The following is a 144,179-nucleotide window of genomic DNA, read 5'->3' on the forward strand; positions in this document are numbered from 1 at the left end:
GCATAAAAGTCACCCTCATTGATTTTGATCCAAAATTCAAATTGTAACCATGACACTAACAAAAGTCATCTGATGCAAACACAAACTAGATCCCTAGGCTGATTACAATATCTCCAAAAAATAAGTGAGATCCATAAAATTAAAATGTGTGAGATCACAGAGAAGCAATGATTTACTGTGAATCCCTTTCAAGATAAAAATAACCAATTTAGGCACATTAAAAAAAATACAAACATAATTTGACTTCTTATTTACTAAACGAAAGTAGCCCATAAAAATCATGCATATCCAACATATTTTAAACAAAATTATATATAAATAGTCTTCAAAATAGAAGTCCCCTAAAACTTGGGCTATATTTCAGCATGAATATATAACATCTAAACTTAAATATAAGTATCACAATTCAAAAAATATCACATGACCAGCCATATCAAAATTTCCATAAAGATCGACCAAGTTCATTTTAATTCTATTTGTTTAGAAGAATCTAAAAAGTCTTCCAGTTCCATATCAACATTATCAAATGATAAAGATGTGAGGGGAACCATAGAAAACATAGATTCCTGAACATATCTTTCCATAATTGGAAAACCAAAATCAATAGGAAATGGGAGTTGAGTATGTAGCTAGTTGAAAAACTCCTCAAAAATAGGAGGGGAGGAGAAAGAGGGATATTTGGATACAAAAAGATGGCAATGTCTATGGTGCAACTTAAATTCACCTTTACTTGATAAAAATTTATAACACTTCCACTATTTAACATTGGCTATGGGTGCATATAAGTTGCCCCATAGCTACTACCCAAAAATATCTATCCCCACAAAATTGATTGCCAAATGTCATGTGAAGTACCAAATACATATGTATCAAAAAGACTTTAGGAAATACCTAAGTTAAATGAAATGATCTAAAAATAATGAGAAAGATTAAGGAATTTGTTTCATCATTAATTCATAATCCAAGTGAATTTATCAATAAACCAAATTTGTAAAAATTGTGTGAAGGATACATGTAATTGACTATCACTACATAATGGGACATTGAGTATAAATGGGAAAAGATTTCACCTTGTGTATGTAATAGTTCATAATATTTCTACCAAGTTGAAAGGAGCCTAGAATGAATACTAATACTACTTGTGTGCCTAACCACATTAGTTATTGGTCTAGTTCTCTTTAACCACTGGTTGGACAGTAAACTGCATGTGTTTTTGGGGTAAAGTACCACAGTGGTTGCATGTTCTCATGGTATGAAATTAGGGAATATTGAAAGGTTTTCTTTGTTTTTTTAGGTTTCCATCTTGTAGGTTGACACCATACCCCTACTCTTTATAATGGAGTTGGCCAAGAGTCTATAAGACACTTGTTACTAGGTGAAGAATAAAAGGTATCAACATTCAAGAAATGTGACAAAGGCTTGTGTATAAGCTACATGGTGTTTGGAGGGTTGCAGTAATTCAAGAGATGCTAGAGAATCCATTGAAAGAGCTGGGTAGCTGAGATAATGAAGGTTTGAAGTAATTTCATAAAATAGTAATGAAACCATAATTAAGGCTTTGGTTTGAAGGTTCAATCATCTCTACAGTGGCTGGGTGCCCAAAAGCTAGAAGCTTGGACATTCTTGATAAGGTAAATGTGTAGGCAAGTTCATTTGTCCAAGTTATTTGAGGGTTTTGTGAGTTTGTGGGTTGAGAGTGTCTTTAGGCATATTAGCCTAGATTAGGGCCTACAATTTGAATGCCTTAATGAATAGTTGAAAACCTAAGATTTTGAAGTTTAGTAGAGCTTAGTATTGGGTATCTGAATCCTCCTTTTGATTGGTAGTTTTTTTGAAAACAAAAAATTAGGGGCCAAGAAGACCCTACAACTTGGGTTCTAAGATTGCAAATAGTTGGAGAACAACATAAAAAATACATGATGAATGGCACATATATTAAACATACATGACACTATATTGTTATGGATTAGATTGCAAAGATGAAAAATTTCCTCTTTATATATAATTCTTACTACCAAAGTTTCATAATATCATAATGACATCTACAGCTGACAAGAATGATAAGTGGGTTAGTTTTGGAGGCCCTAGTTGATGGAATGGTATGTTCAAATATTCAATGGTTTTAGGATATTGCAAAACTATAATTTACAACATTGAATTTCTTTTTATTTTGATACATGTTCTTGAATTGATTAATCAAATCTTGACACATTAGAGGTTGGGAATGGAAACATGCCTACAAAGGAATATCTACCTCATTATGCACATACCTCCCACAAGTTCAAGCAACATCTTTTGCAATCTTGTTAAACCTTTCTTTGACATGTGCAAGAGATGAGTATTTAGCTCCCGCAGTCATAAGTCCCTAGCCTTCCTGTGAATGAATGATAAATATTGCTTGCCACTATTTCTCAGTTAGTACTAGAAGTTGGGATGCATGAAAATAATGCTTTCCACACACTAGATGCTTAGTGCCAATAGCTCTAATAGTGTGCAGAGATGAAAAGATGAAATAAATAAGAAACAAACAAGCTTTTCAATTTTGTTATTTGAACCCAAGTTGGTCAAAATTTTGACCAAATTGGGAAACCCTAAATTGATCAAAATTTTGGCCAACTCAGGCATAAAACCCCAAAAAAGGTATTGACTAAGTCTCTACCTAAGGTGGTAAAAAATTTAGGTCAAAATTTGACCTATAATGTACTAGTGTCTTTATTCATAAAATAACTGATTACATGAAATGTTTCAAGCTATAAGGTCTTCCCAATTATGACCAATTGCAAAGCAATTGATAGTTCTACAAGATTAGTCAAGATCCAATCCAAAGCCTAATCCCCACTAGTCCAAATCTACACTGTGATAGAAACCTCCAAGGAAATCTTAACTTTTGCTAGCAAGCCCACCAAGCAATCTCCTAGTTTTTCGTGCCACAACTACTAGCCTTCTCAAAATTTTCTCCTACACTTCATCCTCTTCTCCAAGCTAGATGACAATCTGATTCACTCCTCCAAATGAATGAGTAAAGACTCCACAAGACCCCCTACATATACCCAACTAAGCCACAAGTTGGTCTAGCTCATTACAAATTAAATCAAATCCTAACATTTAATACATGTTGAGCCACAAGTTGGTCTTCAATAGGAATTAAATACAAAATGCCTTAAAAGGCTTACAAAAAAAATCAAATACACATAGAAGAGAAAACCAAGATGCAAATAGGTCCAGACAAACTCCCAGATCAATCCACATCATGATCACATGCTACATGTAATAAATGCTTCAACACAATCAAGAAAATCTACAAGAACTCTGGTCGACACCGATAAACTCCTGAGTGTTAGTAAAATCCCAAGCATTTCCAAGAAACCAATATATGTTGAGCAACCAATACATGTTCAAAAACCAATACCTATTGAGCATAAAAAGTGTCAAGCTACAAAATATGTTGAGCTCCAACAATGACGGAGCCCCTCTAGTGATCGAGAACCTCAGTCAAATCTACACCAAATAATGACTGAGCATCCACCTTTCTTCTTTGACTGAGCACTGAGCTTATCCATGAAGCCCATTCAGTCAAGCCTCCAACTAAGAACCACCATAGAGATGACCGAGCACCTCTCACTTTCCATAAAATGCTAGAAACTTTAGGAATGTTAGATGCCCCTATTTAAAATATATATGATAGGATAAGTTACTGAGAGGGGAGGGTGAATCAGTAACCAATAAAACTTAATCTTTATTTACCAATTAATTCTTCATGTAGATTTTGATCTAATTCCATGCATAAGCAACTGAAAGCATTACAACATTTATAACACTTTGACACACAATGTGGTGACCAAGAAACCTTCCAAATAGAAAGTAAAACTAGGATGGGGATGATACCCACAAGCTTTAGTACTGCAGTATGAAGTTGGCCTGCTAAGGCTTAAAATGGTCATTTCTAATGATCTTCCCTATTAGGAGCAACAAGGATTGCTACATCCACCTTGCAAAAGGATTTACAAACATATGATAAAATATGCACTTGGTAAAGAGATTTTCAAAAAATTGTTAAGTCTACCTTGTAGAAGGATTTAACTAATCCACCTATTGGGATGAAATAGTGGTTGATTTTTGACCTACAACTTGGTTTGTTGAATGAGATTCCTTTGAGTGTAATGATCACCTTGCTTTGATAGATAAACCTTTGTTGCTCCTTATACTATTGTAGCCTTTTTACTTCACACATCTACTCTTTAAATTTGCATTATACTTCTTGTCATATTATTTTGGATGTGATAAAATTCATTACATATATACTAGTCCAAATTGTAGTCCAATAAAGTTGGCTACAATACAAGTTTACACAAAATACATAAAGTCGGCCTAGCTATAGGAGCTTGGGTTCTGAAGACTAGCTTGGTGAGGTTCTTGTTGGTGTTTTGAAATTAGCACGGTTTCAAATTACCCCGATGAGAACAAGATACATCTAGGGGAAACTACTTCCCATCTTCAACATACCATTTCAGACACTAGGCCAACTATAGGACTTGAACCTTCTACTTCATGCTCTAGAAAACCTAGGTAGGTGGACCTATAGATTATTTATATGGTACCAGTTGTCAAAAGCATACACTGAATGTAAATAAAGTAGATCAAAACCCTTAATCTTCTAACACTTATGCAGAAATATAAGACATGAAATATCTAGTAACATGACCAAATAAATCGATAAGCTAAGTGAAGGCATCATTTTTAGTTCTTCAACATTAAAGGGAAAGATATTTGATTAATGATGTTGATTTCAACAAAACCCCAAATATGCAGTAGTAAAAAAAAGTTGATTTTATAGCTAATAAGTGCCTTATCTATTGGGCAATTCCACAAATTAAATACATACATCTATGATACCAATGACATATTCCATACATCACAATATTAGATCTGTCCTATCACCTTGTGATTTAGACATCAGTGTTCATAAAGACCTCATTCTCATGAAGTATCCTTCTCAAAAAAATCAACAACCCTGTCAAAAACATCAAGCATTTACTTGGCCCTTTGTTCCAACAATAAAATATATTAGACATATAGCCTTAAGGGGATGCAAATGGGTCTTAGTTCTTTGTCCCTAAACCACATAAGATTGCAGATTAGAGTGATAGGAGACAAGAATCAGAATGAAACTAAAGAGATTCTTGCTCATTTATATTCATTTCTTTGAAACTATACATTCAAATGCATGTAAAACAACTCACAAAACCACTAAATAGATTAGAACTTGCTATATTATTTTTACTACTACTACTCATACAAGAGAAATATATTGAAGAATGTGGTGGAATCACAGTTCTAGATCCAACAATGTGGTTTCATGGACAAAACTAGAACCAACAATGTTGTATCACCCTAAGAATTGCCAACCACTATAATGGATAAGAAAGAGAAAGATATAGAAGAAGAATGGAATCCTAGACTTAATCTGAAGGTGACATGTGTCCACTTGAATCTCCATTCTTTGTAGTTTTAAAATATCTCTCATCTTTCTAACCATGAAATCTGATTTGGTTTTCATCATTGTTTGGTAACAACCCAAAATATCTCTTCCTTAATGATGAAAACCATTCTACTACCAAAATATCTAAAATGCATTATGAAATGTTGATAAAACCTTGATTCATCTGATTTAGATGTGACAAAACTCACCCATAATTGCATGTGTGCTTCCTTTGACATTTACGTGGTTAACCATTTCATTGGAAACCACATCTAAATTGCCTCAATTGAATTAAACTAAAAAATAGGTACCCAAGACAAATCCTTGCATAACTCTAACTAGTGACCTCTTGTGCAAAAACAAACTACAAAAATGGAAAGTTCATTTTCTCTCAATTCTAGCGATATAATACTCCTATATGGGCTTATTAGAAACTCCTAGAATCTTGCTTTGAAAATCAGTCTCCTTCTAGGCTTTGAAACTACATCTTTGCAAATATTTAATAATTTCTAAAGTTTCAACTATAGTTTTAAATCAAATTTATTTAAAACTCAAGATGCACATTCAGAAAGGAGAATATTAAAAAATTATTAATTTTTGAAACTTAATTTTTCCCTCATTTTCTCCATCTAGATCAAACCTGGTTGACTTGCCCTCTGCCACATGTCATCATTAGATTGGCTCATTTTCTTCTTAGTCACCTAACAAATTCTACTTTGGTGTTATGTGGCATTATCTCATTGGTCTCCTATCCCACCATGTCATTGAGCCATGTCTTTGGGCTATGTCACTGCCATGTCATTGTCTACTATGTCTCTATCCTAGTTAGCATTTTTCCATGTCATTGTGACATAGCGACCATGGGACATGTGTAATTTTTTGCTTTGTTAGCACCCAGTCAGCATGCCATGTCTGTCCTATCACCATGCCACCTCAGCTTGCTACATCACCACCACATTAGCTAGTCGCCATGTTGCATGGTTATCTTCCTTGCATCTTTGCTTTAGCGACATAATGACCATCATCTGATCTGTCATGTGACATCATCCTATGCCTCATTGAATTTTGACTCAATCCACCTAGCTGCCATGTATTTCCACTTGTCACTTTGTGATTTTTCATCAGGTTCCATGTCGTCACTAATGTAATTTAAATTTTATATCCTTTCTCCACCAACTGGCTGGGGCCCACATGCTTGAACCCTCATGTCTTAAAAGGGGACACCTATTTAGATATCTTGATATATTACATAGGTGTATTAAAACGCTATAAACCATCCCCAGATGGCAAATGTGGGATTAAATGATTTCGTTCAAGTTCCCACTTTTTTTAGAAAAACCTATGCTTCTCCTCAAACTTTCTCTACCTGGCTACTTCCAAGCCATGGGCTAGAAATCTCTTAGTTCATAGTCTTGTTGTGGCTTTTTGTTCACTGTACTTTATTTCTCCTAGCATTTTCTTTCATCCAAATTGGGGGTTTTGTCTTACAAAGGAACTATTGCAGGTTGAATCAACATCAAATTTTACTTAAGCAGAAATGATTTGGCAATGATATAATGTTGTCAACATTGACTAAAAATGAATAACTGATAATATACATATAAAGATGTTTATCCTCAGCAAGATGAGTGATGCCAATAATCCTCAACTACTAACATTACGTATTGACATAAATTTTTTACTGCGACACATATGGACTCAAGCGGCAATACAACTGCACGTGTTCAAAGAATGCCAATTGCATGCTAGATAAGGAGCCTTCATAGTTTACCTTAGTCCTCATAAAACTATATTTTGTTGAAAATGTGTCACTCCATTTTTTATAACAATTCTCTCTCTAACCCATAGTATTTTCTCTCTCATCTCTTTGACTGTGCCTTAAAATCCTTCAAAGAAGTCAATAACACAAATAATCCATTGAGTTAATTTTATAGGATAGGCTAGGAGGGGGTTGCTCTCTATCGTTGACTATTTATGAAGATATCATTTTCCATAGTGGAGGTGTGGCATCCACAAACATAGAGACATTCACCAGATTTACTCATCTTTGTTTTGTTATTTAGATGCACACCATACAACTTAGGAGTCAATATTCCCCCTTTTAAAAAAGAATTCTTTTGGCGGTCTCAGTAATGGTTGATATTGTGTGCACAAGAAAGTGTCAAGCTATCTCCCATATTGGTAATAGTCCCTCTTTCCATGAATGATGAAGCTTCCTCTGTGTGTGAAGAATCCACCCTTTTACATCAACCACACTTAAAGGATTTGTTAGGAAGAGCCATATTCATTTGGAGATATAATGATGGATAAGAGTTTATTTGATACATGTAGTTAAACAATAAGAAAACTAGGAGGATTGAGTTTTATGTTTCCTATTAAGGTTTTGAACTTTGAAGGAACTTGCCATCTCATCAAGCTTCGCAAAGATATTATTTTATACAATATTGTTGAGAGTAGTTCGGGGCAGATCAAAACAATCCATTTTGTTTGTGATGCTTGTTCATCTAAAAGGCTAATATAATGGTGGAATTCCTAGCCTTTTTCAAGTCATGAAAATAAGAAATTGCCTTATTTATTCCATCTCCTTTATTAAATCATAAGTCAAAACAATATCTGTCCTTGGATACTCAATTCACTACCACTTTTTAAGTTTTCCCTTTTTATAATCTTAAAAAGTTCCCTTGATCAAAACTAATATGCACATTTATTGAAGCATTGTAATGCTTAAAACATTTCAATCTCCTCTTTAAAATATCTTTAATTCCCTCAAGCTCTATCAATCTGATTAAATCAGTCAAGCCCCCAAAGTGGGTCTGGCTAAAAAAAAATTGTTTTCAAACAACTAAGATCTCAAATTGATCTATTGAACACCTAACTCTAATTTAAAACCATTCAAACACTAAACCATCCATTAAAACTCATTTTTAAACTTCTCTTACAAACTATCAATTTTGTGTTAAGAGCTCCATTGTTTGGCTCTACAAATTGATCTAAACAGCTGACCAAGCTTTGAAATCAAACCTACTAATTATTTGTTCTGCATTCTTGTACCCTACCAAATATCATCTCATCACGAATTCTCAATCAAAATAAATTTTCTATCAAAGTTGCCCTCTCAGAACTACCTGCAAGCAAACATGTCAAAAAACAACAAAACACATTCGGATTTGGCTTTGAAAATAGGGCAAACTGATACTTGGGGAAATGAAAATAGGGGAATTATTTCATTGTCATGAGGAGAATATAAATTTTTAATTTGGGCTCATGATGAATAATGGGGTGAATTTGGAAATCAGTCAAAGTGGGCTACTCAAATTTGTAGGATTAGAAGCATTGGCAGAAAAAGTGATTTTCACAAACGGAATGGACTTGAGAAAATGTGCAGATAGATTCATCAAAATATGTAAACTATAACACTTAAAGTATTTTTAGATTAGAACACAAAAGTACAATCCATTTGACCTCACCTATCATGAATTCAAAGATATGACGTCATGAATAGGGGTACCAACCAATCTACACTTTATGGCACCAGTAAAACTTCACAGATTACTTTTGGAATCATGCTTGAAAATTGATCAAATGGATTCGTCATAAGCTCAAAATTGAAACATACCAAGTCTCTAACCTCTAGAATGCAATGAAAAAGTAATTTTCTCTTTTTGGTCAAATGGTTTAGAGTTATAAAAAGTCAAACAAGGCCCCCTAGAATTCTAAACAATTAGCATCAGCATGACAACAATAAATGACCAACTTTGAGGGATTCAAAACCTAGTCACAACATATCAAAATGACTTGAAATCTGAAAAATATGTTCTTTGGTATGCATACTAAAATCTTCCAAAGTGGAGAGTTATGAAATATTATTGGGTGCAAGATATTCAGTTGCAAACACGACCTCCTATCACTATTTGACACTTGGGAAAAAATGCAGATTTGGACATTGCTCAAAATGAAACTTCACTGGATGACTCAAAATGGTAATTTATCTTCATGGGATGAGTGGATATGCTAAATACAAGGTGTTAGAAACATCAAAAACCTTATAGGCCTCAAACGGACAGTTGGGTACACATGCATCAAAAAGTTCTTATAGGGCTTATTTTTAGAATGGTACTCAAAATTAGGGCTTCAATTTTGAGTCCCAATAGTTCTGATACTCAACATTCATTTTCAATGCTTGAAATCATCATGCATTTGATAGATGTATAATCTCGGTTCACACTAACCACTTCCAAGTAGTCTGAACTCGGTCTATACTGGTGACTTAGTGAATACTACAAAACTCAATATATAAACTGAATTACTTGATTCATACTATATAGCTCGGTTAATGCTTTCAAAACAAGCTTGATATAAACTAAATCACTTGGTTAAAACTAACTAGCTTGGTCAACATTGGATTCACATCACTATAACTACAAACTCGGTTTGCACTAAGGAACTTGGTAAACACTAAGAAGCTCAGTTCACACTATTGATCATCATTATGGTAGAAACTACTCAGTGCAAATTGGATATTGTTCCTTGAACTCAGTAGCAACTATAGAACTGAGTAAAGCCTAAAGGTTTGGTTAATACTATTAATTTTACAATAAGATTAGTAGATACTGAATAAGTGTGTGTCACTTATAACAAAACTAAATTCAAAAAGTTCAAAACATTTTCTATTCTTCATGTTCTGTCTTCAACTTAGTAGAGTATTCCGTTTTTGAGATTTTCAAAATTGCTTTTGTAAAAGATGTATCTTTGAATATCTTAGTAAATTTTATTAATTGAAAAGGACTATTCATCAAAAAAAAAAAAATCTATACATGTGTAGAATATGATGTTGCTCCCCCATACATATATATATTCAATATTATTTACATCTTTTCATCTTCTCTCCTTATATATCACATCTCTCTACCCTTTACATATTTTTTTCATGTTATACATTTTCTCAACCTTTTTGTATACTACATCTTATATTTTACTATCTACATTTTCTCCCCCTTTTTGACATGATGCCAAAGGTGTAATCTATATAGTAATACCAAAATGTGAAAAGAAATCAGAATGTACCTTTAGAATCAATACCATTGTCTTATTCCAATTTTCTTGAAATATCTTGCTTGTATGTAATGCAACCTAAACTTCTCCTGATAGTTCAATAATGTGGTTTGCAATAGAGAAATTATTATCATGGACAAGGATTTTAGCATGTGCAATATATTTTTGCAATGCATCCATGTTTGGGAGAATCATGTCTTATATGTCTACCAGTGTAGCTCTTATCATGGCTTCTTATCTTAGTAATTTTTCCTACATATCATTTAAGAATCTGATCTTTGTATAGTGGGCAGAGATATAACTCAGGTCAAGTTGCAACTGATGTGGACTTGCCTTCAAATCTTCATCACTTTTTGAAATTTTATCTTTAATTTCTTTGGTAGAAATGGAAGTATCATAGAGTTTACCAAATAATGAAGTCACATTGTTGTAAGAGGTCTCCAATGAGCCTAGAATAGTAGACAAAGCTACTTGATGAATTGAAATCTTTTGTGTAATTAGCTCCAATACCTTATTCTAAAATTTCTTCTCTACTCTCTACAATAATTTCTCCTATCGATTCAAATCTTCATTGAATTTCTAGACTACCTCTGCTAACTGAGCCAAAATTGGTTGAAAAGTGTCAACCTTTGTGCTGAGTGCCTTTGCTAGAATATTCTTTGCATCTTCAAGCACTAGAAATTCTTTATTCCTTTCTTCTCTAAGCCTCTACTACTTAGATTTCTTCTAAAGAAGTTCTGCAATGATGTGCATTTGATCAGGATTAAGATTGGAGATATCCCAATTCAGGATGACTATCTCTTCATCAAGATCAATTTCTTCTTCCTTATCTTTTCCTTTGCTCAAAATTTTTGTACTCAATTAAGGCTTGGTCTCAACTGTCCATGCACTTTTTAATTGCATACTCAGAATGGAAATAATGATAGAAATAGTAGGATTAGCAAAAAGAGTAGATACTGCACTTATTGAAAAAATACCTTGTATAACCAAAACTAATGGAGGAGGAAATAATGATTTCTTGGTAGATGAAGTGCTTGTCACTTCTGTCAATGAAGTGATCTAAGTTGAATAGGTGAAAAGATTGATTGAGTACTTGTACTTGAAATATTTGACATAATTAATTCTATAGTAGCTTTCACTAAGCTTGATGTTATCAATGCTTTACTTAGAGAATGAGGAAGTGAAGCTATGACTGCTATTACAATTTTCTTTGGGTTGGTCTCCTCAATGTTCTAAAATTTAGGTAGATCTTCCTTGGTAGCTTCCTGTTCATGTTCCTCATCATCTATATTGTCATTATTTGTTTCCTCTTCATCATTATTTCTTTCTTCTTCCTTGTCATCATCATCACCATCATCATCATCATCCTTGTCACTAACATTAACAACAAAATCACTCTTCTTATGAAGATTATAGATGTTTTTCCATGTGTTGGTAGCATTCTTCACTACATGTTCAATGCCATTGATTAATATCAGATAAGTGTTAAAATTCAAGGTAAGTTTCTCTTCATTCTTCTTGATGGACTCATTAACTTCTTTATCACTTGAGCTCAGCATGAGTTACCTCAAGGTCTTCTCATATATGTCTTTAGTAGTTTTATTGGCTTGTTCCCATCTTGGCTTAACTTTCTCTATCAATTCGCTCAGAATGTCTTGAACAAGGTGGTCTTGAGAATATTTCCATTTTCCCATCTTATACATAACCATGTCTTCAATTTGCTTCTGCTCCTCTATAGTTCTTACTTCATACCTTAGTGATTTGAAATTTTCCATACCGGCTCCAATGTCAATTTCCTTCAACTTTTCTTGGAATGAGGGTGGTGGCCTTTTGAAGATTAGATCTCCTCCTTGTGAACACTACAGTAGATGGTTTTGCATGTTTGGTTATAATAACCTTACCTTCCTTCTTTATTGGATCTTCTTCCTCTAACTTCTCTTCATCTTTTGCTTCATCTTCCTCGATCTCATCACCTTTACCTTTAGTCAAAAGAAGAGTGAAGCTAGTTTTCAATTTTGTAATCCTCTTCTTCCCTTTGTTGACAGCCTAAGGGAGTTTTATTTCAAGTTCTATTCTTGCTTTTGCTTCATCATAAGTGCCAAATTATGTAGCTTTTGGGTCATAAGGCTCATTTAATAGTGCTTCAATAATGTCCTTGGTTTCATCAATGTTAAACTCATAACCTAGAGGCTTGACCCATACAAATTCTTGGTCTGACTGCTTGTATGTACACTTTATCACAATCAATAATGAAAAAAATACAATCTTTGTAGTCATCAAAAAGTTTCTTAGGTATCCTGAATCTCTTATTCATCTTGTACTTAAATGGATCAAAGTAGTTATCCACAATACTTGTTGGAATTACATTAGGTTGTTCCAACCACAATTTTCCATTATGCACACAACTGAGGATAAATCTTATACACTTAATTTGAAAGTCTTGTGAGATCTGAGGAATGTTAGTCAAACCCTTTGATTCAAGGTGTTGATGTTTTGGTTTTAATACCCCATTGACACACAATTTTCCCAATGAATCATCCATTTCCAGAGTTTCAATATCTTGAATAGCACATAAAAAATACAAACAAATATCATTAATCAAAACTACACCTTGGATGGAATTTGTGATTGTGCTCTACTTGGATCAAGGGTTTTCATGATAGCCAGACTTAGCTTGAAGTCTAGTGCCTTCCATACATTTTAGATCCTTTCTTTGTTTTATTGCTCGTAGATGCCATCACTCAGCAAGGTTTTTAAAGACACAAAAATATTCAACAATAATTCTCTTAGATCACTTGGATGAACTAAAATAGCTCTGCATGGATAACTCTTGAAAATTTATGATGAAAAATAAATTTGATTTTGCCCTTTTATCAAATTTTACCCTTTGATCACCATAAAAAACCTAATACAATCATTCACTCAAATAATAGATCATCTTCCACTCAACCTATATTGAATGCTCAGTAGGAACATTCATGACTTAGTTTCCAAGCAATAATGAGTTACTCTCAACCTTTCTTGGTAGGGTCTTACAACCCAACCTTGCTTGGTAAGGTCTGCAACTCAACCTTATTCAGTAATGACTGACATCTTCTTGAATGCTCAGTGATATCTTTGCATCCTGAATGTTGATATGGATCTTTCATTCTACTAACTGGAACTGATGTGAGATTTTTTCTTCAAAATCCTAGTTCCAGTTCTCCTTAGGGGAGATCAAGTGGAAATTCTTGAGTCGTCCAATTCTTGAGTGACATGTTTATCATTGCTCTGACTTGGATTCTTAGAAGACTTTGGAATCCATTGCTATCTCATATCCTTTCTAATGTTATAAGCCTTGGCTTTCATTTCATCTTCAATTCTTCTATTATTCATATAGTTCTTGGCAAGATGACCAAGTTATATACAAATAAAACATCTTCCAGTGGTGTCTCTTGTCCTCATGTGATGTTTTACATAATTCATTCCAATGCATCCAAATTCTCCATAGTAATGACATATGCACCAAGTGTTATAGTCCGAATCAAATATAACTTTTACAATATATTCTGCTAGGTTCAATATCTAGTTTTGAATTCTGAGGATTTGTGCCCATGCTTCCTACATTTGTGACATTTTCCTTCAAACTTAGGTTTCTCTTTGCATTCATTAGCTCTATGACCATGTTGATTTTAATTGTAGCATTTTCCATTGAATTTAGCCTTCCCATTGCTCCAACATTTCTTTGATGTATGACCTATCTTACCATAGTGACTACAAGTAGGTCTTTAATTCTTTTGAGCTCCTTGTTTGGATGATTCACCTTCTTCTGTATAGCCAATTCTTTCTTTTCCCTCTTGTCTATTTTGGATTTTCTCATTTTTTTTTATGCATGTCTACTTGAGATTTCATCATCCTCTCATTGGTTTTCCTTTCAATATTTAGATCATTCTACAATCTTTCATTTTCTAATCTTAGATTCATGATTTCTTCATTTGCATTGGTGAGCTAATTAATGAAATCTACCTGCTATAGGGATAGGTGTTGAATTTCATTGTTTTTTCCTCTATCTATTCTTTTATCTTATTTTTCTCCTCCATGACTTCACATAATCTTACTGACTGAATTTCTTGCTCTCTTCTTAGGTTTTTGACTTCTTCTTGAATGATACTACTCTTTTCTAATAGTTCTTTGATTGCCTCATTTGCTTCATTTGAATTGCTTAATGAATGGATGTCTACAATCCATTCTTCAATGTAGGGTTGGTCATTCATTTACACTGCAAGATCTTTTCTTCTTTTCAATGATTGGGAGAGTTGCTCCTTTTCTTTCTTGAGTTGTTCAATAGCCAATTCCAAATCTAGATTTTCATTGTCAATAGCCTCATCAAGTGTGAATACCTCTATAGCCTCTAATCTTTGCTCAAGCTATTAAAATTCTTTCATGAGAACCACAGAGCTCTAATGCCAATTGTTGAAAATATATATGATAGGCTAAGTTACTAAAAGGGAAGGGGTGAACCAAAAACCAATAAAACTTAATCTTTATTTACCAATTAATCCTTCATGGGAATTATGATCTAATTCCATGCATAAGAAACTAAAAGCATTAAAATATTCATAACACTTTGACACACAATATGGTGACTTAGAAACCTTCCAAATAGAAAGTAAAATTGGGCTAAGATGATACCCACAAGCTTTAGTACTATAGTATAAAGTTCACTTGTTAAGGTTTATAATGATCACTTTTGATGAACTTCCCTATTAGGAGCAATAAGGACTACTAGGTCCACCTTGTAAAAGAATTTACAAACACACAATAAATTATGCACTCAATAAAGAGATTTACAAAAAAATTTTAAGTCTATCTTGTAAAAGGATTTAATTGATCCACCTATTAGGATGAAATAGTGGTTGATCTTTGATCTACAACTTGGTTTGCTGAATGAGATTCCTTTGAGTGTAATGATCACTTTGCTGTGATAGATAAATCTTTGCTACTCCTTACACTACTATAGCCTTTTTACTTCACACTTTTTCTCTTTAAATTCACATTATGCTTCTTGTAATATTATTTTGGATGTGATACAATTCATTACATATATACCAATCCAAATTATAATTCAACAAAGTTAGCTAAAATACAATTTTACACAAAATACACAAAGTTGACCCAACTATAGGAACTCGGGTTCTGAAGACTAGCTCAATGAGGTTCTGATACTCGAAATCTACTGTCAATGATCAACATCATTATGCATTTAGTAGATGCAGAAACTCAATCCATACTGACCACTTCCAAGTATTCTAAACTCAGTCTACATTGGTGACTTAATGAATATTGCAAAACTTGACATATAAACTGAATTACTTGATAAGCATTGTACAACTCGATAAGCATTGTACAACTCAGTTTACACTAAGGAACTTAGTAAATGCTAAGAATCTCAGTTTACACTGCTAATGACCTTTACAGTAGAAACTAATTGGTGCAAACTGAATATTGTTCCTTAAAATCGATTGTAACTATAGAACTTAGTAAAGTCTAAAATGCTCGATTAATACTATTAACTATACAATAAGCTCAATAGATACTAGATAAGTGTGCGTCACTAATAAAAAACTTGAATGGAATGTCAATAGCCTCTGCATTAGACTTTGGGGGTACAAAGACAAGTGTGTCCCACACTTTGATGCCCAATAAATAATCCACAACTGTCTTCATCTTCACCAAAGCCTTCCACTCCAATAGGGACAAGAAAAACAACATGCAAATAATCCACATATGCATCATTCTGTCAAACACCAAAATCTCAACCATCCAATCAGCATGCTCACTCCCAAGAATAAACTAAAAATAATGCTTCATCAACAAAATCTCATTCACATTAGCAACTAGTGAACCCACACCAGCAACAAAAAACTCCACATTAGAAATAATATGTAGATCTCCATCAACACATTCCAAACTCTCAACGCCATCCATCTCATTTCTCACAACAAGATGCTTTGTAACACACAACTTACCACCAACAACAATTGAATCATCCATGACCAAGTGCTCTATAATCTCCATGTCAGACTCAACTAACTAATCATGAAAACCAATCTCTATCACAACATCAACACGATTAGGAACATCCTCATCAAAAACCTCTAGCTACTCTACAAGTTTGTATCAAACTCCAAAAACTGATCAACAAAACCAACCTCTTCCACCCAAACCTTTCCATGCCATCTTCTCTCTCAAACAAGTCTCCTAACTAGCCAAAGAAGTCTCTTCTAGATCAGTAGACTCCAACTTTAGAAAGATCTATAGATTTCCCTCCTTATCCTATCCTTAACTCGATCAGCCAAACTAGCTACAAATCGAGTAGACACCTCCTTAGCTCGATCAACCAAACTAGTTTCAAACTGAGTAGGCATCTTAGAAAGCCTCCTCTCCACCACATCATGGAGATTCATAATTATCCTAGGGTCCAATCCTTTCGGAGCCATCTTCCAATATCTTCAAAAACCCTCTACAACAAAACTTTCCCACACACTTTGTGACAAACCTAAATTGTTTGCAAGTCAAATTGCATCCTATCACCTTGCATGGACAATTAGGAATCAAATCACAAGTCTAGGAACATAGATCTTTAATACATACTCTCTATGATCATTCCTCAACAAGATCAATCTTCCATCTTTGCATCCATTGATCCATCTATAAGTTCTCTACAATTGTAAGTTAGAACCATAATTTATCACCTCATAACCAAGAGATCTAGGACTCTAGAAAGAAAAATTCTACCACCATATCAATATCTTCTTAGATCAACTTCTCTTAACCCAAGGTCGTAGTGCAAACTGCCTCAACTTCAGAGATTAGTCTACACACTTAGGAACAACTATTTTTTGATACCACCTAATGTAGTACAAGGAAAGAGAATCCCCAAAGGATATGTCTTAGCCCCCAACAAATAACCAAACAATAGAAATACAATAACAATGTAAGATCTAATACCAAATCACAACTCTTTATTGAAAATATAACTAATTACATGCAATGTGCCATGCTATAAGTATTTCTTAGTTACAGCCAATTACAAAGAAAGTAATAGTTTTGGAAGATCCCTCAAAATCCAATCCAAACCACAATCCCAACTAGTCTAGATCTACACTCTAGTAGAAACCTCCAAGGAAATCTTAACTTTTGCTCGCAAGCCCACCAAGAAATCTCCTAGTTTTCTAAGCCACAACTACTAGCCTTATCAAAATTTTCTCCTACACTTCATCCTCTTCTCTAAGTTGGATTAAAATCTGATTCAATCCTCTAAATGAATGAATAAAGACTCCACAAGTCCCCCTACTTATACCCTATAATGCCCCACCTAGAGATCCTTGTAACAAGGATAAATAAAAGCTAAGATATATATATATATATATATATATATATATATATATATATATATATATATATATATTTTAAACAAGTATGGATGAAGATGAAAATAAACATACAAGGATCACAAAGATCACAATGGAAGACTAAAAAAAATCTAAACACCAACAAATCTCCAAGTGCCACCACTGACCAAAAATGACAAAGCAATAGTAGTCACAAACACATTTGAATCTAAAACATCCCAAATTCAAAAGGTAAAACACTAGGGTTCAAGAAATCTATAAATGGTATCCAAATCACCTCTCAAAGCCTTTTGGTCAAGTCAAATAGTGTCATGTGGTCACCTGAGTAGGTTTTCTCATAGGCCCATGCGATATTTCCATACAACCCATGCGATACTTCACTAGTATTGTACACCATTTCTCTAATGGTCATGCGATACTTTTATGTCTTAGGTGGTAGAGTTTCAAAGGTCATAAAATATAGTTCTAGTACCATACAAAAATTCTCTAGAGGTCATGTAATACTTTTCAGTATCGTACATTATAATTTGTTAAGGCATGCAATACTTTCTAGTATCGTATGATATAATTCCTTTGGGCATGCAATACTTTACAAGTATCACCCAATGCTGAAGCACTATCACCCAAGAATGCAAGAAACATACTAACAACAATTGAAAGGGAAGAATTAGAGCTGGAACCTCTACACCAGGGAGTATTGGATCCACAAATCAAGGCTTGGACACTCAAACCCAAGAGAAGCATGACAGAAACACAATTAACCATCTAAACCATATCAGTAACAAAACATGTTGAAAGCAACATCACAATATACAAAAAAAAAAACTAAACTCTTGTTTGGTTCCTCCCAATAGTGATAGCATCATGAGACCTCAAAGGCCCTAGCCATCCCCCATGTGTAACATCCCAAACTCCCAACTAGATAGTTGAAGTTGTATTATGAGAGTGTTACTACTACAATGTAATAACACCATAAGAAGAAGAAGATCTAACATGTTAACCAATAAAGCAATAGATACTGCAACTAAGTAAATCACATCATCTAACCATATGCTAACATCACAAATAAGGAATGCATCAAATAACTAACATAATCTAAACATGATATCCAAGCATTCCAAGTAAAGCATAAATCACAAGGAAACATACTCTAGACACCCAAAATACTAAGTGAAACATCAACCACGAGTTGGACTGGAATAATAGACCATCTCTATACACTGGTCCCCTATAGTGGTGAAGGTAGTTATGCCTCCCAACCACATGGAACCCATAGGTTCACTTCTCTCATGTTGACAGAGATAATGGTCCAACCATAAACACATGTAAAGAAAATGTCCATGGTTAACACTCACAAAAAATTGTAAACATGACTGAAACAAAAATCATGAGACAATCCAAGTAGATTAGGTCCTAGTCATATACTCTATGGGTCAACTATGTAGGGGCTTGCTAGTGGGTAAGTAGGCTACAATTGAGTAGCCCAAGCTAGTGTTGGCAATACTAACGTGCCTAGGGAGGAAAAAATCTTGTGTCCTCAAACTTAACCCTATGCTCAAATAACATTTTAATAGCTTAAATATATTACCTAGTTAATTTATTTAGCTATCACTTGTTTAAAAATTCTTCACGCCAACCCTCTGGGAAATTTGTCACCAAGGTGTGAGAGAGAAGCCCCCTCCATGCTACCCGACATACCTATGCTTATCACATGATGGGTGCTTGTAGGCATGCATATTCCCAACCTAACCCTAATGAACATAACTCCACAGAAATATAATCAAGATTTTATGTCTTGCAAGTCACCCGATAAATTGACGTGCATGTTCTCATGTGTGGGTGCACCACCATCACAAAGATCATAAAACAAGAGTTGGAGGAGAACACAAGAAGAATAATGCTCTACTAAAAATAAGCTCAGGAGTATGGATGTGACATGCATCCCAATACAACATAAAAGAGCAATAGTGATTAGACTAAAATCCTATAGATAGTCTAAGTCCACGACCAACCACATGCCAAGAGAGCCTAAGAAAATTGGGTAGCACAAAAATCAAGGTGAAAATCTTCCAAAAACCAATGTTGTTAAAAATAAACAAAAATAAACCTCATTTTCCCCAAGGATGAATAAGCCATAAAAATCCAATAAAATTAGGTTTGAACAACATATGCAAAAATGGCCAGCATAATGGTGTAAAACCCCAAACCCTCATCCCTAAAATCAAGAAAACATTCATTCTTGACCAACCGAGTATAACACACAATCATAAATGGAGGGGAACACTAGTTCTCAGCCTCCTAACATATAAGTACCTGAAATAGAAGCAAAAATAGAGATGAAATGTAAAAATGGGAGAGCCTTATGTGATAGCTAAAGCGAAAAATTGAGAATCAAGACAATAAAATAAATAACCCATGGAAGCTGCCGAAAGTCATAATAATTCAAGGTATGCCCAAGATGGATCTAACAAGACCAATCTAATGATGATCTCACTCTCATAGCTCCCACAAATAAAATAAATAGAATCATCCAAAAGAGGAAATGGAAATTTACTCTCAAATTCTATTTTCCAAAAGCGAGAAGTGAGGAATAAAATTCCTCTTTAGATACTTATTCACATTTTGAGTGAATAATGGATTAGGGTAAATAAATAAGTAACCTAGTTAAACCCTATATTGACCCAAATAAAATATAGGCTATTCCAGGTAATTGAAATTCATCTATGGCAAAGCTACCAGGAATTAAATTAAATCAAATAAAGCCCAAAATTCTCGTAAACCAAAATCATAAAATTCCTTAGTAACTTTCATTACAAATGCGAACCTCTAATTGTATAGAAATGCTCATAGGTCTAATCACATAATGAAAATGAGTTTGGATTTAATAAATCATTGGAAGGATTAATTTTTTTTTTAAAAATGATATTTCGACCATACAAGGACAACATTGGCTAAATATGAACAGTTGAATCACTAATTCCATCTACCACTACTAGGGATATAAATCATGCACACTAAAATATAGGATCAAGGGAAATTGCATATAATAACATAGCCAAAGAAATAAATGCATTCAATAACCTAATTTAACCATTTATTTAATTATACTGAAATAATCCATTTATATCACTCACTTTCACATAAAGCATCACAAAGCAAGAATGAAGTAAATAACCATAGCATTAAATCAAATCATAGAACATAATAGTAAGATATGTCAAAATACTGGACAACCATATATCATCTTAAAAAATACTCTCATCTCAAAAAGGCATCATCATGCAGACATGATCAACTAAGAAACATAGTAATCTAACATCTATGATACTAGAAATCAACTTGTCTATCATTTGACCATCAGGTCATCTCATATGTAAAAAATAACATGAGTAACAAGTATCTCTTGGATCAAAATATAAAAGGGTACAATCTACAAACACAAGAGGCACTACATCCCCCCCATTAGGCATAAGCTTACTCTTGGAAGCCTGCAAAAAGATAGGGGTACAAATCTCTCAATCACATAGCATCTTCCCAAGTAGTGAAAGTATCATTACTCGAGTCCCATTGGACCCTTACCCGCTCTATGTCTTCACCTCTAAAAATCAATCTCTGATTCTGAAGGATAAAAGTAGGCTCCAAAGAAAGTTTCCCATCCTCCACTTGTAAAGAATCCCAATCAAGAACATGGGTTACATCAAGAATATACTACCTCAAAATAGAAACATAGAATACATCATAGATGCGTGATAGGCTAGGTGGGAATTCTAGTACATAAGCAACATGACTGATTCTCTTTAGGATCTCAAATGGTCCAACAAAATGTGGCACTAACTTAGAGCCTTTCCCATAATGGATAGGGTTCTTCATTGGACACACTCTCAAAAATACCCTGTCACCAATAGAAAAGTGACGATCTAACCTATGGGCATCTGCATACTACTTCTATCTATCTTGAGTAGTAATCAAATGTTCTCTAATGTAAACAACCTATTTCTCCATATCCCAAAACATCTTTGGACCTAGAAGTACTTGGTCCTTTGAACTATCCCAACTCAAAGGGGTATGACACGGTCTACCATACAAGGCCTAAAGAGGTGATATACCAAGAGAACTATGATACCCACTATTATATGCAAACTCAATAGGGTATAAATAATCCTCCCACTTCACCTATATATCCATCACATACATGCAAAGCATATCTTCCAAAACATATTTTACTCTCTCTACTTGACCATCGATCTTTGGATGATAAGCTGAACTAAAATTGAATTGGGTGCTAAAAGCATGTTGGATAAATGTCCATAGTGCTGAAACAAAGACTAGATCTCTATTTGATATAATCCGATGAGGAATCCCATGCAATCAAAAAATGTCCTCCAAGAATACATGCAATATAGAAGAAGTTGTGTAGGATGTTCTCATGGGTGAAAAATGTGCTACCTTGGACAACTTGTTCACTATCACCATGATACAATCATGCAGTCGTGATGACATAGGAAATCTTGTGATAAAATCAATAGATATGTGTTAGTACCCAAGGTGGTCTCAGTTTTAAAACTTTTAGTTTTAGAGGTTGAACCTCTTTGAACCACTTGGAACTGAAGTTTGAAGTAGTTCAAAGTATTTTGACAGTTCAAAGCAGTTCAATGGTTCAGCTGACTCATCCTGCAGTTTCAATGCAAGCTAAGTTTAGATTCTAGGTTCAAAATGTAGAAGTGTTAATCCAGAAAGGTTCAAAGCTCAGCCTTAGTCAAAGGAATAAAATGCCATCATAATGGATCTTTAGAGTTCTTTTCAGTTGTTTAGAGTTGGTTCAATTTGTTTGAAGTGTCAGATTATAAATGTGGTGGTATTTAATTAAAGAAGAACCATTCATCAAAAAGAAGAGGATCAAAGGAAATTGAGTTTTATTTTAGGATTCAATTCAAATCATGAAGGGTCGATGAATTTTGAGCACCTAATAATAAAAATATAGAGCTCAGGTTAAATTCCTACAAGATCACTCACCTATGGAAGAACATGTTCAATGGGGCACTGTGATTATATCCGAAGTAGTTTGGATATCTTCATGAAGAACTTCATTAAAGGCAGTGGTTCAACATGGAACAAATCGACATTCATTCCTTCCAGCTCAAAAGCTCAATATTGATACCATAAAATCTTTCAAGAATTGTCTATCCTCCGAAAACATATAAGGAGGTCATTCGAGCTCTATATAAGTAGGTCGAGGATGTTGAATCTGAGAAGATGAATTCCAAAGAGATGTCCCTTTGGAAACATTACCTAAACTTCCTCAAGGAGAGGCAATGTGGTTTTGTGAACTCAGAGATCAAAGTGACAAAATTGTGCTATAACAAGTGCAAATATTTCTAAAAACAACTTGACCTCTAAGAAGTCACAAAAACTCTATCTTGATCCAATTACACAGTTTGGTGCATGAAGCACTCAACATGCAGCACTGCTACATATTTCTCATTCAGAAATAAATCATGTTGTTGGAGGATTCAATTGTATTATTGCTATGAATATGAAAGTGGTTTGATCATAGAGGGTTTTTGAGCTTTTGCAGTTGCTATAACTCCACATAATTCAAGGATTGGATCTGATACATGTGTATCCAAAATAAAATGTGATGGTGAAAGATGATGTTTCATGAAATTCACATTTAGCAAGACTGGGGAAGCTCATAAATGACATAGTATCCAATATACATGATGCTTCAGTATTGATAAGATTCACAGCAATAGTGAGCAAAGTATCTACGGGTCTAATCAGGCCAATGGAAACCATGAACCCATGGACTTCGGAGGTGACTGTGAGGAAAAGAAATGATAAATGGCATCGTGTACAAAGATGTAATAACTAGCAAGCACGCTGAGATAATGCAGGTGTCTTGGTGAAACATGAAATTATTGTCATAACCGAAGACATAAGTCATCAGGGGTTTATTGAAATTAACATCTTTCAAATTCAAACTTTCATTATTGTAGACAAGTAAGAGCATGCGAAGGAAAATCATGTGGTTACAATAGTAAGACATTGCCCACGTCATCCTATCATTGGTGGTGATGATTGTCGATAGAAAGAATATGCCCGCAGCCCCTCTCAGCATCACCATTACATTGTAAATATGATCAAAAATGTCTATGTATATGAATTGTCTCTGCCCAAGCCAATCCAAAAGATTGGGAATTTGGCACATATCAAGGGACTAGTAGTCTTGATGAATTACATGCTTTAATGAAGAAAATAGTTATGATTCGAAAGTTGAAAGAAGATGGTCGCAAGTATATTTGAAAAAGTTTAATCAAATGACATTCCTATAAAACATGAGTTTCATGGTATCAAGAAATGATACAAAGAAAGATGTCAATAAAGGCATATGTATCTATAATGTTAGATTGTGGTGACTGATCAGGAAAGTACTTGTATAAAAAGGGCTTAGGGTTGGGTATTTTTTATATATGTGGTGATACGAAATTGGTTCTTGTGGCGGTATTGAGCTATAAGGGATTACAGATTGTAATCAGGTTGTAATCACTGGATTGTAATAAGATCGGATTTGCTGTTTGGTGGACGTAGCCCAGGGATTGGGTGAACCATGTTAAATCTTGGTGCCTTGTGTTCATTTCTGTGTGTTCTATTATTTTTTGTTATTGGTTACATTCGCATGTAGTTTTTTATTTCTGTCTGTGGTTTATCCTAACAAGTGGTATCAGAGCAAGGTTGTCTTTCAATTATCCTCTGCAGGAAAGTCTCACGGTTAAGTGGGAGTCTCACAGTTGAGTGGGAGCAATGGCAGATGAGGGTAAGTTGAGGGTTGACAGGTTTAATGGGCAGAACTTCCAGTTATGGAAGATGCAAATGGAAGACTATTTATATCAAAAAGATTTATGGAAGCTGTTGGAAGGAAAAGCCAAGAATCAGGGAACTATGTCAGAGGCTGAATGGGATCTTTTGGACAGAAAGGCACTCGAAAGCATTCGGTTATGCTTGGCACCATCGGTGGCATTTAATATTACAAAAGCAAAGATGACAGAAGATTTGATGAAAACCCTAGCGACACTGTATTAAAAGCCCTCCGCTTCAAATAAGGTATTTCTCATGAAGCGTTTATTTAATATGAAAATGGAAGAAGGTGGATGTGTTGCAGATCATTTAAATTAGTTTAATACTATTACTAGTCAATTATCTTCTGTAGGTATCAATTTTGATGAAGAAATTAGGGCTCTCTTGATTTTGTGTTCTTTGCCTGAAAGCTGGAATGGCTTGGTAATGGCAGTGAGTAATTCTGTTCCTGGATCTAGTACCCTAAAATATGATGATGTGATCGGTGTTATTTTAAGTGAGGAAACTCATAGAAAATCCTCAGGTGGATCTACATCAGGAAGTGCTTTAAATGCACAAAGCAGGGGCAGAATGACTGAAAGAGGAAGTAACTCTGGAAATCGTGGGAAATTAAGAGGAAAGTCAAAGGGGAGGAGGTTTCAATCAAGAGGACCAAATGATTGCTAGTACTGTGGGAAACTAGGGCACAAAAAGAAAGATTGCTGGACTCGAAAGAAAAATGAAGGAGTTAAATCAGATGGAGACAAAGAGGCAAATGTGGTAAGTAACAAATTCGAAGAGGATGCTTTGCTTCTGTCTTTAGAAAGTGTTGATGATTCATGGGTTTTAGATTCTGGTGCTTCTTTTCATGCTACACCTCATAGAGGTTATTTCATTGATTATGTCCAAGGGGATTTTGGGCTTGTTTATTTGGGGGATAATGAACCCTGTCAAATTGTTGGAAAGGGAAAAATTAAGATTAAGTTGCAGAATGGGAATCATTGGCTACTACATGAGGTAAGACATGTTCCAAAGTTGAGTAGGAATTTAATTTTAGCAGGGCAACTCGGTGATGAGGGTTGTGTAGTTACTTTTAATGATAAAAATTGGAAGGTTTCAAAAGGTTCCCTTGTAGTAGCAAAAGGTGTGAAAGTAGGCACCTTATATCTTTGTACAGGTCATATTGTTCCTTCTACTTTGATTGTTTTAGAGAAAAATGAATATTCAGGAACAATTACTGCAGTTGAGCAGGAAGAACAAACAGCTGCTGTAGATTCTGATAGAGCGTTGTGGCACAATAGACTTGGGCACATGAGTGAGAAAGGTATGAAAGTACTTCATTCAAGGAAAGTTTTACCAGGTCTAAAATGTGTGAATATGGATTTCTGTGAAAGTTGTGTGTATGGAAAACAAAAGAGAGTGAGTTTTGTAAAGACTGGGAAGGAAAACAAAAAGGAGAAATTAGAGCTTGTGCATACAGATGTATGGGGACTGGCTTAGGTATCTTCCCTCGGTGGCTCTCATTATTATGTTACATTTATTGATGATGCAACTAGAAAGTATGGGTTTATTTCCTTAGACAGAAATATGATGTATTTCAAACTTTTAAGAAATAGAAATGCTTGGTTGAAAATGAGACTGGTAAGAAATTAAAATGTCTCAGATCTGATAATGGTGGTGAGTATTGTAGTCATGAATTTGAAGATTATTGCTCCACTAATGGTATTCGTAGACAAAAAACTATTCCAAGGACTCCACAGGAAAATGGAGTGGCTGAATGCATGAACAAGACTATAATGGAGCGTGCAAGGAGCATGAGGTTGCATGCTGGGTTGCCCTTACACATGTGGGCGGAGGCTGTCAATACTGCATTATATTTGATTAATAGAGGACCCTCTACTCCTTTGGGCTGTGGTATTCCAGAGGAAGCATGGACTGGTAAGAAGGTGAGTTATTCTTTTCTCAAGACCTTCGATTGTGAAGCTTTTGCTCATATAGACTCTGAAAATAGAACCAAGCTAGAAGCTAAATCAAAGAAATGTGTCTTTGTTGGATATGGCATTAATGAATTTGGCTATAGGCTTTGGGATTTTGAAAATCATAAAATTATAAGAAGCCGGGATGTCATATTCAATGGAAAAGTGTTGTACAAAGATCTGTTGCAGCAACATGAGAAGAAAGAAGATGATTATTTAGTGTTGGATGATACTCCAAAAGCTGATGTTCTAGCCATTCCTCATGATGTGCAACAACTGCAACAACAAATACCACACACACCAGTGAATGTTAGACGGTCAACAAGGCCAATTAGACCTCCACAAAGGTTTTCTCCCTCTTTGTATTCTATTTTACTTACTGATGCTGGTAAACCTGAAAGTTATGATGAAGCTGTGCAGGTGGATACTAAGATTCAGTGGGAGTCTGCAATGAAAGATGAAATGGACTCTTTGCTGAAAAATAAGACATGGGATTTGTGCAAGTTGCCTGCAGGTAAAAAGGATTTACAGAATAAATGGGTTTACAGGTTGAAAGAAGAGGAAACTAGGTAAGAAAAGATTTAAGGCCAGGTTAGTTGTAAAAGGATTTGCACAGAAAAAGGGAATTGATTTTGATGAGATATTTTCTCCTGTTGTTAAAATGACTTCTATTCGTACTGTTTTAAGTCTTGTGGCTACTGAAGATTTGCATTTAGAGCAGATGGATGTTAAAACAGCCTTTCTTCATGGTGATTTGGATGAAGAAATATATATGGCTTAGCCACAGGGTTTTGAGTTCAAAGGTAAGCAGAACTTAGTGTGCAAATTGAAGAAAAGTTTATATGGCTTGAAGCAAGCACCTCGCCAATGGTATCTGAAATTTGATAGTTTTATGCATGAGCATGGATATAATAGGTGTCATTCAGATTATTGTGTTTATTTTAAGAGGTTGGATGATGATAGCTACATTATTTTATGTTTATATGTTGATGATATGCTTATAGCTGGGTCTAACATGGATCATATTAAGGGGCTGAAATGCCAATTAGCACATGCATTTGCTATGAAGGATTTGGGGGCAGCAAAACAAATCCTTGGTATGAAGATTTGCAGAGATAGGAAGAACAGAACATTGACGCTATCTCAAGCTGATTATGTTGAGAAGGTGTTGCAACGTTTCTCTATGGAGAATGCTAAAGCTGTCAGCACACCTTTACCTGGTCATTTGAAATTGACTAAGGAGATGTGTCCCAAGACATAGGAAGAGGAGGATAAGATGTCCAAGGTACCCTATGCTTCAGCTGTAGGAAGTTTGATGTATGCTATGGTATGCACTAGGCCAGATATTGCACATGCAGTGGGAGTCGTTAGCAGGTATATGAGTCATCCAGGTTTTGAGCATTGGAATGTTGTCAAGTGGATTCTCAGATATTTGAGAGGAACATCCAATAAGTGTTTACACTTTGGGGGCTCTACTACTGATTTATAGGGCTATGTTGACTCAGATTTGCTTGGGGATATTGATACCAGGCGGAGTACTACAGGTTATGTCTTTACTGTTGGTGGGGCAGCCGTGAGCTGGGTTTCTAGGCTACAAAAGATTAATGCTCTCTCCACTACAGTGGCAGAGAATGTTGCTGCTACAGAGGCAGCCAAAGAGATGATATGGCTTCAGTTTTTCTTGGAAGAATTGGGACATCCTTAGAAGGATAATTATTTGTTCACAGATAGTCAAAGTGCCATTCATCTTGCTAAGAATTCAGCTCTGCATTCTAAGACCAAACACATACAGTTGCGGTACCATTTCATTCGGTCAGTTTTGGAGGATGGACAGTTAAAGCTGGAGAAGATACATACCAATGAAAATCCAGTAGATATGTTGACAAAGGTTGTAACAAGGGAGAAGCTAAACTCCTCTTCAGCTTCAGTTGGTCTTTTAGACTAAATGTGAATAAAAGAACAACAGAGTCCAGGGTGGTTTGATCCAGTGGGAGCCCCATGTGGTAGTTGTATTGCTACAGGATTAGTCTCCAAGTGGGAGATTGTTGTTTAGTGTGGAGCCCGATCAGTCCCCAAGTGGGAGATTGTTAGATTGTGGTGACTGATCAGGAAAGTACTGTACCACAAGAAAGAAATATCCAACACACAAGGAATCTCAACAATTCAATATTGATTCAATACTAAATCAATAATGAGTGAATTCAAAGCATAGATCTTTGAACATTCAACCATTTCCTTTCAAAAAGAAGAATATTGTTTAGATATGATAATGGAAAAAACTTAGAAAATTTGCATAATCATAAACTTTCAAATAAAATGGTCACAACAGGATATCCATCAAAAACTAACAACCCTTAGCACTACTGAGTTTCAAACTTAAATAGCAAGCTATATAAGAATCTTTCTGAAAAATTGATTATCAAATAGTTAGAAGTAGTCATGAAAACCAACATCAAATAGGGTACATAGTGTATATGCTACTTTAGTATGTTAGAACACTAAATCAAAACAATCAAAAGCATTTGCATACTAATTTAACATAACTTCATGAGAGACAAAGTGAAGTCCTCAAATGAGAATATGAGCCATGGATAGGCTCTCTCAATGAGGATGATCACTTGATGTAGAGGTGTGTCTAATAGCTAAGATGGCTTGATTATGTATGTATGCTCAAATGCTCAAATGGGCTTCAATGGAGGATTTTTGATAGATTTTGGTGAATGGATTCAATGTAAAAATGGCTTCTCAAAATAGAATTATGGCTTTACTTTCTAGATTGTGTTAAAATGGCTTGGGAGAGGATTCCTTAAATAGGAAAAGGGCTTGAGGGATCAAGGGCTAGGATGCAAGGATGGGAAAAAGCTTATGGAAGGTTTAGATTGAATGAGAGGAGAGCAAATAGATTGTGCTTCCTTACAACCAATCAAGGAGTGACACATGTCACAGGGTCATTGGTTAGAGCAAGAGGGGTTGAGGGGTCAACAAAGGAGGCTCAAAGCTCATAAAGATTCTCATAATGACTTGTAAGAGCAATGAATGGGCTTGTAAGAGTCATTTATGGCTTTTTGGGCTTCATAAAGTTTTATGGTTGGTATATTTGTGAGAGAGTTGAGATATTTGACTTGGGTTGGATTAAGAAAGTCTTAAGCTTGACTTAGGAATGTGCAAATGATTATGGCTTGGTTTAAGCTTGGGTTAAGATTAGATTAGGCTTTTTAGAGATGGGCAAGTGGATGACATTTAATGAAGGTGGGTGAAGGAGGTGATATTTGTTAACTTTGGCTTGGGTTAGCAAGTCTTAACCCATGTTTAGGGAATGTGACAAGGTTAGGAGGGGATTAGGATTAGGATTAAAGATAAGGATTGACATCTTCTAGAAGAGTCTAGGATTTGGATGAGGATGAAGACTTTCTAGAAGAGTCTAGAACTTCTGAGGATGAGGATAAATAAGGTTTTTAGGAAATAAATAAAGTTTTATTTATTTCAAGGGTTTGGGTTGAGGAGATATTTATTAAAATATTTTTAATAAACATGAGGATTAATATTTAATCTTAATTAAATATTTTGAGTTGGGATTAGGGATAGGAAATGATGGGATTAGCCTTTAATTGAAATTAAAGAAGGATTAGAATATTTTGGAAGAGGTTAGTGGTCTTAAGGAAATTGGCCAAGTTTTGGGCAAAAAATAAATAAATTATTTATTTTGGGATTTTTGATCAATTTATTAATTAAATAATTAATAAATAAGGAAATAATGTTTAAATAATATTTAAACATTTTTGGGAGGGATTCCTTAATTAAATATTTTTAATTAAGATAAAGGGATTTAATGGCATAAAAAATTAATTAATTAATAAATGATGATGTCATCAGGGACTTTTTTTAGAAAATAAAAATATTTTATTTTCTAAAGGATTTTTAGGTGTCTACACATAGACCCAAAGTTTAACTTAAAAAAAAAACCATAACTACAAAGTGTTGAAAGTAGTTTAATAAAAAGCATTAAACATCTACTGATTAGTCAAGTGATTTCCTCCTCTTCCTCATCCTCAACATCTTTAGCATCACCTTTCCCACACACCAACTTCCATGTCCTAAACACATTCATGAATTTAGTCATTGCGATTGTGTTTGGATTCTTGATGCTTTGAAGATGGGTTTTCCAAATATCCTTGTCCAGCTTCATTTTGTTCATAGTGTCTAGGTAACTCGGTACTTGCAGTGTGTATGTTCCTGACATCACTTCACTTTTGGCCACTTTGGAGAAGTTGAATGATGTGAGATCAATTTTTTCTTTTATAAACTTCATGCATTCTTCATGTTTTTTGACCATTGTCTCTACACCAAAAACTCCTTCTTTAAGGGTATTAGGCAAAGGCAAATTGATGGACTGGAAGTCTCTACCTACCTGCTCTAGTAATGTCTTGAAATCCCATTCACATGATTAATATTCATGAAATCAAAGAAGTATAATTGGACACCCTCCACGCTATGTTTTGCCTTAGAACCTAAATTAGACCTGCTTATACATGTTGCAATGGGTTCTCCTAGAGGAATTTTTCTGGTCTAAACTCTTCTACTTCCACTAATTGAGACACCATGGCTAATAGTTTTTTGACTCCTATTTTCCAAGTCCTAGATTGAACATAAGATTCATCAAGAGCAATCCGTGCTAAGGAAATAATCTCATGAAAATTCAGCATGAGTTTGGCAACTTGACTCGTTAGTAGGCTAATCCAACTAGATACTACAGACATCATCATTTTTCCTTTTTTCAAATCTTCTAATGGTTGTTGATTTTCAGGGGCATTGGAATTGGAGGTAGTTTGTGACTAATTCCTAGGAACCAAGCTTTGTCATTTCAATGAATTATTGTATTCAACCATTGCATTGTTTTCAGCTTTTAGCCTTTTCTTCTCAATTCTATCTTTCTATGATTATAGCACAGTTTATTTTGTGGACACCTCTACCTAGTGTTCTTTTGTCTCACGGTTCATTACCCCTAAATCTATATGTGTAATTCTAAAATTTCTCAAGTCTAGTTTTCCAGCTCCCTCTTTTTGGTTATAGGTGGCTACCTCGACTATGATCCTCCGAGCTGCACTGTCAAAGGTTATCCTACTTGTGCTTTTGGTTCTTTTGGGTTCGAGAGCCTTATTAGTATATTTACTCACAATATCATCAACAGGGAAAGAAACTGGAACCATAATTCTTTTCCTATTCACCTAGACCACAATCCAATTAGGAGTGATAGCATCCCATTGTGATTTAGTAGCCCTTTCTAGAGTAGTTACAGTTTACATCCTTGGAGGAGATAAACACATGATCATTTGAACTCTCTAGCTATTATCAATGAGCTTTCTACCTTGATCTTTGTCTTGTTCATTGTTAACTTGAATAACCTGGTGAGGGCTTACTGGCATTGACATTTTAGTCTTCTTGTTGGAATGATTTTTTTGCAAAATGGGTGGATTGTGAACCTTTTTCTCAAAAATTCTTGATGATCTTCTACTACCTACAATGGGAGACCAACATTAGAAACATGATTTTTGGTGTAAATAAGTATTTACTATTTACACTTTACTTAAGTTTACTTAGCTCATTGCATTATTTTATTGTTTCTTAGGTGGGACACTTAGGAGTTTCCTAACTCTTATGAGTTGTCATGTTGACAATACTGGAGTAAGAAACTTTAATTAAGCACATGGTGTCTACAACATGATTTTCCATGCTACACCTTTGTAGGCTTATCCTCTCATCATCACACTTACTCCTATGCTTAATTGAGGATAATCCACTTCTTGTGGGCATGTGCTTAGTTGTGAGCCTTATCATATGGCTAACTCCTAGACATTCTAGATGCATCTTAGAGGCATTTATATACAAGAACATCTAGTGTACTTATCATATCAATTGATATCAACACATTAAATTGAATGTCATATCGTTATTCTGATCATACTCTTTTGGTCTACTATTGTGCTTATGCTTGATTTCCTTGATCTTGGGTGATTTTTCTCTAAGGAAAATTCTTACATGGTATCAGAGCTTGGGGACATTCTTTTCACATAACCATTCTAGACCATTCTTGCTTTAGCACCTTGATCCAGATCTAGAAAATCCAAAGATATTGGGAGCATCTAAAGCCAAAGTGAACCTCACCATTGCATCTATAAAATTGATTCAGTGAAAATTGACTATAAATTTGCCTATATTCGGCCATAGTTGAATTTGAGGAAATTTTTTTAGCAAATCAGCACTTGGAGGATCAATTTGCAGAATTGGTATGATCATTTTAGATCTCTAAATTTAAATTTCAAATCTTCATATTTTATCATTTGAATCTCTTCTATTTCTTTTAGATCTTCATTATTTTCTAAAAAAAATTTGACCATCAGGCCAGTAGGAGAGATTTTTTGCAAGCAAATATTGGAGCTTGTTGGTGCTAATCATATATTGGCATCATATTCAGAAGATAAAAAAAACTCCCAAATTGACTTTTGTTTCATCAAAATTGGACATTTGAGGTGAAATCTAGAATCAATTAATTATTAGAGGCACGTCAATGACGATTTAGGAAAAATAATTACAACAGTGATTTTAAAACAACAATTACTCTCATATGGACTCCTTTTTGTGAGCAATTTTTTTGGCTTTGGGGTAAAATTTCATGATCTACACATTGGTCTAGGTGGTTTGAGATCTATGTTCCTTAATTTTTCTGCAAGTCACAAATCTTGATTTTTGCCACTTCAAATGCTTAGTATGGGCTCATCTGGACACATAATCAAGTTCAATTTTTTTGAAAGTGTATAATTTTTTGTCTACTTTCTAGATCTGCAATCAGATTATAGCTTGTGTGGACATAAATACTACTTTTAGAAATAGGCCCTAAATTGGCAAGTGGCTATAAAGTTCCTGAATCATCCATTTGGGGGGGGATTTTCTTTGATTCTTTCTTGCATTTTGGGGGGGTACATTTATTGATCTCATGGAGTCTTGTCACATATGTCAACCTGGTATAAGATCGAAGTTGATACTGAGGAACTATCAGAAATGGAGTGCTTTAATCATTGATCATCATAGTAGAGAACATCTCGAATTTTTTCCTTATCTATCTTTGAAGATAGTGCTACCTAGTCCTACTTCATTCGAACATCTTCATCTTTTCCTTCACTTTATGTATAGTAGTATGACTAAGTAATCTTTTGCTCCTCTTCTTATGGCAAGTTTTCCTAATGATGTTGTGATGGCTCTTTGGGAAGCATATGGATATCCTCAAGTCTCTCCATTTCAAGATGGCATTCTCTCTTTAAAGTAGGTTTTAGAGGCATCATTGATCATTGGGATTCTTTCTACACATAAGGGAAGCATCTCGTATGTACTTATGATATTGTTTCTTCCAAAGGGGAGGAACATTATTTAGCAGTCCTAGATTAGTTTCTGCATTGGAGTAGCAATGATTGATCAACAATCTACTTTAGGGGAGGGAGACTACCTTGTCTCTCTTCTTCTTCTCTTTTATGGGGGGGATGTTTTCCTCTTATGGGGTTTTTTTCCTTCTACTTCTCTTTTGTATATACTTGATGTATGTCATAATGGGGGGATCTAGATTACTCCATCCATCCATGCATATTATTTTTTTCATCTTTCTTTTAGGGGTAGGGTTTTTCCCATGAGGTTTTCCCTCTTTCTCCACTTTATGAGAGATTGCATTGCATTATGTACATGGGTACCTAACATGGCCTAGTAGTTGGGACCCATTATGCATTTCATCCTAACTTTCATAAGCTTAAGTGCATTCCCTTAAGTTGCACTTAAGCAGGGGTGGTTGTGTAAATAAGTATTTACTATTTACACTTTACTTAAGCTTACTTAGGTCAATGAATTATTTTAATATTTCTTAGGTGAGACACTTAGGATTTTGTGTACTCTTATAAGTTGTCATGTCGACAACATTGGAGTAAGAAACTTTAATTAAGCACATGGTGTCTACAACATAATTTATTTTACTACACCTTTGTAGGCTTATCCTCCTATCATCACAATTAATCCTATGCTTAATGGAGGATAATCCACTTCTAGTGGACATGTGCTTAGTTGTGAGCCTTATCATATCGCCAACTCCTAGACATAGAGGCCTTTATATACTGACACCTCTAGTGTACTTATCATATCAATTCATATCACACATTGAATTGAATATCATATCATTGTTCTAATCATACTCTTTTGGTCTACTATTGTGCTTTTGCTTGAGTTCTTTGATCTTGGGTGATTTTTCCCTAAGGAAAATTCTTACAAGGATCAACCTTGACATTAGCATGTGTGCCCTTTTTCAATTTCAACCAAGACTTCTTCTTTCTAATTAATTTTGTTGGTTTTTCAAGAATGCTATCTTCCTCTTTAGAATCCTAATCTATAACAAGGTTTATAGGTTTAATTTCTTGGGAAGTTGGAATGTCGGTCCCCTCCTCTTCTATGTTTGTAATATCTATGTAATACCCCAAAATTGGCTCATTGCCATGATACCAATTCTGGTCTATCTTGATAATTGCTAAAGTCCTATTTCATTAGGAAAATTCTTGTCCTAGTATTGGCTACTTGACTTAATTGTCAAATGTAGAAAACCCTAATCTGCATTCATCATATTTCCTATTTAATTCCTATAGTACTCACTCATATTAGCCACGTTACACCTATTTGATTTAAATTTAATTTAATCTAAAGTATTCATACTTTATTAAATTAAATTATCTCCTAAGGCTATGTACTAAGCGATTAAAGTTGTTTAATTTAATAAATATGCCTATTTTTAATTAATTGAATGTGATTATTTAATTAAATAGAAAAGGTATTTATGAGGTCATATCTCATTTTATTAAATTAAATAATATCTACAAAATCTCCTCTTTAGTTCGAAAAGGGAAACTCTTTAGTTAACAAAAATTAGAAAAGTAATGAAATCCATTAATTCCTTATCTCACTCATGGAAAGCTTAGTTAACTCCCCTTTCTTAAGGAAGTTTCCATTCTAACTGAATCTCCTCTTCATCTCAACCGTTCATCTGAATTGATCTTGACCATTGATCAATTCCAAGAATTCTATTTAAGAGGCTCATAATTCCTCATTATAGAGGCTGAATCAAATTGTTACTGCATTATAAACTCATCTAGCTTATTATATTCACATATTCTCATTCCTAGATTAATGACATTTAGAGTTAAAATGCATACATTTAATCTAGTTTGTTTTATAAGTTCTTAGATTAATTGCATAACACATTTAGACTAAATTGTACACTCCTATAGAATTAGTTACATTCTTAAATCCTTCATTCTTAGAGGGTCTGGTTGCTTACACCTCAAATCTGAGGATATCTAATAAGCGAAATCCCTTTAGATAGAAGGCAACAGGTCATCTTGTTGGATTTGTTTCAAGTGAACAATCTCATGTTCATCTCGGGATGAATTTGCATATAAAGACCATGTTGAAGTGTGTGTGTTAAACATAGGCCACATATTCACGCATACATTTTTGGCGCCCACCATGGGGTCGAGAAAATCAATTTCTCTGGCCTCTGCATTTTTTTAATGATATTTTAGCTCTTTGTTCCTCAAATTTTTGTGCGAGATGATCCATCTTTGCGCAAGGACTTAGGTTCTCGTTTGAAGATTCTTCCCTTTTCATGCGAGAAAGTGCCCCATTGCATGAGTCTTTCCATGGCATGCTATTTCTTCGCGTGAGTAGGAAAAGAATTTTATGCGGTTCTATGGGAGATCATGTGTGAGATCTTGAAACAACAGGTTTAATTTCTATACTTTTAATAGGCTATTTATCTCATTTCATTAACGTGTTTTTTCTCGAAATCTATGTCGCTCTGTTTCTCTAATTTTCTGCAGCTTAGCTATTGTCTACATGATGATTTGTCAAAGATTCCTTATACAACCCACTCAAACATGGACTAACTATTTTCTTGCAGGATGATTGCCAAAGATACATTTGATGAAGGCCACTTTTAAAACCCACAAAATAATGTGTCTTATTTATTGGTTTTGAAACATAGATTAATTAGGGGCTTGTGAACTTCCTAGGGTGAAAGAAAGAAGAATAGGGGATTATGCTCTTCACCATTTGGAGGTCATGACCAAGGGTGAATTAGAAACCTAGACACTTCTAAAAGATGACATTTCGAAGAAGGAAAGCAGCTTAGTGGTTCTCTAATATGGGTCCTTTACTATGAAGAGATGATGGTTTCTTTTCAGGGAATCAAAATCTTGAGAAAGGACAAGTCTAGATTGATTAAGCTAAGTTGGTAAATTAACTTGTTTTGCGTGTTTGGGCAAGAAATTATTGTAGACGAGTATTCTCTTTCCCCTTGGGGGAAATCAAAAACTTTGACCCTTGTGATCAAAACACCAGTCTGAGTCAATACTTTAGAGGGTCTAACAGAGTGATCCAACCTCTGAGAATGACCCAAGTGAGCACACTCCTTTTGCTGAAGATTCCAACTCACTATAATCAAGATGCTTTATAGAGAAAAAGACTCCAAAGTCGGCTTAATTTCTTTCCCTTGATTCTTGATATCGCATATCAAGGGGAAGCTCTATCTGTGCACTGGTCAGCACTGGCCCTTGGCTTGCTAAGCAAGTAGTGTGCACTTTCAGATGTTGGTGTGGGCTATTGGTCTCAACTTTGCTTGTGGATCCACTAGGAATTAATAGAAATGAAAGCCAAGTAAAAACCTTTAGTTAAAAGCCACCTGGTTCACCTTCGAAAGGAGGCATAATCTTTATACAAGGAGGGGGAAGAAGCTATCATATAGAACTCACCATAGGCATGCTACTAGATGTTTAAAGGTGGTATACACACTCATCCCTTGCCACAAGGGCACTTGTTCAACGTATACTATTGAGTCCTTTGAATATACCAAAAACACAGGCACTTTCTAGGGGGTGACATGGCCATGTGAGGTACACGCATGCACATAAGATGTGGGACAAAAGTTTTTCCTTCTCTACCATTTTCTATTTCTAGGGATAAAGCATGCTTATTATCAAGTCTTCAACATGTCCAAACTTTGTCAAACAAACTAAGAGTCAAGACTCCCTTGTCCTTCTAAGTTGTTTTGCCCTCAATTGGATTATATTCAACTACTGCTTGTTTCCCACTATGTAATGCCCCGCCCGGAGATCCTTGGAAACAAGGATTCAAATCAAGCCAAGATTTTTGTTTTTTTTACAAGTATGAATGCACATGACAACATCATACAGGGATCACAACGATTGCAACGAAAGACTGCAACACAATCCCGACAACCAACGAATCTCCAAACGCCACTACCAAACTGACACACACAAACAAAGCCAACAATGACAACAACAAGATGAGGGCATAAGAAATGACCACTCATCAACAAAACACCAAGCTGGGGTAAAATGCAGAATCCTGAAATTTGGCTAAGCCTGAAATCCTGAAGCCCTGAAAATTGGCTAAGTCTGGATTTCTGAAGCCCTGAAATTTCCTAGAATCCATAACTTATCTCTGAGAGGTTTGAAACCTATCTCAAACGATTTGTCGCATATATTAAAATATTTTAAACCCCAAGAGACTAAAACAGAAACACGAAAACTCAATTTCAAGAGAAACCGACAGAATTCAAAATGCAACAACATAGGCTCGAAGAATGCCCAAAAGGGTATCCAAAACCACTCTCAAAAAGATTAGATCACTAAGAAAAGTGCCCGCTGATGGCACGCGCAGGTTTTTCACAAAAACCGTGCGACACTTTTTACTAAGGGAGGGCGACACTTCTCCCTTACTGCGTGTGACACTTCTCAAGAAGGTGTGCGATACTGGAAAGTATCGCGCGACATTTCTCATAAAGCCGTGCGACACTCTTCCAGTGTCGTATGATACTTCTCCAGTAATGCGTGCGACACTTTACAGTCTTGTGCGACATTCTTTCTATGGGCGTGCAATACTTTATCAGTATCGCACAATGCTAAACAAATGTTGCCCATAGAAACTAAAAACACTTCCAGAACTCAAAAACAGAAAAAAATTGACAAAAGAACCTCCACACCAGGGAGTACCAGATCCACAAAGGCACGAAGAATGAACACTCGAGCACAAGAACAACACAGAAAGGAGAACATCTATCCATCTAAACCATATAAGCAAAGCACATACTGAAATAAACATCGCAAAGAACAAAAGCAACATCGCAATGTACATAAATACATCTCAAGAACAAAAAAACCAAACTAAGTACGCGGTTCCTCCCAACCGTCAATAGCATCATAAGACCATCGTGGGTCCTAGCCATCCCCCGCGCATAACATCCCAAGCCACCGACCAAATCGTCAGTACTATCATAATAGCGACGTCACTACTAAAACATGCATAACAACAGCATAAGAAAATCTAACATGCTAGTGATAACACATAAGATAATCCTATAGTAGATAACATCACCTATCACATGCTAAATAGCAGTAAGCAACAGATATACTACTAAAGCAAATCACATCATCTAATCATATGCTAAACATCATAATAAGGGAATGTGCCAAATAAAATAACATCATCTAAACATGATATTCAAGCATCCCAATGAAAGCATAAATCACAAGAAAGCATACTCCGAAACCCAAAGTACCAAGTGAAGACATCTAGCAATGGTCGCACTAGGACAAAAGACCGTCTTTGTACACCGATCCCTAGCAGTGGTGAAGGTAGCTACACCTCCCAACCACGTGGCACCCGTAGGTCCACACCCGCCATGCTGATGGAGATAATGATCTAACCACAAACACACAAAAATCACAACATCCATGGCTAACACTCACGCCAGACAGTATGATGGCTGAACCAAGAACCTAAGATAATGCAAGGAGTACAGGTCCTGGTCAGACACTCAATAGGCTACTATGTAGGGGCTAACATCCTAGAGAGTCGCTTGGCATCAAAAAGCCCAAGCTCGGATCATGTGTCCTCAAACTTAAACGGGTGCTCACACATTGTGTCCTCGAACTTAATCGGGTGCTCACACATTTTACTTATCTTAAGTTTTATTAACAATCACACATTTTATTTAGTTATCACTTATTTAAAGCTTTCACTGCCAACCCATGATGCCATGATCGTTGGGCTGCAAGATAGAAGCCCCCTCCAGATGCTACCCTACCCTACCCATGCTCATCCTACAACATGTGCCCGTGGGCATGCATACTCCCATCCCAACCCCAATGATCATAACTTCTGGCAAATCCACGGAAGATATTGCCTTGCAAGTCACCCAACAAATGTATGCACACGTACTCATGTGTGATGCACCACCATCACAAAGATCATAACACAAGGACAGGAATGAGAACACAATGCAAAGAAAACACCCAACTGAAAGCAACACGGGAAGGACAGATTCTACATGAATCCCAAAGCCAATAAAATCATACATCATGAAATCACTCAATCGGCCTCAATCCGAGAGCATGGATTCTACACAAATCCCAATGATGTAACAAGACCAAACATCATGAACTCACTCAACCAGCCTCAATCCGAGAGTATGGATTCTACACGAATCCTAGCGTTCACGAACAAAAGCAAAGGTCTAAACGAAACCATAACAGGAAACAAATCACTCAACCGAACACAACTTTGGGAGTACAGATGCAACACGCATCCCAATGCAACATAAAAGTGCAATAGTGGTCTGACTGATATCCAAACAGATCATCTAGGTCCATGACCCACATTGTGCCAAGAAAACTCAAGAAAATAGGGTGGCATGCAAAACGAGGTAAAAACCCTAAAAATTTGAAAAACTTCAAAATTAAAACCCATTTGGCCTTTAGGTTCAAAAACTCCAAAAATCCAAAAATAAATGGAATCGAACACTGTATGCAAAAACGGCTAGCATAACGGCGTAAAATCCCAAACCCTCATCTCAAAAAATAGAGAAATGTTCATAGCCGCCCAACCGGGTAGAACTAGCATACAAAAACGGAGGGGAACACTAGTTCTCAGCCTCCAAACAAACAGCTACCAAAAATAGAAGCAGAAACGGAGCAGAAACAATAAAACGGGAAAGCCCTACCTCACAGCCAAAAGGGCAAAACGGGAATCTGAACCATAAAATAAATATCCCGCAGAAGTAGCTGAAAATCGCGGCAATCCAAGGTTTCCTCGAGCTGGATCCAACGAGCCCAACCTCGCAACGATCCCACGCCCATAGCTCCCACAACGAACAAAACAGTAAATCCTCATGAAGAGGATTTCGGGTTTTACTCTCCAACTTTCCAATTTGAAAGTGAGAAGTGAGGAATTAAATTCCTTTTTGGATACTTATTCACTTTTTGGGTGAATAATCGATTAGGGCATTTAACCAGCCAATCCAGTTAAACCCTGAATCGACCCAAACGAAAACAGGCTATTCCTATAAATAGGAATTTATCTATGGCAAAGCTGCCAGAAATTAAAATAAATCAATTAAAAAGCCCGAAAACCCAAAAACACATAAAACTCCTCAATAACTTTTCGCGACAATGCGAACCTCTAAATGCATAGACACGCTTACTGGTCTAATCACATAATGCAAATGAGTTTGGATTTAATAATCACTGAAAGGTTTAAATTAAACATTTAATAAAGGATACATCAACCATACAAAGGCGACATTGCTAAAATATGAACGGCTGAATCACTAACTCCATGTGCCACTGCCAGGGATATAAATCCTGCACACTAAACAACACGATCAAGTGCAATTTCATATAATAACATACCCGAAGCAATAAATGCATTAAATCACCTAATTTAACCATTTATTTAATTATATTAAAATAATCTATTTACATCACTCATGTTCGCAAAAGGCATAGCAATGCAGGAATAAAGTAAATAACCATAGCATTAAATCCATCACATAACAAAATCAAAGGTATGTCTAAATACTAGATAACCAGATAACATCATAAAACACACTGTCATCTCAAAATGGCATCATCATGCAATATGATTAACTGAACAGCATAGTAGTCTAATATCTATGATACTGGAATCAAAGAGTAATATCTGACCCTCAGGTCATCTCAAAAGTAAACATAACATGAGTAACAAATATCTCTCTAATCAGAAATATGACTTGTAAGGTAAATGTCTGCAGCACATAACCAAATAATCCAACAAGAATAATCCATTCTAATTACTTAAGCATTTAATAATGATTGATTACTCTGCATTAAAAAGGCATTTAAAACACATAAGCAAAAATAGTCATAAACATGACTAACCACTGCTACAGGAACCTAGTCCAGTGTAGCATGGTAAAAAGTACACAGTGCAATCTCTGCACACATCTCAAGGTAATCACGGAACAACCTCATGGTACCACATCGATCCTGGTAACCACTGGCACAAACCTCAGTGAACCAAAAATCACATCGTAATCTCAAAGATCAGTCAAAAGCATAAACAAAGCAACTGATACATAAACATAAATCCAAACACCTCAACGGTGTAGACCACTCAAGGTCACAATCATGATCCCATCACAACAAAAGATCATCAAGGTTGCATCGATCAGGACGACTTACAAAAGTCAAATGGGAGAGGCACTACACACTATCTTGTTTGAATACTTTGCCTAGGTTGAAACTTAAACATTTGTCCAAACAATTTTTCAGAGTTAAACTTGTTGTCTATCCAACAAATTTTTCTAGTTATTCTGTCTAATCTATCCAAAAAATCAAGAAATCTCTTCAAAATCCAATGCTCTTGTTAATCTGTTCCTAATTTTCACGCACGGACTTGCACTTTCTCGCACAAGAATTTATCTTTTCACGTGATCCGGTTTAGGTTTTCACACAAAATCTTGCATATAATCTTATGAGATCTTGCCACTATCTTAGCTATCTTGTCACTTCTTTGTGCAATCCATAGAAATTATTCACGTGGAATTAAACTACTATTATGAGTCTTTGCATGACTCAGTGAACTTCCTCATGTAGCGTATAGAGAATCTTCACACGAGATCTTATTCCAAAACTATTAAATCAGTCTATTTGACCAATCTGCGATCTCCGTTCAGTCTGATTTTTGCATTAAGTTGTCCTTTTTCTATCTGTACATAGTCCTAAATAGTGGCATTTAGCTTAACCAAAGATTTTTGATCTACATTTTGACTAGTCTTATCTTTTACTTCTTTGGATTCTTGTTCCTTAATGCTTGTCATTCTTCGTGTTATGTTAGTCATAACCTTGGGCTGTTCTAGCCTTCAAATCAAACTACTCATGCCTTAGTATACAATATTCTTGTCTTATCCTATTGAGACTCAGTCTTAGTGCAGTCCTTGTCCAAGTTCTTTCCTTTTGTCCTTGTCTATGACTACTGCAACCAGGAGAAGCAATGTGTTTTATCCTCTTAGACTTAGGCGAGGTCATGCTAGGGGTCATAATCATGGCAGAGGTCACTTACCTTTTGTTACACAATCTGCATCTAGTTTGGCTAGTGAGGCATCTTCACAATCTTCCTCACCTGTCAGGTCACCTCAAATTCAGCACACATTTTCCATAAACTTGCAACAAATTAGGAATCCTTTGTATCAAGAGGATACTAAGATAAGTAGAGGTCCTGTATCACCAAACATGATGTCTGACTCCTTTTCCAAAGGACCTTCTGAAACACAACACACTAAAATTGAACACATTCCTACAATGACTAATCATGAACCTGAACATGGTAGTCATAGTAAACATCAAGAACCACCTAGGAATGACAAAGAGAAAGAGAAAGACCATGACATCGATGAGGAACACAAAGAGGTGGAAATACTCCTTGAATACATAGAAAAATGTTGAAGAGACAAAAACTTTCAAAAGATCATGGGAATCCTACTCAACAAAGAGAAAGAAAAGTATTTTCTCAAACTTGCCCAAGAGGGAGCAAAGTTGCCCTCTCATTTCAATGTGGAAACTATTATCACACCTAAAGAAGAAACTAAGACTTCTAAACTCCAAAAGCAATTGAAAATTATGCAAGACCAATTGACTCAGATGATGCATGAGAAAGAGAAACCCACAAAAATATACACATTGGATGCTCTTTGCCCATTTCCATTTGACAAAAGCGTTAACATGTTGCCTTTCCCACGAGGCATAGAGCTACCCAAGTATCACAAGTACTTTGGTACCACTGATCCCCAAGATCACTTGTGGGAATTTAGTGCTTTTTCTATGGAGTTTACACATGATCAAACATACCTCATGTGTTTATTCCCTAGAAGCCTAGGTGGTCAGGCTTTAGAGTGGTTTTCACATTTACCTACCAGTATTAAGACGTTTGATGAAATTGCCAACTTATTTTTTTAGCAAGTATTCTCATAACATTCAACATCCTATCAAAATTCTAGATTTATGCAAACTTAAATAGAAAGTTGGAGAACCTTTTCTCACATTCCTCCAATGGTGGAGACAACTGTACGCTAAGTATTCCCAGAAAATTCCAAAAACAAAGAAGCTTGACATTTTCATTGATAACCTCCCACCTAATTTTGGATATAGAGTCCAACTTTAAGGTCCATGTACCTTTGAAGACATGATCACATAGGCTATTTGTATTGAGGAATTTATGATAAAGAAAGGTGAACTCACTCTTCAGAGGGACATAAAACAAGGTTCCACTTCCAACAGGGATAAAACTAAACCTGTCAATAAGAATCGAGAAATCATACATGATGGAGTCATTGACAATGTCACCCCCAAACCTACTAAAGTGGCATTTAATCTCATAGATGGCCTCAAAGTGGCCAAAAACACTGAGAAACCTCCTCCTAACAAAAAGACATTTTGGTACAAACCAAGAAACTCATGGGCCACACGCCCCAAGTGAGAGTATACACCCTTGGAAGAACCTTTGGATGTGGTTTACAAAACATTGCTACAACATAAGCTTATTTCACCAATGGACAATCCTCATCCCTATGATCCACAACCACATCCACCATGGTGGAATGAAACCTCATTCTATGAATATCACCAAAATAAGGCACACAAAACTAGCAATTGCATAAACTTGTGCCATAAAGTCCAGGACATGATTGATGCTAATGATCTTGTGGTAGATGGACATAAAAAAAACTCGGATCACAAGGCGTTCAAAGAACCTTTCCTAGCTTATGAAAAAGGAGAGACTTCAAAACCACAACCCAACAACAAGGTCAACTATGCATATTCCAATGATGACAATGTGATTAACATGGTTGAACCTATGGATTCTAAATACTATGACATTATTACCATTAAGGGAAAAAAAGATAAGGAGAAACCCAAGACACCATTTTTCTTGAGGGTTCTTACCCACAATGCAATGAATAATACACCCTCTCATCACTGTGCTAATGCTATCACTCGCTCTCATGCCAAGTTGGTTCTCAAAGGCCCTACGCCTTCTACTTTTGATCTTGAACAACACAAAGACAAAGCCCTCACCGGTCCATCTAGCAAAGGTGCAAAATCCATAACGAACTTGACAGAAACTAGTTATAGTGTTCTCGATCAATTGAAATGAACTAATGCTTAGATTTCCATCTTTGAGCTACTTAAAATCTTGCCTACTCATAGGTAGATTAAAGCTATTAATCTTTATTACAGCACAGAGGTACTCATTGCCCAAAGTGTACAAGATTATGTTTCCTTGTACAAACAACATTGCTAAATACGAAGCTTTGATAAATGGCATGAAAATTGTGGCCAAATGAAGAGTGGATCAGTTAGACATCGTTGGTGACTCTCAGCTTGTCATCAACCAGGTTAATGATGTGTACCAAAGAAAGGATGAGAAACTAATTCCTTACAAGTGCATGGTTGATGAATTAAAGAAGTATTTTTCACACATCACCTTCTACCAAGTTCCAGGAGTAGATAATAAAGTGGCTGATGCCATGGCTACTCTAGCCTCCTTGCTACAGAGGCCTGAAAATGATCTTTGACATGAATTCTTGGTGGAAGCATTACACTACCCAGCCTATGAAACCCTTGATTCCAGGATGATCTGTGCTATTGTTGGACAAGAATCATCTCGCAACCTTCACATTTATTCCTATCTCTACAATCAAACCATTCCGAAAGGTCTGACCCGGAATGAGAAATGTTACCTAATCTATAATGCTTCACATTATGTCATTATTGTTGATGATCTATATAGGAGAGGTCTCAATGGATCATTCCTTAGGTGTTTATAAATCAAAGAGTCCAAATGTACACTAATTGACATTCATGAGGGCATTTGCGGATCTCACTCCAATGGCCTGACACTAGCTCACAAACTCTTTAGAGCTGCTTACTACTGGCCTAAAATGGAGCAAGAAGCTATCAAGTATGCTAGATCCTGCAAGCAGTGTCAACTACATGGGAATCTAATCCATGCTCTAGCTAGAGAGTTGATTCCCTCTACTACAATCTATACCCAATTTTAATTGAAAAAGGCAAAATTGGGAAATAGTAAACCTGGATAACTCTCTTCTCTTCACTTTTAATTCATCTGTACAATCTTCCCTGAGATATTCCATAGTGCCTATATGTGTAGTTTTCACCTGAGTGTCAAACAACCCATGAATGATTCCTTTGCTATCAAAGTTTGGCCTATCTTGATAAGCATCAAAACCAAATTAACCAATTCAGAGCTTATATAGTTTTCATCTTCCATGCTTCCACATGTTTTAGATTAAGGCAAAAATAGGTTTTGAAGGGACTTGAAACCCTTAATAGAAAAAAAAAAGATAATCAAATAAGCACAACCAGGTTTTACAAGGACCTGAAACCTGCAGTATGAAAGTTATCAAACTAGGTTTTATAGGGACCTAAAACCACAAAAAAGGACTAGTAAATGAAACTAGGTTTTACAAGGACCTGAAACCTAGAGTTTAAAAAAAAGGAACAAAAACTAGTTAAGAAACCCAAACTAGAGACCAATTACCAGAACCACCACCAACAACTATTGCAACTCCTTGATCATTTTCACCACCTCCTTGCCCACCTCCATAGTGTTTTGGATAATGTCAATAGTAGATCCCCCAATTGCCTTAGCCACCTTCTTCCTTGAACTCTATCTTTTTCTTTTGCTTGCCTCACCAAGAGACATGATTTCCTCATTATTTCTCTTTCCTAAGCTAGCAATAGCTACATAGATGCTTGAAGTGACATGTTCCATCTTGTTGCCACTCTCTCTAATCAAAATATAGAGCTCATATTCATATTCCTTTAACTTCTCTGGGATATTGCCAACTTAAAATTCTAGCAAGATGATCTTAGCCCAATCAGTTTCTTGATCCTACTGCATTTTTCCCATTCTTTTTTTCAAATTCATTAACTCATTGTACATCTAGGAATCACCTTGGAGAGAGGAGTCTATCTTGAGCTTGGTAGTGTGAAGAAAAGGAAGCGTAGCATCCTTACTAGTTGACTCATTCTTCTCCTTCCTTGTATCTTCCTCCATACTTGTAGCACCCTTACCAGTGAGGTCATCCTTCTCCTTCCCCATATTTTTCTCCAAATTTTCATCCCTAGCTTTTTGGGGTTGCTCACTTTGGTTTTTATCCTCCTCTCCAATATTTTTTGACCCTATATTTTTGTAATAACTTTCCTCAGTCTTGTCCTTTCTAGGCTCACCTTTTTTTCTAGGGTAACCCTCCAGGTTTGAACTAAAGTCCCCCATATTCATATTCTCCTCATTGTCCATATTCCTTTCATCATTTTTGTTTGAATTCTTAGACTCAGTAATTTCCTTAACATTTTTTCTGAGGTGTGTCCTACTTCAGAATCTTCTCTTTCACAATACCCCTTCATCTCCCTTACTCTTCCTTCAATGGGTTTCACTAATAGAATCTCTCTTTTTCTTAGAGGGCAGGGAAGATACAATAGCCTTACTCTTACAGTAATTTTCAATTAAAAGGATTAGCCCTTCATGTAAAATTGGACAAAAATATTTTTTTCTTAGGGCTTGAAGGCTTTGAAGCAAGGAGAACCTTAGATAAAATAGAAAGGAGATCCTATTTACCGAAAATGATTCAAAAACACAAAATGAAATTTATGAACTCTTTTTGCCCTACCATCTAAAATGAAGTACTCACAGATGCAAGAGAGGATTTTTGCCAAATAACTTTTATTTTACTCAGCTCATAAAAGTCACCATTTTTCTCCAATTTTTTTTCCTCCTCTTTTTTCTTTGGAAATTTCTTGAATGTAGCATTAGAGATACTGGTTTCCTTGCTAAACTTAATGCCCTCCTTAGGAAGCCTCGTGACTTTGGCAATATAATCTTCAGTCAAGTGAACCATAACACCATGCATGGAAACTCTGTCTTCAAACCAATTTTTAAACAAGACCTCCATGATATGTGGCTCTCCACCCATTTTTGAAAATTTCATTTCTGTATGAAATGCCAAAGTAGAGAAGACTATGAGATGTAAAGATTTGAGAAAATCCAATGTGCTCATTAAAATAACCAAGGTGCTCATTAGAACACTTACATTCCAAGCAAAGATAATAATCATTTTTAGGTACTTCCTAGGGAATATAACATTGTCATTAGTAACCCCACCTCCACTTATCATTAAATTGCCAATCTTAGAAAATCTTGCCTTTCATCATGTGAGTTCTATCATAATTAATTAGTGCTTTCAAATCCACGCTCCTGCATAGGTCATCATGCCAACTCATCTTATGTTCCCATTGGACTTCCTAGTTAGCAATCTAGTCAACCAAAACACTTCCTCATGGTAGGAATGAGAAATGCCCTTATCAAATTTATCCATTAAGGTTTTTATTTCCATTACAATAGCTTTAGTAGACAATGTAATTTCACTTTTACCATTAAGCATATTTATGATATTCAAGGAGTCTCCTTCCATCCAAAGGTACCAATGACCAATTTCCACTGCTAGCCTCATTGTATAAAGAGCTACAATAGCCTTAGCTTTATGACTAGTAGAAGTACCAATAGGTATAGCAATAGCATCTATAATATTACAAGTGTGATCCCTCAAAACCCCTCTATAGCCTACTTTTCTAGGATTTCCTTTAGTAGCACCATCAAAATTCCCTTTGATCCATCCCATAGGAGGAGCCTTCCACTTACTGTTTAGTCTTTGATCTTCTTTCTTCATTTTAGAACCTTTAGTATGCATTGGATTGTCAATTTGGAAATCTTCATTGCATCTTCTCTTGGAGTTGAAGTTTTCCTTTATAGCTCTGACAATGTTTTGGCCAAGCACCCACTCAGGCATTCCTTTTTTTCTAAAGATTTTGTTATTTCTTTCTTTCTAGATTCCCCACCAAAGATGGGGAAGAGGAATTTTCCATAGGAAACCAACATCATTATCCTTACATAGGTAATTCTAGCTTTGAAAATAGTGTTCAATGTTGTTATAATGGACCCAAGTAATATTCTAGAAGTTGAGGATAGAATGCCATACTTTTTGACTATAAGTAGATCTCTATCTTCATAACCTTCTTTTCATAGGCTGCACTGATTAACCACATTAATGCCTCTCTTTTACAGGTTGTCCTAAGTAAGAATTTTATTATGAAGCAATATCTAGTAAATGATATTTTTTTTGGAGTAAGACCTTTTATCCAAGATCTAGTCCACAAAGGGCATGAACCTTTCTCCTCAGATTTGAGCATAGATGAAACTTTGAAACAAACACTTACATCAGCACTCCATATCATTTTATCTTCCTTATGGGGATATAAACAAAAGGCATTCAACATAATCTAGATATTACAAAAATCCTGGTTAATATCAACAAGGCTAACCCAAATGTTATTATACCAATAATGTCCCACAATAGTGCCATACAATTGCTTACATTTGTCAATCTAGGTCCTATCCTCAAATTCCTCAATTAGAGGATGATCCAAGATCCAAAAATCTTCCCAGAATTCGACCTTCTACCCATTTCCAACTTTCTAGGAGCATCCTTTACTTAAAATGTTCTTAGCTCCCTACACAGCCCCCCAGATGGAAAAAAGGGAGAGATCATTAGGATATGACAAAAAATCAAATAAAGAAGGAGCATTAAAAAAGTATTTATGTTTCCATACAGTGCTCCATTCGTTATCATGATACACTCTCCATCCCCACTTGGCAAGAAGAGATTTATTCATACTTCACACTGACCTGATTCCTAGACCACCTTCCCTAATAGAATTACAAATTTGATCCCAAGCTATCAGAGCCATTCTTTTCCTTTCCTTAGTGCTAGACTAGAGAAAATTTCTTTGGATTTTGTCAATAGTATGTACAAATTTAGCTAGAATTCTTAAGAGACTCAAAGCATAAGTAGGGATACTTTGGAGAGAAGCTTTAAGAAGAGTAATTTTGCTAGCTTGGCTCAAAAGGTTACCCTTCTAGCCAGAAAATTTCTTATTAAAATTCTTAATTAGATCATCCCAAAAGGAATCTGGATCTTTAGTCCCCAAAGGGAGACCCAAGTAAATACAAGGAAAAGAACCTATTGAGTACCTAAAAATTTTAGCAATTTTGTTCTATCTTAAAGTTGAGGTGTTAACAAAAAACAAAGAGCTCTTATTTTAGTTAATCAATTGACCTAAAGTAGAAGAGTAGAGGGTGAGGGCTTTTTAAAGATTTATGGCTTCCCTAACTTCAGCTTTCCCCATGAAAATAGAGTCATCAAAAAATTGTCCATGAGAGCAAGTAAGATGCTTAGAAGAAGGTTGCTAACCTTTAATATCCCCTTGCAAAACCAATTTCCCAATATACCTCCCCAAACAATCAACCACTATAGCGACGAGAATAGAGGATAAAGGGTCTCCCTATCTCAATCCCCTTGAAGGGCTAAAGAATTCAAAGGAACACCCATTCACCAAAACAACAAACAAGGTTGTAGAAATCAAATAAAGAATTACCCTCACTATCCTATTACTAAAGCCAAAGGCCAATAAAATATTTTCAAGAAAAGCCCATTCCACTCTATCATAAGCTTTCGCAATATCAATTTTCATAATAAAACCTAATTATTGGAACAAGATAAAAAGTGAATATTATCATGCACAACAATAATAGAGTTAAGGATTTGTCTACCTGGGACAAAATCATTTTCTTGTTCAGCAATAAGAGATGATAGCACCAAAAGTATCCTAGAAGTGAGGACTTTTGAGATAATCTTACAGGAGTTACACAAACTAATAGGCCTAAATTGGTCCAGAGAATCAGCCCCAACCTTTTTAGGAATAAGGCATAGGAAGGTGGAATTGATCTCCTTCGGCATACATTTTGCCCCAAAAAATTATTTAACAACATCACACACATATTTTCCATCCATTTTCCATTATTTTTGGAAAAAGAACATAGGAAAGCCATTTGGTCCTAGATACTTATCCCCTCCTAAGGAGAAAACTACCTTAAAATTTTCCTCTTCCTTAGGAATAATACCTAACATTTTATTTTTCTCTTTAGTAATTAGAGATGGAATAACCTTTAAAAGTTATGCTTGGTGAATAGAATCAATATTAGAGTCAGTTGTCATCAGAGTGGAAAAAAAGGAGACCATCTCTTCCAAGATTTTATTTTCCTCTATAGTCTTCATATTTCCTTTCTTAAGATTTGAGATATGAGTTTTAGCTCTATGCTTCAAAGTAGAAAGGTGAGAAAACCTAGTATTTTTATCTCCTTCATTCAGCCAGACCAATTTAGATCTTTGTCTCCAATAAATTTCCTCTTTAGTAACAATGTCATCATAGTCCACCAATTTTTCATTTTCTTCTCTAACAAGATCAAGAGTGTATCCTTCCTTCTGTATCCAATCTTGGATATTTTGTAGTTCTTCCTTGATATTTGATTTACTCTCAAAAATATTACCAAAACATCTTTTATTCCAAATTTTAACCTCCTTTTTGACATTTATTAGTTTAGAAGCCACTCTAAAAATAGTAGTTCCATCTATATCTATATTCCACCATTCAGCCAATTTACACTCAAACTATGGATGCTGCATCCATATTTTGTCAAACCTAAAAGGAAATTTTTTTTGATATTAACCTTATCAACAGTAAAGATCAAAGGAAAATGGTCTAACCCAATTTTCTATAATGCATCTAACTTGCATACAAAATCTTTAGTCTAGTCAGGAGAAATAAGAGCTCTATCCAATTGAGCTTGAATACAATCATCACTTGACCTCTTATTACTCTAGGTAAACTCTATACCATGAAGATCCAAATCCATTAAACCCTCTTTATTAATTAAATCGATGAAATCTAGTCTCTCATCCAACTGACTCACATTACTCCCCTTTTTTCATGGTCATAAAGAGGAACATTAAAATCCCCCATGAAGATCCATCTACCATGGTAGTCTTTACTCTTTATAATAGATAAAGTTTCCCATACCTTTTTTCTAGAATTATTAATATTAGGTGCATACGTATTTACAATATACCATTCATTATTCTAGTCAATGCTAGTAATTTTGACCACTATGAAATGTTTGCTAGCATTCAAAACATTTCCTAAGAAGTAGGATTTTTTTCCATAACATCATAGTACCTCCTGAAGCTCCTTCTGAACTACTTGCCTTTAAACCGTAATTATTAAAAGACTTAATCTTTTCAACTCTCTCCTTCTCCATTTTCATTTCTTGAAGCAATAAAATATCTGACTTATTCTCCCTAAAAAAATTTCAAACATCATCTAATTTATAACTGGTGTTCAATCCCCTAATATTCCAAGTGATAATTTTCATGTTTATTTTTTAGGGGTAAAATCTAGAATGGTTGCCTGTCTTTTGTCAGCAATATTTTGTAAAATTTCTATCTCTCTGGTTTTCCTAGAAGATTTCCTTCTTGGTTTCTTTGGAGTTCCAACATTTGATTTCACCTTGGATTGCTGCTCCAATTTACTACTTTGAGTCTCTACTCCTTTAGGAGCTATATTACTTTTCTTTTCAATCTTTTTCCTTTGACTTTGATTTTGTTTCAGATCCTTCCCTTTCAAACTCCTCTCCTCAACTTCAGATTCATTCTAAAAGGGAACTATTTCTTTGCACAAAGGTGTCTCAAGAGGTTGAGAAACAACATTCTGGATTTCAATAGACTGGAAATCAAAATTTTGGGTTTCCTCTGAAACCAGAGATTTACTTCTATCTACAAAAATTTCTTCCTCTTCTATTTCCTCCATTTCTACTAGATCTTCCCATTTTGTATCATTCTTCTAGTAAATGACAAATTTTTTCATCATGTCAACCATATTCTCTTTATTTTTCTCAGGTAAGGCAAAATCTAACAACACTCTAATCTCCTAATTTTCACTGCTCAGGTTACCCTTCAAGGTAGAATTTGACATCATGCTAGTTTCCTAATTTTTAGGATTTAGTTTATTCTTCAAACCCTTTTCAAGAGTGGCTTCAGGTTTCCAAACTTTCTTTTAGGTTTTTTCTTCTTTCTTTTTATCCTCTTTATCAGTCTTAGAATAGTTCTTGCTTTTGTTAGGGCAATTTTTCACCCAATGGCCCTATTTTTTACAAGAAAAACAAGTATTTGGAAGATCTTCATATATATAATTTCTTGTGTCCTTTTTTCAAGTTTTGAAATTAGTTCCACCTTTTCAAGAACGTGATTCAAGTTTTCCACTTTCACATATAATCTTGCACTCTGAAGTTTAGACTTTGAAACCATAGCATTATCCACTACAATTAGTTCCCTAAAGGAGCCAGCTATTCCCTTAAAAATATCCTCATGCCAAAATTCCAAATGAAGGCCAGGAAATCTAACCTAGATCGGGGTAGTTAAGAAGAAGGCATCAAATAGGTCCATGTTTGGCTCCCATTTTTTTCTTATAGTGAGAGTGGTTTTGCCAAATGACCATGGTTCTCCATAAAGGACCATATTTATATCTTCCTTGTAGTTAAAAACTAAACAAAGGAAGCCATTCATCATAGGAGCTATATCAACTTGACCACAGATAACAAATTTCTATTTTATCATTTTTTTAAAAGTATCTATATCTGGTCAAGCCCCCATAAATTTACCAACAAGAGTAAATTCCATAGAAGAGACAAAGAAATCAACAATTGAGTCTAGAATAAAGATTTGAAACTCACCTTTCTCCCAGTAAGATTTTGATGTGACTAGAGCGAAAGATGATTTTCGTCTAGGTTTCCTAACAAATAGAGAATATCATGCCCTTTGATCTCCTAAGCCTTTTAGTGGGTTCTCTACTTTCCTTTCTTTAGTCTCCTCCACGTTCTCCAAAGAAATATTTTCAAGCTCAAATTCCTATCTAGGCATGTGACTAATGGAACTAGAACTCGTAAACCCTAAAGAGTTTGCTAGAATATCTACATTTTGATCTCTTGTCCCACTAGGATTAGTATCTCCTACAAGATTTCCCCCTTCCAATTTCCCACCTGATAGAGCACCAACCAATTAAAAAATGCTTAGAACGCCAACAATTCCTTCCAACAACTAATCAACAATGTGATATCCATGCTTTCACATGTTAATTTGCCTAGCTTAAGTGGGAAAATGATATCACAGGCTTCTTTGGCTGAGAATTTATTTATCATAGAGACTAATTGTTGCACTACTTCTGCCAAGACAAAAAAATCAAAGAAAAATCTAGGAAGATACATAGGTTACTCATAAAAACCTCCTACTCTCAAATACGTGAACCTTGGGAATTGGATATTTAAGGTATCAAAAGATTGGATGAGTCTTTGAGACTCAGGTGAAAATCTACACGTTGTAAAGAACTTTTCATCTTAAAGCACAATTTTCCAGAGAAAACATCATGAACCCTTCTAAAATCATCTAAGAATTTATCTTTATGTAACAATGGGAAATAACTATATATGGTGATATCCTTAATCCAGGGTTTGTGTGGTAAATGTTGCAAATCTTGAGTGATAGTTAACATTTACATTAAATATGATGACATGAAGAAATCCTTTTTCATATTTAAAGCACCTTTCAACTAATCTCTGGGAGAAGTAGCAATTAATTCCACCCAATCTAGAAATTGCAAACCTTTTAACATAATTTGAAAGTAGAAGTACATCCAATATTCAGAAACAAAGACATCAAGGGAACCAAAAATTCTATGAAAAAGAACCATTATGTCTTGGACCTCAGTAGTCATTAGGCTTTTCTTCAAAGTTCTAGGCAACCTTGAACCACCCTTATAAAAATATTCTATCCAAATTTTTGCTATGACATTCTTATAATCACTTTCCTTGTCAAAAAATCTAGCCGTAGATAAGGCCAAGCTAAGATTAGTAAATTGTTGCTCTTTCAAGTGAAACAAGCTAGACACGATCTCTTTATTGATATTTAACAAAATAATTCCATCTTTCTTCAATATATTTCCTTTAGACACATTGTACATATGTATACACTCTCGAGTTAACTCTGGGAAAGGATAAGCTAGAGGGAAAGTGGAAGCCATGAGCAAGTTTGTGTCTAACACTTTAGTGGGAAAAGGTTGGGCTAGTCTTTCACACAATATTTTTGAAACCCCTCCGAAATCAACCCCTAACAAGTCTATATTGGTTATTATAGGGGACCTACATTGCAGACTACGAGTGTTTCCAAATATGTGTAATGTAGACTTCATGATTTTATGAGCTCTATTGTGAATGTGAAAACAAGGAAACAACCACAAATATGATTCACCCCATGGGTGGGAGAAAAATAACTAGAAGATGGAAGGATTACCTAGGGAATGACAATTGTTTCAAATATGAAAGAAAACTATTTTTCTCCATTTTTCTCCTATGATGGCTTGTTTCGAGAAAGAAAAGAAACTTAATGTCCTTCTTTTTAAACTAGAAAAATTTCTTTTATATGCATTTTGAAAAGGGGAAACGATCATTAATTGCACAGAGGATAGAATTAATTTTGGCATGCTATGAAGGAAAGATGACAGGGCAGACTAGGTATTGACATTAAATTAGGAGGTAAGTACTTTAAATGATTATCCTTCTTTACACATGCCAAATCTTTAGTTTTACACCCTTAAATCGAAACTCTGATATGACCACTAATGACAATTTTACTTTGACCATTTATTGTTTGTACTCACTTTCTAGATTATTACATCACCTACAACAATGTTAATCATGATGAGGCAACCAACTATCATGTGTCTCATGTACCATGTGTGCATGTGGCATGTCAAGTGGATCCTCCAAGCAAAGCTTCTTTGAGGAACGAAGGAAACATTGAACCCATGAACTAGTTCCTTTGGTACAAAAGGTTCAACACAACTTAGCATTCTTTAAACTTATTACAAGAGGTACAAAAGGTTCAAGTAGTACAAGGAAATTGTTCTATTATACCAAGGAACCTTTTGAACCGTAACAAGATGGTGTTTTTAAATAAATCACTTTCGATTAAAGTTGGTTACAAAAGGGGACTTGGTCAACAATTTAGCTTGAGGGTTGGTCAAAAATGAAGTTAAGTAGAACTTCATTTTTGAGTTTGACAATTGACAAAACTAATGGTTCAAACCAAAAATTTGAAAATAAGAGTGAACCAAAAATAAAGAGTAAAAATGGCGACTCTGAAAAACATGAACTAACACTCACATAGGAACTCCATCCAATGACACTGTCATGCATGAAGGTTTGGCTGAGTATGTTAGAGTAAATAATTAATTATTAATTATTTATTCTATTTACTTAAACTTACTTAAGTTAATGGATTCATTTAATAGTTGTAGCGATGAGTTGTTGACAACACAAGAGTTTGTTCCCTTCTAGCATGTTCCACCTTTTTGTGGACAAATGCTTAGTTTTCAACCTTATCTTCTACCACTTTCTAGCTTGTTCTACAAGCTTCCATGAGGCCTTTATATTAGAGCTCTCTCATTGTATTTTCATAACACAACTCATTGTAAATACATTTTCCTTGTTTGCAATATCTTCTCTCTCAAGTTCATTGAGCATTTTTCCAAGCTTCACCTCTTCCTTCTTTAGTTTCCCTTCAACAAGTTATTTGCATGTAGGTGATCTTGGAAAGCTAGGGAATTGTATTTCATGAACTTCTACATGGTATCAAAGCCTTCCTACTGCTTCTTGTTCAAAGGATTTTTGAAGCCGCGATTTGGAGACACAAACCCTAGTTTGTTTGTTTGTTTGTTTGAAGCATTTACATGGTATCATCATGATGTCACCCTGCATTAGCAACCCTACTAGCATTCCAGGTCCCTTTTTCACCTACTCGTAGTTTTTTGGCCATAACTTGAGTATACGGAGGTATTGTTCCAATCCAAAAGAAGCATCAAATAGCTAGTTCTAAGATAAAGAATTGGTGTGGGTATTTTAAAGTTTTGATATAGTGTTGTTGCTCATTTTTGTAGTTTAAGTCTAAATTTTTTTTTTTCACTCCGACAAGCATATCTTTTGCATCTTATGTCCATTTTTTAAAAATATTATATTTTTGGAAAGTTGGTTCTACCATCTTTTCTAAAATGTAGTCATCTCCTTTAGATTCTACCCCATGCTCTTTATATCATGTTTTTGGTGTTTTTGATCTATGGTGGATATCGTGGGTGTTCTAGGTCCGAGGATCATTTTCATGGCATGGGATCTTTTGTTTTGGGCTATACTACCTTTTGTATCAACTTTTCTCCTTTTTTGATCATTGTAGCTATCATTTATAAACATCTTTATATATATGCACTGAGATAACTTGCCACTCTTGTATTTCAAGTTCATGAATTTTGAGATAGTTGTACTAACACTATTTTTATAAAGCACCATGGGGGGATAGTTGTTTGCCATTTTTGTGCCCTCTTCCTTTTTTGTCTCATGTAGAGTTGGTGTGATCGTGCCTTTATAGGTGTTTGTACCTCTTCAACTCTCTCATTGTTCTTGGTTCCTTCTGCAAAACATTGTGGCCCATCTTTTCAGTTTCCTGTCATCTCACCCTATCTACATTAAGGAGGGGTTATTCTAGTGTTCTAATGCTTCCTTGGTTTGATGGTTTGATAGTGTGAACTATGTATTCAGTGGTTGATCCTATATATGTTGGAAATATAGATGGAGTAACTAGGGGGGGGTGGGGGTGAATCAATTACCACAAAAACATTTCTTACAGGTCCTTCTGATAAAACCAATTACTGCTATCACTTGATAAACATACTAAAAATGTTGTAACTCAATAAACGCAGTGTATGTTATACATTAGTAGGTCTTAAACATTAATAGTAATGATTTGAAAACATGAGAGGAAAGAAATGAACACATGAGACACCAAATTTAATGTGGAAACCCAATATGGGAAAAACCACCAATGTAACTAGTTACTGTTTTTCACTCTTTTGAAGTGAGACCTATTAGGAGCTAACTTGGTTAAAAGTTACAAAACACGTTGTTAGGTGTGACCTTGTTAGAGGATTTAATCACCCTATTAGGAGTGGCCTTGCAAGAGGTCTTAAAACAATTCAATGGAACTGCCACCTTGTTAGAGGATTTACAACTGGCTATTAAACCAACTCTATTAAGAGATTTTGGATCACTGCTACAATGGTAAGAAAGTAACAATGAAATGACATGAATGAGATACAATTGGATTGCTGATTACAAATCTCCATTCTACTTCATGATAGATCCTTCCTGATCGAATGTTACTTTGCTGCTCCACAGGATATCTAACTATTGTTCAAGTCTGGTCACACATTTTCCTCTTTAATCAATCAATACACTTGCATACTAGCACACACTCTAGAATCTCAACTTGAACTTTAATATATACCATCCAAATTATCTAGTCCACTCAATTACAAATTATAATGATCAATAATCATTACCATAGTTAGCTAGAATTAATACTTGAACAATTTAAACTTCATATCCCAAATCAACAAAATCCTTCATTGGCTGACCCAGCTTAGTAAACACTGGTCCTGACATGATTTCTTATGTTAACCAATAGAAGCTTGGTTAACACTGTGAACTTGATAAATCCTTTGGAAACTAGGTGAACTCGGTGAATACTGAATCTAACCAACTTTCCTTCATTAACCATGAGAACTTGGTTAACACTGCTTTCTACCATAAGTTCCTTCAACACCTGAATGAGCTCAGTAGACACTGTCTTCGCAGAGTAATCTCTAGAAATGCTCGGTAGAAAAGAAAAACTATCTTACTAACCAAGTGAGCTTGGTAAGCATAGACTGACAACTGATATGAGATTTGTGTACGTCAAAGACAACACACAATTAGACAATTGTATCCAACAATCTCCCTCTTTGGCATTGATTGCAACACAACATGTCATAGCATGATGAAATTTGAAAACAAAATTTTCTTTGATAAAAAGTTTCTCCCTCTAATATTTTTACCAAAAGCTTCTTCATCTTTCAAGTAGTAATCTCCCTCTGTGAAGGAATTGCATAGCTTCTTTCTTTAAACAAATTTCAGAAAGATATGATAGTAAACTCTCCCTCTTTGACAACACATGCCAAAGAAAATACATACCAAAAGAGTATCAATGCACCTTGAGTATTAATTCATATGCAATGTTCTCTTGATTATGCAACATCAACTGATTGATATTCAACTTTGTTCCCATTGATGCATCACTAAAGCTTTATTTTTTGAGCTTCAGATAGGGGAATGACCCCTATCTTAACTCTTAGATACAATAATGCATCCTTAGGTAAAGGCTTGGTAAATATGTCTGCAATCTATTCTTTTGTATGCACATAGTCTAATCTAATTTCTTTGTCCTATGCCAATTCTCCAAAAAAATGATATTTTATAGCAATATGCTTGATTTTGGAATGCATCACTAGATTCTTTGATATATTAATTGCACGTGTATTATCACAAAACATGACAACTAGCTCTTTGATCTCAACGTTCATGCCTTCCAACAACTATTTAAACAAAAAAATATTAGAACAATTCACTACTGCTACAACATATTCTACCTCTACTGTAGATTGGGATGTGCAATTTTTTTTCTTGTCCAAGATACCAACCTTTTATCAAGAAAGAATGCTCCACCACTTATAATCTTTCTACCATCAAGATTTCCAGTCCAATCATCATCAATAAATACTTTTGGGTCTATATTTCCTCCAAGTTTATACCATAAGCCATAGTCTTCAGTACCTTTCAAATACCTCAAAATTCTTTTGATTGCCATCATATGGTTTTTCCTGGGTTTTGTTGAGAATCTTGCCACTATACCAATTGCAACATCAATATTAGACCTTGTATGAACTACATACTATAATTTTCCAATCATAGACCCATATAAGGTCTGATCTACCTCTTTTAAATCATCATCTTTGGTAAGCTTTATTCCAATACACATGGGGGTTTCAATTGGTTTTGAATCTTCCATACCAAACTTCTTGAGTATCTCCTTGATATACTTAGACTAAGTGATGTAGATACCATTCCTACTTTGTTGTATCTGTAATCCAACAAAGAATTTAATCTCACCAAACATAGACATTTTAAACTCTTTGTTCATTTGTCTTTTCTAGACTCCTTCAAGATGTAACATTTACTTCCAAATTTTTTTAGGTAACTTACATTGGGTTTGTAGCCATACCATAATTCATAGGGAGTTTTATATGAGTCCTTCTTCAACTATACTCGGTTTAAGGTATGAACTGCAGTGCTGATAGCTTCCTTCCAATATTTGATAGCAATGTTCTTTTCAATCATTAGAGTCCTTGCACAACCCATGATAGGGGTAAAAGCATAGATCTGTGTCACCGTTTGTGATACAAAAACTTATTTTGGTCAAATCTCATTTCTCTATCAAAACTCAATTTTAAAAAAAAACTAAAAATACCCTTTTATAGATTTCAGATTCAATATCATCATTATATAAATTTTTGAGTGTTTTGATCAGTTATAATATGTTATAATCTCAAAATATTATAAGTCAATATTCAACATTTCAGAAGATGGTCTCTCAAAAAATGATTAAAAATAGTAAATCATATCAAAAAAATAAAAAATATATATTTATCACTAGAGGAGAGAATCCTCTTCACGAATATGTAATTTATTTTCAAGAAGGTATAGATTTGATAGGGAAGTTTTGACGGGAGGAAAAAACTATTGGATTCTGACAAGGTCGAACTTGAGTACTTATAACAAAGAAAATATACATCAAAAATAATTATTTCTTTTTTTGTGCACTAACTATACATGTCATCTATAAAATATTTTGAAATTAGAACAAAAAAAGGTGATTTGCACATACTTGTTTGACAGGAACTACATCCTATATTTTTTACAGTTAAAAAAGGGACTTCAAAATAAAATAAAATGAATAAATTCGTAGTCAAAAAAATTATAAAAATTATAGGCATAAAATTCATACAATTCTACACATTTCATTAGTTTACATCATCTTCATATTTTAAACACAAATACCATTTTTTTTGTCATTAATGTTGAACTGTCACATTCTGATATCACAGTTCTTTATAAAAGGTGACACAGGTTTGTGCTTTTACCCATAGATCTGTTTCTCCTTTCAGCTATTCCATTCTTCTTGGGAGTTCCAGGGGCTGATACTTGTCTTTTGATTCCTCTTTCAATGCAAAAGTTGTTGAATTCATTGGAGATGAATTCACCACCTCTGTCTAATCTTAAGCTTTTCAATCTTTTCCCTGTTTCTTTCTCTACTCTCGGTAGATACCATTTGAATTTCTCAAATGCTTTTGATTTTTCTCTAAGATACATAACAATCATCATTCTTGAATAGTCATAAAAAAAAAGAACAAATATTTTTTTCCACTATAGTTTTCTATTCCAATAGGTCCACACAAGTCAATATGCACAATTTCTAAGAAATCTTCAAATTGATAGTTTTTGCTTCTAAAAATAGTCTTTCCCATTTTGTCATTCCAACAATTCTTGCATAAACCAACATTTGGTTTCTTTAAACTAGGAATGCCTCTTACTTTCCTAAATTTTCTTATTTTCACCATGTTATCAGTTTACATGACATAACCTTCTATGCCATAACCAACTTTCTTCAACTTGAGCAATAAAACATGAGCAATCACCAGATCAAGATAAAATAGGTTACCTTTTTTTTGTTTTCTTGATCCAATCAATTTTCCTTTGTCATCCAGCATTCTTGCCTTGCCATGCATGAATTCTACCTTGAATCCAATGTTGATTAGTTGTGCCACACTCAAAAGATTATTTTTTAGTCCTTCAACCCAATATGCATTGTCACATACAAGTTCTTTGGTTAATGAGATTCCACCTCTCCCTTTTATGAAACAAGGTTCATTGTTTCCAAACCTTACACTACCACCATCATAGTCTTCAAAGTATTCAAACTTTGTTTTATCACTAGTCATATGATGTGAACATCCACTATCTATGATCCATGTATCATTTTTTCTCACATGAGAGATAAGTGTCATCTTATCTTCTTCATCATCAGATTCATCTTTCACAACAATGTATACTATTTCATCTTCACTATTATTAGAATCTTTAGCCATAAAACATGTCTTCTTACCTTTGCCCTTGAATGATTTTTTACTTTTGAAATCCTTCTTTCCATTGCACTTGTGACCTTTCTTCTCATTCTTGCATTCATTGTTTAGGCACCTGGTAGCAATATGACCAATTTCTTCACGTTAAAAATAGATTAGGGGAACTTATACCTTCGTATTTTCCTTTACCTCTAGAATATTTTCTTGCAAGTAGAGCTTCAACAACTTCAAGGTCACTATCAGAACTTTCCTCTGATTCTTCTTCACTTTCTAACTAAATGTTCTTTATTTTCTTACCTTTCTCCTTACATGAAAGTTTGGCCTCAAATGCAAATTCAATATTCTTGGAAGCTAGAACATAATTGTTAAAGTTATCTAGCTCAAAATTTGTCAATCTTCCCACTAAGGTGTCCAAAGTTATCTTATGATTTGTCTTACATCTCCTTTCTTGAATAGCATATACTCTAATTGCATAGATATGAAGCAATGTTCTAAGAACTTTATTTACAATAGTTTCTTCCTTGATATGTACTCTACAAAATTTAATTGCACTGACATTAGCTTTGATTCTTTCCACATATTTGACACTACTTTCATCTTCTCTCATTCTCATCTGATAAAATTGTCCTCTAAGGGTTTTTTCTTTGGCTCTCCTCACATTTTCATCACCACCATAAATGTCCTTGATATCATCAAGTTCCTTATAGCTAAGAGCAGATGCAATATCTATCATCAAGGTGTTATGGCTCTTTTTCTTAGCAATGTCACCAATAGATAATGTACCAACAGGAGTTGTGTATTATTCATCAAGGCATTTGCATCCAGAATCACTAATGGAAGCTAGATGAAGTCTCATAGTCCCTACCATGCTAAAAAAAATCTTTGTTTAGATTTGGAATTTCTCTCTTGTAAGACATCCTTATCTTTAGCTTGGGTCCTTGAAACCTTTCCTGCAAGCACCAAAATCTTTGATGCCAATTGTTGGAAATATAGATGGAGTAACTGAGAGGTGGGGAACCACAAAAACATTTCTCATAGATCCTTTAGATGTCCGATAAAACTAATTATTGTTGTCACTTGGTAAACATATTGAAAATACTATAACTCGATAAATGTAGTGTATGTTATATATTAGTAGATCTTAAACATTAATAGTAATTATTTACAAGCATGAGAGAAGAGAAATGAACACAAGAAACACCAGATTTAATGTGAAAACCTAATATGGAAAAAATCACCAATGTAACTGGTTACTATTTTTCACTCTTTTGAAGTGAGCCCTATTAGGAACCAACCTGGTTAAAGGTTACAAAACACACTATTAGGTGTGACCTTGTTAGAGTATTTAATCACCCTATTAGGAGTGGCCTTGCAAGAGTTCTTAAAATAATTCAATAGAACTACCACCTTGTTAGAGGATTTACAACTGGTTGCTAAACCAAATCTGTTAAGAGATTTTGGATCACTGCTACTTAATGGTAAGAAAGTAACAATGAAATGACCTAAATAAGATGCAACTGGACTGTTGATTACAAATCTCTATTCTTCTTCACACTAGATCCTTCTTGATTGAGTGCTACTTTGTTGCTCCATAGGATATCTGACTATCCTTCAAGTTTGCTCACACATTTTTCTCCTTAATCAATCAATACACTTGCATACTCACACACAGTCTAGAATCCCAACTTGACCTTTCGTATATACCATCTAGATTATCCAGTTGGCTCAATTAAAAATTATAATGACCAATAATCATTACCACAATCAGCTAGAATCAATACTTGAAACAATTAAACTTCATATCCCAAAACAACAAAATCCTTCATTGGCTCACCCATCTTGGTAAACACTGGTCTAGACATGATTTCTTATGTTAACCAATAGAAGCTTGGTTAACATTGCGAACTTGCAAAATCCTTTGGAAACCAAGTGAACTTGGTGAACATTGACTCTAACCAACTTTCTTTCATTAACCATGAAAACTCAGTTAACACTACTTTCTGCCATAATTTCCTTTGATGCCTGAGTGAGCTCGGTAGACACTATCTTTGTAGTGTAATCTCCAAAAATGCTTGGTAGACAAGAAAAACTATCTTGCTAACCAAGTGAGCTTGGTAAGCACAGACTGACAACTGAAATGACATTTGTGTACCATCAAAGACAACACACAATTAGAAAATTCTATCCAACAATATACTAGGCAATTGCAGTGGATGGCTACCTATGCATTTCAATGAGATGGATCATCTACCATATAGGCACACTTAGTTTATGCCTTCTTCTTCCATGGAGATTCTTTAAGTTATCAGTTTCTTTCTGATGACAAAATTTTTGGCTTCTTCATGCTTTAGTGATGCACTTCATGATCTTCTCTCGTTCCTATTTTCTAGGACATTCCTCTAGTTGGAGGGTTTTTCAGTCCTTCACTAGGTTCTTACCTCTTTTTGGGAGAGGGTTTCTCCCATGTTGTTTTCTCTCTTTCCCCATTTTCAGAGGTTGCATTTCTTTGCATTGTACATGGGTACCTAACATGGCCTTGTTGCTGGGACCCATTTAGCATTTCATCTTAGTTTTTATGAGCTTAAGGCATTCCCCTAAGTTGCACTTAAGGGGGGTGTTAGAGTAAATAATTAATTATTTATTATTTATTCTATTTACTTAAGCTTACTTAGGTTAATGTATTCATTTAATAGTTGTAGTGATGAGTTGTTAACAACATGGGAGTTTGTTGCCTTCTAACATGTTCCACATTTTCATGGATGTATGCTTAGTTGTCAACCTTATCTTCTACCACTTTCTATCTTGTTCTACAAGCTTCCATGAGGCCTTTATATTTGGGCTCTCTCATTGTATTTTCATAATACAACTCATTGTAAATACATTTTTCTTGATTGCAATATCTTCTCTCTTAAGTCTATTTAGTGTTTTTCCAAGCTCTACCTCTTCCTTCTTTGGTTTCCCTTTGACAGGTTATTTGCATGCAGGTAATCTTGGCGAGTTGTGGAGTTGGCTTTCATCAACTTCTACAGAGTAAAGATATATTGCAAGCTCCTATGATTTCTATGTAACTCAAACCTATGTCCCAAAAGGAAATGTCTCCAATGTACAAGAACATGCACTATGGCCGCAAGTTCCAAATCATGAGTGGGGTAGTTAAGCTCATGGTCCTTGAATTTTATAGACTTATATGAAATCACTTGACCATCCTACATCAACACCACACCCACACTGTTCAACAAAGCATCTATGCAAACCATAAAATCACCTATATGATTAGGTACTACAAGGAATAGTGCACTAGTCAATTACCCGTTGAGAGCATCAAATGTTGCTTTACATTGGTCTGACAAAAAATACTTCTTCCTTTTCTACTGAAGAAAAGTGATGGGATGAGCCACACATGAAAAATTCTTCATGAAATGATGATAGTAACCTCCTAATCTCATAAATCTATGAATGTTAGAAATATGAGTGGCTACCGATTAATCCATGATAGCTTAGATTTTCTCTAGATCCATTGCAATACCATCACCAGTGATGATATGCCCCAAATACTTTACCTCTGACTGGAAGAATCCATAGTTACTAAAGTTTCCATACAACCGATGATCTTGCAAACACTACATAGACCTTGTGTTTCCCTACATATTTAGAATAGATCAATATGTAATCCAGAAATACATAACATACTAATTGAGGTATGTGAAAAATACTCCATTCATCAAACTCATGAACACTGATGGCACACTGGTTAACCCAAAGGGTACAACCTTGAACTCATAATGCACATAATGTGTATGAAAAGTTGTCCAATGAATGTCAGCCTCATGGATATGAACTTGATGGTATCCTAACTTAAGATCAATCTTCAAGAAAACTCACACTTCCTTCATATGATCAAACAAGTCATCTATCCTTTGAAAATGGTATTGGTTCTTCACCATCACCTTATTCAACTGCTAGTAGTCAATGCATAAATGCAATGATCCATCTTTCTTCTTCACAAAGATGATTAGTGTACCCTATAGGGATACACTAGGATGAATATGACCCTTGGCCAAAAATTCCTCCAATTATAATATGAGTTCATTCAACTCTTGAGTAGTCATGTGGTATAGATCTTGTGAAATTGGTTTCACTCCTAGTATGAGATCGATCCAAGAAATCAATGTCATGCTATAGTGAACTACTTGGTATCTCATCAGGAATCACATCTGCATAATGATGAAGGAGTGGTTGATCATAAAGCATCACCATATGGCTCTTGGCTTCCTTAAGATCACTAATAGAGACAATAAACATCTGACATCCCTTGTAAACACTCCACTTCAGCTGGTTAGCTGAGATCATCTAAAGTGAGACTAGTCTCTCAACCCCTAAAAGCTCTACCTGCCCACTTGAGTTGTCAACACAAAGCATTGACTTATGTTGGAAATATATATTCCCCTGATGGAAGGCTAACCATCCATGCCTAATACAATGTCATAAAATCCTAAAGGTATGATACAAAGATCCACTATAGTGGTGAAGGTACCCAAGTTCAAAACACATCCACAAACCAAGGAGTACACAACCACTTTACAACTTGTGGCTAACTCAACCTACCACTTATTGACCTGATGTGCTACCACTATCCTACATCACTAAACAAGAGATGGTGAAATAAAAGAATCTAAAGCACTTGAGTAAAATAATATTGAAGGTGAAATACCATGCAATGTACCTATAGCCTCAACTATGGTACCTTGGTGCTCAACTTGACAGTTATGAACCACTACAAAGACTTGATGGCTTCTACACTACATATCCCATGGTAGACTCTGATCTAAGTGCACCTCTACTAGGTTTTGAGGATGTATTAATAGGGCATCTTTTTTTTCTTTATGGCCAAGGTAGCCACAAGAAAAAATATTCTCCTACAAAGCTAGAATCGAGTTCATGTCCACCCTGAGTAGCACTAGAATAAGGTGTACTTCCCTTGCTAGAGTTTTGCTAACTACTCTAAGGAGGGAAATCCTACTAAGACTTCTAACCATGGCTTTGGTCATCCCCTTTCTTCCTTGAGGCATCTAAATTTTGTCCACCCTTAGTCAATGGTGTAGGAGCACCTAGTCTTAAAGATATTGGAGATGATCCTTAGAAATATTTTAATTATTTAATGTAATTCCATATGTTTTTATGTTATATTACATGTAATGGAATCAATGGTAACGCCTAAAGGAAATAAATGTAAATTTTTCAAGAAAGTGCAAAACTATAAGTTATAATATTGCAAAGAGTGCAAAATTTTTGCAAAAGGTGTAAAAAGGGTTAAGAGAATGTAAAAAGCTAGTTGGGAAGTTTTAAACCATAAATGAGCTTATAAAACATTATGTATGATTGAAAAAAATAAGAAGGAAAGCAAATATATGCATTTGAAACAAATTTCCAAGAGTGATTCTAAGTTGTTGTTTTGATTGGTTTTTCAATTTAATTTTGGTTCCAGATCTTGTACAACCATGTATAGAATGGAATCCATGTATAATCTATATATCTATCTATTAGGATTAATAAAATTCCTTTTGGTTTTTTTTTGGAGTGATTATGTGGAGAAATGAATAAGTTGTGCTCATTTTGGTAAAAGTGCTTGTTATCAAATTTGGGATTCTCTAACAATAGTCATGTTGAATCACTTGGTACTAAAACATAAAAAATAGTTATGAACTCTAAATGGATTCATTGGAAATATATGTGAATATAGTTTTATTTCAATTTTGTTTGAGTCATTTTCATTGATATGTGTGGAAGTTATATATTTCTTAGTGAGCACTAGTTTTTTAATATCTTCAATGGAGTTGCAGGCATAGATTTGCATGCACATAAAAATTTATGTATTAAAAGATTAAATGGATTATATATTTGGAAACCAAACTAAATACTTATTATTATGGAATTGTTTTTGGATCATTTGGTTTTGTATTGTGAAAGATATTGGATGGCCTAGACAGGGTTACAAGTTTTGTTACTAGTTCATGATAGTAAAAATGGGTCTCGGTACAAAGACCATAACTTGTAATATGTTCATTAGATTGGTCTTGGATTTTTATATGTTTTAGAAGGGATAATTTTTAACAAATCCCTAAAATGGTTTGGCATGAATCTTTCATAAACAAAATTTATGAATAATATATTCTTGAATAGAAATTAGATAGTAAATGGTGAAGTATTGTAAGCTAGTGTTGGAAAGAGTTTTTGTTTTGCCTCATGAGATCTCTCTAAGAATGGAATTTATCTCATGTATTTTGATGGGATCAACATGTATCCCATTTATTGGTTTCTTTGTGGGATTCTCTGCATCAATCAAATACCCTCGTTCATTTTTATGATGATAACCACTATGAGAGGGTGCTGACTAGTTTTGGCCCTTTTCTGAGGATTGAAGAACCTGTGCATCCTCCCCTAGAGTCTATACATTATGGTTTTGAGAACCTAATTTTCTACTAAACCCCCTAGCCAAATTTATTTTTGTTATCCTTTCTTTCTTAGTAGCAAAAGAAAGTGTCCTAGGTTGATGCATTTGGACATCTCCAATGATGGAGTCTTTAAGACCTTAGACAAAATGTTGAGTAAGGAGTACCTCATCATGCTTATAGCATGAGTACTGCCTAAGCTCAAAGAATTTGATCTTGTACTAATCCACTAAGATGTTCCCTTATTTAATCTCATGGAACTCATCAGCACAAGCCTCCTTGAACTGAGGACATAGGAACCTCTATCTAAGTCTCTCCTCAAAAGTATCCCAAGTGAGATCTATTATACTAATTTGGAGCTTCTACCCCTCAATGTTCCACCAAATGGATGTATGATCTCTTAGTTGTATGCCTACACAAAAATCCCTCAAATTGGTTGCATACAGATATATGAAAAAAAAACATTCTGTATCTAGTAACCAAGTCTCAGCCCTGAGGCCACCTCCCTTACCTAAGCTAGTGTTGGATGCTCTAACTCCCCCAGGGAGGAGCACAATTTTGTGTCCTTAGACTTAACCAAATGCTCACATAAAATTTTATTATCTTAACTTTGTTGCCCAGTTAATTTATTTATTTATCACTTATTTATAACTTCTTAATGCCAACCATCTAGGAAAATAGTTACTAGGATATGAGAGAGAAGCCCCCTCCATGCTACCCTACATACCCATGCCCATCACATGATGAGTGCCCATAAGCATGCATATTCACAACCCAACCCCAATGAACATAACTCAACTAAAATACAACTGATATTTTGGGCTTTGTAAGTCACCTAACAAATACACGTGCACATACTGGTGTGTGGGTGCACCACCATCATAAAGATCATAAAAAAAGGGTTGGATGAGAATACAAGTATAATAACACTCTACTGAAAACAAGTTTTGGAGTACGGATGCAACATAAAAGTGCAACAGTTATTTGAATGACATCCTATAGATAGTCCAAGTCCACGACCAACCTCATGCCAAGAAAACTAGAGAAAATTGGGCGACATTCAAATTGAGGTGAAAACCTCACAAAAACCAGCATTGACAAAAATCAATGAAAATAAAACCCATTCATCTAAAATAATAATAATCCACAAAAATTCAATAAAAATTAGGTTTGAACACTATATGCAAAAATGGCCAGTCTAACAGTGTGAAACTCCAAACCCTCATCCCAAAAATTAGGAAAATATTCATACCCTACCAACCAGGAAGAACTAGAAATCAGAAATGAAGGGGAACATTATTTCTCAGCCTCCTAACATACAACTACCAGAAATGCAAGAAGAAACAAAGCTAACACATAAAAATGGGAGAGCCCTACCTGAAAGACAAAGGGAAAAAAATGGGAATCAACACAATAAAATAAATAACCCACAAAAGTGATCGATAGTCATGGAAATCAAAGGTCTCCCCGAGCTAGATCTAACAAGATTGACCAGTGATGATCCCATGCTTGTAGCTCCTACAACAAACAGAAACACAATCCTCTAGAAGAGGATATGGAAATTTTCTCTCAAATTCTAATTTCCAAAAGTGAGAAGTGAGGAATAAAATTCCTCTTTGGATACTTATTCACTTTTTGAGTGAATAATGGATTGAGGAAAATAACCAGTTAACATAGTTAAACCTTGAAACAACCCAAATGAAAATAGGCTATTCCAAGTAATTGGACTTCATCTATGACAAAGCTGTCAGAGTTAAATTAAATCAAATAAAGCCTGAAATTCCCTTAAACCAAAGTCACAGAATTCCTTAGTAACTTTTGCAAACCTCTAAATGCATAGACACGCTCACAAGTCTAAGCACATAATGCAAATGAGTCCAGATTTAATAAATCAACAGAAGGCTTAATTTAAACAATAAAATATGATACGTCAACCATATAGGGATGACATTGGCTAGATATGAATAGTTGGATTACTAACTCAATGTGCCACTGCCAGGGATATAAATCTTGCACACTAAAATACATGATCAAGTGCAATTGCATATAATAACATAGCCAAAGTAATAAATGCATTAAATAACCATAGCATTAAATCTAATCATATAATGTAATCGTAAGATATGTCCAAATGACAAATAATCATATATCATCATAAAACATGCAGTCATCTCAAAAAGGCATCATTATGCAATAATGATCAATTGAACAACATAGTAATCTAACATCTATGATAATGGAATTCAAAGTATAGCATTTGACCATCAGGTCATCTCAAATGTAAAAAATAACATGAGTAACAAGTATCTCTGATATCAAAATATAACATGGTATAGATTGCAAACATGAGAGGCACTACATACCCAACTAAGTCATAAGTCAGCTCAGTTTGTTACAAATTAAATTAAATGCTAACATTTAATACATGTTGAGCCACAAGTCAATCTCTAACTGGAATTAAATACCAAACACCTTTTAGGCTAACTTATAGATATGTATAGTAAGAAAGTATGTACAAAGAAGAAAAACAAAGACAATTTTGAAAAATAAGAAATTGAGTCTTTAATGCAAACCGAGCTACAAAATAGAGCATACTAAAAGGGGAGTTTGACTAAAGAAATTTTGATTTCATATCTTGGAATTGATAAATTTTTTTGTCACGAATGCCAAAGGGGGCAATTGTTGGGTAAAAGAACAAACCTATGTCACCCTTTTGTAAAGGAAAAGGCTAACAAAAGTATAACTAACCACATTCAATGATATTATAAAACTGGTATTATTATTTAGAAGTTGAAAATGATGTAAACTAATAAAATGTGTAGAAAATGATCAAGTTTAGGATTATAATTTTTAACAATTTTTTTGAATAAGAATTGATATATTTTCATAATTTTTATAGAGAATTTTTAGTTGTTGAAAAATGTTGAAAATTAGGGGTCTAGTTCCCACTACAAAATTGTATGGAAATAAACTTATTTCCCTTTGATCTAAGACTATGTTATAGATAAAATGTATATATCTAGAACGTTCAAAAATAAAAATTGGCTTTAGACCTATATTTTATCTTTTATATGATTCAAATTTTAACTCTCCTAAAATCGATAGTTTTCATCTCCCACCACATTTTTCAAAACAAATATATTTTGACCAAAATAAAAATTGTACATTCTAGAAGAGGACTCTCTCCTCTAGAATGTCATATATGTTTCAAATTTTTTTGATATGATTTAATATTTTTTCCTTTCTCAAAATTGACATTTTTGAGTGTTAAAATACATGCTTGTAGATTTTTTTAATCATAATATACTATATCTAACTAAAACACTATAAACTCTATATGATAATATTCTTGACTTTGAGCTCTATAAAATGGTGTTTCTAAGTTATTAAAAAAAAATCATAAAAATAGTAAGAGTTATTGAAATGCCATTTTTCTGAAATAATTATATTTCTCTAGTAATTGGATACAAACTAGTATAAAACATGCATTTAATAGACATTTCCAATTGGAAAAGTGTGAGACCATATATAACTTGTTTGGAATGAATTTATCTAGATCATATGTTTGAACAAAATTATTTTTTAGATAGAAATACTCAAATTCAGTTATTTTGATCAGTCAGCTTGAAAGGTGACACAACTTTGTATTTTTACTATGTTAATCTCATATAGAGATATATTGTCAATTAGTTTCAAAACACATAGTCATAATGGAAAGATAGTAGTAACTGAGTTACTAGTTTGCATTGTTAACCAAGCTCATAAAGAAACCAAGCTATCAATGTTAACCTTGTAGAAATTAAGCAGTATCAACTAAGTTGTAGTGTTGATTGAGTTGATAGTTCCCACTGAGATGAAGTGTCAACCGAGTTGACAGTCCTACTGAGCTCTAGTGAGAACCAAGTCAGAAGATTATTCCAAGATGATAATCAAGCTAGCAAAGGAGAGTGAATTGAGTCAGAAGTGTGTACGAAGTAATCAATATGAATTGAGCATCCAGTATCAACCGAGTGCCAGAGTTAGTCAAGCTAATAGTGTTCCCTAAGTATCTTCAACATCACTTGAGTAAGTCATTGGACCCAAGTTACAATATTGAGCTGACTTGGTAAATTTTTTTGGAAATAATTATGGTGAAACTGACCTAGGAAGGAATTACTTGGATAGATATAAGTATGAAGTATTTTGTTTATCCAAAATATATTGTAATATCATTGTACCATGAGTTGAATAGAAGTGAGTACGGAAAAGCAGAATATCTAGAAGCCTACAAGAAACATAAGGAAAAGAAGACATTCATCTATCATAGTCAAGTGATTAATTTACTTCAAAGAATATTCCTTAGCAATCATAGTTGTATTCCAGAGATCAATCCATTGATTCATCCTAACATGTGCATCAATCCCAAATCCTTTAACAGGTTGGACTTAACAATCCTTTGCAGAAACTCCTAATAGAGTACATACTTAATTGTATTATATAAATCCTTTCACAAGGTGGACCTAATAGTCCTTATTACTCTTAACCGAGTAGATCACTAGAAGTGATCAATTCTAAGCCTTAACAGGCCAACTTTATTACTACAATATTGAAGCATTCTAGGTGTCATCCCCACCCAAATTTTACCTTCTACTTGGAGGGGTTTTGGGTCACCAAATATTTTACTATGGTGTTGTTACTTTAATTATTAATTTTTCTTGCATGCAAGTAGATTAGACAACTTAACAAAGTGGATTAAGAGGAAGAAGTTTAAGTGGTTCTTGACTCACCACCTCAGTCACCTAGCTTGCATTACATTTCCAATAGGATATACTGAAAATGGCTTTGTAGGAAGTATTGATGATAGAAAGAGTACACCTGGACATGCATTTTATCTTGGAATAGTTTTTGTGGCATGGGAATCAAAGAAGAAACCTATTGCGGCAATCTCATTAGTGGAAGTAGAATATATAGCAGGTACATCAGTAGCATGTTGAGCAGTATGGATGCAAAGAGTCTTGAAAGATCTACTACATACACGAGAGGAGTCTACTACAGTATATTGTGATAACAATTCCACCATTGCACTATCAAAGAATCATGTTTTTCACAAAAGGAAAAAGCACATTGATACCAGATATCACTTCATTTGAGAATTGGTTAACAATGGAGAAATTAGCTTGGAGAATTGCAGGTCTGAAGATCAATTGGAAAATATACTTACAAAGGCACTACATCAACAACAAATTGAACATTTGAGAGTTAAAATTAATATTGTAAATTTTATTTCAATTAATGGTAGAAATTAGGGGGAAGTGTTGGTAGAATATTAATTTCTACCTATCATTCAGTATGGGTTATCAAAAATGTATTTTAAAAAAGTCTTTTCACAACCAAAAGTCCATTCACCATCCATTGCAATCATTATTTTTTGTCATCTAATATTTATGGATACTTTATTATAAACCTACCAGCCTACAATCATATGCATCACATGATTTTTACTATAGTTTCTAATATGACTAGAGGGTTCTATATTGATCCAAGTCCTATATAAAATGGCATTTGTAATCAGATTTTTTTCAAGGCAATACAAGTTGAGTTTATTATGCATCAATATAAGGTTGAGTTTTGATTTTGTTTTATCTTCTTCCTTGTCTTTTCCCACCAACATTGAGAAAGTAGAATTGTATCAATGCACACCGACGATGGCCAATGAAAGGTTTTTTTCAGGGTAAAAGTACAAACCTATGTCACCTTTTAGGCTAACTTATGAGAATAACCGAATTTAAGTATTTCTATCTAAAACTCAATTTTGTTCAAATATATGATCTTGATAAATTTATTCTAGCTAAGTTATATATGGTCTCACACTTTTCCAATTGGAAATGTCTATTAAATGCATGTTTTATACTAGTTAGTATCCAATTAGTAAAGAAATATAATTATTTCAGAAAACTAGCATTTCAATAACTCTTACTATTTTTTTATTATATTTTTTTAATAACATAAAAACACCATTTTATAGAGTTCAAAGTTAAGAATATTCACATATAAAGTTCATAATGTTTTAATTAGATATAGTATTTTATAATTAAAAAGTTTGACAAGTGCGTATTTTAACATTGAGGAAGATGTCAATTTTGAGAAAGAAAAAATATCAAATTAAAAATTATATGATGTTCTAGAGGAGAGAGTCCTCTTTTAGAATCTATAAGTTTTATTTTGGTTGGAATGGAATTATTTTGAAAAATGTGATGGGAAATGAAAACTATCGATTTGAATAAGTTGAAGTTTGAATTGTCATAAAAGAGAAAATATAGGTTGAAAACCAATTTTTTATTTGTTACTGTTCTAGCTACATATGTTATCTATAACATAATAAGAGGTAAAAATGAAATAAGTTTATTTCCATGTAGTTTTGTGGTGGAAAATAGACTTTTGATTTCTAGTATTTTTCAACAACTAAAAAGTTATCATTAAAAAATAGGAAAATATATAATTTCTTAGTCCAAATAATTATTAACAATATAATCCTAAACTTCATCAATTTCTACACATTTCATCAGTTTACTTCATTTTCAAATTCAAAATAATAATACTAGTTTTATGTCATTGAAGGTGAGCAATATACTTTTATTAGCCTTTTCCTTTATAAAAGGGTGACAAAGGTTTGTGCTTTTACCCTTGAGTGTTTTTTTAGCAGGGACATGGTAAGATAGGGAGTAGTTGTAGTTGAATGTGTCACAATATTCATTATTCAAATGCCAACCCATATTCAATGGTAGATGTAGACATTCACTTCCTTTGAGTTCATTGCATATTGTTTACTATTGCCATGGCATGTGAACTCTTTTACTATCTCTTAAAATTCATCCTTTCCACAAATATGCAACCATTCTTAAATGGAACAAAATTAGAATATTTTTTTTCCAATACATAAAATGGTACAATTTTTTTATTGTATTATTTAGATTAGATGGAGTTAAAAGAATAATTATTAATTTTGTCTATTATATTATTTATTTGAATTTATTATTTTTCTTTTTCTATAAATAAACCATATAAATGTTTCATAGCTAAGAAAATAAGTATCATGCTATTTATATTTTATAACTCTTTTTCATATAAAATAACATGCCTAATATTCATAAAATATAAACTAGAATACTTACAAAGAGTACATTATCATCATAAATTTTCTATAACAATGATGTGATGTACAAAATAAATATTAATGTCATGTTTTGTAATTATCAATTTGCCATAATATCTAAAATATGTGAAGATTTCAATGCTTTTTCATTATTATAAATAATGAAATCAAGAATAAGCAAGCATAGATACCACCCTTTGTTGCTAGCTATGGTAGAATAGTGTTGTAGTAGGTGATAGAGATGTAAAAATAATTATATAGTTGACCCCAATAATCAATACTATATGATTTCCCTTGTAGATGTGCTCCCTTACTCTTTATCAATGTGCATTATTAAGTTATTCTATTAAAATGAAGAAAATATTGCTTTTCATTCATTTGCAAAAACTAATGTTCTAATTATCTAGTGCTATGTAGCTCTTTTATTAAAGTGTAGGTCCATGGGTGATGAATTGTGCTCTTTCTAGTTTTACTTCATGTCAATGTTGTTGTGTTATGTATTAATTTATGGGAGAGTGTTTCCCTTTAATTTGGAAAAAGAATGAACAAATACTCATGGAATCCACATAACTATTTAACAAATTCCCTTAGTTACTCCAATGATCTTCTAGTTCTCATTTAAATTATCTTCAAATTGTAGATTAAACCAATTCATTTTTTATGTTTACATAGTAGAGCCTATTTTTCTAGTAATCAAATGATGTAGTACAATGCATGAGTATTTTTGAAGGAGATGTCCTAACCCTTAGCAAATAAACACACATTGAAATATAGACAATAAAATATAGATTTAGATCCAAAACAACACCAATTTTCATAATAGGATAATCATATTTAGATCCATAATGCTTAGCTTTAAGGCTGTACAAATTGTGGCCAAATACATAAGCAAATATAATGACACTTTGACAAGACCTTGCAAGATCCAACCACTAGCTATCCTAGGTCCATGATCTGGGAAAAAATCACAACAAGAATCTAAACTTGTGCTCACAAGCCACCAAGCAACCTTCTTGTTTCCCAAGCACACACGTAGCTACTAGCTTTTCTACACCACTCTTCTTAGCTAGTCCATGTTGAACTAAATGCCTCAAGACACCACAAGACCCTCTACTTATACTAAACCAAGCCACAAGTTGGACCAACAAGTTACATTAAATAAACAGTCACATTAAATAAAACCTCAAGCCACAAGTCAACTTGGCAAAAAAACATTACATACATGAAAAAACTAAATACTTAGGATACACCCAAAGTTTACAATGCATAATTAACTCGTACGACCAAATAAGAGCATGTTCTCTTAGAGATAGGTCCACATTCCATCCAAAATTCCAAATCCAAGAGCACATGAGACAACTCCCTCATATTGAAGCTCATGAATACAGTCCCCTAAGTGTGTCCAGGAAAATGCTACCAACAACCACCAAAATGGCTCTACCTCCAAGATGATAACCCCAAACATTATGCACACTTGAGACAAGGTTCCCCAATGTGCCTCAAACACTTTCCTGACTATGTAAAATATAAATCCACAAATCTGAACCTAATGCTCTTGCAAATAGGATTGCTGACTACCACAAGATGCTACTAGATGATAAAAAGTAAAACATTTACTTGTAAATATCAATGAATATTTCTAGTGATTATCTTGGTAGATATCACGAGGCACTATGGGTAGAAAAAATATCCCTTTTCTATACACCTTTAAACATTAAAAAATAATTAGGTATGTTATTTTTATGGAGATTCAAAATTGGAAGCAAGACTACTCAATAGAGACATAGAGCTTGCATGCAAACTTGCCCAATGATGGCCACCATGAAGAGTTTTTGCTACCTAAAATGGGAGCATGGGCCTATAGGTGAGACTTCTTTAACTAAGAGCTAATGACTAAATGGTATCCATTCTACCAAATTCTCTCAGGGTGTGATCTTGGCCTCATCCCTTGTAATGCTAGATTCTTGCACTCAGTAAGACTTCATCCTCAATGGACTCATTTGGAAGCATTGAACTTTAGAAATAGTTCAAAGGCCCATTTATAGGTCTAGATGTTTTAATTTATATCAACAAAAAAAATTTAACTTACAATGAAGGATAGAGAAAGAAATGATATTCATGAAGCTTTTCCCATTAACCTGTGATCCATATTTTATTTTGCAAAAATAATTAATCTACTTTTTTTCTTTCATAGAGAAGTTTGAATTTCCATTGACACTACTAGTTTTATTATTTATATCAAAAAAGTTAAAAACATGTAGGAAAGTTTTATTATTTAATTAATGTACTACACATAATTCAAATTTGAAAGTTTTTGTAGAATTATACTTTTCATTTTTATCAATAAATGACCAAGGTGAAATTTTTATTAATTTAAGAGTAAGTTTACGTATACAACTCTATTTAGTATGGGAACTGATAGGAAAGAATAGAGTTAAAAATCCTTTGGCCTTTCTCAAGACTTGTGCAATTTAGAATATAAACAAAATAAATTTTTTTTATACATATTGGACTCATGATAGTTGTTACTGTTAGATTAGGTGAAAAACTAATCTCCCAAGAACACCTGCATGCATAACCCTGTTACATGGATGAAGCAAAGAACAAAGGCAAGAAAAAATCAAGGAGGCCAAAAAGCCAGATCCATCTTATGGACATGCAAAGAGAAATATCTCATATAATCCAATAAGTGAATCCTAAAATACAAAGAGGTGAATCCTTATAAAGGAATCAGAAAACTCGAAAAGGGAAACTAAAGCCTAAAAAAGCTAGGGTTGCACAATATAATTAATAAAATATTAATTATATGCACCTACAAGATAGCTTAAGAAAACTAGAGTAATAGGAAGCTTAATTAATTAAATCAAAGTGATTTAATTAATAAGTTAGAACAAATAATTACTCTAACACCCCCCCTTAAGCGAAGCTTGGGAGGAAGCTAACCTAGCACAGCTATGAAAGAGAATTGGGTCCCGACAATAAGGCCAGATCAGGTACCCAATCACAACAAAAACTCTATAAAGAGGAGAAATAGAGAAAACCACATGGGAAAAACCCTACTCCAAAAAGAGATAGAAAAGAATGTTCCAGAAGAAGGAACAAAGAGATCAGAAGAGAATCATTGAAGCATGAAGAACCGCAAAACTCTGTCAAAATGCTGATCTATAGAACCTCCATGGAAATAGAAGGCACGAACCATCAACCAAAGGAACCTCCATGGAAATAGAAGGCACAAACCATCAACCAAAGAAGCATAGAACAACAATATAACCTCCCCTTAAGGCAGGTGAGGTGACAGGTAGCTGAAAAGATGGGCCAAAAATCTCCTACAACACAGGAGCCAAACACATCGAGAGTGAGGTACAAACACAAATAAAGGCACGTGTCATCGACACTGCATGAGGAATTAGAGAAAGAGGGCCTATAAGTGGCAAACAACTATCCCCCCCATGGCACTTTATAAAATAGTGCGAGTACAACGAATCACAATGATGAAAAGGATCCCGAAATGCAAGAGTGGCACTTTATCTCAGTGCGTTTCATAAAGATGCTTACAATGAATATCAACAATGATCAGAAAAATATAAGGCTAAAACAACAGAAGGTAGAGCCCCAAAACGAAGCAACTGAAGCAACAAAATTGATCTCTGGACCTGAAACAAACAAGATATCCACCAGAATGCTAAAATGCAAAAGACTGAATAGGATGTGCTTGGAATAGAATCTAGAACAACAACTAGCATCATTGGAAAGAGCACAGAAAGAGCTTTCCAGCGATATAAAGAAGTCCAAAATCGGAGATTGAAAGCTCAAGATACGCCTCCCAGAGTGCAAAATAGAACATCTAGCTTTGACTGCCAAAATAAGCAACCAAACTGCATCAAAACCCAAAAACACCTATACCAGCATCTCCGTCTCAGAATCAGCTTTCTGGCACATTTTTTGGATTGAAAAAATACGTCTGTATGCTCAAGTTACGGAGAAATAACTAATAGGGCCTCTGAAAATGCATGAAAAATTATTTTTTTAATAAAAAAATAATAAAAAACTAAAAAATCCCCCAAAAAAATGCGCCACCCGTGGAGCGGCGGCTGAGCGGAGCTTCTGGTGGCCGTGGTGGTGGGCTGGAGGCGCCACCGGCGGCAAGGCTGCTGAGCGGCGGCAGTCACAGGAGCCGCTGCGGTCGGCGGACCGCCGGCGATTTTACCGCAGGCAGTTACCGCTAACCACTAGCGGTCTCGGTGACCGCAGGTGGTTTTTTTAAACTGATGCGGCAAATAAAATGGCGTTTTAAAATTTTTTTTTGTTTTTTTGTAATTTTGCACCTCGATCTGCGTGCAGGGGGCCGTATGGCCCTGTCGGACAAAAAAATTTGCCTCCCAGACCAATGGTGTCCAAAATGGACAAATTTTATATGGATTTTGACTGCAAATGGCCTTCCGGATCCAATGGAAGTGTTCGTTTGAGCCCAAAGTGCTCCAAAATTTTTTTAAAAAAAAGTTGTCTGTACAGCCTCCCATTGCTCCGAAAAACTCAGCTTCTAAAACGCTTCAACAAACCACGAACAGCGAGCATCAAGCTAGCTTTGATACCATGTTAGATTAGGTGAAAAACTAATTTCCCAAGAACACCTGCATGCATAACCCTGTCACATGTATGAAGCAAAGAACAGAGGCAAGGAAAAATCAAGGAGGCCAAAAAGCCAGATCCATCTTATGGACATGCAAAGAGAAATATCTCATATAATCCAATAAGTGAATCCTAAAATACAAAGAGGTGAATCCTTATAAAGGAATCAGAAAACTCGAAAAGGGAAACTAAAGCCTAAAAAAGCTAGGGTTGCACAATATAATTAATAAAATATTAATTATATGCACCTACAAGATAGCTTAAGAAAACTAGAGTAATAGGCAACTTAATTAATTAAATCAAAGTGATTTAATTAATAAGTTAGAACAAATAAGTACTCTAACAGTTACATTACATGTCTAGTTTTGATGAGAGTTTACAACATTATAGAATTGGGCTAGATAATTCACCTTGCATTTTTTTGAATATTCAAGATTATTGGAATTTAGATCATGGCTTGGAAGTGACTTATTTCCTTCATCCTTCTTATGCTCACGATGGATGGTTGAAAAAACTACGCATTCAACCACTCTCTTCCTTACACAAATTAGTAGCATTGTTAATAATATGGAATAAGGCAACATCTAATCATAATGAAAACTACCTGCCTGACATCTATCATAGATACCATTTACAAGATACTATGAGATCTTCATATATATTTAAGAACTAGCTCTCATAAATAATAAATTCCTATTTTTCACCAATCATAAAGACTAAATGTAAGCTTGATTTCCACAATTCAAGAGAGTTATGCTAAAGTTATCCCATACTAGAGATATTCTAGAGCTAATTGATCATATCTTCTTGTTATAGAATGCATCTACTTTGGAAAAGATTGACCATTTAGTCTACTTTACACACTTCTAGTTGATAGTGAAAATGTAGCACATATACTCCTTTTATTTAATCAAAGAACAATTTGATCATAAGAAAGTTGAAGAAACCAATTCCTTTACTCTAATAATGCAACCCCAACATGGACATGGTAGAGAAAAAATCCTAGTCCACTCTAAATGCTTGCTTAATTAATAAGCATCATCTAGTTATTCAAATAGAGCTAGGTGGTTGCTCCACTAACTAAACTAAGCCTTGAAACAAGAAATATGGAATTCATGAACTCAGAATGGAGCTCAAGATACTAGAAAGAATAACATAATTAACTAGAAGGAAGAATAGAATTACAGAACTCACTATGTGCCATAGAACACAATAAAGAATATAATTATAGATCCATGCGATCAAATTAACTCATACAAGAGAAAATTCATAGAATAATCTGATTGTATTTCTTGCTACAAACTACTATTCCATTGAAAACTAATTATTTGAAAGATTAACTTGTTATCTAGCTAATATCATAAACGTATGTTCCATTTAATTTAATTATAATAAATAGCTAGAACCATTAAATCGATAGACCATTCTCAGACCATTACAAAAACCTAATGAATATAAGAAAGAGCAACCCCAAACAAGAACCAAAAAAAGAGAGTGAATAGAACCTAAATGAAGAAAATAGAGTAGATTGAGAAATAATAATAAAGGGTCATCCAGCATTGCCTCCATAAATTGTTAAACAAATCATCATCCAATTTTTCCTTCAAAGACACCTCTGCATTTATTACGCCGAAGGGGCTCACAGCATGAGAAGGAGCACCTGATTTATCAATCCACAGTTCAAAGTTAAAGCAAAACTATGGACGAGCATTGCGAGCATCTGATCCATGTCACCCCCATCGAGCTTTGTTCATTTTTCCATCCTAGCAATTATTTTGGAATGTGACAGGTTTTCATCGGAGTATCAGTATCGAAGTAGGAACTGTTCCAATGAAGAATGTTTTTTATAAGTCACCTCTCTCTCTCTCTCTCTCTCTCTTTATATATATATATATATATATATATATTCCATCTCCACTCTCTCCATCTCCTTTTCATATCCCTCATAGTGCACTTTGAAATGGTCATTTGGAAAAATTTAAAGCAACAATGAACATTTGTAGAACAAATAGTTCTTAAGTGTCTCAAATTTGTAATGCTAAGAGAATAATGTTGAAAATTTCATACACTACAATGAATAAATTTACTTGTTTACTATTTTTTCAATAGATGCTACAAGATGAAAACTCACACATGATATCACAAACATTGTGAACAAATATATGTGCCAAAAGTAGAAAATAGATGTGTTACAAATCTAGCAGACCACATAAAGGAAGATTTTGTTCAAATGCACAGGATACCACACAAATTTTTCATTGTCATTTTCTAGTATTTATTTTCGAGTGACAAGCTAACAACAAGATTTGTGTTTTTATTCTTTTTCTATTGATTTTACTTGTGAAACTAGAACGGTGCACATCTAGTAGTGTTCCATGTGGGTAATGGCCAATGACAGAGTTCTTAGTGTACAAATGATAAGATAAGGAGTAGCGTGCATTAAATATGTACCTTCTAAATGACACCACATCTTCACTCATATCAACACCATTGCTTAATTCAAATATTTCAAATCTTGTTTGAACTATTTTATTGTATTAAAATTCAAAGTAGTTTCTTATTTTTCATTGGGTAAAGCAGTGGAATAAATTTTAAAAAATCATACGAAAATACCAAAATTCTAACATTATAACAATATAAAAATTTGAAAGCTTTATAAACTAGAAATCACACCAGAATGTGCAATAAGTATGCCAAATTGATGTGTAGGGGGTTGTAATAAAAAAATATTGAAAAGTAGTAACCATATAGTTATATGTGTGTTTGATTTTTTCTAGATTTTCTAAATTTTATGTTCTTTATTTATTTATTTATTTATTTCTATGGAGGGTTTAGACCTACAAGGCAACCTAGTGAGGCACAAGGCTTGCGAGCTCCAACCAACAAAGTCCACCACTTGAAGATTTATGAACCTAATACGAGCCCACACGTGCCTAAAACCTCTTTGGCTTAGAGCCAAGGACTGAGTGGCATCCATGCCATCAAAATCATTTGGGGCATGATCCCGTCCTCATCCCTTAGCATAAATATTAAATAAGCACCATGTGGGCCTCACTGCCACCTTTGCACAACCTGTTCATTCCATAGGGTGTTTGATTCTAAGGCAAATTGTAAATGATAGATGCAAACTATGGTAGTGTAGGTGTTGCAAACCAATAGTGTTTCTCTATGGAATATGAAGCAGTTGTTCCAACAACATTTGACCCATTCCTTATAGAAGAATGGTGCACTTAACTTCTGATGATATTGAGGTTGGTTAAAACCATAACTTGCCTGGTGCGTGAACTATTTCTAGTTGATTGCATATTTTGTACGTAACCATTTCTAAGACATAGGGATCTCTATACAAGTGGGTAAAGTTGTGCATTAGTAGTATCCTATATGAAATTAGTCTCCTTTTTTGTATGGACCATTTCCCAGCTAGTGTATTACATATTTCTTCTTCATGGATGTTGTGGAGGTCAACATGTTCAAAGATATTTTTCACTAAAAGTGTCCTTCTTTGCAACATATTTGTAACATCTTTGTATAGCACAAATGGGCATGTGGTTAACAATATACAAAGAGTAGATCATAATTATATGACAAAACACCCTAACTCGCCATTATGACTTTGAAATATTGTTTTCTTTTAGTAGAAGTAATAAAAATTGTATATAATCTTAAGGCTTCATATTCTCTTTTTAGCAGTTATGGGAACTTGATGAAGACTGAGTAGGACAAAGTCAAGAATAAGGGGTGATAAAATAATGCAATACAATCAAATCTAGAAGAAAAAAAATGCAATATAATCAAATCTGAGTTAGGTTACTATTTGGAATTTTTTCTAAAAAGAATGATTCTGATTAGGCTAAAATTATGGAGTGCAAGGAGTCTTGATGTAATAGATTTGAACAAAGCATGTCTTTGATCTTGAAATGATATATTTAAATATGTAAAATTAAAAAGAAACTACAAATAGTTCTACAAGAAATGGTCATACGGGTGAGAAATTTTCAATACAATCACTTCTGCCTATATAGAGAGCTCTTATAAAAAATTCCACCATGTTTGTAAGTGAAATTAATTGATTGTAGAAGTATTATTAAGTCTCGTGCATCATCTCAACTTGTAAATTTTGCCATCTATTATAAATAAAATATAGTTTAGTTTCCAGAGAGTTAACATGAGATGTAAAACTTAATTGAAGCAGATGATGGTTTGATTTGAAATGTCTTTCTTGTAGATGTCCAGATTACAACTAACTATGTTATTTAGTTTAGTTTTATAGTTACCTAGTTGTTTCTAGAATTAATGAAATGCCAAAAAACATTAAATTCTGGTTGTAGACACCTAAATTTGATTATACCGCTTTGGTAATCTAATTTAGCCATCTCTAAAGGCATCATTAATTAAATTCCTATTTAATTAATCCTTTGCCATCCCCTAGCTGATTAATTTAATTAATCATCTATAGTCCTAATTGATAAATCAAATAATCTATCATTTATCAATTAAATCCTATTCTTCTATCTAATTCCAAAAATCCCCATTTATTAAATAAATCTATTTGATAAATAAAATCCTCAAATCTAAAAACCCCTAAGTTATCCCTAATCCTTCATTTAGCCTAATCCACCCCATCCACCCATGCTAACCTAGCTTAGCCACTAACTCACCCACCCTCATTAATGCCATCCACTTGCACATCTCGAACATCCTTAATCTAATCCTAAACCCAAGCCTAATCCACCCCCTAATGTTGTCACATTCCCTAAACAAGTTTAAGACTTTCCTAAACCAAACCAAAATCTCCCCTCAAAAATCCCAACCACCAAGTCATGAGTGCTCTTACAAAACATAAAAGACTCTTACAAGCCCACTCATGACTCTTACATCCATCTTCCACACTCTTCCCTCTTCCACACTCATTCCTCTTACATCTCTCTTACATACTCAACCCCACTCATCATGCCTTTAACCAACCCTTTACCCTACCCTCTCACACTCATCCTCCTTGTGACAAGTGTCACCTTCGCATTGGTGCTAAACAAGCACAATCCATGTGCTCCCCTTTGAGTGCATCTTAGCCCTCCTTAACCATCTCCCCATCCTTGCATCTAAGCCCTCCATCCCTCTACCCCTTGGCCTATAAATTGAATCCCATCCCAAGCCATTTCATCAAAAATCTTTGAGCTAAAGTTACCATGCTATTTTGAGAACCAAAGCCATCAATCTTACCCTTACAATGCTAAATTGAGAGCTCACAAAGCTACCAATTTGTCATTACCCACCTCCACTGAAGCAACTTTTGAGCATCTTGAGCGTACATCCACATCAAAAGGACACATCTACAAAATCAAGAAAGCATGGAGTGTTTTCTCTTGTGAGGTTTACACTTTTTGTTTGTTTTTCTTTGTCTAAACATATATGTGAATTTAGTTTTGGCTTGTGAATGTTTACTTTATTTGTTAATGTTCTTTGCATACTAAATCTTGTTCTACATTTTGGCACGCCCGGTGGGACCCCACTATGGGTCATTTAATCATCAATTTCTATCTATATGTTGTTTTTCTAACAATCTAATATTTCTTGTTGTTTGAGTGAGTTGTAGGGTGTTTTTCTTGTTTTTGCAGGTTAAAGAACACACTTAGGAAGAAGACATACCCTCAAAAATCTGAAAATAACAAAAAATTAAAAAATATTCTGGAAAAAATCCACATTTTTTTAGCTTTTTTCGCGCAGTGTCGTCTCCACAGTTTGGTGTCTGCACCTACAAACTGTCGTCTCTGCCAGCTACTCTATCGTCTCCACAACCAAATTATCATCTCCGCAGTTTGGCATCTCTGACTATCATCTACGCATCCTGGACTGTCGTCTCTGCAGATCAGCACCTCCGTCAGCTACTCTATCGTCTCTGCAACCTGAACTGTCGTCTCGGTCGCCACCAACTTAATTTGTCATCTCTGCCTCTTCCTTTGTCATCTCAGCAGATTAGCGTCTCTGCAGATCAGCGTCTCTGCAGTTTGGCATCTGCGCCTGATAAACTGTCATCTTCGCTTGTCTCTGTTGCACTTCTATTTTAAAATCTTTATTTCTGCACTTTGTAGTTAAATTTGACTTTTAGTGGTTCCATAGGATTTAGACCATTTTAAGCATTTTTACGCGTAAGAAAAATAGCAAAAAAAGTTAAATTTTTTTTCCCATAGTTAAGCTCTCATTTTTTAAGATTTTGGGTAACTAACTAAATTGCTTTTTTTTATCTCATTGCAGGTTGGAGCACATATGGAACCACTAACCATGTTTCTTGCAAGTTCTCATGTTGCTAAAAAATGAACTTGAATGTTTAACCATTTGTCTTTGAATGCATGTTGCTAAAATGAACTTTAATGGTTAAACACATTTTTCATTGAATGAATGTTGCTCAAAACACACTCTTGAATGCCATGGATTAAAATCAATTTTCCTTGGAATGCATGCTTAAAACAACAAATCCAATCTCGAATGCCAAGGATCAATTAACCATTGCAATATCAAACACTTCATTTGGAGCTTCTAAAATTGAACAAAACAAATCTCTCTTTCACATGCAATTTAGGTAAAGTTTGATTTTTGGACAATTAAGAAACTTTGTTAAGTTAAATACAAATTTGCAAGAATCAATTTGAGTAGTTCCTTGGACTCACCTCTTTTCTAATCACCCATCAATTCAACCATTGGTTACAATCTCAGCACCATTTATGGGGATGGGTCTACTTGAAAAAGGTGTTAAATGTTCCACAATCTAACTAACTCACTTGGTCTTTGAACGTTTTCTTTAACTTTATCAAAATTCTTAAATGACCAAAACTCTAGATTAAATCGATCACACTTCAAGTTTGGGCACTAAAATTGAACAACAACTAACGTGGAGAGCCTCCGGGCGCGCACTTGAAATCGAATCTCACACACTTGTTTTGGGCTTAAAACAAACTCACACTCAATCTTGAATGCCTTAAAGAAAATTTATTGATACTTGACGTGGAGGGCCTCCGGGCGTGTGAGTTTTCTTTTGTTGACCCTAACTCTTCTTATTGTTTGCATTCTTCGATCGATTTACTTTTGTTGGTGCTTCAAGTTCGAATTGAACATTGTCTCTTAAACATGAGTGCTTGCAAAGTCTAGATTAACACACATAAGAGTCAGTTGGTAAAAGAACAAGTTTGTTTTTTAGCCCAAGGTCATCCAAGTCTTCTCTCCCCTTGTCATCTTTCGAGGCCATCTTGGGTGCATAAGATTAGGATCCAAAACCTTGTTTCTTTTTAGGAGGCCTGCTTGGGGATTTTATCACCCCTTGGACGACCTCAACTCCAGTGTTCCGGTGGAGTATAAGAATTGGGAGTTGAATCGAAAGACACCTCTCTTGGGATCAAGATTTTGTCATTCGGGCTAAGCCTCAAGGAACTTTATACCATTGAGAAGTGAAAGAGGAGAAGTGGGTTACCGCTCCTCTCGGCTGTGTGACATCTTTTTAGTCTTATCTACAGATTTGGGCCTCATGTACCTTGTGTATATCAATGACTCCCTAGCTAAACCAACTGTTAGCCTTGCAAAAAACCATTTAGGGTGTTAATGTGTTTGGAGTGACTGATCAAAACATTTGTAGAACATACACACTCTTCGGTGCAAGTATCACATTCTGAGAACCAAAAACTTCTATCTGGGTGTTCCTATCTATTGCTTAATTTTATTTTACTTGTTGAATGAATGTTTGCCAAACTTGGTCAATCCTAGCTTAGGGCACACTTAGCGTAGTCACTGCCTATTTTACAAGTTGAACAAGTTGAAGCAAAACAACTGAGATCTCTCAAAGCCAAGAAAATTCAGGAATTTATGTCAGCACAACCCAAACCCAAATAGAAGTTTCACAAGGTCAAACTCAAGCCATCTCTAGCATACCAAGAACTTTCAGCCAAGAGAAAAGAAATAACACCAAGCCCACGAATTGCCAAACTCCACAAAGCAGAGGACAAAGCTACTGACGAAGCACTTCAAGAGGCCTGGTTAGAGTGCACCATCAAATTTAGCCAACATCTAGGAGTTAATCCTGCCTATGCCTTACCAACTAGGCATGATTTCTATGATTAAACACCCTTGTTTCTCCACATCTTATTGGATAAGCTTCACTTTAGAGTCATCTTTGTAGAAGAGCCAGCCATCTTAGGTTATCCCCTTAAGCATTATTAGCTCATCCATCTCATTTAGAATCAAACCATCTAGCCAGCAATCCAAAATCTTCACATCCAAGCCTTCAAAATTTGTTGTCACCTTGCCAAAAATTTGCCATTCCTAAAATCTTCCAAATCCACCCATCTCACCAAGGTTATCCCTTTGACAGAACTTTGTCTAGGGTAATCTAGCTTTGTCACTTGTTATCCCTCATCACCTTGAGCTAAAGGTTGGGATCCACAAGTGGTCAATCTCGTGTTCTTCCTAAAGGATCATCAGTCTATCCTTAAGTTGACACAATCACCACCAAGCTTGCACATAGGAAAGCAGACCTTTCGTGCTTTGGCAACATATCTTTGAAGTTAGAATCCCCAACCCAATCCTCCTTAGGTTTTGTCATATAGCTTTGCCTCAACCTAGGAAATCATTTTCATAGAAAAGCCTTCCCCCCTTTTGCATCCACCAGCATTTGTTGCATCTCATCCCTAGGAGCATTTTCATGCCACCCGTCACTCGCTTAGCCAAGAAGAAAGAAACAATGGAGCCCTATCATTTGGATCGAACAACCTCACCCCCCTTGAGCATTCAGCCATCCTTCAGCCCAGAGAAAGCTATGCCATCACCTACTGACATTGAAGCTTTCATGAACCAACCAGGAAATGTAGTATTGGTAAACACCATTATAGACAAGAACAAAGAGACAATCATGGCTAATTTTTGAAGGGACAATGTAGGAACCTTTGACTTTGGAAGACCCCCTCCATTATCAGATCCATCTCACCCATTGTTTGGGCAGCTGCCACCACCCATAGGCTCTTATGATCCAAATTATCCTCAATATATGCCAAAAGAAGAGCCTCCAGCCAATCCATATGATCCAACAGACCCAAACATACCATCATCCACCCAAGTTGAAATCTCCAAGCCGCAAGCCAACCTAGCCACCACCACTCCATCCTTGGTTCATACCTCTCCACTCCAAACCCCCTTTACCCAAAACACCTCACCATTCACCCCCTTCACTATTGCTGCTGCTGCTCCCCAACCCAGCCTTCCAAATCCACCCATCTCCCAAATCAGTGCTAGCATCTTTGGCCAACCTCAGCAATATACAATAGGGATACCACCCATGGGGCCAAGTAATCAACCTTTCATTACCCCCAACTTGTTCACCATAGCCCAAAGCAAAATCCCATCATTTCCATTAGGTCTTGGGAGCTCAATACCATCAGCCACAAATCCACAAGCTACTACCTTCACTCCACAAAGCTATCAAATCCCAAAAGCTACTGCCAATTTTCTACCAAGCTCCCAAGTGACCCCAGCTCCTGCCACCACTCTACCAAGCTTCCAAATCCAGCCACCAACCTATCAAACCCCATCAGTTCCATTCCCAAGATTTCAATTCCCACCACCTCCACCACCAACTAATCCATTACCTCCTATTACCAACTACTTTTCAATGCCACTCCTGGGAGGTAATCCACCACCCCAGCCAACCACAAATTATTTGCAAATACCATCCCAAATGGGGACACAACCCACATATATTGGTCAAACCCCACAAGCCCCCCGATCCTTTCCCCAAGCCTCACAACCATCTGATACCTTACCCCCACAAAGAAATCCATTTATCCCATAGCCAGCTTATGTTCCTCAATCCCAACCTCAAATCCCATATCAACAGCAAGCCTCACAGCACATGCAGCAATATGTGCCACCTCCCCCTCAACAACCCGTCATCCACCATGCAACTACCCAAACAATGTACAATCCCTATCAGCAAATCCCTCACAGTCATCCATATTCAGTGGCCCCATCTAGCGCATACCTACCTCAAGGCACTCCTACATTGGGGGCACCCCAGCCATCACCTATCAATTCAGAATTGGACCAAATGAAGACAGCTCTGAAAGCCATCCAAGAAGGGAATGATCCAAAGACATTCAAGTTTGAGAATGTGTGTCCTTACCCATTTGACAGAGCCATTACTATGACACCATTTCTCAAACACTTTGAGGTACCCAAATTTGACAAATTCAGAGGAAAAGGAGACCCTGTCACACATATCAAAGAATTTTACATGCACTGCCAGGATGTGGCATACAATGATGTCTTCCTCTTGTGCCTTTTTCCCAAAAGCTTGGCTGGACCAACTCTTGAATGGTTTTATAGAATCCCCTATGGCACAATTAAAAACTTTGCTGAATTATCTGAGGCATTCGTAGCCCAATATGCCCATCTAGTTGAAACAGAGCTATCAATAGTTGATCTTGTCCACACCAAGCAAAAAGGTGGAGAAAGCCTTGCTGAATACCTGAAAAGATGGCAAACCCTTACCACCCGCATATCCTGCACCTTGCCAGAACACCATGTGGTGAAAATGTTTATTGATAATGCCCATCCTAGCTTGGCTCACCACATGACCATGAATTGTTTGTAGACCTATAAAGATATCAAAGAGAAAGGAATGATCCTTGAACAAGGACTCATTAAAGATGGTGTGGTCAAGATTTACAAAGAGGCCAACCAAAATCAATCACATTCCAATGACAAGTCTAGGTATTGGAACAAAAACAAGCATGTTGCAACAGATGGGGTTACTGACACCAGACATGTGAATATTGTTGGTCCTTCTCAAAACCAGTCTAACCCACCATATCAACCAAAAAACCAACAAGCTATCAATTACCAACAATGGAATAACCAAAGCTATCAAAACCACAACACAAGACCCAACTTTCAATGGTCTAACAATCAAGCTAATGCCATCAATGTAGCTGCAGGGCAAAAACCCAAATTCCAACCTACACCTAGAAACTATACGCCCCTTGGTGAGCCATTGGATGTCATTTTTGAGAAATTGGCTAAGGAAAACCTCATCAAATTTCCTCCTACCCAGCAAATTGATCCAAGCCAATCCAAAGCTGCATGGTACAAGGACAATGAATATTGCAAGTTTCATAGGGTAAATGGTCACACCACCCTTAGATGCATGAAACTGAAAGATTATGTGCAGGACCTCATTGATCAGAAAGAAATCACTGTTGGTGCCCAAACCTCTCCCAATGCAGGCTTACAGATTTATCAAAATGCTTTTCCTCCACACAACAACCAAAATCCTGGAAAAGCACCTATCCAAAACAACACCAACAACCGCCAGCCAAACCAACAGCATGGGAAGAACAATGACCACACTTCATCCTATATAGACTATGGTAGCCTTATAGGTTGTATATCTGAGAAAGAGCCTTGTATCAATGTTATCAATATCCGAGGACCAGACAATGAGTGTGCAGTTACCACTCGAAGAGCACAATTTAACATCGCAGGCCCACCAGTTTCATCAGCACCATCAGCTCCATCAAAAAGTCGATACAATATCTTGGAACACCTTGGGAACATGCCAGCCTAAATCTCCATTTTAGACCTTCTCCGCACTAGTCCTATGTACAAAGACATCCTTGATAGTGCTCTCATAGAATCTCATGTCCCTTTTGATATCAATGCTACTGATTTTTGTAATCTTGTTGGACACCTTTCATCCTCATGTGCCCTATCTTTCAAACCCACTGACATACCCGTAGTCGAGCCAGATCACACCCTTCCACTTCGCATAGCCATCATGGTATCCAATTTTGCTATGAAAAGAGTAATGATAGATAATGGATCAGCCTTGAACATTTGCACCTATACCGAGGCAAATATGATCAGTGAGGTTATCACCATCAAAGCTTATGACAACTTGGAAAGAACCACAGAAGGGACTATTTTGCTACCAATCAAGGTTGGGTTGGTCATCCAAGAGACAGTTTGCCATGTTGTTGATCTAAACCTACCATTTAACATCCTCCTCGACCGCCCATGGATTCATGCCATGAAAGCCGTTCCATCCACGTACCATCAATGCATCAAATTTCTGCATCAGGGCACTGAGGTGACCATCCATGTCGATCCAGAACCCTTTGCTTACTGCAATGCGATTGAAGCTTCATATACAAACCATTTCCCTGGAATAGACATCGGCATAGCCATCGCCATCTCATCCCACACTTGTAATGATGCAAAAACCATCCTTGCCTCCACCCTATCTACCATAAAGATCAACAACAAAGGCTGCAGAGAGTATAGTCTATCAGATGCATTTGCTGTTGGAGCAATCCCACCTGATCCACATACCCATGGACGACCGACATATCACAAAGCTAAGGAGATTCCACCTCCTCGATACAAATAGTTTGGCCCAACAATCTTTGTATCCTCAAAAACCCCTCTTCATGAGGAGCTCACTCCAGATATCAACAATTGGTTACATAAGGATGCACCTCCAAGAAATCAAGCATGCCTTGATCACTTCAGCCAGAAGTATCCCCAAGGACATAAGCTCATCACTGAAAAATGGAACTATCAAGGTGGTGGACTAGGACCAGAAGAAAGGGGCATGCAATGTCCCATCGAAACACATAAGTCGGAAACGAAGTCAGGTCTTGGCTTTGGCATACCCACAACTGGGGGCACCAACGAGAATGGTCACGCTTTTTCGAACATCCACCGCGACCTTGTCAAAATCGAAGACATTCTTGAGGAAGTTGAAAAGAGAGCCTATGACGATATCCCAGACCAAATCTTCCTAGGAGACTCTGTTCTCTGAGAACTATCCATCCTTCTCATTGACCTACCACTTGCTCATCCACAACTCATAGATTGGGACCAACCAAGCATCATACACATTGATGAGCTCATATCAGAGGAAGCGCTTCTAAGATTCATGGGAGCTGAAACACCTCACAAGAAGACAAAGCCAGATTCTGCCCATATCTATAAGCTAGATCCCAAGGGGTATTTTGGAGAAAACCCCCAACCTAGTTCCGATGCACCCAAAACTAGAACTAAGGTGAAACCAGGACTAGCTAAGGCAGTGAAGAGAACCCCTCAGTAAGAAAATCTAGAGCCACAAGCAGAACATGAGGATTTAGTATTGCCTCCTCAAGATAATCGACCAGAGGTGTCATCTATTCTAATAGAGGATACTAGAGAAGTCAACATCAGTTCTTCAGAGATCCCCAGACTTGTTCACATTGCTGCATCCCTATCACAAGACCAAGTTGATCTCCTCTTTGAGGTCTTAAGAGAGAACACTGGCCAATTTGCATGGTCATATCAGGACATGCCGGGATTGGATCCAAAGCTTGTAGTTCACCATCTTGTAGTCGACCCAAAGATCAACCCCGTCAGACAAAAGCTTAGAAAAATGCACCCCAAGGTGGCATTACTGGTCAAAGCTAAATTAGAAAGAATGTTAGTTGCAAAGGTTATCTGACTTATCGACTACTCGGAGTGGATCTCCAACATGGTCCCTGTCACTAAGCCTTCCGGTGACATCAGAATCTGCACTGATTTCAGAGATCTTAACAAAGCTTGTCCAAAGGATGATTTTCCCTTGCCCAACATAGATATGATTGTAGATCTTACAACTGGACATGAAATTTTGTCCCTTATGGATGGATTTTCTGGGTATAATCAGATCAAGATTGCATAAGAGGATTAGCATAAGACAACATTCACTACCCCCTAGGGAACCTTTTGCTACACCATGATGCCTTTTGGCCTAAAGAATGCTAGGGCTACCTATCAAAGAGCTATGACAGCCATTTTCCATGATCTTATCCATATCATTTTGGAAGATTATGTGGACGATATCCTAGTCAAATCTCACACCTTCATGGATCATCTCGCTGACCTGGAGAAAGTCTTTGATAGGTTAGCCCAATATCATCTCATGCTAAATCCCAAGAAGTGTGTCTTTGGGGTCACATTTGGCAAGCTTCTAGGCTTCATAGTTTCTAAATGAGGTATAGAGATCGACCCCAAAAAGGTCAAGGCTATCTTAGACATGCCTCCTCCCCAGACACTATGATAGCTTCGCTCTCTTCAAGGAAAGCTTCAATCTGTCTGGCGCTTCATCTCCCAGCTTGCGGATAAGTGTACACCATTTTCACATTTACTAAAGAAGGATGAGAACTTCAAGTGGGATCCTTTATGTCAGCGCAGCTTCGATTAGCTCAAGTAGTATCTAGCCAATCCCCCTATCTTGGTCCCACCAGTTCCTGGTCATCCCTTGATCTTGTACATATTAGCAACACCTACTGCTCTAGGGGTGCTTCTAGCATAACATGATGATTATAGAAGAGAAAGAGCCATCTACTATATCAGTAGAACCCTAGTTGGTTATGAACTAAATTATACTCCTATGGAAAAAGCTTGTTTGGCAGTTGTTTTCTCAACTCAAAAGCTTCGCCACTACATGCTAAGTCATACCATCCAACTAGTCTCCAAGATTGATCCTCTCAAGTATATGCTCTCTAGAACAACACTCACAGGTCGGCTAGCAAAGTGGGTTATGCTACTAAGTGAGTTTGACATCCAGTATGTGGATAGAAAGGAAATCAAAGGGAAAGCTATAGCAGATCACCTAGCTGATGCACCTCTAGTAGATGCATATCCTTTGCTCACAGAATTCCCAGACGAGCATATCTGCCTAATTGAAGAACAGACCCCATGGAAGCTTTATTTTGATGGCTCATACACATCTCATGGATTAGGGGTAGGAATATTGTTGGTTACACCTCAAGGAGATTATATTCCAAAAGCCTTCAAGCTACAATTCCCTAGTACCAACAATATAGCAGAATATGAGGCTCTCATAGCAGGATTAAAGATAGCAGCCGAATGGAACATCACTGACTTACAAATCTTTGGCGATTCTTAGCTCATCATCAAGCAAGTCCTAAATGAATATCAAACCAAAGATGAAAACCTATTACCTTACAAAGAGCTAGTTGATCAGATGACCCAACATTTTACAAAGCTTCAGTTTACACAAGTGCCTCGAATGCAGAACAAGGCAGCAGATGCCATGGCCACTATCAGCTCGCTCTTAGAAATTCCCCAAGAAGCTACGCAGTATGAGTTTTTAGTCGAGCAGCTCCTCACACCCGCCTATGCAAATGAGGATTCAAACCGTGTTTGTATCTTGGTTGGTCCCCAATCCCCTTGGTACCGTGAAATTCATGCTTACCTTAACGATGGTATCATATCCCCTCACCTCACACGTACCCAATGCCAAAACCTCATCCGAAAATCATCCCACTATGTTATCATAGCCAATACCCTATATCGTCGGGGTTATCACAATACTCTCTCTTGATGTTTAGATAAAAATGAGGCCACAATGGCATTAAAAGAAGTACACTCTGGACTTTGTGGTGCCCACACGAGTGGTATTTTCCTAGCATGGCAAATCCTTAGAGCAGGCTACTATTGGCCTACCATTGAAGAAGACTCCTGTGACTTTGTCAGAAAGTGTCTCCCATGTCAGCAACACGCAAATCTTGTACATGCTCTAGCACAGGATCTATAGCCTATTGCACCACCTTGGCCTTTCGCTTGTTGGGGCCTTGATCTAGTTGGAACTATCACACCCCTCTCATCTGATGGACATAAATGGATAATAACAGCTATAGACTATTTCACTAAGTTGGTGGAAGCAGTCCCCCTAGTCTCAGCTACAGGAGTTCAAGTCTCCAAGTTCATCTTGTACCACATTGGTTGCCACTTCGGCATCCCATCCACCATCTTCACTGACCACGGAGGTAACTTTGAAAATCTCAACATGGAAGAATTATGCACTTCCCTCTACATCCATCACCGCTTTTCTAGCCCATATTTCCCACAAGGTAACGGCCAGGCAGAGGCAACTAACAAAACCATCCTCAAAATCCTAAAGAAAGTTGTCAATGATTCTGGCCATGATTGGCACCTACAAATAAATCCAGCCCTATGGGCCTATCGAACTTCTTTTTGTACATCCACAGGCACAACTCCATACTCCCTAGTCTATGGTGCCGAAGTGGTATTACCTATAGAAGTTGAACTTCCCTCACTACGCATATCTTTGCGAGGGCAAATCTCAGATGAAGAATACAGAGTAGCTTGGCTCACCTAGCTAGATCTCTTAGACGAGAAGAGACAACAAGCCTATGACCATCTCACAGTCTACCAAACTCGTCTCAAAAGGAATTTTAATAAGAAGGTGCTCCCACGACACTTTCAGCCAGGTGACATGGTCCTCAAAGAAAATATGAAAGTCCAAGAAGATTGAGAAAAGAAAGGCAAGTTTGAACCTACATGGCTTGGTCCCTATGTGGTTACTGCCTCCTTTGGCTCCAGAGCCTATCAGTTATCTACACCAGAAGGAGAACTCTTGAATAATCCTACTAACATCATTCATCTCAAGAAGTTCTATGCTTGAAGATCCTTGGTATACCTAGCTTTTGAAAAATACAAAAAAAAAAAAATAGTAAAGAGAAATAAGCATCCAATGGTGAAAACTTGGCAATTCAAGCACCTTGGATAGGCACCTTGGTGAAAACCTAGTAATTCAGGCACCTTGTGTACTAAAGACTAATCCATTACCTATCACTATCCTATCCCTCATCCATCCACCCACCATCCCATAAGACACCTACTTGTTCCCCTGGTGTTCCAACCAAATATCCAAAATCTGATGAAGTTTGTAAATACCTCTTGTACAGCTTGTAAATCTTGAACCTCAGCTTGTAAATCTTGTACCAAAGCTTGTATTATACCTTGTAAATCTTGTACCATACCTTGTATATATCCAAATCTTGTCCAAAGCTTGTACCATATTCCAGCTTGTAAATAATCTTGTATCCTAGCTTGTATCCTATCACATGCACACAAAGAACCCCATTTTCACTTAAGCTTTTCGCAAACCATGTACCTATCCACCTATCAACTATTATAGACATCCCATCCTTTAAAAATATTTCCATCTCACAAAAAACCAAAACATGAACAAACTTGTACATTTGTAACATATCTTGGTCCATCAGCTTGTACATCCTCTTTAGCTTAGTACCATTGTATCTATCCAGCGTTTGTGTCAGTTCGTCCTTGATCAGCATCTTGCACACATCGCACATCTTGGTTAGTTATTTCAATGCATCCTTTAGCTAGATTTCCTGTCACCAAAGTGTTATCCTTCTTAGTTCAGCTTGCTAGACGCATCACTCATCCAAATCCACTAGCTTAGGTGCTCTCCGATAGGTCCTTGCAGGATATAGCTTTCCTCATGTCTGATCTTGGTCTGTTAGTACCTCGTCCTACCCATCTCGTTGGCAAATGGTTCTCTTTTGGATTTTCGCTTTCTTTTGATTTGGGATCTTCCCTTTTGGGTCTTGAAATATCTTTTCCAAGCAATCTCCTTGTTCCCTCCTCAAGGTTGCCATGATCTTCCATATCATGGTATGTTGTGAATGGGGCAATCAGAGCGTAAGGTCTTGATCAGGTCTTTCATTTTGTTTTTCTTTTCTGCTTGTGGGTTACCCAGTGTCGTTTCCACGCTGCTTCCTCTGGGATTCATGTGTGATACTGGGGCAATCCTTGTGTGTTTGTTTTGAGTCAGTTCGTCAGTCCTCTGGATGGTTGGTGAAAAGGCCTTGATGTTCTTGGTAACCTTGGCAATTAACCAACAGTCCTATAGCAAATCTAGTGCTCAACTACATGGTGGTACTTCTCTTTGAAGTATCCCCCTGCTCAAAAAGCTTCAATGGATTCCCTTCATCTCCATTATCCCCCATCCATATCCAACACCTATCCTAGCTTATGCATCAGTATCTCTTTGGATCACTCCTCATGCTTAGCTATAGGGATCCACAATCCTAGTCTTAGGGATCCACCAATCAAATCAACCCACCAAGCCTCATTTTTCGAGATCCACAATCCTAGGGATCTTCAAAACCCATCGTCCACCAATCTGACTCTTTGAAATCCTGTTGCATCAGCTTTATCATCCCATCATCCCTCCCCTCCTCCATGGATTCCTTCTATAGCACTCTGCTCTTCCATCCTCCCCCCAATCCTGGAAATTCTTAACCTTGCTTTACCATTGTGCCTCTGATTTCCCTTTATCATTCTCCCATAGTTAGAATTTGAGCTAATTCAGCCCCTTCTCTTTGCCAACCTGTGTCTCAACTCATCTCAATTTCTTGTATTTTTCAAGACGTCGTCGAGCCTCATTTCTCTCCCCGCTGCCTTCTTGAGGGGCATCATCTAAGTCTAGTCTCTCCTCTTCTTATCCGAGACTGGGGCAACCTTGTTGCTAAAACATCTTCCTCGTGTCGTCTTCATTCAAACTTCTTTGAAATAGTGTTGTCTCAACACTATGTCAAAGAGGGGCAAAATGTAGACACCTAAATTTGATTATACTGCTTTGATAATCTAATTTAGCCATCTCTAAAGGCATCATTAATTAAATTCCTATTTAATTAATCCTTTTCCATCCCCTAGCTGATTAATTTAATTAATCATCTATAGTCCTAATTGACAAATCAAATAACCTATCATTTATCAATTAAATCCTATTCTTCTATCTAATTTCAAAAATCCCCATTTATTAAATAAATCTATTTGATAAATAAAATTCTCAAATCTAAAAACCCCTAAGTTATCCCTAATCCTTCATTTAGCCTAATCCACCCCATCCACCCATGCTAACCTAGCTTAGCCACTAACTCACCCACCCTCATTAATGCCATCCACTTGCACATCTCTAACATCCTTAATCTAATCTTAAACCCAAGCCTAATCCACCCCCTAATGTTGTCACATTCCCTAAACAAGTTTAAGACTGTCCTAAACCAAACCAAAGTCTCCCCTCAAAAATCCCAACCACCAAGTCATGAGTGCTCTTACAAAACATAAAAGACTCTTACAAGCCCACTCATGACTCTTACATCCATCTTCCACACTCTTCCCTCTTCCACACTCATTCCTCTTACATCTCTCTTACATACTCAACCCCAATCATCATGCCTTTAACCAACCCTTTACCCTACCCTCTCACACTCATCCTCCTTGTGACAAGTGTCACCTTCTCATTGGTGCTAAACAAACACAATCCATGTGCTCCCCTTTGAGTGCATCTTAGCCCTCCTTAACCATCTCCCCATCCTTGCATCTAAGCCCTCCATCCCTCTACCCCTTTGCCTATAAATTGAATCCCATCCCAAGCCATTTCATCAACAATCTTTGAGCTAAAGTTACCATGCTATTTTGAGAACCAAAGCCATCAATCTTACCCTTATAATGCTAAATTGAGAGCTCACAAAGCTACCAATTTTCCATTACCCACCTCCATTGAAGCAGCTTTTGAGCATCTTGAGCATACATCCACATCAAAAGGACACATCTACAGAATCAAGAAAGCATGGAGTGTTTTCTCTTGTGAGGTTTGCACTTTTTGTTTGATTTTCTTTGTCTAAACATATATGTGAATTTAGTTTTGGTTTGTGAATGTTTACTTTATTTGTTAATGTTATTTGCATACTAAATCTTGTTCTACACTGGTGACCTTAAATTTTGATGCCAAAATCAAAAATCACATGCCTATAACATAATTTGAACATAAAAAGTTATCCTTGAACATAGGAGTTATCCAAAAAGGGAAGTGCAAATTAAGGAGAAAAATAAATCACAAATATTTAAGCATTTTAAAAATTCACTATCTGAGTACCTTAAAAGTAATCTTGAATTCATTCGTAGATCAAAAAACACCATTGGCTTGTTTGATTAATTTTAGAATCACTAGCTTATTGCAATAGTGCCCTAGTTAGAGCACTAATATAGTTACAAATACCCAAAATTAAGAGAATTTAATAGTTCCAAATGTGTAATAGTTATTAAGATTTCCTTCTGATGCAAGACCATCTTAGGGTACTTAGTACTCTTGCATGTTGGAGGGACTTTGGCTTTGGAGTTGGAGACTCGATCACCAGAGGAGTGGTGCTTAGTCGTTATTGGGTGTAGTGTTGGTCGAGGTACCCATTCACTGAAGTCACTGAAGGAACTTGGCATATATATTTTCTCAACATGTACTATGTTGCTCGACAATGCTTGTAGGAGCTCGGCAGTGCTTGGTTGGTGGTTGTTGATGCATGACAATGTAGCTTGCAGGATGGACTTCTTGTGGATTTGCTTAGCAAACTTAGTGCATTTATTGCATGAGGATTGAGATCATCATTTGGATTGATCATGGGAGTTTGTGTGGACCTATTTGGGTCTTGGTTATTTGTCCTAGATGTATTTAATGAGTGTTGTAAGCCTTCTAAGTCATTTGGTATTTAATTTCTATTGTAGGCTGACTTGTGGCTTAAACATGTATTTAATGTAAGGGTTTGTTTAATTTGTAACTTTCTAGGATGACTTGTGGCTTAGTTGGGTATAGATAAGGGGGCTTATGGAGTCTTAAGTCATAATGATCCAACTTAAAGAAGAGGATGTGGAAGAGGAGAAATGTTTGAGAAGAGCTAGTAGCTAAAGTTTGGGAAAGAAAGAGATTTCTTGGTGGCTTGCGAGCATAGGTTTAGATCTTCCTTGGAGGTTTCTACTAGGGTGTGGATCTAGATGAGCTAGGGATTTTCTTGGATCTTGAGAGATCTTGTAGAACTATTACTTTCTTTGTAGTTGTTCATAACCAGGAAGGCCTTACCGATTGACACATTGCATGTAATCAATTTTTTTATAATTAAAGATTTTTGTTTGGTATCAAATTGTATATCTTGTGTTGTGTTTATGTTGTGTGGTTATATGATGGGTACTAGGACATCTCCTTTAGGGATTCTCCTACCTTATATTTTGTCACCTTCCATTTAGAAAATAAAGTACACAATAGCCATGAAGTAATAGAATTGAGAGAAGAATTCCATTGAGCATTAGGAAATGTTAGAGGGTCTTCAATGTGGTAGTTGAGGGAATCAAAAAATCATTTGAATTTTAGGGTGTCATTACCATCTTTCAAACTTTGATGTGTTCTTCTTCACATGATTTTTTTTTGCAAACTAGTCATGAGATTGACTACATCTATTATCAATGAAATACAAGGGGCACAATTGTTTGCATATCATTTAAACAACTATATGCTTTATTTGTTGGACTCAACTATTAGAGAATGTTGAAAAGAGCTCTGTAAGACATGGTGGCAACTGAGTTCTATTTTTTTTTGAGATGGGAATACAGCCTAAAATCAAACTTGGTGGGGAAAACATTATCTAATCCTGTACCTTCAACTTGACTAAAAGCTGATTAAATTTACTAGATGTGTAGTGCAAACTATCTACTGCATAATCTTATATTGAAACATCTTTTTAAGTTTTCATTTATTATTGAGCTGCTACGAAAGTAAAGACACCATGTCTTTGTCATTGTAAGTTCTAGGTATTTGTTTGATTGGCTAATTTATATGAGTATACTAGTCGGGAAGCTTTGAATAAAGGATGGAATCTGGTAAGCAACAAGGCATATGAAGTTGCTATAATTAAAGTTTTTGAAGTTGTTTTCTATGGACAAAGCTTTGGGTGGATGCTCAAGAAACTTGATGGACTGTTCTTTTAATATTTTACAATAACTTTAGTGCACACATATTTTCTAAGACACATATTCTAATACTTTTGTTAATCTTCTATTTTGATGCAAGCTGCAAGGAAGATGAGGGTGGGAGAGAACATTTTTCTGACCAAGATTTGGAGGGCTATGTGGAAAAATTTAGGTAAATCCATAGTCAACAACGATTGAAAGAATGATCATTTCAAGAATATTGATTAGATGACTTTCTTGTGCATAATTATTTCCAACCCAAGAAGGCTTGTATTGATATAAATCCATGTGATATGTAGGATGTTAAGGGTAAATATTGGGTGCGCCTATAGCATCTCTAATTGGCTTACTATGTGAGCTATGAGATGGCCAGATTTGGCGGTCATATGTGAAAGACCACTTAATGCAGAGAGTTTGTACGGAGGAGCATAAAAGAAATGCATATGGATTTGACCTTTCATGGTTGTACATACAATGTTTCTCACCCAAATGTATTTCTAACTTTACTGTTGTAGGGATAGAGATTTATAGCCCAAAGTGAGCAAGAATTAATTGAAGCAAATGTCAACATCAAAGAACCTGTTGAAAAAGAATAAGATCCATGTTTCCAAAATTATTTCTATCATTTTCTTCTAAAATAAAATCTTTTGAGCTTTTCTTCGTAGGTTCCCCTAACTCAAAATCATTAAATCTAAAATTGATAGAGGGTTTACGATCTTTCTTGGAAAAGTGTTTCCTTAATTCTTACAAATTTACTTGTACCACAATTCAAGTGACCTAATAATTGTCCCCCTGATGAGTAAGAAATCTTATTAACTTTCTTTTGGGTGCTTTTGAGTTGTCATCGGTGAAGAAATAGACAATCCATTGAGAGAAGTTTGTAAACATTTTTCACCTAGCTCACCATGGAAGATTATGCAGTTATAAACCAATTGATAGCACTTGAAAGATAAATCAAAACAAGCATCAAAAATAGGTATAATTTCAATATTTTGAATGCATATAACATATATATACTTGTAACAAAATTAATATGGCATTTAGCTGTAACAAAATCAAGATTAAGATTCTTCACTGCCCAAGAATTTGAGCTTTCATCCCTTAAAAAGAATTCTAAACGAGCAATGGAATTGGGAAAATGAACAAGATTTCAGGGAAAACAACTTCGATTTCCCTCTACCAAACACTTTTGATGTACCGAATGAGAAATCCCAAAAAAGTAGCATACTTATAAACTTAAACAAGCAATACGGAATGATAAAATACCTTTGTTACTCAGAACTCGTCAAAAGCACGATGTAGTAAAAACTAACCACAGTCCCTACTGATACCAACAACAAGGTGGTTGAGTGATGACTATGATAAATAAACAGTCTTCCATGACATCAAAGGCACATAGCAGATGGTTTGATCAGGTCCACCGGAAGCCGACCACAATTGTAGGAGTCTGTGGCACACATGAAACGACACGCAGACCACTGCAAATGTGGTGATTGCTATTGTACCCATAGAAACAGGTCACCCAAAAATGAAAGGTCAAGATTGTAAAAGTCTTCTTGCTCAAACCTTGAGCATTCTCAGTTGTAGATGCAAAAAAGTGAGTCTCCTTTCTTCAGAGAAGATATGCCTTTGACCTAATAATATTCTTCTAGAAATTTCTGGAAGGTAGCACATATAAACTCCTCCGTTATAAGCTCTTCTAGCTTGTTCCTTCTCTGATTATAGCTGTCATCATTAGCAATAATAAATAGCATGACCACACTAGAGAACTGCTTGAGATGTTGACCATGGCCGAACAACTATTTTGGTGAGCCTTTCCTTTCTATGTGAAAATTGGATTCTGCTTTGGGAACTGTGTTAACTGCATCAGATGAGTTCATCTTGAAAATCACCTGTATTATTGTCCATAGTTTTTTGGCCTACACGAAAGAGGTGGCTAAGAATCTCGGTGTTCCCAGAGTTGTCTTATGGACTTCTCGTACTGCTCTATCCATTAACTTCTTTTATTGGTATTCTGGTGTTATTTGTATTCATTAGTGGCATGTGCATTGCTTTGATGTACTCTGTAATTATGATGGATCAAGAGCTTAATGTTTTGAGGAGGAAACAAGTTTTAAATATTTTAGGTGATGAATTTCCTCTTCTATGTTTTTGCAAGTCACTACTACTATTGGTTATCGATCACAAAATAAGGAAACTCTTATACTGTGCACGAAAGTGGTTTGGGCTCAAAAGAGGTTGAGGCAACCAGACAAATTTTGGTTTTGTCTTGTGAGCCTTTCCATGTTCCCGAGGATGTTAGAGTAGAAGTAGACGATTAAGTGCCAAAAAGTTCACCCCTACTTAAAGGCTCTTCATACAAATGTATTGTACATGCTATTAGATGCCAAAATTTTACTTGGTATTAAGATGAGCTTGTAACTAGAGGATGAACGAGTACTCCAATCAGACCTCCAAATAAATGTATTAATCACAAACTAAACAAAGGCACTTAGTGATTTTAGCATATGATATGCTTCTATACAATTATATGTGTCTGACACAAGATTTAAGGACATGAAAGATTTACAAATAGGATGAATTCCAACATTACCTTTGAATCTTTTATCTTGGAGACTCGATGCTTGGAGGCTCTACTAGACCCTCCAAAACAACAAGCTCAACCAAGAGTGGAAATTTCTCCTCTTCTAGCTTTTTCAAATCAACATCAACTTGTTCAAGATCTTCCCTTTCTAGAAGAAAGTACTTTTGCTTAAAAGCATGATAGCCATTCCCTGATTTTACAATCAGTGGTGATGATTCAAGCAAACCACTATCTTGTGGAGATATTGAAGGTTTGAAAATATTTTTAAAGGATTCCCAATTTTCCGACTCTTTTGTGATGACATTGGAACCTTTGATGCATCTTCTTGTCATGCCTCATTGCATGATTGAAGTTGGCCTAAAATAGGTGTCTTAGCTAATGAATTCCATTTTTTCAATTTTCATTTAGAAACATCCCCATCTTTCATTTCGAGGAAAACATATGTCACCTACAAAGCCCACTAATTTGAAAAGTTCATAGGTCCAATGATTTGTATGCAACAAAAATATTTGTCCTTGCTTGCAGTCTTCAAAATGAGACAATGTATTTCAGTGTTGTACATAATCCTTGAACCAAATAAATAAATAACTTCATATACATAAAAAAAAATACACATTTTTGCAAAGAGCATACACATCTTCAATAAGATACTACAATAGAAAATCTCCTCCAAGGTATATGAGTAAACGCTACATACCAAGGTTTAGAAGAGTAAATGCTAAACTCTTTATAATTAATTAAGATTGAATGTTGTAGGCTACAAGATCTATTTCAAAAGAAATAGTAAAGCCACAATGGATAGATCCCTCTATAAGGTGCATTATAAGACTAAAAACACAGGGTCACATACAACATGGATTGCTCTCAAAATAAATTTATACATTCCATCATCATTATATTCTAGTAAATTGCTAGATGCAAAGGCTTCTTTCATGCTTTTGTTCTTCATACTTATTTTCATTTTTCAAGCATAGTGATCAATCCACTATGGTAGATCAACATCTAAGATTATGATAACTTTACAGCCTAATTGTGAATAGCAACAACACCAAAATTTGATATCTAACTATCTCGTAATTACTAAATGTAACCAATGATTTATCCTCACAGCATCTTCCTTCCAATTTTTTTTCATTGTTGTCTAGGAATATGGAGTCATTCTCCTCAAGAGGCACTACTTCACACTTCTTGCCTCAAACTTGTAAGAATTCATTGAGGAAATAGCAAAGAATTTTTTATTCCAATTCCAACAAAATGTAGAAATTCGGTGAGAAAAGATATATAAATCTTTTTCAATGACCATGGTAGCAAATAAATCAATGTGGCATATAGTATATTTCTACTAATTGTGGTTTCGTTAATGTAGCCATAGAAGGAAATGTAGTGCCTACCCTAGTTCACATTTTGCTATTTTGGCCGAACTCTTTTAGGATAGTTTTATGTTGATGATTATTAGTAACATTATTATGAGATTATCAAATATTGTTTCAGATTCAGTTTATTATATGATGAGATTACTTGGTAATTTATAGTTCATGTATGCATGATGATTATTCAAGTGATTTCAGTTATTGATGATGATTAGTTAGATGATTTATTATCATATGTGTTTTTTTATGGATACTTACCCCATACTTGCATGTGTATGGTGTGTGTGATTGTTTTCTTTCTGTATGGCATTTCTAATGTGGTTAAGGAAGGGAGTTGTAGTCACCTGCTATTCGTGATCTACACGATGCACCACTTCCTTCCATTGCTTGTTTGGCTTAGTATATGTTGTGCTTGTACATGTGTAGATTTTATGCACGTTGCAAGTACTAAGTATCGACTTCCCTGAATTGCCAGGATGAGCGTACCCTATCCCATTACCTTAATGGTAAGAGAGGGGAGATAAATTTTTAAGTCCAAATCCCAACTCTTTAAGCCATTTGTTCTAATTGAAAATTAGGACAAGTATCTGAGTTGAGTACTCTCCGAATATGTCGAATGACATAATTCGTGATATTAACCCTTTTGGTTTGATTTTGTATATATTTTGGATATGATGGGCTTTTGTATTTTACTTTGTGAGTCTTTGGAGTATTTTTTATTAGTTAGGTCTAATTAAAAGATTTAATGAATGGTTTAAATTAATGAAAAATTATCATGAAATTTTAATATTTTAATTTTATTTAATTAATTGGAAAATTAATTAAATAAAATAATTAAATTTGGAGATGAAAGTTATAAGTTTAAATTTGGAACATGACAATATTTATTTTAATAATAATATATTTAGATTTCATTTTAATAAATGCTAAATAATATTATTATATATTTTATCAATTAAGTTTCAAAAATAAATTTATAAATGGAAAAGAAATTTATTTATTTAAATTTCATCACCACATGATGAGTGCATGGGATTTAAAATCAATAAATTAATAAAAATAATAAAGTGAATATAAAATAAATTAATGTGCATTATTTTAATATTTATTCACATAAGAGTATGCGAGCTCTTGGGAGTTGTCATGTTGACAACACAAGAGTTTGCACTCTAATTATGCATGTGTTGTCTACACTTAGGAGTTAGCACATTATTTGAGCATATGGTGTCTACAACATTCTAGAGACTTCATCATGTTTATCTTCTTATTGTGGAACTTATGTGCTTAGTTGTCATGCTTATCTCTTAGTTCTTTCTAGACACATTCTAGATGCATCTTAGAGGCCTTTATATAGAGGCTTTCCTAGTGTGTATGGGCATCCTCATATGCTTCTACAAGCACTCCTAGTCACTTGCAAGGAGGGGGGCGGGGGTTTGGTTCTTGGAGGAATTACGAATGTTGGAGAAGGAATTTTTCGGAAAGGAGAAGGTTCTAAGAGGAGGAGCTTCTCTACAATTTTTTGAGGCATAGCAAATTAGCATCAGTGTCCTGGTAGGCACTCGTGATTATTTCACATATTTTATTACGCTCTTTCTTTTCTTGTCTTCATCATGTCTGCTATGTGTGTCTGAATAATTCTCTATGAATGAATCTTCGATTTTATAATTTGGAATTTGGACATGCATACTGTTTCATCCCGTTATGGAAATTAAAATATTATTGCAATCTCCCCTAGTAGAATCAAGATTTGAAAATTGATTCGGGTTTGGGTTCAAATTAAAATAGAATCTTATTATTATGCGTTAGTTTTATATGATTTATTAACTAATCTAATTTAATTTAATTTAATTAAGATTAGTTAATAGTAGAAGAAGCGTAATTAATTATTAGTCAATTTAAGTAAATAGATTTTTAAATGAGGGCAAATTAAAAGAAAAGAGATATAAATAAGTGTTTAGTGGAATAAAATAATTATTGAATTATTAATGAGATTTATTTTACCTAAAATCAATGAAGATTATTTTAAATAAATTATTGTCCTTGAAATGTTTTAAGGAAATTATAAAATAATTATTTGAAGGTTGATAAGTATTATTCTAATAATTTGAATAATGGGAGACGCTTCTTGGAATTATTAGTAACATTGATTTTTAGTGAAATAATGCGAATGATTTTATCTAAAAGTCAATGGGAACTAGTTCAATGATTTAAATAAGTAAATAATTATCTTATCATTAGTTTAGAAAATTGTTTTAAAATAATGGAGGAATAATTCTATGTTTTATTCCAAAAAATAAATGGGTTGAGTTGTAGATTAAATGAAGAATCTTATACACTTGAAATATACTTGAAACGAGAATTGAAACCTCATATTTGGCTTAACAATCTGATTACGAAAGAAAACTAAAATATGTCTTTGTATCTTGTTCTCTATGCTATCCATGTTTGGGGTTTGGGTGGTCCTAGAGTGTTGACTAGTTAAGACATCTACCAGAGGCTTGGGAGTTATGGGAATGTGATGTCATGTTGATGTTATTTGATCTCGATTTTTTTAAAACTCAACCATGGTTATGTGATGGTATGCTCTATGAGATGATTATATTTACTGATTGTTATTGCTTTCCAATCTTCTTGTGTGACGCTGAGGTGTATGTATTTGAGACACATGACTTAACCATTTTTGAGTCATCGATCAGTTATCCTTGGACTACTTTCCAGTCGCCATGATGGGACTAAAATGTTGATTTATTCTCGATGTTGTCATGTTGTGACATTTTTTGACTCAACCATTTTGGAGTCTTCGATCAGTATTATTTGCTTTGAGATGCCTTTTTGGTTGCTTGTTGAGAACCAATGGATATTGTGATTTATTTTGGAATACTGCACAGTTGCTCGATGAGGATTGATGGATATTATAATTATCATTGATACCTTCAGTTGCCAATAGAGAACTGTTGTGGTCATGATTATCAATGGATGCTTTTAAGTTGCTCATGGAGATTGGATGTTCTTATTGTGGATTATCTTTTGGTATTTTTCCAGTCGCTTGTTCAGGACTGGGGTGATTTTATGTGATTATGGATTTGTGCTTTTATTGAGCCTAGGGTAGGTTATCTATTTGTAGTGTCAAGAAATGGCTTGCAATGGGGGCCAGGGCCCTAAGTGGCTGCCAGGGTAACTCATTGTAAGTTGTATTAATAAGTGAAAACATTACACTAAATAGGGATTAAAATGAACCTAATAAGATAATTGTATGTTCTTGCCCATTCCTTGAGTGCTAGTACAAACTAGGATGAGAGTAGATAGAACGCTTGGTTGCGACCTTGCATTCCGTAGTATGCCTCATCAGTATGAGAGGATACTAGTGGCCACATAAGGATCACTAGGGGGCTTGGGTCTATTGAGAGACTACTAGGGTAACTCTAGCATGATCCATGTGATGACACTTTCCCGCTTACATAGTAGGTTTCCTACATGTCATTGTTGTGACTCTAGGTGTAGATGTTGATCTGTGTGTTGGAACCTTGAGTTAGTACACTTCTAGAATTCCTAGACTTAGAGTGTACTTGTGATTTCTTATCTTGTTTTATGTGATTTGATATCCTTTTTGGAACTTGAGACTATCTCCTCAGCACGGTGGGAGTGGGCCATTTAGGTCCCACGCGGTCAGGTGATAGTGCTTTTCCACTCTTACCATTTGAGATCCATCTGAGACACCGTGGCTGGAGCATTCTTGGTTGGTATTTTTCTTCATTCTATTCATGGATGTTATTTACTGGTATGCATCGTTATATTGATGATTAGCATATGATAGATGTTATTTACTTATCTTATGTGTTTAATTTGCATGTTAGATTTCCTTCTACATATGTTGTAGTATGTTTTAGGAGTGACATTCCTACTATGATAATACCGATGATCTCTTCGGTGACTTGGGATTTTATGCACGGGGGATGGCTAGGGCCCACGATGGTCTAATGATACTATTGACAGTTGGGAGGAACCGCACACTTAGTTAGTTGTGTTTTATGATGGATGGTTATCTTTTATGATGGTTGTTATATATTTATTGATGGATGGATGTATCATGTATGTTAATGGTTTCATTTACTTTATTGCACTTGTATCATGGATTCGGTGAGGATTATGTATCTTTATTTTTACATATGTATATTCTTTTAAGCCTTTTATACTCTATGACATGTGCAGTGGATGATTGAGCATTTTGAATAGGCATTTGGAACAATTGTGTAATATGGACATTGGACTCTTTAATTATTCTTTCATGTGGATGTGGTAGTGTTAGTCTTAGTATTAATTAGTTTAAATGTGACTCAACGTCTTGGGATCCTTAAAGAATGTAACCTATTATGTATGCTTATGTATGTATGTATGTTATTGGTTCTGCTACTATGTGTTAGATGTGAATGAGTTATCTTTAATGTTTTATAATTAAAAAAAATGTTTGGAAAAATTATTTAAAATTTAGGTTAATTCTTTTGGATCCCTTGGCAGGGTGTTACATCTGGTATCAGAGCCTGAGTTCCAACATGGGGAGCTCTAGGTATATTGGAATGCTACTAGTGTTAACTAGTTGAATCAAACAAAAACTTTGAACTATCATGTGTATCTCTTTGAAACTAAAACTTGAAAACTAAGTGAGCTAAAACAGAACTCAAACTATTAGTTGCATATTTTTCATACTTCAACGCTTAGGTTTCAAAACTGCAATTATACTAAAACCTAAACATGACCAAAACTGAAAATTGAAACTTATTATGTTTGCAAAACATGCATCTTTTATCTATGTTTTAAGGTAATATGCCATTGATTATCATTGCGAGCTTTATGTTGCTCTTGGTTAGAATGTATTAGGGGATCTATTTCATTATTTATTAAAAGGATGAATGTTGGATCAATGTGGTGTTTGGTTTACTACTAAACCAAAATCATATTGCTCTAAGTTTGTTGTAGAGTCATCAATGGAATCATATTCCCCTACAGGATGGAAATGGTTCAATGCAACCCGCATAGTGAGTTCTTCAGTATTATCATTCGTGTAGGCTTCTAGGAGTAAGCCTAATTCTAGGGGGGGTGGATGTAGTGCTTACCCTAGTTCGCATTTTTCTATTATGGCCAAACTCTTTTAGGATAGTTTTATGTTGATGATTATTAGTAACATTATTTTGAGATTATCAGATATTGTTTCAAATTCAATTTATTATATCATGAGATTACTTGGTACTTTATAGTTCATGTATGCATGATGATTATTCAAGTGATTTCAATTATTGATGATGATTAGTTAGATGATTTATTATCATATGTGTTTTATTATGGAAACTTACCCCATACTTGCATGTGTATGGTGTGTGTGTTTGTTTTCTTTTTGTATGGCATTTCTGATGTGGTTAAGGAAGGGAGTCGTAGTTACCTGCTAGTCAGGATCTACACGATGCACCACTTCCTTCCATTGCCTATTTAGCTTAGTATATGTTGTGCTTGTACATGCATGGATTTTATGTAAGTTGTAGGTACTAGGTATCGACTTCCTTGAATTGCCAGGATGAGCGTACCCTATCGCATTATCTCAATGGTAAGAGAGGGGAGATAAATTCTCAAGTCCAAATCCCAACTCTTTAAGTCATTTGTTCTAATTGAAAATTAGGACAAGTATCTGAGTTGTTTACCCTCCGAATATGTCAGATGACGTAATTCGTGATATTAACCCTTTTGGTTTGATTTTGTATGTATTTTGGCTATGATGAGTTTATGTATTTTACTTTGTGAGTCTTTGGAGTATTTTGTATTAATTAAGTCTAATTAAAAGATTTAATTAATGGTTTAAATTAATGAAAAATTATTATAAAATTTTAATATTTTAATTTTATTTAATTAATTGGAAAATTAATTAAATAAAAGAATTAAATTTGGAGATGAAAGTTATAAGTTTAAATTTGGAACATGACAATATTTATTTTAATAATAATATATTTAGAGTTCATTTTAATAAATGCTAAATAATATTATTATATATTTTATCAATTAAGTTTCAAAAATAAATTTATAAATGGAAAAGAAATTAATTTATTAAAATTTCATGACCACGTGATGAGTGCATGAGATTTAAAATTAATAAAAATAATAATGCGAATATTAAATAAATTAATGTGCATTATTTTAATATTTATTCACATAGGAGTATGCGAGCTCTTTGGAGTTGTCATGTTGACAACACAAGAGTTTGCACTCTAATTATGCATGTGTTGTCTACACTTAGGAGTTAGCACATTATTTGAGCACATGGTTTCTACAACATTCTAGAGACTTCATCATGTTTATCTTCTTATTGTGGGAGTTATGTGCTTTGTTGTCATGCTTATCTCTTAGTTCTTTCTAGACACATTATAGATGCATCTTAGAGGCCTTTATATATAGGCTCTCCTAGTGTGTATGGACATCCTTATATGCTTCTACAAGCATTCCTAGTCACTTGGTGGGGGGCATTTGGTTCTTGGAGGAATTGTGAATGTTGGAGAAGGAATTTTTCAGAAAGGAGAAGGTTCTAAGAGGAGGAGCTTCTCTACAATTTTCTGAGGCATAGCGAATTAGCATAAGTGTCCAGGTAGGCACTCGTGATTATTTTGCATATTTGGTTACGCTCTTTCTTTTCTCATCTTCATCGTGTCTGTTATGTGTGTTTGAATAGTTCTCTATGAATGAATCTTCAATTTTATAATTTGGAATTTGGGCATGCATATTGTTTCATCCCATTATGGGAATTAAAATATTATTGCAATCTCCCGTAGTAGAATCAAGACTAGGAAATCGATTCGGGTTTGGGTTCGAATTAAAATAGAATCTTATTATTATGCATTAGTTTTATATGATTTATTAACTAATCTAATTAAATTTAATTTAATTAAGATTAGTTAATAGTAGGGGAAGTGCAATTAATTATTAGTCAATTTAAGTAAATGGATTTTTAAATGAGGGCAAATTAAAAGTAAAAAGATATCAATAAGTGTTTAGTGGAATAAAATAACTATTGAATTATTAATGAGATTGATTTTCCCTAAAATCAATGAAGATTATTTTAAATAAATGATTGTCCTTGAAATGTTTTAAGGAAATTGTAAACTAATTATTTGAAGGTTGATAAGTATTATTCTAATAATTTGAATAATGGGAGACACTTGTTGGAATTATTAGTAACATTTATTTTTAGTGAAATAATGCGAATGATTTTATCTAAAAGTCAATGGGAACTAGTTCAATGATTTACATAAGTAAATAATTATCTTATGATTATTTTAGAAAATTGTTTTAAAATAATGGAGGGATAATTCTATGTTTTATTCAAAAAAATAAATGGGTTGAGTTGTAGATTAAATGAAGAATCTTATACACTTGAAATATACTTGAAATGAGAATTGAAACCTCATATTTGGCTTAACAATGTGATTGCGAAAGAAAACTAAAATATGTGTTTGTATATTGTTCTCTATGCTATCCATGTTTGGGGTTTGGTTGGTCCTAGAGTGTTGACCAGTTAGGATGTCTACCAGAGGCTTGCGAGTTACGCGAATGTGATGTCATGTTGATTTTATTTGATCTCAATCTTTTAAAAATCCAACCATTGTTATGTGATGGTATGCTCTATGAGATGATTATATTTACTGTTTGTTATTGCTTTCCAATCTTCTTGTGTGACGCTGAGGTGTATGTATTTGAGACACTTGACTTAACCATTTTTGAGTCATCGATCAGTTATCCTTGGACTACTTTCTAGTCACCATGATGGGACTAAAATGTTGATTTATTCTCAATGTTGTCATGCTGTGACATGTTTTGACTCAACCATTTTGGAGTCTTCGATCAGTATTATTTTCTTTCAGATGCCATTTTGGTTGCTTGTTGAGAACCAATGGATATTGTGATTTATTTTGGAATAGTATACAGTTGCTCGATGAGGATTGATGGATATTATAATTATCATTGATACCTTTAGTTGATAATAGAAAACTGTTGTGGTCATGATTATCAATGGATGCTTTTAAGTTGCTCATGGAGATTTGATGTTCTTATTGTGGATTATCTTTTGGTATTTTTCTAGTCACTTGTTTAAGACTGGGGTGATTTTATGTGATTATGGATTTGTGTTTTTATTGAGCCTAGGGTAGGTTATCTACTTGTAGTGTCAGGAAGTGGCTTGCAATGGGGGCCGAGGCCGGAAGTGGCTACTAGGGTAACTCATTGTAAGTTATATTAATAAGTGAAAACATTACCCTAAATGGGGATTAAAATGAACCTAAAAAGATAATTTTATGTTCTTGCCCATTCCTTGAGTGCTAGTACAGACTAGGATGGGAGTAGAGAGAACGCTTGGTTGCGACCTTGCATTCCGTAGTATGCCTCGTCAGTATGAGAGGATACTAGTGGCCGCATAGGGATCACTAGGGAGCCAAGGTCTATTGAGATACTACTAGGGTAACTCTAGCATGATCCGTGCAATGACACTTTCTTGCTTACATAGTAGGTTTCCTACATGTCATTGTTGTGCCTCTAGGTGTAGATTTCGATCTGTGTGTTGGAACCTTGATTTAGTACACTTCAAGGATTCTTGGACTTAGAGTGCACTTGTGATTTGTTATCTTGTTTTATGTGATTTGGTATCATATTTGGGACTTCAGACTATCTCCTCATCATGGTGGGAGTGGGCCATTTAGGTCCCACACGGTCGAGTGGTAGTGCTTTTTCACTCTTACCATTTGAGATCCATCTAAGACACATTGGCTAGAGCATTCTTGGTTGGTATTTGTCTTCATTCTATTCATGGATCTTATGATGGATTTTATTTATTGGTATGTATCTTTATATTGATGATTAGCATATGATAGATGTTGTTATTTACTTATCTTGTGTTTTTAATTTGCATGTTAGATTTCCTTTTGCATATGTTGTAGTATGTTTTAGGAGTGACATTCCTACTATGATAATACCGATGATCTCTTTAGTGACTTGGGATGTTATGCACGGGGGATTGCTAGGGCCGACGATGGTCTAATGATGCTATTGACAGTTGGGAGGAACCGCGTACTTAGTTAGTTGTGTTTTATGATGGATGGTTATCTTTTATGATGGTTGTTATATCTTAATTGATGGATGGATGTATCATGTATGTTAATGGTTTAATTTTCTTTATTGCACTTGTATCATGGATTCGATGAGGATGATGTATCTTTATTTTTACATATGTATATTCTTTTAAGCCTTTTATACCTGATGACATGTGCAGTGGATGATTGAGGATTTTGAATAGGCATTTGGTACAAATGTGTAATATGGACATTGGACTCTTTAATTATTCTTTCATGTGGATGTGGTAGTGTTAGTCTTAGTATTAATTAGTTTAAATGTGACTCAACGTCTTGGGATCGTTAAAGAATGTAACTTGTTATGTATGCTTATTTATGTATGTATGTTATTGCTTCTACTACTATGTGTTAGATGTGAATGAGTTATCTTTCATGTTTTTCAAAAAAAAAGTTAAAAAAAAAAAATGTTTTTGCAAATTTTGTTAAAATTTAGTTTAATTCTTTTTGATCCCTTAGCAGGGTGTTACAGGAAACTTGTTTGACACATTGGGATAGAATCTTGTGAAATCTTCCACATATCTATAATATCAAGCATTTTTATTTGATACATGTATATCTAAAGCCTTGTGCTCAACTTCCAAAAAAAATGTTAAAATAACATTTATACTTTGGTGATTTTCATTGTACATATGTTGGCCCATGCATCCATTTTGATTTGGATACAAAATCAATGCTCTACAATTCACATATCTTCTTAAGTTGTCATCTTCCTCATGGAGTCTTCTCAAACTTATGCTCAATCTAACCAACTATTCTTATGAGTTTAACATTCCAAGACGTTAATTGCACTCATAGACCTTTGATTTTCTACTTTTGGGCATTAATGCTATAATAATAATAGTTTTTTTTTAAATAAGTAAAAGGTTTAAAAAAACTTTTCTTACTAGTCCCTTTCTAGGCAAGGAACTAATGTTCCCAGTTGCTTAATTGGGGAATTAATTTCCCAATAAAAATTAATGAATTTTTTGTTTTTAAATTGATTTTTTTACTTTAATTTATTTTCTTTATTGGCTACTTCTAATTTTTCTAGGGTCAACTATTTTTTCATTTTCAAACATAACAATGATTATTTTTGAAAGTTTCTAGTGGAAAGCTCAATTTGAATAAGCTCAAAATCTTAAATTGACACATGGTTGCTCAGTTGAGACTCTAGATTTTTCTCAAAGTTGTCTTCTCCTTGAAATCTATAGGAATATTTGGTATTAGTACTAGTCCCTTATGTATCTATTTTGCTGGAGCATACCTTTACTGATAGAATGAGATATGATTAGTGGTTGTAGGAGGGATTTAAATATCACCAAAGATATACTAGATGGAATGACACAACTTTATTATTGATATTTAAAACCTTTAAATACTTGGAGCCTAATTTACATAGGAAAACAATTGCAGATTGTAAATAATCAAATGCACATAGTTTTTGTTAGAACTTGAGCATAAATTGTAATTCAAGCAATGAAATTTAAATTGAAGTTTGGAATATTCTAATCAATTTGTTGTGCCAAATTGAACCTAAGTTATTTGCCTTAATATGCATATCCCAGATAGCATATCATTGGTCAATAATTTGTTCAATTTTTCCACTGATAACTTTAACCAACAACGTGTAAAGATTCAGGATTTTAGTTGTCAAGGGTTTTGAGTTTTGAGAGATATAGATTAAAATTGAATTTATGAAAATTTCAATCATTCTCATTTAAAAATAACATTAAGTTTTTCTTGAAGATCATAGATTTTTAAAACTTAATTAAATGAAATAAAATGATATCATGCAATTGAGTATAAATTATTTTGTTTAGATGTGCAAACACAATACCAAAATTAATTAAGAATAATTACAAAATTATTATTATATAAAATGATTTTAAAATATATGGTAAAATTTGAGTTTAACTCTAATTTATAGTCTTTTGATTTTTAAGCAATGTCCAAGCTATTGCAAATTGAATTGTATTGGTAGAAATGCATTAATATAATAATAACTATATAAGATAATAAAATAATAAGATGTCATTGTAATGTAATTATATAACAAGATTAATAATAATAAAAATAAGATAACATTATAATGTAATTATATTTAAAAATATATATCTTTTTCTTAAACATGTTTCTTTATCTTCACTAGGATACCAGGATAAACATACATGAAACTATGATTAAATTAGTTTGAACTATATAAATCAAGATTATAAATATATTTTTATTGTTTTGTCTTGTTCTTCACAGCTTTGAAACACAAAATCAAGTTGTTTATGAACATGTTTCCTTTCTAGCAACTTTAAAAATAAGACATTTCTCTTTTCCCATACCAAAATGCATTTAATTTTATTAAAAATTTAAAGAGCTACAATTAGTTGTTTTATTAAAGTCTTGAATAATAATATAAAAATGTATATTACATGATAGTCTTGATTAAATTATACCCTACATGTGATCCTAACCCATATTAACTATTATGATTCACCAATTAGTATGTTGGTTAAGGTGTTTTTTTTCTCAACAAGGTCCAAACCTTTTTTGGGCCATTATGATCATGAAATTATGCCTTCATTGATCCAATATGCTTGTGGGTTTGGGCCTCAACTTTGTCAATTGGAGACGAGATCCTCCATTTGTGTCATCACTAGTTCATAAATTGAGCTAAACAACATTTCATATGGACCCAAAGGGCATGTTGTGCTAGCACCATCACTTACATTAAAATTGCACCAAGCACTTATTTAATAAGAACACATATTAACTATCTAGTTTTGAATTTTTTTAAAATATTCTTTTGCCTCAACCTAAAAATTCCAAATATATTTTTTAACACGTCAAAATAGAACAGTATTATGAAACTAAAAAATTCATATTCAAGTGATTCTTCATTTGTACATTGTGACTTTAGTTTACTGATTTATGTTTTGTATTTCCTGATTGTCCTTCCCTATACCAATGGTAGTCCTCTAATCAATAGGTTAGATTTACTATTTTGCAATTAAAGCTGAAAAAGAATATACAAAGATAGAAAGGGGTTCAAATATTTCAACTTTCATCTGCATTCTAATATGATAAATTGAACAAAAGGATTGTGTGGTTCTTTATCCTATGTGGGATGCAATATAAAACATAAACTACAATTTAAATAATTTGACACGTTACATATATCCAAAATTGATATTGATTTATTTAGCATGGAAAGAAGAAAATATAAATGATTTCATGAGAAATATAAATATAAGATTAAGAAAAGGATTATTATCTTGCCTTAATATTCACTCATGAGAAGGAGGGTCCTCAAGAGAGAAAAGTAAAATTAACCTATGGAAACTATTCATGATGATCTATGAAAAATGTTTGAATCTATTTTTATATCAATGGAAGTCCATAAACAAAAAAATGAAAAAGTCTAAATGACATACGATGATAGTAATTGATGCATGAAATCAATCTTATTTTATTGTTTCACATCTACTTGTCTAAAGAATATGCAAGATTGCAATGGATTCATGAGTAAAATTAAATTTAATGTTATTAGATATAAATGTATAAACATGCAACAATGTAATGCATGAAAATAAAATTTAAATAGACATAATGTAGAAAAGTTATGATGGAAATATTGATTAGTTTAATGCATTAAAATAGGATCCAGATGCATATAATATGTTAAAGATGGGATCTAATATACTGTAGACAGAGGATATCTAACTACCAAAATCAAAAGAATAAATATCATAGGTTGGATTCACCAAAATTGTGTATAATAGGAAATAAGGGATAGTGAATAAAAATTCTAAATTCCCCAATTTATAAGACGCATTAGATTACAAATCACTTCAAGGATTGTACTATTAACATTGCTTAATAAGATGTCTATGTAATATTTATGCTTGAAGCATTTTGATTGCTTTGTTTCTTATGATTGAGAAAGAGAGAACGATATTGATTTAAAATACTAAATAGGATCATATTTAATCTAATCTAATTGATAAAATTGATGTAAAGGGGAGTGGAAAAAGATTTGAAAGCACCTAGAAATGATATAGGAGAAGTGAATTCTTAGATCACAAATCCAAATTTTTAGAATGTCAAAATGAGTTGCATCTATAGATCTAGTCCCAAGAAACTATAAATAAACTCTCGAAAATTTGAGATGAAAGTGGCAAGTATAGGTCAAACATCATCCTATACCTAGGTGCATGCCGACAATGGCATCTCATACCATACAATTTTGGACAAAACATTTGAAGGATTTTTGGCTATACTTGTTCCACACAATTCCTATCTAGAGGTTGTGTAACCTATTCCTACACATAGAAAATTAGGGAAAATTTTGGCTAAAAGGGTTTTCCTTAATCAAACCCCTATTTAGGATCAACCTTTAAAATAAAATGAAATTGCATGAGAAAAGATTAAAGAAGCTAGATCAAAATAGTAAATTGCCTTATACCTTAATGATGTAAAGCCTCTATAGATGTGACAAAAAAATGTTTATGAAATAGCTTGATATGAAAGGAAAACATGAAATGAATCCTTACGGCATTTATTTTGTATTTTTTCAATAATACTTAATGAAGAAGAAGGAATAATCCTCGGAAGGATTGAAGAAATAGATGCTCAACTATAAAAGAGATCTTGAACTCCATGTAGCTCATTTGATCATGGGTGATCAGAAACCTAATTGTAGAATCTTTCATATCAAGATGTAATATTAAATAAGGTGAGAAGAGGTCCCATTAAAATTTACTCCCTCATTTTAGGATTCAAAATTAACCAAAGATCATGAAAGCCCACAAATACACTATCATTAGGTGCCAAACAAATCTTGGGCCCCAAATATGTAGTATAGGCCACTAATGATGATCGATAGCAGCTATAGGCCACCAAATGTGACTAGTTCCTTGAAAAGGGATTAAAAAGTTGTGGAATTATTGACCTAGACTATAAAGAAGAGTCATATTTCTAGGTAAGACTCAATCTGAGGTTTAAATAGGATGCAAAGGTCATATATGGTAAGGTATATCCTTAGAGATTAAATGGATTATTTTATTGGAGGAAAAATAGAAAAAAACACTTTGAAACAAGGGATAGCCTTGATGTTTGAAGAAATTGAGTCAATATAGGGCTTATATGTTTGTTAATTTGAAGGCGTAATAAGGTGTTGGAAAGGAGTGAAACTAATTTTGCAAATCATACATTCTAAATTAGGGCTAAAATAAGAACCTAATTGAATTAATTAATTTTTAGAATAATACAATTTTTTTCTAATTCCACTTCCTAAATGTGATAAATTTTCATCTCAAGAGAATAAAAGAGTGCTATTCTTTAAGTTGGTGTTTACATTTTATTATTATGCATCCTCCATAATTGTCTTTCCCTGATATTCATCTCACAATGCAATTGAGGGATAAAGAGGAGGAACATAAAATCTCTAAATCCTCTTCCATTAACTCACATATTGATATAATATAAATATGAATATGATTATTTATTTATATCTCCTTTTTGAGAACAAGATCAAAATAATAATCATTTATATGTAAATTCCTATATTTCACACTTTAAGACTTTTTTATAATAAAATATAAAATATTTATATTGAGAATCATATTTCTCTAATTCTAGACATGAATATATTTCTAGTAACAAAAAAATCTATTTTTTAATATGATAAAGAAATATGAAGTCTTTATTGTTCACTAAAGTGATTATAGTAATGTTTTATATAATTCATTGTTTAACCTTTTCTTTTTGGAGAAAAATATATTCACCTACGTAGATAATATTGAGAAAGGATTAAAAAAAAAACATTTTCAGCACATGTATATGCATCCAATATGAGTAACATGTGTGGAAAATATACCCATTTCAACCTATCATAGCCAAAGAGTTCACCTCATTTACATGGGTCTTGTAGTGACTACCCCTAGTTTGCATTTTGCTATCATTGCCAAACTCTTTTAGGCCAGGTTTATGCTTGATGACTAGCAGCATTATTTTGAGATTATCAAATATTGTTTCATATTCAGTTGATTTATGATGAAATTACTTTATACTCTATACTTCATGTATGCATGATGATTATTACAGTATTTTCAGTTATTGATGATGATTACTTAGATGGATTATCATATATGTTTTCTTGTGGATACTTACCCCATACTACATGTATATGGTGTGTGTGTGTGTGTGTGTGTGTGTGTGTGTTTACTTCATAGATGGAATTTTTGATGTGATTAAGGAGGAGAGTCATAGTTACCTGCTAGTTGGGATCTGCACGATGCACCACTTCCAGGCATTGCTCATTTAGCTTAGTATATATGTGTTTGTACATGCACGAATTTAATGTAGATTGGAGGTATTGAATATTGACTTCCTTGAATTTCTAGGATGAGTGTACCCTATCACATTATCTCAATGGAAAGAGAGGGGAGATAAATTCTTAAGTCCAAATCCTAGCCTTTAAACTCATTTGTCCTAGAAAATTAGGACAAGTATCTGAGTTAGTTACCTTTTGAATGCGTTGTATGATGTTAATTGGTGATTATAACCTTTTAGTTTGTTTTTGTATGTGGTTTTCTATGATGGGTCTTCATATTTCATCTTATGGGTCTTTTGTTTTTCTATTAATTAAGTCAAATTAAATGATTAAGTTAATGATTTAATTTAATGGAAAATTATTATGGTATGTTTAATATTTAAATAATATTCAATTAATTGGAAAATTAATTAAATAAAAAGAATTAAATTTAAAGATAAAAGTTATAAGTTTAATTTTAGAACGTAATAATGATTATTTAATTTAATAATAATATATTTAGATTTCATTTTTAAATAAATGCTAAATACTATTATTATTTAAGTTAATAAATATTTTATCAATTAACATTTCAAAAATAAATTAAAAAGTAAAAAAAAAAGATATTAAATTATTAAAACTTTTAAGATTGCATAATGTGTGCATGAGATAAAAATTTAATAAATTAATTAAAAAGAGAAGTCAAGTGAAATTAAATAAAGTTATTTTATAATTCAACAACTGTGCATGAAAAAATAAAGGAAAGATAATAAAGAGTTAAAGTCTGGTGAGCAAGGAGTCCTCTCGAGTGATCACATATTAGTGCTCCAAATTTAAGAGAGAACTCCTTATCACCAATTGAGGGTTCATTTTTGAAAGACCACGAATTTCGGAAGAGGAATTTTCAGAAGAGAGAAGGTATTGAGAGGACAAATTTCCAGAGGAAAAATTTCTCTCACAAATCTTCTTGGGCATAGCAATTTAGCATCAAAGTCCAAGTAGATTCTTGTGATTAATTCACATAGTTACTTACACTATTTATATTCCTATCTTCTTTGTGACTGTGTAATGGTTAGATGAATAATTCTTTGTGATGAGTATTTGAATATTGTGAATTTTTGGTTTGCATGTAGATTTCTTCTTCATACATAGAGATTAAAATATCTTAAATTTCCTATTCAGTAATTTGCAAGTTAGTATTTTAATCAAGGAGGGTTTGTATTGAAATAAAAAATTTAAATAGAAAATTTGACTAATTGATTGTATTTTCCCTATCATAAATTTTCTAGGATTGTTATAAAAAAAATTGTTTTTACAAATATGTTGGGGGGGGATTAGTTTTTTTTTTTTAATTATTAAAAAAATTATTAAAATATATATAATAAAAGTGGGGTAGGCAAGGCCACCAACCCCCCACCCCACTTCCTTTTCCCTATGACACAACAATTACTATTGTGGCAACAATACTGCTATGGCAGTAGGCACTATTGACGCAACAGTACCTTATTATGGTAGACAACAACTTACTAGTTGTGTGGGCCTTAAATGCTTCGGGGTGTTTAAAATTTTTATTTTTATTTTTATAAACTTTAATTAATTTAAATTATTAATTAATATTAAATTTATTAATAATTTTTCTTAATGTTTATTAATTAAAATTATTATTTATTAATGAATTTATTAATATTTATTAATTTAAATTATTATCTATTAATAATTTTATCGCTATTTTTTATTAATATTTATTAATATTTAATAATTTGTGATATTGTTATTAGGATATAATTGTGTGATTTTGAGTCAAACTCATTGACCCATGTTTCATTAGTATTGATTCAACATGAATCCATCTCTCATGAGAATAAATGGAACAAGTTAGCACTCAACAAATCTAGCTAATGCTCATAGGGGTGAAGCATTGGGACTTCCCGAGAGGTCACCCATCCTAGTACTACTCCATTATGAGCGTGCTTAACTACAAAGTTTCCTCCATGGTTAAACCCAAAGCTTGTAACCCCATTTACAAAACCTTCACCAAGTGTTGTGCCTTATGAACCATTCCTTAGAAAGTGCCTTAAGCTCATCAATTGATAAGTAGGAGATAATTTCCACATCAAGTCAAATTATGATATTGCTATCAGGATTTAACTATGTGATTTTGAGTCAAACTCGTTGACCCATGTTTCATGAGTAGTGATTCAACATGAATCCATCTCTCATGAGAATAAATGGAACACTTAGCACTCATTGGATCTAGGTGATGCTCACAAGGGTGAAGGATCGAGACTTCTTGGGAGGTCACCCATCCCAATACTACTCCAGCCCAAGCGCTCTTAACTACAAATTTTCCTCCATGGTTAAACCCAAAGCTTGTAACTCCATTTTTAAAACCTTCACCAAGTGTTGTGCCTTATTAACCATTCATTAGAAAGCCCCTTAAGCTCATCAATTGATAAGTAGAGAGATAATTTCCACAGAAAGTCAAATTGTGATATTGCTATCAGGATTTAACTGTGTGATTTTGATTCAAACTCATTGACCCATGTTTCATGAGTGGTGATTCAACATAATCCATATCTCATGAGAATAAATGGAACCCTTATCACTTATTGGATCTAGGTTATGCTCATAGGGGTGAAGCATCGAGACTTCTTGGGAGGTCACCCATCCCAATACTATTCTAGCCTGAGGGCGCTTAACTATGGAATTTCCTCCCTAGTTAAACCCAAAGCTTGCAACCCCATTTGCAAAACCTTCACCAAGTGTTGTGTCTTATGAACCATTCATTAGAAAGTCCCTTAAGCTCATCAATTGATAAGTAGGAAATATTTTCCACAACAAGTCAAATTGTGATATTGCTATGAGGATACAACTATGTGATTTTGAGTCAAAATCATTGACCCATGTTTCATGAGTAGTGATTCTACATGAATCCATCTCTCATAAGAATAAATGGATCACTTAGAACTCATTGGATCACTTAGCACTTATCTATATTTTGGGTTTTGGGTTGACTAGAGTGTTGACTAGTTCTAGGACATCTACCAAAGGCTAGGGAGTTCTGTGTTTGTGATATTATGATGTTTTGATCTTGATCTTTTTAACTCAACCATGGTAATGTGTTTGGTATGCTCTATGTTGAGTTTGACTATATTTTTTTGTTATTTCTTTTTAGTGTTCTTGTGTGAAACTAAGTTGAATGTTATGACATATTTGACTTAACTGTTCGAGTCTTTGATCAATATTTTTGGGGATGATTTCTAGTTGCTCATAGAGAACTGATGTGAATTATCTTGTGAAGCTTTCTAGTCACTTGTATAGGGCTGGGGTGAAATTTTTGATTCTTTAATTTATACTTTTATGAGCCTAGGGTAGGTAATCTGTATGTTAAGTCAAGAAGTGGCTTGCAACGGAGGCTGAGGCCCAAAGTGGCTGTTAGGGTAACCCATTGTAAGTAGTTTAGTAAGTGATAACATTTCATTAAATGGGTTAAAATGAATTAATAAGATTTTGGTACCACAAAAAGTCACTAAGGTGCTAGAGGATTAAAAGACTAGCTGGGTAACCTTAGAGTTGACTCGTTAGTATGCCTTGTCAGTATAAAAGGATACTAGTGTCGCATAGAGTCACTAGGGGGCTGAAGGATTAAAAGACTAGGTGGGTAACTCTAGCATTAATTTGTGTAATGAAACTTGCCCACTAGAAGTATAGATTTCCTACATGTCTATGTTGCCTCTGGGTCTAGATGTCATTTTATCTTGGAACCTTTGAGTTAGATTACTTTTAGGGTTTCCTGGACTTAGATGTTATCTTTGATTTTCAGATTGATATCCTATTTGGGACTTGAGACTATCTCCTCAACGCGGTGGGAGTGGGCCTTTTTGGGTTACCATGCAGTCCAGTGGTAGTGCTTTTTACTCTTACCATTGAGATTCATCCGTTGATACCATGGCTAGAGTTTCTTTGTCTTCATTTATTTTCTTTCTATCTCAGTGCATTATGGTGGATGGTTGCATTTTTATGATGGATAATTATATCTTTGTGATGGATGGTTTCACTTATAGTTTGTTTCAAGAATCTGAAAAGGATGATGTAATCTATTTTTATAAATGTATATTCTTTTAGCCTTCCATACCCTGTGACATGTACAATGGATGATTGAGAATTCTGAATTTTATTGCCAAGTGGCATCCAGAACAAATGTATATTATTTAAATGGATTTTGAAAATTTAATTATTCTTTCATGTGGATGTGGTAATTGTTAGACTTAGTATTAATTAAATTTAAATGTGATTTAACATCTTAGGATCCTTAAGGAATGTAATCTATTATGTTTGCTTGTGTATCATTGTATTTAATTACTTCCACTACTTTATGCTCAATGTGTATGTATTTCTTTCAAAAAAAAAAAGTTTGGCAAAGTTAGTTAAAACTTTAGGTTAATTCTTTTGGATCCCTTGGAAGGGTGTTACATCTAGTATTAGAGCCCAAGTTCTACATTTGGAGCTTTGGCTATATTGGAGCACCACTAGTAGTTAACTAGTTGAAACTAAAATGAGATTTAAACTATTATGTATATCTATTTCAAATTGAAACTTGAACTAGTTGAACTGAAACAAAACTTAAATGTTTAGTGGTATATTTTCAAACTTGAACATTTAGACTTCAAAATCAAAGGTCCAAGGTCAAACCCTTTAATGGGTTAGGTTTAGGTTATGTAGTTGAGCAGTGGCTTATTGCTCTCGACAAGGTTTTTGCTATTAATGGTTTTGATAGTAATGTTAAAGAAAGGCTTTCTATTACTAACCTAGAATTCTTTGGAGCCACTTGGTGAACTATTGAAGAGAAGAAGTTGAGCATAAACATGAAAAATGTCACATGGGAGTTATTCCTGAAAAACTTCCATGAGCGATTCCTACTAGAGGAATGGAACTAGCATAAGGTAGATGAGTTCCACAACTTGAGATAGTTCGTTGTGACCGTAGTAGAGTATGAGTGCAAATTCTATGAGCTCATGCCCTATTCAGGAATTAGGGATAACCCAACACAATTGGCACAACATTTCATCAGAGGCTTGAACAACTATCTAGTTGGGGGTGTTAAGGTGTTCGAACCTAAAACCCTCAAAGATGCAGTACATCAAGATATTCTTGTAGAGTGTTAACCTAGGACGTGAAGGTTTTGTGGGAGCACCTATAATATCAAGGTCCAAGAGTAATCGGGGAGCAGGTTATAGTAGGAAACCTCCTTCTGGAGATAATCACTAGTAGGAAGGAACTCATCCTCCAACACAGAGTGATGGCAATGGTTCCAATGCTAGGAGCTATCATAATGCATAGCACAACAAGAAAAATTAGTACACTCAGCCTGCACAGAGTAACTAGCCTTATGCTAGTGGGGGTAGTGTTCAATAGTTTAGTGCACCTAGAGTGTAGAGGAGCTTCAAAAGAGAATTTTTGTCATGCAAACAATGTGGACACAAGTTCTCTCATTGCCCTCAATAGAAATATCAATTCTCAGACTAGAGACCTGCAGCTTCAGAAGCTACGATTGGAGACATAGGTGGATTTTAGAGAGTGTTCTTAGTGGATTCATATCCTCCTATAGGGAGAAAGGATCCAAAGGGACCGACATAGTGAGTTCTTTAGCTTTACCATTCTTGTAGGCTTCTAGGAGTAAGCCTAAGTCTAGGGGTAGTGGATGGAGTGCCTATCCCTAGTTTGCATTTTTCTATCATTGCCAAACTCTTTTAGGCCAGATTTATGCTTGATGATTAGTAGCATTATTTTGAGATTATCAGATATTATTTAATATTCAGTTGATTTATGATGAGATTACTTGGTACTCTATACTTCATGTATGCATGATGATTATTATAGTGTTTTTAGTTATTGATGATGATTAGTTAGATGGATTATCATGTGTTTTTTTATGGATACTTACCCCATACTACATGTGTATGGTGTGTGTGTATTTTTTCTTTATGGATGGCATTTCTGATATGGTTAAGGAAGGGAGTCATAGTCACCTACTAGTCAAGATCTACATGATGCACCACTTCCTACCATTGCCTGTTTAGCTTAGTATATATGTGTTTTTACATGCGTGGATTTTATGCAAATTGTAGGTACTAGGTATTGACTTTCTTGTATTGTCAAGATGAGCGTATTTTCCTATCACATTATCTTAAAGGTAAGAGAGGGGAGATAAATTTTTAAGTCCAAATCCTAACCTTTAAACCCATTTTTCCTAGAAAATTAGGACAAGTATTTGAATTGGTTACCTTCTGAATGCGTCGCATGATGTAAGTTCGTGATTATAACCCTGTAGTTTTATTTTGTATGTAGTTTTCTATGACAGGTTTTCATATTTTGTCCTATGGGTCTTTGGTGGCGTTTCTATTAATTAAGTCAAATTAAAATGATTTAATTTAATGAAAAAGTATTATGGTATATTTAATATTTAATTATATTTAATTAATTAGAAAATTAATTAAATAAAAAGAATTAAATTTAAAGATAAAAGTTGTAAGTTTAATTTTAGAACATGATAATATTAATTTAATTTAATAATAATATATTTAGAATTCATTTTTAAATAAATGCTAAATGCTATTATTATTTAAGTTAATAAATATTTTATCAATTAACATTTCAAAAATAAATTAAAAAGTTAAAAAAAGGATATTAAGTTATTAAAAGTTTTAAGAATGCATAATGTGTGGATGAGATTAAAATTTAATAAATTAATTAAAAAGATAAATCAAGTGAAATTAAATAAAACTATTTTATAATTCAATAAATGTGCATGAAAAGATAAAGGAAAAATAATAAAGAGTTAAAATCTGGTGAGCAAGGAATCCTCTCAGGTGATCGCACAATTAGTCCCTCGAATTTAGGAGAGAACTCCTTATCACCAATTGACGGTTCATTTTTTAAGGACCAAAAATTTTGGATGGTTGTATCTTTATGATGGATGGTTTCACTTATTGTATTGTAGTTTGTTTCATGAATCTGAAAAGGATGGTGTAATCTATTTTTATAAATGTATATTTTTTTAGCCTTTCATACCCTGTGACATGTACAATGGATGATTGAGCATTCCAAATTTTATTGCCAAGTGGCATTTAGAACAAATGTATATTATTTAAATGGACTTTGGACTTTTAATTATTCTTTCATGTGGATGTGGTAATTGTTAGACTTATTATTAATTAAATTTAAATGTTACTCAACGTCTTGGGATCCTTAAGAAATGTAATCTGTTATGTTTTCTTCTATATGATTGTATGTAATTGCTTCTGCTACTTTATGTTTGATGTGTATGTCTTTCTTTCCAAAAAAAAAGTTTGACAAACTTAGTTTAAAATTTAGGTTAATTCTTTTGGATCCCTTGGCATGGCATTACAGGTCTCACTCTTGCCATGGACTTGCAAACTATTTAAACAATCAAAACTATATCATAGGTTAGCTACCAAAAAATTATTAAAAAATTCAAATTACATCATATTTCTTCACAACATTGTGCACATTGTAAATATATTAAAAAAATCATAGCATTATCATAAGATAAGTTGATTTATCCCATTGTATTTACATATCTCATAATGTATAATTAAAATCAAAACTCACCACCACATAATCATAATTGAACAAGTAAAGAGATTTATCATAATAATGTATCTCATGAAATATGTTAGTTGGAATAATAAATACCCTAGCTCATAATTATAGACATCTACAATAAAATTACTAGTATAAAAAAAACATATTATCAAGCAGCCAAAAATGTAAAAGCATAGTCAACCAAGAGTCTACAACTACAAGATCATAATGAAAAAATTCTATGGGCCTAAAACCCAAAGTCAACAAAAGTCTAAATGACACTCAAGGTCTTGATAAATAGGAGAAGCAAGGTCGAACCGTGATATAAGAAGACATGAAAGAATTTTTATTGTTCAAAAGATAAATTAAAATCATACAGATTGTCTTACAAATATTTTTCTTCCTCCTGAACTCATATTCTTCATTATAGCTATATACATATCAAAGCTTCAATTTTATTATTACTACAACATCCCATACGATTAGCAAAAAAAAAAAAATCAACCAATCCTTAACTATCCTAACAAATTCCCCAAATCAAGCAATACTTAGTTTCGCTATTATAAGAAAAAATGTCACAGTTTTTCACTTTTAATTCCAATATCACCTGCAAAATGTGTCAATCTAAGAAGGTGATAATGAATAGGCACCTCCTCGAAAAACTCGGATTAAAGTTATAGCGTCCTTCAATATTTGAAAAAAAAGCTTAATTAAAGTTTGCATTAAAATTAGCTTCGATTGCATTTATCACATTAAATTGAATGACCGCCTTTAAATCTGCTTCCTTGCTTAGGTTATTCGTCCATGATAAAATTGAAAAAGTTGTTTGTATGAGTCAATCATATAGATATAAATTAAATCTTTAAAAAAATATAAATGTATTATCTTATTGATTAATTATAACACATATTTTATGAAAAAATATACACTTACTGTCAATTTGTCAACGTAGGCAGAAATTTTTTAGGAAAGGCAAAAAATAGATAATAATAAAATGGAAGGTTCCGTTCAATCATAGAGCATACTTGTGTTTTATATGAATTTGTAGACATAAGATTAAAAATAAACTAATATTATATAATATATTTTGTGTTTTTTATCATTCAGAATAATTTGATACTTTTTTTAAAAATATATATTTTTCTATTTTTTACAAAAATAAAATTGCATTCAAATATCAACTTATTAGTATATTTTTCTAATTATTAATAGTTTTTATTTTTATTTTTAAAGTATTTTAACAATGATTATCAATTAATTTAATGTTCTACTATTCAACATACATGTTTAATTATTATTTTAATTTAGAAAAGTTATTTTAAAAAATTTTATTACATATTTCAAAATTTAAAATCTAACTATTTATGTGTTCTGACTTTATCCCTCCTCTCATTTCTTCAAAAGGCACGGACTCCAACTCACAAAGAACTCTTGTTAATTTTGTCTATTATATTATTTATTTGAATTTCTTTTTTTCTTTTTTTCTTTTGTTATTATTAGGCAATTGCATAAGACCAAAGAAATTATATAAATGTTTTATAGCAAAGAAAATAAGTATCAGACTATTTACTTTTTAATATCTTTTTCATACAAATTATTTTGTCTAAAACTCATAAAATACAAACTAGAATACTTGCAAAAGAGTTCATTATCATCATAATTTTTCTATAACAATGATGTGATCTACAAAATAAATACTAATGTCATGTTTTGTAACTACCACTTTACCATAATCTCTAAAATAGGTAGAGATTTCAATGCTTTTTCATCATTAGAAATATTAAAATTAAGAATAAGCAAGCATAGATACCCGCCTTGATACTAGCTATAATGGAAGAGTTTTGTAGTAGGTGATAGAGATGTTAAAATAGTTATGTATCCAACCCCAATAATTGATATTATGTGATACTAGCTATGGTGGAAGACTATTGTAGTAGGTGATAGAGATGTAAAAATAGTTATGTAGTCAACCCCAATAATCGATATTATGTGATTTCTCTTCTAGATGTGTTCTTTTACTCTCTATTAGTATGCATTATTAAGTTATTCTATTAACATTGTGAAAATATTGTATTTCATTCATTTGTGAAAACTTATGATTTATCTATCTAGTGATATGTAGCTCTTTTATTTAAGTGTAGGCCCATGGGTGATGAATTGTGTTCTTCATATTTTTATTTCATTTTGATGTGGTTGTGTTATGTATTTATTTATATGGGAGAATGTTTTCCTTTAATTTGGCACAGAATGGACAAATACTCATGGATTTCACAAAATTATTTAATAGATTCCCTTAGTTACACCAATGATATCTTTTAGATCTTAAAATTATCTTCATTGTAAATTAAACCAATTCATTTTTTATGTTTTCATAGTAGAACTTATTTTTCTAGTATTAAAAAGTAAAACATTTACTTATAATTTTTAACAATAATTCTAGGGATTATCTTAGTAGCTATCATGAGGCACTATGGGTTACAATTTTTTTTTTTTTACATACACCTTCACACATAAAAATAATTGGATATATTAATGATTATGGAGGTTTAGAGTTGCAAGCAAGGCTACTCAGTAGAGGCACGAAGCTTGCATGCAAACTTGCCCAACAATGGTCACCATGAAGATATTTTCCTACCAAATACAAGAGCATGGGCCTATAGGATGAAATCTCTTTGACTAAGAGACAAGGATTAAATGGTATCCATTCTACCAAACTCTCTTAAGGCATGATCCTGGCCTCATCCCTTTTGATGGTGGATTCTTTCATTGAATAATACTTCATTGTTGGTGGACTCATTTGGAAACATTAAACTTCAGAAATTGACTGATGACCCATTTGTAGGTCTACATATTTTAATTTGCATCAAAATATTCTTTAATTTATATCAAAGGATAGCAAAAAAAAAAGACATTTATGAACCTTTTCACATTAACCTATGATCCATAATTTATTTTACAAAAATTAATTAATCTACTTTTTGCTTCATATAGAAGTTTGAGAGAAGAGCCATTTAAATTGATAGTAATAGTTTTATTGAATTTTATTATTTATATTTAAAAAATTTAAAATATGCAGTAAAGATTTATTATTTAATAAATGTATTACAATTAATTCAAATTTGAAATTTTTTCTAGAATTATACTTTTCTTTTATATCAATAAATGACCAAGGTCAATATTTTATTAGTTTATGAGTAAGTTTATGTATACAACTTTGTTCAGTATGAACTATAGTAGGAAAGAACATAGTTAAGAAAAATTTTGCTCTTTCCCAAGACTTATGCAATTTAGACTATATAAACAAAATAATTTTTTTTTTAATGTATTGGACCCAATATAGTTGTTATATTACACATCTAGATTTGTTGAAAGTTCACAACATTATAGAATTAGGCTAGATAACTCACCCTGCATTGCCTTGAATATTCAAGATTTTTCAAATTTGTATTCTAGCTTAGAAGTGACTTAAATTTTTGTCATGCTTCTTATCCTCATGATGGATGGTTGAATGAGTTGCACACTCAACCACTCTCTTCCTTACATGAGTTAGTATCATTGTTAATAATATCCAATATAAGGTAGCATCCAATCATAATGAAAACCATCCATTTCATGTTTGTCATAAATATCATTTACAAGAGACTATGGGATCTTCATATATGTTTAAAAACTAGCTCTCATAAACAATAAATTCCCATTTCCAGCAACCATAAAGACTAAATGTACACTTGATTTCCACAATTGAAGAGAGTTATGCTAAAGTTAGTCCATATTAGATGTAACATCCTGCTAGGGAACCCAAGATAAATTAAGCTAAAAAGATGCTAGGTTTTCTAAACAATTTTTTTAGAGATCAAAAGAAACAAGAGATAAGAATGTAAAAGCAATAACACAAATACACATCACATATATATGGATAAAAAAAGTGACAACAATTACATTTCTCAAGGGTTCCATAACATTCAATCCCATATAAAAGTTTTATTAAGTTTATTAATTAAAACATTCCATGACATAAGAATGACCACATGTGCACAATCTCATAGATGAATATATAAATACAAAGGTTGCATGCTCATCCACTACACATGTTGCAAGGTATAAGACACTAAAAGAATATACATCATAATAAGGACATCATCCCACAAGATCTTAACAAATGAAGTAAAATGTACATCAAAGTAAGATTTTACTACATAATCATCAAGTCAAAGAATGGAACATTTGTATCAATGGTATATCCAACATCGGTGTCCAATTCTTAGACCTCAATGGAAAAAAAAATCACTATCTCCCAACCTTGTGGAACCTAAGTAACCCTACTCCCACCATAATGAGGAGATAATATCAAGTCCCAAACATATATAAATCCAAAAGCCACAACAAGAATCTAAGTCTCAAGATCCTAAAAGTAATCTATCTCAAAGGTCCTAAGTACATAAGCTAACAACCAATCCTAGTAGAAACAAAATATGTAGGAAACCTAATGTGCACAAGGGCAAGTGTCATCACATGATTCAACCCTAAGGTTACCTTGGAAGTCTCTCAAGACCCTAACCCTCTAGTGACTCTATGCAACATCAATATCCTTTCATATAGACAAGGCATACCGATGAAGCAAGGTCACAACCAAGCACCCTCACTACTCACATCCTAGTCTATACTAGCACTCAAGGTATGGGTCAGTTACCAAACTGACATCTTGTTAATTCATTTTAAACACCATTAATGATCATGTTATCAATTATTAATATTACTTACAATGAGTTACCAAGGAAAACCCTTTAGGGCTCAAACCCCCATTGAAATAAACTTCACAACATACACATAGATAACCTACCCTAAGCTCATAGAAATGCATTTGATAAAAATCATTATAAACATCCTAGTTCTATACAAGCAACTAGATTCAAAAATAGATCATATATCAAATATCTTCAAGAGGTTGTATCAAGAATCATGACACATGAGCTTACAAAAGAACTTATTATCATTAGAAAACATAAAATAATAAGTTTGACATGAATCATTGGGAACAACTTACCTAACCACCTCTAGTACACATTCCTATTTTGTCAAACTACTAGGTTTCTTGAAACCTATCCTAGGAATAAAATAAAACATTGTTGGAATTATTTAGAATAATTGGTAGGGGGGGTCAATCAATTATCAAAAGTCCAGATGTACAAATAAAATTTTGAATTCTCAGTAGACCCATATCCGTAAAACCTTATTATGCATGCATTCATTAGATCATAAAATACTTAAACTTTGTAGGTCATTGTGCTAGAAATACTCAAGACTATGCTAAGTTACTGAGAGGGAAGGGGTGAATCAGTAACTTCTAAAACTTCAACAATTCGACTCTTTATCCAATAGTCCAATTAGCATTTATTCTATTACATAAAATCTGATCTAATTGCATGCATAAGAAAATGAAAACATGAAAGCATTCATAACACTATAACACAAAGATTTAGTGACCCAGAAACCTTCCAAATAAAAAGTAAAACTGGGGTGAGGATGATACCCACAAGATTTAGTACTAAAGTATAAAGTTAGCTTGTTAAAGCTTGCATTGATCACTTCCAATGATCTGCCCTATTAGGAGCAATAAGGACTGCTAGGTCCACCTTGTGAAGGGATTTACAAATATACAATGAAGTATGCACTCGGTAAAGAGATTTACAAAAGACTATTAGGTCTACCTTGTTAAAGGATTTGACTGATTCACTTGTTAGTATGAAATAGTAGATGATGTTTGATCTCCAACTTCATTTGCTAAATGAGATTCCTTTATGTACTAATCACCTTGCTATCATAGATATGATTTTGCTTCTCCTTATACTGTTGTAGCCTTTGTTATTCACTCTTTTTACTCTTCTCTGATTATATTCACTTATATTGCATTCACATTCACATCTTCATCATCATACTTGGATAAGATATAATACATTACATATGTACCAATCCAATTATACAAATTACAAATTTGGCCACAATACAATTTTACACAAATATTACAAAGTCGGCCCAAATGAAGACACTGGAATTCTAAAGACTGACTCAGTGAAGTTATGATACTTGGCATCCACTATCAATGCTTGACATTGTCATGCAATTGGTAGATGTAGAAGCTTGATCCATACTGATCACTTCCAAGTAGTCTTAAACTTAGTTTACACTAGTGACTCGGTAGATACCGTGAAACTTGTCATATAAACTAAGTCTCTTAGTTTACTTTGTATGACTCGATAAACACTATCACCTCAATCTTGGTATAAACTGACTCACTTGGTTAACACTAAGTAGCTTGGTTAACACTAGACTTGCATCGCATACACTACAAACTTGGTGAACACTGCACAACTTGGTTTGCACTGGTAAACTCAACATATACTAAGATGCACAATTTACACTATTGATCTTCACTATAACTGTGATTACTTAGTAACCACTAGGATTTGTCCAAGGAACTCGATAGCAACTATAGAACTTGATGATAACTAAAATGCTTGGTAAACATTGAGAACTATACAATGAGCTTAGTAGCTATATATAACTTGAATAAGTCTATGTCACTAATACAAAACTTAACCGATATGTCAAAAATCTCCCCCTTTATCATTAGTGACAAAAACACTTATTAGCCAAAATTGAATTCAAAAATTTTCCTAAATACCTTTTATCCATCACATGTGTTACTAGCTTGATAGAGTATACTATTTTTGAGATTTTTCAAAATTTATATTGTAAGATATATATCTATACATGTAAAGTTCTTTCATACAATATACTATACATCTTCTTTCTATATACAAAATATCTTTCTAAACATATCTTACTCCCCCATTGATTTTTCAACTTATTATATTTTCTCCCTAATAACATGTATCTTTCTCCCCCTTTTTGACATTAATGGAAAATATTTATTCTATTTACATAGTAATACCAAAATGAGATAAAAATTCCATATGTACCTTAATAATGATTGCCAATGTTTTATCCCAATTGCCTTGCAGGACCTTACATGTGTGAAGTGTAATTTGTACTTCTATTGACAATTCTATCATATGGTCTGCTGGAGAAGTTATTGTTATGGATGAGAGTTTTTGAATGTACAATGTGCTTCTATAGTGCATCCATGTTAGGAAGAATCATATTTTGTATATCTATCAATGTGGATCTTATCGTTGCTTCTTCTCTAAGAAATTATGCTTGCATATCAGACAAAATTTTTATCATTTGGAAATGTCTAGAGCTTGAGCTAGGGTCAAGTTGCAACTGCTGAGCACTAGCTTTGAGATTTTGATCTATTTGCATAATTTGTTCTTTATTTCTTTGGTAAAATCAGAAACATCACATAGCTTTCCAAAAAGTGATGACACATTTGTACAAGATGCTTCTAAAGAGCCCAAAATTGTAGAAAGTTCTACTTGATAAATAGCTATCTACCGAGCAATGTGCTCCAACACTTTATTATCAAACTTCTTTTCTACCTTCTACACTAGCTTATCTTGTCCCTTAGTATCTTCATTAAATTTTTGTATTGCCTATGCTAGCTAAAACAAAATTGGTTGTGAAGAATCAACCTTAATACCTATGGCCTTTGCCAAAATGTTCTTTGCATCTTCAGTGATTTTGAATTCCTTATCTCTTTCCTCTCTTAATTTAGTCAAATCAATGAAGATGCAAAGAACATTTTGGAAGAGGCCATAGGTACTAAGGTTGAATTCAAATTGACTACATTTTGGTGTAAATGACTACAAAATCACCAAATGACTTCATTTTGGTGTAAATTGAAATTGATTTATGTTCTTTTCCTTCTTCTAGAGGAGTTCACCAAATGACTACATTTAGTATGGAGTAAGCTTAGAAATGTCCCAATTCGGGATTACAATTCCCTCATCTAAATCAATTTCTTCCTTTGTCTCTTTTCCTTTACTGAAAAATTTTGTGCTCGGTTGAACCTGGGCTCAACTATCGTTACACTTATTGCTTGTGTGCCTAGAATAGAAATAATAGTAGACATGCTAGGACTTGATGTAAAAACTGATATTGCACTTATTGGAGGAATATTTACAAAAATACCTAAAGAATCCAAAATTAATGTGCTCAAAACTAAAGTACTTAAAACTAATGTAGCCAACTTGGTTGAAGAAGGAAGATTCTGCAGCTCGGTAGATGAACTGGGGGTTACTTCAGTTAGTGATGTGCTAAGTTGAGTAGGAGCAAAGAGTAATTGGATATTTGGGTTGGCACTGGCAGTCACAATCAAACTTGTTGGGGTTGTCTCTGTGCTTGATGTTGTCACTAGTTTTCTTGGAGAGTGAGGAAGTGAGGCAATAACTATTGCAGCTATCTTAACTGGATAAGTTTCCTCATCATCTTGCTTTGCTTCCTCGGTAGCCTCATGTGCTTTTTCCTCTTCATCTTCTTTGCTATCAAAATGAGTTGCTTCTTCAATATTTTCTTCTTCATTTTTCTCCTTATCCTCATCATTATCATGATCATCATCATCATCATCTTTAACATCAACTAGAAAATCACTTGGTTTATGTAGAAGATAGATATTCTTCCAAGTGTTTTTTGAATTCTTCACAACATGTTCAATATCTTTCATCAAAATTAGGCAATTATTAAATTTTAGAGTCAATTTTTCTTTATTTTTCTTTAGTGACTCTTTTATCTCATCATTTGATATGCTCGGTATTAGCTACCTCAAGGTTTTCCCATATATGTCTTTGATAGTTTGCATGGAAAAATCCCATCTTGGCTTGATTTTCTCCAACAAATCATTAGGAATCCAAGAAGCAAGCTAGTCTGGTGAGTATTTCCATTTTCCCATCTTGTCCTTCACTAGATCGTCTATCTACTTCTACTCTTCTACTATCCTAATTTCATATTTTAATGATTTGCAATATCTTTCAATTTCTCTTGGAATTTGGGTGGAGGTTTTCTAAATATAATGTCTCCTCCTTCCTTGTTAGATTTCATCCTAGAGGACCTTCTTGTGAATACTACAATGGATGGCTTTTGTGGCTTGCTGACAATCACCTTGTCCTTCTTCCTTAATGGATCTTCTTCATTAGTGTCTACCTTCTCCTCTACTTCCACATCCTTTGCTTCCTCATTTTCACCTTTACCCTTGGTCAACAAAAGGGTTGAATTGGTTTTTAGTTTAGTAATCCTTTTCTTTCCTTTGTTGAGAACCCGAGGGAGCTTTATTTCAAATTCAATCTTGGCTTTTGCTTCATCATATGTGCCAAAATATGTAGACTTAGGACCAACTGGCTCATTGACAAGAGCCTCAATGATATCTTTGGTTTCATCAATTTTAACCTCATATCCAAGAGATTTTATCCATGCAATCCTAGGCTTAACTACCTAAATGTAGATTTTATCACAATCCACCATGAAACATACAACATCCTTATAATCTTCAACTAGTTTCTTGGGGATTTAGTAGCTATTGTTCATTTTCTCCTTAGATGCATCAAAATAATTTTCCATAATACTAATATAGTTTTCACCCCTTTCAACAATAAACTCATTTATTTGATATAACATAGGCACACCTTTTCTCCAAACAACAGTGCCTTTTGAAGGGAAGAATTTTTGAGCATAAAAGAATAGACAAGTTAATAGGGAGCCAAACTTACAAGGGTTATTCTTTGATGTCGTTATGCTTTCCATATTTTTCTTGAACTATTTCAACAATAGCTTGGCAAGGTCAAAAGATAAATTGTTCTTTACCACATTGTATGCCAAGTCCATAGCTTCACATGACACATTGTTCAACCTACTAGAGCTATATATTTTATGCACAATGATGTGAATACCAAACTTCAACTCCATATCTAAAACACTACTAATTTTTATTCCTCTTTCATCCCATTTTTCTAGGGTTTTCTTTCTACATTCTACCCGACCTAGGGTTTTTGTTGTTTTGGCTTTGGCTAGCATTGGGAGGCCAGTGATTTGATGAATCATCTTCTTTGTGATCAACACTAGTTGTTCCAACCACAATTGGCCATTATGCACCCAACTAAGGATAGAACTAATTCATTTAACTTGATATTCATGGGGCATGTGAGGGATGTGAGTTAACCCTTTGGTTTCTAGGTGTTGGTGCTTGGGTTTCAAAACTCCATTAACACATAGCTTATCTAGGGTATCATCCATTTTCAATGTACCAATCTCTTGAATAACACATTTGAAATGATTCAAATATCATTGATCAAAAATACCTATGGAGGGATTTGTGACTACACTCCACTCGGATCTAGGGGGTTTCAACGATTGCAGGTGTGAGCTTGAAATCTAGTGCCTTCCATTCTGCTCCACAAACCAACATGTTAGATCCTCACTTAACCTTATTTTTGTTGGATTCCATCTTCACTCAGTAGGGTTTGAGAGAATTAAAAAACTTTCACTGAAAATTTTCTCAAATCACTTCAAAGATTTGAAGATTGCACTTTCACAATAGCACTCAAAATTTCATGGTAAGAAATGACTTCAATTTCATGCCTTTTGTTAAAATTTTTCCAAAATTCTCAATACAAAGGGTAGGTCAAATAACATCATATTTGACAAACTACCATCCATTACTTTGCATTGAACACTCAACGAAGTCTTTGTGACTTGGTAACCATATGCATCTTTATCACTCCCAACCTTGCTAGATAGAGTTTGCGACCCAACCTCACTCAATAGAGAAGGTAACTTGGTAAACATTGATCCCTTTGTATCCTAAATATAGATTTGGATCATTTTGTTCTTTCAATCTCAAACTATTTTGGATGTCTTCTTTGATAGCCTAGTTCCAATTTCTCCTTTGAGAACTTAAGTAGAAATGGTGGAGTCACTGAATTCTTGAGTGACTTGATCACCACTGCATGGACTTGTATCCTTAGTAGACTTTGGAACCCATTGTTGTCTTATCTATTTTCAGATGTTATCAACCTTTGTGTTCTTCTAATCTTCAATTCTACTAGTATTCATGCCATTCTTGGAAATATGACCAAGTTTTGTACAAATAAAACATCTTTTGGTAGTATATCTTTTCCTCAAGTGATGCTTTACAATTTATTCCAATGTGTCCAAATTCTCCACAATAATGACTTCTACACTGAATGTTGTAGTCCCAACCAAATATTGCTTTCATAATTTTCTCTACTAGATTCAATATCTTGGTTTTGAATTCTGATGACTTGTGTCCATGTTTCTTACATTTGTGATATTTGCCTTCAAATCTTGGTTTCTCTTTGCATTCATTAGCCTTATGACCATGCTGATTGTAATTATAGCACTTTCCATTGAATTTTTCTTTTCCATGGCTCCAACATTTGTTTGATGTATGACCTATCTTACCATAGTGATTGCAAGTAGGTCTTTGGTTCTTTTGAGCTCCTTTCTTGGATGATTCTCCTTCTTCTATATATCCAATTCTTGCTTTTCCTTTTTGTCTATAGAGATTTTGCTCATTCAATTGATTCATGTCTACTTGGGATCTCATCATTCTTTCATTGATTTTCCTTTTAGAGTTTAGATCATTCAGTAATATTTCATTGATTTTCCTTTTAGAATTTAGATCATTTCTTATTCTTTCATTTTCAAATCTTAGGCTCATGATTTCCTCATTTACATTGGAGAGCTGATCAATACTTGGTCTACTTGCCGAAGTGATTGGTTCTAAATTTCATTGTTCCTTCCATCTATCTCTTATTTTATCTTGTTTTTTTGTTTCATGATTTCACATAGCATTACTGACTAAATTTATTATTCTCTTCTTAGTTTTCTTACTTCTTCTTGCAGGGAACCATTCATTTTTAGGAGTTCTTTGATTGCTTCATTGGCTTCATCTGAATTGCTTGAATGAAGGTCTTCAATTTTTTCTTCAATGTAGAGATGATCATTCATTTGAATTGCAAGTTCTTTTCTTCCTTTTAGGGATTGAGAGAGTTGTTGGGCTTTTCTTTCTTGATTTGGATATTGGCCATTTCCAAATCTAGCTTCTCATTGTCAATAGCTTTGTCAAGTTTGAATATCTCCATGGCCTTGATCTTTGCTCAAGCTATTAAGCTTTCTCCTAAAAACCACAATGCTTTGATATCAATTGTTGGAAATATTCAAGACTATGCTAAGTTAATAAGAGGGGAGGGGTGAATTAGTACCTTCTAAAACTTCAACAGTTTAACTCTTTATCCAATTGTCAAATTAGCATTTATTCCATTACATAAAATTTGATCTAATTGCATGCATAAGGAATTGAAAACATGAAAGCATTCATAAAACTATAACACAAAGATTTTTTGAAATAGAAACCTTCCAAATAAAAAGTAAAACTAGGGTAGGGATCATACCCACAAATTTTAGTAATGTTGGTCTAAATTTTTGCATGATTCCTCTATCCAAGTATAAAAATTTAGATTGTATCCATTAATGGTGAATAGGGTTTCTAGCTAAGTCATCCTTTACTTAGCCTTTGAAATTTTTTTTGAAAACCCTATGTCTCATTCCATTTAAAAATTTTCAAGCACAAAATATTTGAAAATGAACTTGGGTGAATATTCTATTTTATTTTTATTTTTTTGCACCCGCGAGTTATCTTTCCTCTCAAATTCCTCACCGTCCGATTTGAATAGATCTACCATTGTCGTTACCTTGCTATAAAAACATGAGCACCTTTTATGTATAGCGAGATAGCGAGTGCCAAAAAGTTTATAAAATGGGACCATAAAATGAAGATACGGTGGTCAGAGATTTGTCTTTTGGCCAAATTTTTAGTCATGTACACCTTGCAAGTACTGCCAGAATAGGAAATGGGACCCACCACCTTTCAAGGTACTTCATGTAGTTTCTTTACCTTTGATTTGATCTCAGATCAATGGCCATCACTATCTTACCATGAAGAGTTGCTCAGACGATATGTATAGTGAGGTAGCAAATGAGGGCCCACCACAGTTCTTCTAAGTAGTGCAGTAACATATCATCCACAAGATCAAGATCGAATCAATGGTTGTCACTGCTTCGCTATGGAAAGGTGCTCATTCTTTATGTATAGCAAAGTAGAGACCTATTAACACGTGTCCTCAGTCACCAGTGGGTCCAAACAGAAGTGTCATCAAGGAAGTAGCTATATACATGGGCAATTTTCATTGGATTGACTGGCCAACTTGTCAAGTGTAATGCCAAGTTGTCTTTCTTTGTATCCCATGATCGTAGGATTTTTAAAGATCGATGGTGCAAATTCAAACGTAGAAGGTGATGCCACTCTGTGTATTAATTAGACATGAAAACTTCGCATGTGAGGAAAAAAAGTATAATACAGAAAATTTTATCAGTTTCACCTTATGTGAACAAAGATTTCAAGCTTTTCCTAAGTAGAAGCAATTACTGAAGAAGATCATGTTGATGTTTGGAAAGATTGTGAAGTAGTTTGTTCGTGATAGATTTGCAAAAATATAGAGGAAGATGAGGATAGAATTGAAGTAAGTAATCCTATTGTAATCTCTATAAGTATCTCAGTTCTATAAAGCATAATCAAAGATGCCTCTAAAGAAGGGATTTTCAAGTCAAGTAAATTATTTGGATAGAAATGTACATGATAACTTGCTTGAGTTGCTGCCTGAGTCTACTGTAGAGATAGTGCAAGTTAAAAAGTTGACCTCATTAAACCCTAGGTTGAGGATAGCTAATGGATTGTATGATAAGGGTAATTGGGTCCAGGACACTCAAACCTTGTGAACTGGTTTAAATTTGTTCAAGAAATGGTTTGCAAAAAGGAAATTGTTTTCCCCACATGCTAATATATGGAATTTGGACCTGGGAAAGCTAGTTTTTCCAAGTGTGTTTATGGATTATGACCTCCTTGAGGCCATGGTGAAGAGTTATTATCAAGCCTCTAGGGTAGTGAGAAGAGTAGATGGTGAAATTCTAATCACCATCAGCCTAGAAGAGATTAGGGAAGCTTTCTATTTGGGACCTCTCACTAGGTATCATGTGCCCATTAATTTGATAGATTTAGCAAAAGAATATATGTCAAAGAAGGATGTAGTTAGAAAAGGTGCACTGAAGGCCCACATTGGTAGAATTGGAACCCTAATAGAAATAACATCATCCTCTAAAGAACCTTTCAAGAAAGCATGTTTCAATGCCAGGGCAGTAGAGATATATAGGACCCTGTGCAAAGTTTTTAGAGAGGGTGAAGAAGATTTTATGCTTGTGAGTTTCATGTATATGATTACTCAAATCTCTTCTTTCAGTGTGGATCTTCTTTTTGATTTTGCTTCTTACCTGACTGATGAGATTCACAGTGGATTGGTCGAGATTACAAAGGGCAAGGTGGAGAAGGTTTGGGGCCAATACTCCCTATTGATGCACATGTTTCTATTTAAGGGGGATACATACTTTGGTAAAGAAATGGTTCTGAACAGGGAACAAGAGGGGGAAGTACTGCCAGTTCAATTATGGATTACGAATATGACTGGGGATGTAGAAAATGCTAGTTTTGTTAGATTTGATAGGCACTTTGCCTCCAAACTAAGGTGCCTCATATTAAGAGACAATCATAGGATTCATAAGGCACTAATGCACCTTGTTAGGCCTATAGACAAATCCCATAATCTAAAAAGTTTCACATAATTAGGGAGATATCATCCCATAATCAGTTTCAACTGTTATTTGAATTTATGGATTCAAGGGAACACCTCATGTACTACCTTATCAGGTTCCCTTAAAGGTAGGAGTAGCTAAATTCTTGTGGTAGTTGGGAGGAGTAGAAGAAGCCTTTTTTCACAAAAGGGGAATAGGATCAATTTTTCCCACTTGCACAGTAGCCCACTAGTTTGTAATAACCAAGGAAGGGTGGGTCTTCCTCTACAAATTTTTGGATCAGTATAAAATGGCAGTATCTCACCCTCATTTTTGTGATGCAGAAGGTTTCTTTAATTCAGCTCTTAGGCATAGGATCAAGCTTCATCCAGTTGAGCATGAATTTTATTTCCCTAAAGATGTAATAAGGAATGAGTACTTTCTACAGGAACAAGAAACAAAGAAAGAAAAATGGAGAGTCTATTCAAAA

This window comes from Cupressus sempervirens, chromosome 6, assembly GCF_028749045.1.
Source record: "Cupressus sempervirens isolate cs-2001-9-10 chromosome 6, ASM2874904v1, whole genome shotgun sequence".
NCBI lineage: Eukaryota > Viridiplantae > Streptophyta > Pinopsida > Cupressales > Cupressaceae > Cupressus > Cupressus sempervirens.